This window comes from Patagioenas fasciata, chromosome 9, assembly GCF_037038585.1.
Source record: "Patagioenas fasciata isolate bPatFas1 chromosome 9, bPatFas1.hap1, whole genome shotgun sequence".
NCBI lineage: Eukaryota > Metazoa > Chordata > Aves > Columbiformes > Columbidae > Patagioenas > Patagioenas fasciata.
This window is the reverse complement of record NC_092528.1, coordinates 31541635-31680755: the sequence shown is the minus strand read 5'-3', so window position 1 is coordinate 31680755 and position 139121 is coordinate 31541635. Positions and strand designations below refer to the sequence as shown.

Below are 139121 nucleotides of genomic sequence, written 5' to 3'. Positions count from 1 at the left end.
CTCAGCTGCTCCTCCTCGCCCACCCCTTGGGGACACCAGCACCGGTGAGCCTTCGGCAGGACTGGGCGCCGTTCTTCCGCACCCACCAGAGCGGGGGAGCAGGAACGTCCCCTCTTGGGAGAGACACAACCGAGCGGGCCAACTCAAACTGCTCCAAAGGATCTTGATGTGGCTTCTGACTGCTCCAACAGCCTCCGGTCTGGCATCAGCCATACACTGCTGCCAGAAACGGCCTGAGGTTGCCAGCCACAGTGACACTGTAAAACCACGGCACGGTCCAACCCAAACCCTCTGCCAGCCTGCAGCATTTGTAGGGACTAACGGCGGATAGCACACAACTCAGCTACGCAGGCTTGGTTTGCTGGAGAACCCCAGTCAGGGATAATTCGGAGCTTTTTGACCTCCCTGCCTTGCAATGTACAGAGATTGTTATAAACCTTTTCCAGTTCCAAAGGTTCTGTGCCATTGCCCATAATGAAGACATAATGTGGTTTTACACCAACACACAGCAACAGAAGCAAACCTCACGAAACAGTCTTACACAATTGCTAAGAGAAATTTCATAACAATCGCTATTCATAGTTAGTAAATCCCTCAAAGTCCTAAAACTTTGTACTTTATGTTAGAGATGTCAATGGACATGTGGTATATAGATATTATTACCTATACACATGCACGTCCGGATCCCTTTTTGTGGGACAGAGGATTTCCATTGCTTTGGTTTTAAAGTACAGTAGCTGGTGCCATCTGTTCAGTTCTTAGTGAGTGAGAAGCGTAACCTTAGGGACGGATCTGGGCACAGTTACTGGATATTGCTGAAGGGCACTGGAGCAAAGCAGACGTGTGCCCGGGGGAAGACACAGCGTCCTCGCGAACAGACAACTTACCCTCCAGAGGACCCAGCGAAAGGGTAGACCCAGTGTCTTCCTAGGTGAGTATAACAATACGGTCCGTGAGACAAGCCCAGTGCTGAAATGATCACGCAGTATCCAGAGCCAAGGATCCCAACGAAGGCTGCCAGAACCGAGGAGAGCATCTGCACAGCAAGCACAGGCATGAGCTCCGAACACAGCACCAGCCCGTCCCGGGGCGCGGGGGCGCACTCACCGCGCAGCCCTTCCCGCAGCTCTCGCGGCCGCAGCACCCGCAGCCGTCGCCGCTGTGCAGCCCGATGAACACGGCGGCGGGGACGAGGACCTGGGTGCAGAGCCAACAGAACGCGCTGCTCCGGTTTGCTGCAGACCGGGCAGGCAAAACGCACATTGCGTTCACCGCTGGTGCTTCCTGGCACAGGAGCAGGGGGCAGCCCGCTCACGTTATTCGTTTCTATTTAACACGGCCGGCACCTCGCCGCTGGTATCGGCAGCACCAGCACGGGTGCGTTGCTGTTTCTGCTTTGTGTAGACACAGCACTCAGGTGCATGAAGAGCCTGCTGTGGTGTTGCTGCAGTTCAAAGCACTTCAGCTTTAAAAGATTTTGTACACATTAAAGGCTGTATGCTGCAAATAGAATGCTTTGCAAAATACGCAGTCACTGTCAGCCAGATGAGGACTACAAGATAAACCTCTCACAATTATTTTGCTAAAAAACCCCAAACTACCATCAACATATTAATTATTGAAGAGCAGGCATCTCTCTGTGACAAACCAGTCTAACTAGAGGAGAAATCTGGAATCATTTTGCCCAATTCAAGCAAACATCTCATTACCGAAACCCAGCTCTTTTAAGTTTTCCCAGCCAGTTTCCAGTGATGGAAATGCAAAGTGACTAAGCAGAAGCTGCCTATAGGAAACACGAGTCACTGACACTCCAGAGCTTTCAGCACATCAAGGAGGAGCAGGGCTGATCAAACAGAGTATCCCCCCCGTCAGCACTAACAGGACTTCGCCATAGTTTGCAATTATAAATTCTACACCCAGGAGTATATTGGAAAATCATAAAGAACGAACAACATGTGGTCTGCAAACTTCACAGATTTAACCCTTTACACAGCCCGAGAGCTGCTGAGAGCCTTGGTTCCAGCTCTGCGTTGGATTCTGGTACCTGGGCTCCCTAATCTCCTCAGCCCCGAAGTGACATACTGTGCAGATAGCCAATAGTAACTAATGACACCCATGCAGTCGTACAGCTAGGTTATTTTGATACGACTCCCGAGATTCCTGCTGATGAGATATCTCATCAGTAAATTAACGTAACTGGTAAAGAAATAGTAATACCAAGTAGCTCCAAAATAAACTTGAAAGACACCACTAGCTCATTACTTACCAAAATGCCGCCACCCAGAATGCCATGAAGGCACTCCACGTATTTGCCGAGATGATGCTCTGAAGCAAATCTTGTTTCACCATTGGGAAAATAAAGCAAAATGTTGGCCACGATGCTGAGCAAGGCAAGGACCAGCAGCTTATAACCGATACACCTAGCACGCCTTCCGAAACACATGTCCTCGGCTTTACAAACCCTCCTGCGAGTCCGACCCAACCTCTGGCTCCTGTCCACACTCAAAAGAAGATCAGCCTTTATTCTCACCTCCTTAAGTACCCGGGGTGCCTGCCTACCCGGGTGACGTTCGCGCCTCTTTGTAACCACCACTGCCAATTGCAGAGTGCGGGAACAGGGAACAGGGAACAGGGAACGCCGCCACCCTTTGGAAATGCAGTAATTGTTGTCAAACCTAATGCAATCAAGGAAACATTGAATACCAGGTAACTTCACCCTAACATAGGATGTTTGGAATGATCACCAGTGATGAACAACAGGCTGAAACCACAACACAAGTTCTGTTAGGAAATGAAGGAAAAATGTTTTAATTTGCTAGAAGCAGCTTTGAGTTTTAGGTTTATAGACTGATTCACAACAACCTGAAGCCAGGGAGAGACTCGTCTGATTTCAACAGCATTGAGTCAGAGGTTTGGGTATAAACAGAAAAAGGTCTAGAGCAATGAGGAGTATGTAGAGCAACCTCTTTTGCTATCCTGTTGATGGAATGAGCGCAAACCTCCCCAAGACTTTGGCAAACAAATCAAATGGGCAGGAGGCTTCCACAGAGTGTCCTTTTTCTTGCCACTGTAAGAGCAGCTGAATTTAGATGAACAGCCCTTTGGTAAAGCTAAACCAACAAACAGGGGTGAAAAATACTGCTTCAAAAGGGGATTACAAAATACAGCCCTTGCTCTGACATTTCATGTATAGAAACACACAAAAAAGGAAAACCGCAAACAGAGATAAATGTGTTATATCAGGGGTTTCCAAACTGTGTGACGTACCAGTAATGTTAATTTGCATAGCAAATGGGGATACAAAGTGACCTGGGAAAACTGAGATCCAGCCTCCCATCTTCTCCCTCATGCCAATTTTGCTAAAACAGCCGAAATGTTCCCTGTTCCCACACATGGGGCCCATGGGCGCGAGCTGCGGGGCCCACGGGTGCGAGCTGCGGGGCCCACGGGTGCGAGCTGCGGGGCCCACGGGTGCGAGCTGCGGGGCCCACGGGAGCTGCGGGGCCCACGGGTGTGAGCTGCGGGGCCCACGGGTGCGAGCTGCGGGGCCCACGGGTGCGAGCTGCGGGGCCCACGGGTGCGAGCTGCGGGGCCCACGGGTGCGAGCTGCGGGGCCCACGGGTGCGAGCTGCGGGGCCCACGGGTGCGAGCTGCGGGGCCCAAGGGAGCTGCGGGGCCCACGGGAGCTGCGGCGCGCGGCTGGAGCGGAGCCGAGGTGCCGCCGCCACAGCGCTGCGGGATTCTCACAGCAAAGCCAGTGCTGGACAAACCGAGTCTGGGAACGCACAGGATGCTACAGGACCGCAGTGAGACCTTCGCTTATTTAGGGCGAAAATACTTATTCAGTTTTTCCGGTTTGGGCATGTGTGTGTGCTATATTTTAGCAGCTAAACAACACTGCCAAGAGAGGTCCAAACCAAACGCACGGTGTTCCTGCAAGTGAGGTGAGCAACACTTACACTGAGAGTGCATGCAAATGTGCAACAGCAAAGCAGGGCTGGGGGAGGGGAGCAGCCTGTGCAGATGTGGTTTGAGATGAACTTCTCCGGGTATTGTGGCTGTTGACCCTGGAGACTTCCCTCATGATGAGAAATATCCTCGAATTGTAGGAACACATGCTCACCACTATTGTGCACTGTGGCTTTGATGACTAAAACAAAGCATTAACATCACCCTGCAAGTTTCCTCTGCAGAAGGAGACGGCCGATCAACTGAAAACTCCCTTTATTGTGTTATGCTAAAAAAAACAAACCACTCCCCCCACCCCACCCCACCACCCTTATGGCCACTGGGGAGCAGATTTAAAACCTGTTCTGTTTATAACCTGCATAATTGTTCTCTAAACACTTGATTTTACGTACTATTTCACACAATCACAAACTGCCTGTATTTAAAATCAATTCTGTACATGACCAAGCGAGCGGGGCGCTGTACAGGCGTCGCACTCTGCAGTTACTACCAAAACACCCTCCAACAACACACTAGTAGTTCAGATCACTCTCCTATGTGATCATATAGGTTACAAAAATCTTGAGCTTGTTTACTTCTTGTAGCTGTTTGCTTCACAAATCCCAACTCTACGCCTTGGCAAAGGGAGCGGTGGCGGATGTTTGGAATGCACCGCGGGCACCTCGAGTCTCACGGGCCGGCACTGCCCCCCCAGCAGCCGCACACGAGCTGCTCACCCGCGTCAGGAACGGCCCATGGACAGCCCGCAACAGGCGTCAGGAACGGCCCATGGACAGCCCGCAACAGGCGTCAGGAACGGCCCATGGACAGCCCGCAACAGGCGTCAGGAACGGCCCAAAGGGCACCCAGCGACAGGCGTCAGCACCGCGAGACAGCAGAGTCTACACCAGTGTAAACTAAACCAGAACTGGGCTTGAGTCTTTCGGACAAGAACCGGGGTGTTTGCTCTGAAAGAGGGAGATATTGCTGGGCGCTCACAGGTGCCTCCCCGTGGCCCTGGGACGTGCCACTGCTGCTCAGGCACAGCACCATCCCTGTAGCTCTGACGTCCTGGATGAAGAACACACACTGAAAGGCAATCAGTCACACAGTGTGATTGGAGACAATAAAAGTCTAATTCCAGGCTAAAGCCTAACTCTAGACTGTAGGTCTGGCTGTCAGCCCTGGCTGAGAAGCAGCTGCTGCAGTGGGGTGCGGGCAGGACAAGGCGATCAAAGGGGCAGGGAAGCAATGTTGACAGCACGCTCCAAGGTCCAGCATGTCAAGATTTCCGTATCCTCTCCTGGAAGAAGGGGCTGGTTTACAAACAATTGCAGCAACTGGCTCGTACCCCAAATCATCAATGCTGCAGGATGAAGTTTGCCAGCAGAACAGCACTGCCTGGAGCAGGACTCTGATCCTTCACGCCAGAGAAGAGGCCAAAATGAGGCGCCTTGTCTAATTACTGAGGTATGTAACACCAAGCCTGATTTCACGTGGGGTCTAGGGATCCAGCAGCCCCTCCATAAAATAAACCACTGACCTCAATAGTCATTGTCGGCTGTTCTGTTGCAGCAGGAGAGTCGTTTGCTTCTTACATGAAATACAGGTGTCAGACCAGTGTTTGCTGATGCCAAAACGTGGAGATCATGAGCAGCGAAGAGCTCTGAAAAGCGGAGCGTTCTCCGGCTTTCTGCACCTGCTCCTCACCAGCGGGGCGGCCACGGAAATCACCTTGTCCAGGCGGCGGTGGACTGGAAACCCCTGCTGTATCCTGACAGGTCCTGAGTTCACCTGCTGTCAGGAAAAGCAGTTTATGGAAGACTGCCCAAGTCACCACAACCTGCAAACTTACCAAATACTTGCAGAGAGGAGAATAAAAAACAAAACAAAGCCGCAGGATTTTACCAAGAAAAAGGAAACTGTGTAGCAAATGACTTCAACTACAACCATGTCTAGCACCTCCGCCCTTAGCCAGATTGCCAAGGCGGTTCATCATCATCAACAGAAGAAACTGAGTGGCAACAGCCATCACAAGTTCCACACAAACAGGAGAAGGCTGAACTCCACCAATATGTTTTAATGCCCACAGTAGCCCTGGGAACACCTATATCCCTCTACTAGAGAGGAAATCCAGGGGACGAGGGGGAAGGGTGTCTGTCAATACAAAGGTGGTCGGCCGGACGCGGGCCCGTCGCTCGGCAGCGGCTCCCGGCCCGGGGTGACGCGGGCCAGGCTCGGCCTCCCTGCCGGGACACCGCACACGCTGCCGCGCTGGAGCCCGAACGGCCGCTGTGCCGGGTGCCCCGGGACCCCCTTCCCCGCCCCTCCGCGCGGGGGCAGGGCTGCCCGGCTGCTCTTCTCTCCCTGGAAATGAGCTCTTATAGCTCAGCCATCCCAAATCCACACGCTAATCTTGCCAGTCCTCCCTAAACTGAAACTGCCTGGGAGCAAATTAAAGTTTTGACTTTACAAACACTGGCCAGATGTGAATCAAGGGGCTTTACTAGTATCGTTGCTATCTGGACGCCCTGTTCTACAACTTCTACCAGCAAGTTTCTCGTTATATCTTTCCTTGCAAAACTTCTGGTCCCAGTTGCCAGCAGCAAAGGTTAAAGGAGGGAGGTGCCTGTTGTGGAAAGGCTGGTGGGGTGCGGTACCTGCAGGACCTGCGGACGCGACACGGCCTGGGAAACGACAGCACGGCTGCACTGATGTGTTTGGAAAGGCCGGGCAATGCAGCGCACGCGTGCCAGCGCAACGCGTGTGTGAGTACCAACGCACGCGTACCAGCGCAACGCCCGTGTGAGTACCAACGCACGCGTGCCAGCGCAACGCCCGTGTGAGTACCAACGCACGCGTACCAGCGCAACGCCCGTGTGAGTACCAACGCACACGTACCAGCGCAACGCCCGTGTGAGTACCAACGCACGCGTGCCAGCGCAACGCCCGTGTGAGTACCAACGCACGCGTGCCAGCGCAACGCCCGTGTGAGTACCAACGCACGCGTACCAGCGCAACGCCCGTGTGAGTACCAACGCACACGTACCAGCGCAACGCCCGTGTGAGTACCAACGCACGCGTGCCAGCGCAACGCCCGTGTGAGTACCAACGCACGCGTGCCAGCGCAACGCCCGTGTGAGTACCAACGCACACGTACCAGCGCAACGCGTGTGTGAGTACCAACGCACACGTACCAGCGCAACGCCCGTGTGAGTACCAACGCACGCGTGCCAGCGCAACGCCCGTGTGAGTACCAACGCACGCGTGCCAGCGCAACGCCCGTGTGAGTACCAACGCACGCGTACCAGCGCAACGCCCGTGTGAGTACCAACGCACGCGTGCCAGCGCAACGCCCGTGTGAGTACCAACGCACGCGTACCAGCGCAACGCCCGTGTGAGTACCAACGCACGCGTGCCAGCGCAACGCCCGTGTGAGTACCAACGCACGCGTGCCAGCGCAACGCCCGTGTGAGTACCAACGCACGCGTGCCAGCGCAACGCCCGTGTGAGTACCAACGCACGCGTGCCAGCGCAACGCCCGTGTGAGTACCAACGCACGCGTACCAGCGCAACGCCCGTGTGAGTACCAACGCACGCGTGCCAGCGCAACGCCCGTGTGAGTACCAACGCACGCGTGCCAGCGCAACGCCCGTGTGAGTACCAACGCGCACATACCAGCGCAACGCACGTGTGAGTACCAACGCGCACATACCAGCGCAACGCACGTGTGAGTACCAACGCAACGCCCGTGTGAGTACCAACACACACGTGCCAGCGCAACGCCCGTGTGAGTACCAACGTGCGCGTACCAGCGCAACGCCCGTGTGAGTACCAACACACACGTGCCAGCGCAACGCCCGTGTGAGTACCAACGCACGCGTGCCAGCGCAACGCCCGTGTGAGTACCAACGTGCGCGTACCAGCGCAACGCCCGTGTGAGTACCAACGCGCGCGTGCCAGCGCAACGCCCGTGTGAGTACCAACGCACGCGTACCAGCGCAACGCCCGTGTGAGTACCAACGCGCACATACCAGCGCAACGCACGTGTGAGTACCAACGCAACGCCCGTGTGAGTACCAACACACACGTGCCAGCGCAACGCCCGTGTGAGTACCAACGCGCGCGTACCAGCGCAACGCCCGTGTGAGTACCAACGCGCGCGTACCAGCGCAACGCCCGTGTGAGTACCAACGCGCGCGTACCAGCGCAACGCCCGTGTGAGTACCAACGCACGCGTGCCAGCGCAACGCCCGTGTGAGTACCAACGTGCGCGTACCAGCGCAACGCGTGTGTGAGTAACAACGCACGCGTACCAGCGCAACGCGTGTGTGTGTACCAGTGCAACGTGTGTGTACCAACACAGGTTATGAACTCACACTTGCACTCCCTCCTATGCCAGTCTCATTTTTCTTCCCTCTCTGTTTAGCAGGCAAACACCAGCTCAGACACTGCTGGGAACGGACGATGGAAACAGCCGCCTGCCAGCTGAACCAAGGGAAGCCTCTGTTCAAACACAGGTCCCAGTGACCCTAGAAACACCCATTATTTTCCTTTAATCAAATGGAGAAACGCCCATCCATGCTGCCACCCATTTCTCAATGCGCGAGTGACGCATTGCTCACGTTTTCCAGCCATCGCCACAAAAACACTGTGCTGTACCCGTAATTGTCCTTGGGCACGCCACCTCACCAGGGCGCGTCAGCCTCCACCTGCATGGTCACAGGAGGAAACGGCTCCGGTGAGGTCCTTGGTGTCCCAGGGTCTCCTGGCTGCAGCCAGAAGAAGGTTTCCGGATTAGTTTTGTTAATCACAAGAGCTCTTTCTGAGGAGGAGGCACCGCGTGCTGCCATGAGAAGAGACTGGACACAAACCCTGCTCCTGTCGCACCGACACGCGCTCCCCGCCACCTCTGCCGGCACTTTGGGACACAAAACCGCTCCGAACCGCAGGACTCGGCTCGGAGAAGTGCTTGCACTGCCATGCAGCATCATACATTGACACATACAGAGATTTAACTTTTAGCAATAATTCTGACCTAAGAAGGGGTCAGCAATGATGCAACAAAAGGAGTTTTGACACTTAACCCACCAGCATCAGACTGAAGAGCTTACAGCCCGGCAGAGCTACTGCCAAATGAGTGCACAGAGACTCTATTCTCCGGAAAACAGCCCACAAACCTTCCTTAAGAACAACGTCACTGACCCTCGACTTGCAATGTACTGTAACATCATCCCACAGTCAAATAAACCACTTCAAAAAACTCTTGTCTGGTGACATAAAACCCATGATGTAGCCTGCATTCATTACTTCTTGCAACCATGTTATGATGATCAAAGTAGGACACAAGACAAGCTATTGCTGCCACAGCCCGTGGGTGAAACCTTGCCCGTGAAAAACCACCGACAGAAGTTTGTTTCCATGGACCGGTATTTACACCCAGGTTTGCATCCCGTACTTCTAGTCTACCTCTGAAACTGTGACGTTCTTGCAGAAGTCAAACAAGCAGGAAGTATTGTCACCACTGTACTTCAGGCATACTCTGTTCCATACTGTGTGTATCTAATGTGTGTGTGAATCAGAAAACCGGGATTATCTCAGCACACGCCCCTGCGCAGCGCGATGAGCAGGCGGTCCCAGCCCTGGCGTTGGCCGCGCTGTGACTCCTGTCCCCGCAGCAGCGCACACAAAACAGGACAGCACATCCAGTCCTGACACATCAGACAACACAGCAACAAATATCACGGTTGTGCCTGTGGCTCTTGTGGTGAAAAAAATCATTACACATCTTTGTGTTCCTCACACAGTGATGCTGTGAGTAGTTTCAGAATGAGTAGTTTCATATTCCTTTGAACTATAACTACAGCTAGAAGCACTGGTGTCACCAGCGCACCTGGACGCGGAGGCGAGCGCTGCCGAGTGACACGGGCGCGCTCCAGAGCGGCGTTCCCGGGCACAGCCACCTCCTCGGGGCTCGGCTCTGCCCACAAAGAGCCCCGCGGCTTCCAGCTGCTCCCTCTAGTGGCAACCAGGCTGTGACCGCGACCAAACCCGCTCTGGTGAGCCCGCTCAGGGGCCGCGGGCTCTCCGGTCTCCTACAACAGCTCAGGAAACGCCATCTCCAAGCGACAGACGGCACCTGCCCTCCGCAGGAGACGAGGACGCTCAGGAAGAGCCGCTGGTGGCACAGCAGCCGCGCAGAGCGCCTGCAGGAGCGGGAACGGAACCACTGCGCCCACGGGTCACCTCCCGAGGCCTCGGCTGGGCTGGGCTCGGCTCAGCGCTGGCTCAGGACGCTCTGCGGGAAGAGCAGGGCTGGGCTGGGCTCAGCGCTGGCTCAGGGTGCTCCGGGAAGAGCAGGAATGGGCTCAGCTCAGTGCTGGCTCAGGATGCTCTGCGGGAAGAGCAGAGCTGGGTTCGGCTCAGCGCTGGCTCAGGATGCTCCGGGAAGAGCAGAGCTGGGTTCGGCTCAGCGCTGGCTCAGGATGCTCCAGGAAGAGCAGAGCTGGGTTCGGCTCAGCGCTGGCTCAGGATGCTCCAGGAAGAGCAGGGCTGGGCTCGGCTCAGCGCTGGCTCAGGATGCTCCGGGAAGAGCAGGGCTGGGCTCGGCTCAGCGCTGGCTCAGGACGCTCTGCGGGAAGAGCAGGGCTGGGCTCGGCTCAGCGCTGGCTCAGGACGCTCTGCGGGAAGAGCAGGGCTGGGCTCGGCTCAGCGCTGGCTCAGGACGCTCTGCGGGAAGAGCAGAGCTGGGCTCGGCTCAGCGCTGGCTCAGGACGCTCTGCGGGAAGAGCAGAGCTGGGCTCGGCTCAGCACTGGCTCAGGATGCTCCGGGAAGAGCAGGGCTGGGCTCGGCTCAGCACTGGCTCAGGATGCTCCGGGAAGAGCAGAGCTGGGCTCGGCTCAGCACTGGCTCAGGATGCTCCGGGAAGAGCAGGGCTGGGCTCGGCTCAGCACTGGCTCAGGATGCTCCGGGAAGAGCAGAGCTGGGTTCGGCTCAGCACTGGCTCAGGATGCTCCGGGAAGAGCAGGGCCGGGCTCGGCTCAGCGCTGGCTCAGGATGCTCCGGGAAGAGCAGGGCTGGGCTCGGCTCAGCGCTGGCTCAGGATGCCCAAGCTGAGGAAAGGAAGTAAAGCCAGTTCCTTTTACAGGTCTCCACAGCAGACAAACAGTCCCACTCTGCTCCTCACAGGACAAAGGAAACAAACAAAAACACTGCAAGTTTCCTCTAAAGGTGAGGACAAAAAAAAGCCAGCTGTTTCCCTGGTATCTGAGCTGAGGCGACGGTCTGGCACCACCTGCGAGCAAACCTGTCACCGACAGCACCTGTCCCTGCGTGTGTCACTCCCACCAGCTCCCGAGATGTCGATCAGCTCCATTCTGCCCTATGTTGAATTCACAGGTCTTACTGAGCACTGCTCGGGGGCATATAAGAGGTTAAAGGAAAATTAAAACGTGTCCTGTGGAACCATTACAATTATAAAGCCATTACAAAGTTCTACATATGGAGACTTTGTAAGTGGGTTGCTGATTAATGCAGCCGATGATTAATGCGCAAAGACTATCACAACAGGAAGGAGTTCCCACACCACCTCATAGCAAATTGATTTCATTTCAGGTTATGCACTAAGCAAGTGAAATAGTCCTTTACCAAGAGGCCTGAGAGCAGCAGGCAAGTCCAAGAGCACAGCAGCACCACCTCTGCAGGACACACAGACAAAGCCAGAACCGCTGCTTATGCGGTCCCCACTGTCACTTCTGCCACCGCGTCTGTGCTACCACTGGAAGCTCCTGACCTGTTTAGTTCCCAGCATTGAATTAAGATTACACATCTCTCGGAAGAAGTCAAGCAAAGCCAGGCTGCAGCTAAGGCTCGTTGGGGATTCATCTCAAACTCCAACACAGTTAGCAGCACCTTTAAGAAGAACAAGCAAAGTTCTGCAATGAGGTGGAATGTATATAATGCAACAAACCTCACCAAGCATTCCCCGACACTCCAAGGAGGGCTGCTTTTGTACATGAGCTGCCCTTGTGCAAATTATTTTAAATTCAACTGCAGAGGCCCCGTTATTTTTCCTTGTAGAAGTTTAATGCAGACACTTTGATGCCTGCAAAGTCAAGGGCTTGTCAATAACTGGAAACAGAGGCTGAAGCGGCAGAAATGTCCATGTCCTATATTGTCCTGTTCTTGAGTCCCTGTTTCTAATGAAAATGCTTCTCTAGACTCCACAGGAAAGGCACGCGCACCTGTATGACACGAGAGCTGCAGAAGAAAAGGGCTGGTCCTGCAGCCCTCAAGCGCATCACAAAGGGAAGGGAACGGCAGGATGATTCCCGTGGTGAATAAACCAGATGTTCAAAAAGCAGACCAAGCTTCATCCAATTCTTCCTCACATCTGCTTTGGCTACTTTGTTTTTTCTTGAAGTCTTTGCAGCCCCAGGTTAGCTCTCACCGTCCATCAGCACGGCCTACCAACGGGCACACGGGGCTGAAACAGACGTGTGACACCGCAGGAGAGCACACAGCCAGTGACACGAGTGGCTGCGGCCACTGGTAGTGTGAGGAAGGAATACAGCCCTTCGCACGGCCCCGGCGCGTCACCCCTCCCTTACACCTCCTAGTTATCACTAGCGCGTTCCACAGCCGTAACCAAACACAACAAAGCCACGCACAGATCCCCAGGAAGGACCTTCCTCCTCACACTTCCCTTTCGGAGAACAGAGCTCTTAAAGATCTGGACTTGCAATTTGCTTTCGTAAGTATTTTGCAACTTTTTAATAGTATTTGCCAGCTAGATTTAGAGGCACTCTTTTAACACCAGAAAACAAGGGAATGCACTTGCAAACACAGGTCAGTGGCGTAAGTGATCAAACACCAAACTGGGGCGGGAGGGCTTGGTCCAAGTGCGGGTTTGTACCTCCTGCCCAGAGAGCTGACCCTCGCTCCAGAGCACCGAGCAGCGGAACCTCCGCCTGTCGGCACAGCCGAACCTCCACGCGATGGCACAGCCGAACCTCCGCCTGTTGGCACAGCCGAACCTCCGCGCGATGGCACAGCCGAACCTCCGCGCGATGGCACAGCCGAACCTCCGCCTGTTGGCACAGCCGAACCTCCGCGCGATGGCACAGCCGAACCTCCGCGCGATGGCACAGCCGAACCTCCGCGCGATGGCACAGCCGAACCTCCGCGCGATGGCACAGCCGAACCTCCGCCTGTTGGCACAGCCGAACCTCCGCGCGATGGCACAGCCGAACCTCCGCGCGATGGCACAGCCGAACCTCCGCCTGTTGGCACAGCCGAACCTCCGCGCGATGGCACAGCCGAACCTCCGCGTGATGGCACAGCCGAACCTCCGCGCGATGGCACAGCCGAACCTCAGGACAGGAACGTCCCCACTGCGATCGACAATGAACCCCGCAGACCCCGTTCCCGTGGGGGCGCCTAAGTGGTGCAAAGATTATAGAGCAGTAATCCAAGAAACATAAAGCACTTCTGCTTTTCTCTCAAAATAAAGTGAAGATCTAGAATGTACAAGCACATCTTGCAAAGAACTCAAAGAACCTCCTCAACATTGTAAGTTACATTTACAAGAGCAAAAAGAAAAGTTACCCCTATGGGTTACGCACAGAAGTTCGGCACACGCACCGCAAACCTCGGGATCCAGCGCCGGCAGCCGTCTGCTCTGCCAGCGCGACCTCCGGGTTTATCACTGCCCGGACACGCAGAAAATGATCGAGTCCAACACACACACACACTCTGATTCGGTTAAAAATACACCACGGTATATCTACAAGATGTAACTCACTCTGTCCGACACAAATACAACGCTAACCCATCCTTGCTTTATTAAAGCAAAGGGCTGCGTTAGCGTAGACTCCTCAAACTAGTACAGAACTGGAGAAAATGTAAGGAGAATAACTCCAAACCGTTAGTATAAGCCATAATCTGGAACAAACGTGACACCAAGTTTCGGATGGACACTTTGAAATGACAGATGTTATCATATGAAAGACAAAGTACTGGATGGAGCCAAAGTCCTCTTATAGCCATGTAATGCCTATATCAATAAGGCATTTTAACTTTATAACTAATATTTAGTTAAGTTCAAACACAATCCTGCCAATAAACCAAAGTAAACACACTTATCTAAAGTACACAAAACCAGGCTAACACAGCCTGGTAGTTAAACACATGGGAATTTCTACCTGTGCATGAGCAATCGCTGTGCTCACGGGCCTGTCCTCTCCTTCACGGGGCTGGCACCGCTCAGATCTCCACGGCTGTCGCTGCAAGGTCTTGTTCGTCACAGACCTTACTGAACTCGGCCAGACTGCAGACCCAGCCAGCCCCTGACGTTACGTTTCTGCCTTCCAGCCACACTAAGGGAACAAAGCCGTCAAACGCAAGAGCAGCGCTGCCGGGGCAGGGGCCATGGGGGATGCGAGAGCTCCACCGCAGCGCCCACCGCGCCGGCTGCTCCGCCCGCGGCTCCGCGCTGGCACAGAAACCCGGGCCTGGGCACTGGCTGCTGAGGGCGGCGGAGCCGCCGGGAGCTGCAGCCCTGCTGGGGAAGGCAGGTGGTCCCTCCCGGCCCCTCGCCCCGGCGGGGACGCCGCGACACCGCTCCTGTGCCGTGGGACGTGCACCAGCACCGCAGAAACGGCTGTCGGGAGCCACAGACACCCCCGACACCAGGACCTGGCAGCGCGGCTGCGCCAGAGCGGCTCCACAATCCTCTCGTCGCGCTGAGATTCGAAGCTTGAGACAATTTTTTCCTCATTTTTTCTGTTCCCTGGCTATCCAAGTGAAGTTTTTAGCGCTATTCTTAGGCAAGAAAATAATACCATACCGTCATTATGGACATTTTTGAAATGTAACATCTTAAAGCATTTTGTTTAAAATTAGGTTGACACCAGCGCACCTCTGTAATTTCTATACTTTATTTAACATCTTCAGACTAATCGTTTGTCTTTACTGCAATTTATCAATGCTTATTTGCTCTTTTTCTACTGCCTTTTGTTTTTTAAGTGGCACAGGGGTATGCACGGCCTATCGTTATAAAAACAAACCATTTAGAGCCAGGTGATTTAACAGAGGCATACTTCAAACTCAATAATCCCCAGGGAATGAAAAATTAAAACCAGAATATTTCCAACATAAAAACGAGAACACTTTTGCACCAAGGCCCTCTCTCCAGTGAAGATCCCGCTCCAGGCAGCAGCAGCGGAGCCCGCGCCGCGCAGCCCCTGGCGCGAGGCCGTGACTTCGGCTGAATCCAGCGGAGACTGCCCCGAACGACAAACGGCTGAGGACTCGCACAGATCCGTTGTTCTGTGCCTGAATCACACTTCGAGTTGGCCAGACTCGACAGACAAACACAGGCCTCTCAGATCTCTTACTGGATATACGCACCATACCTTTGACATTAGATTCTCCCCAGTGCTAAGGGTCGAGGCCACGGTTCCTTCTCCACTTGGAGGGATTTCCCAAACACTCGGTACAGGGATGGAAAAAAAAGCTTTTTGCCCTTCCTTTAAACCACCACGAAAAGAGCATTATTAGAAATTTGTGTGAAAACCAGCAAAGAGTGAACTATTTGTTCATAACAAACACACAAACTCCGCACAGCAAGGGAGTTTCAGGGGAAACTCAGGAAAGGTCAGGGCTTTCCCCACCTCCCCAGCTCGGTCTTTCAGAGCAGGACACAAGCACCAGCAGCCAGCACAGAGCCGTGCAGCAGTAACCCAGTCCCTGTCCCATCAGCGTCAGCAGTGCTGATGATATCACTACGGCTGGGGAGGGGAAAGCCCCGAGCCTTCACCCAGACTCCAGCTGCACGTCAGTGACAGGCACGCCTCCCTCGCCACGCACCGCAAGGTCACTTGTCACTGATGCGTTCAGGGTCAGATTGCGGCTTTGGTTTTTGCCTGGTATTCCAAAGAGCTGAAACAGTTCAGAATGTGTCTGCACCCAAATGTGCCGGTCAAAAGGGTGCGAGACAAGCACATTACGAAAAGCTCTTTTGCCTTCAGCACAGGACCTGTAAACCACCTGTCAAAGAATAAACGCCTAGATGGCAAATCTGCTTGCTCCTAAGAGGCCATCAGTACAAGTCAGATGCCCTCTAAATGCTGCCAAATACGCAGGTACCCAAATTTCTGCTTTGTCAGACCACTGCTACCGGGGCGCTGCGGGCCGGAGCGGCTCCCCACGCCGCCCTGCTGGGACACGGGCTGCACCGAGACGGGAGCGGCCCACCAATAACGGGGTGAAGGACCGGGTTTAAAACGTCCTCAGTCCTGTGACCTTCCTCATGTTGGGGAAGCATCTTAATGACCTGCCGTTAAGAACTGGGCAGCCCATCGTCGTCACGCTGTGCTTCAAGAGCAGCGATGTTTGTTCCACTTTTTAAATATGCCTCTGCACACTCATTTGCCACAACCTCCAAAATTCCCTCTTCCGTTTGACAGGATCAAGGTACGGCCCCTCCTGCCCCTGGCCAAGGACGGAGTCCAGCAGCGAGCTCCGCAGCCAGCGCTGTGGCCAGCCCCATCCCAGGGATCGCTGTGACCAACCCCATCCCAGTGATCGCTGTGACCAGCCCCATCCCAGTGATCGCTGTGACCAGCCCCATCCCAGGGATCGCTGTGACCAACCCCATCCCAGTGATCGCTGTGACCAGCCCCATCCCAGGGATCGCTGTGACCAGCCCCATCCCAGTGATCGCTGTGACCAGCCCCATCCCAGGGATCGCTGTGACCAGCCCCATCCCAGGGATCGCTGTGACCAGCCCCATCCCAGTGATCGCTGTGGCCAGCCCCATCCCAGTGATCGCTGTGGCCAGCCCCATCCCAGGGATCGCTGTGACCAGCCCCATCCCAGTGATCGCTGTGACCAGCCCCATCCCAGTGATCGCTGTGACCAGCCCCATCCCAGGGGATCGCTGTGACCAGCCCCATCCCAGGGGATCGCTGCGGCCAGCCCCATCCCAGGGGATCCCAGGGGATCCCCGGTACCCATGGCCAGGCTCTGCGGCCAGCCCGGTCCTATGGGATCGCTGTGGCCAGCCCCGTCCCGCAGGATCCCCAGTGCCCAGGACCAGGGCTGCGGCCAGCCCCGTCCCGCGGCATCCCCGATGCCCACAGCCAGGCACTGCGGCCAGCCCCATCCCGTGGCATCCCCGGTGCCCAGGACCAGGGCTGCGGCCAGCCCCGTCCCGCGGCATCCCCGGTGCCCATAGCCAGGCACTGCGGCCAGCCCCGTCCCGCGGGATCCCCGGTGCCCATGGCCAGCCCCGTCCCGTGGGATCCCCGGTGCCCATGGCCAGCCCTGTCCCGTGAGATCCCCGGTGCCCGCAGCCAGGGCTGCGGTGCAGGCGCCCCGGCACAGTGCCCGTCCTGAGCCGGGCAGGGCTGGACGCAGACCTTGGCAGGCACATCAAGCACTTCTTCCATTTCCAGCGCACGCTATCGCGGCAAGCCATGCTCTGGCTCCACAGAGCACACCTACAAACGTGTTCGGTGTTACCGATCACACACACATGCTGAGCATTAAAGCAAACACCTGCTTTAACGCTCAACTGGCCCAAATTATCTTGCCAAGTCTACAAAATCCTGTAAAGTTCGTGTCTGCTTCCAAAGCTGCTATGTACCTGGATGCTTTGGTTTCAGCATTACTCAGCACATTGATTCTCCTGCTTCGAATACAGGAAATTCAGTAGCTCAACAGGTAACTCCTTAGTCCTAAGAGTCTGTCCTCTGTTGCTCAACTTGGACATAACTCCCATCGATGTAATTATAAAGTTTTATTGAGTAAAGCCTACAGGCGTGGGTGTACACACAGCTGGGTGTTTCAGCACAGTCTGAGCCATGCTGTGGACTTCTGCTTCTTTCTAAAAATATTTCTCAATAGGCAACGGGTGTGTCACTGAGTTAATGAGTAATAACTTTTCCCATATGCCCTGGATTAGGAGGAATGCTCAGTCTTAGCAGTAAGAAGTGTTATGGAATCACAGGATTCCATATGGAATCTGTGTCTAACAGGTGGGTGCAGAATACGCTGACCCACCTGCTGAGACAATGCAAGTGTTAACATCGTCTATGGCAAGAATACAAACCTTCCCTTTTCCACACATTTTGCAGCTTTTCTATGCATAATACTTATGAGGTATACTTACACATATGATCATATCTATATCTTCTGAGTAGAAGCACTCCAACAGAAAAATAACCTGGGAGCAAACCCTTTGTGTCATGTGCTCTAGAACATTATGTAAAACTAAACATACTATTGTCTTTTTTCCCCATTATTGTTACTACATTATAACTATTGCTGTACATGTGACAGAAGTGCATGTTGTCAGGGATAATCATCAGGAAAGTCGAGAAAACAGAGATCGCTTTTTAAGAAGTCTTTGCCTTAAATCTTCCATATTTGTTACTTTTTAAAGACTAGCAACAGTTCTGGAAACGGTCGTCTCCACATCCTTGCAGATGTCACCAAACCGTACCACCCCTAGGCAGTGCTGTTTCTCGCATCCATCGGCGGCATTAGAGAGATCTCTGGTTTTCAAGCAGAACGGGGAGAACCCCACTGAGTACAGCGCACGGAGACCGGCAGCGCATTTCTCACCACTGGGACCCGCGAACGGCCCGCAGAGCGTTCCCGGTGGCTGCGGCGGGCTGAGCGGGCACAGCACCCCTCGGTGGGTTCTGTGCTCCCACAGTGCAGTGGGCTGAGCGGGCACAGCACCCCTCGGTGGGTTCTGTGCTCCCGCAGTGCAGTGGGCTGAGCGGGCACAGCACCCCTCGGTGGGTTCTGTGCTCCCGCAGTGCAGCGGGCTGAGCGGGCACAGCACCCCTCAGTGCCAAGGACCGAGAAATCACTGAAATCACTCACTGCAGAGCTAGTGGAGACCAGAGAAAGATTTCTGCTGGAGGGCTACAAGTGTACCTTGAAAAACACGTAACTGCTGTTCACACTGAAAGTTGGTTGCAGTTCACATCCCGAACCCCAAAGATTTCAATTAGCATATTAGGATATTCAGCACCTTGACATTTAGGTCACTTACTCTGTGGCCTAAATAGAAATTATAGGTGACTAATTTAGAAATCCAAGTTTGACAGCACTAGCCTTAAATTGTACCCAGTTATAATGAAGGAACGCAGCCTGTATCACAAATCGGTGGGGAGATTCAGTGTTTACTCTACTTTGTGATACTTCGATAAACGACACTCTATGAAATTGAATGATTTGTTAAAATACCAAGGAAAAAAGGCCAAGTTCAGCAGTGAGTTGTGTGTAAAGGCAGACAGGCTAAGGAAAGCCTGCTGTCCCGACCGGGAGCTGCGACAAAGCCCTGGTGCCGCTGTGTGCCCGCAGCGCCCAGCTCTGCCCGCCGCTCGAGCTCGGGAGAGACGAAGAGCTACGCGGTCAGAGCCGCACCCGCCCTGGGGCGCGGCAGAAACGGCAATTGCACCCCCCCCACACAGAACAGCTCAGCCGTTCGCAGGTCAGGTGGCTTTGCGTTGTTACAGATAATTACATTGCAAAGGCTCACCGCTTTTACTCAGACAGGCAAGGGTGTGACAGCAGCTGAGGCACGAGCGTGAGGTCACAGAGCGATGGCAGGCGGAGGAGCCGGGAGAATCCCGCCAGGTCAGTTCAGCGCAGCCTGGCACGGTGCTACACACACGCTGACAGTGATCCAAAAGAACCTACTTCACTACAACCGAACTGCAGTATTGCCTTATTATCTTAAACAGAAAGTGAACACGATTGGAAAAGTTAACTCAGTGGAAACAGCCATCCATAAACTTTTAGGTTACTGACTCCTGACCAATGTTACTGCAGGAGAGGTCAAGCACCACAGCGCTGACCTTCACAGTCTCGAGGTGCAGTTCAACAGTTGACTCAAACCGATCCGGCTGCAGGTTCTTGCTGGCGGTTCCGTCCTGTTCCCTGCTCGCAGCTCTGTATTCCTGCTCCTTACACCGCTCCTGGCATTGCTGCGGCCCCGCTTGGACCAGGCAGACCACTAACGGGAACAAAACTGCCCCGAGGCGCAGACTCAACACCAGCGAATGAACAAACAGCTTCCAGCCTGATCAGGACGGAGCGGGGAGGGGGACAGAGCGGGGAGCGGTGCGGGGGACAGAGGAGGGAGGGGGACAGAGGAGGGAGGGGGACAGAGGAGGGAGGGGGACAGAGCGGGGAGCGGTGCGGGGGACAGAGGAGGGAGGGGGACAGAGGAGGGAGGGGGACAGAGCGGGGAGCGGTGGGGGGCACAGAGGTGGGAGGGGGACAGAGCGGGGAGCGGTGCGGGGGACAGAGGAAGCAGGGGGACAGAGCGGGGAGCGGTGCGGGGGACAGAGGAGGGAGGGGGACAGAGCGGGGAGCGGTGCGGGGGACAGAGGAAGCAGGGGGACAGAGGAGGGAGGGGGACAGAGCGGGGGGGCAGAGCGGGGAGACAGAGCAGGGAGCGGTGCAGGGGGGGCAGAGCGGTTGGGGGACAGAGCGGGGAGCGGTGGGCGGGGCAGAGCAGGGACCGGTGGCGGGGGCAGAGCGGGGAGGGGGACGGAGCGGGGAGGGGGACGGAGCGGGGAGGGGGACGGAGCGGGGGCAGAGCGGGGGGCAGAGCGGGGGGCAGAGCGGGGGGCAGAGCGGGGGGCAGAGCGGGGGGCAGAGCGGGGGGCAGAGCGGGGGGCAGCCACCTGAGGCCACGGTGGATCTCAGGCGCTGGTGACAGGAGCGTAGGAAAACGACAGCTTAAACAAGACGTGAGAAGAGCGGAATATGAACTCTGAGGGCTGCTGCAGCCCCTTGGCTTCAGGCCAGCTTCAAAGGGTCAGCGTATTTTTCCCAATGAGGTACAAAAACTAGAATTATTTCTTTTTTATTTTCTGATCTAATTTATCTCTACCTTTTTTCTAACCACTGTGAGCACGACCAGAATTGGGCTCTTGGAATCTTTGTGTCTGCACTGGTAGGATGCATCAAAACCTTTGTCAGAGACGAACACGAGGCTCCGAGGGCACTCAGCTTGCTCTACACCACATGCCTGGTATTAAGGCAGGAGACGCATTATCTCTCAAAACAATATGGGAGTGTTCTGAAAGTAACAGGGTACGGCCTGGTACCGTATCATTAAATATTAACACAAGCGATAGCTAATCTACCCAAGGTGAGTCAACCCTGACCACAGCTTTAACCACTTACAAAAAAAGACGATTAACACACCAAGTCTAACCACACACATGACTACAAGACGTGCTACACTGTAGTTCTGAGAGGAAAGGCACACACAAAAAAGATCAGAATGTATTTCACAGTTTTGTAACGAGCCCTGAGCAGCCCTTACGGCGTTACAGAACCCAGCCTTCGTTCAAACCGATGACTTTCGTGTTTCCAGAAAACCAAACCCAAACCCACACAGGGTCTGTTCCTGGAGCGAACGGTGTCCTGGTGAACCAGCGCCTGGGCCTCCGAACCGCAGCCAACCTGGGCTGGAGCCCGACACCGGCAGAGGGTTTCCTGCAGGCTGGATCCGCGGTTACCCGCTCCAGCCACACCGGTAAACACCACAGAATTTCACAGCAGAAAGGAAGGAAACAAAAAAGCGATGCATTATGTCTCCTACAGCCAAGACCTTGTGTGTGCTCTTAGCACGGCTCAACTGGCACCATCAATAGGCTCTCGCTCTCAATTACCTATTTAGTTTTGCTGACATTTGGTTCTCAGCAACCTGTAACGTTACATTCCCTACACAACAAGGTTAAGTGCCTATATTTATCTGTTCATGATATGGAAATTTATCGTAGTTGCCCACTTATTACTGCACAGAAAGGCCCATGTTCCACTCGCTCCAGCCTTATGTTCACTGAAATGAAGTTATCCAGGAAGCAGAAAGAGTTGCCATGGAAACAAAACCAATTTAACAGAGGCTGCTGCAAAACCTCCATTAATTAACCTATTTATGGTAAAACCATTTCTCCTCTCATTAGATGCAGCTGGTATCATTCCAATGACACAACAAGAAATGCACAGCCGCTCCGGTCTGTTCCACGCTTCGGTGAGAAACGCAGCAGCACAGCCCGGCTCCGCGTGTTGATCCCTCAGGGCAGAGCTCCAGCCGAGGCGGCAGAAAGGAGCCCGTGGTCTGTGCCAGCTTTGAGCACACGCGTGGCGGTACAGCGATTTGTCTTGCTTGTTTTGAGACATAAAGGTCTGATTAAGAATAAAAGTTTAAAATTCGTTTTCACTTCTGAAATGCAGACTGTCGGTTTCTTTTAGGAAAAGCTATCTTAATTTTTTTAATACACTACGTTGACAAAACGAAATGGTCCATGTCGAATTCAGGAAACAAAAGACACTTTGAAGTACAGAGTAACAGAAGACGACCTGTGGAACAGTTACCACGTCCCAGCTCTGCTCTAGGCAGGATACCAGTGCGTTATACCCAAAAGCCGCACGGGCTTCCAGAGAGGGAGTTACGGGTAATTCAGTTTCAAGCTGAGACAAACTCTGCCTGCAGAAACCCCCAAACGTTAACTACACGAAGAACAGCTGTAATATCCTTTTGTTCGTACCAGTTCAGCACAGAGCACCGTCCGACCTGGCCCTGCGCGGTGACAATGACGAGCCCTGTGCTGTAAGGGAGGCAAGATCTGCAGAGATCATCCCAGGTTTAACGTGGATGCTGTTACCAGCAGCATAACGCTACTCCTAGCCTGCAAATCCGATAACAACAACTCAATAATTACCAGCCACAAACAGCACATAACACAAAACAGTTCATATGCCTTAGACCATCTGGACGTCTATTTACACAGCAACCAATTTGTTGCTGTACCTAATGCAAATTTCGTGATTGCAAGGTGATTTGGTGGAGGGTGAGGGGGAACATGAAGAATGAACCAGCCCTCACGTGAGCGCTCTGAGCACAGGACAGGGCAAACCGCTCAAAGCGCAGCAGCCGAGGGAGAACCGAAGGGGCAGCAAGGGCGGCGGAAGCGTGGGGGGGTCCAGGCCTCCTTCCACAGCTCTGACCTAAAAGAAAAGGCAGCAACAGCCCGATAACAGCAACAGTGTGTCACGGCCTTGCCTCCATGGCTCTTCTTTGGACGGCATGGGCTGTTGACAGCATACGATAGATTTCATACATTTTCAACTGGTTCATAAAAACAACACAGAATTTCACGTAATTGGTAAGCCATTAGACTTACCACCGCATGATCTGTCTCATTTTTGTAATTTACTTGTTAGCTGTGAAATCAATGAACAACTACACCAGTGCAAACGGCCCAGATCTGCTCCCCACAGCGCAGGGACCGGCAATAAATCCCCTGCAGGAAAGGCCACAAACCTGTGGCCGCGCGTTGCCCACAAGGGCGAGCGCTCCAGGCTCCGTGGAGCCCGACGCTGACAGCAGGAGGCACAGGGACCGCAGGGACCGCAGGGACCGCAGGGCCAGGCCGCCGGCGACGGGAGACACGCCGGGCAAAACAACGCACAGCCCTGATCGGGGGTGAAGAAAGGTTGTGGTAACACAGCTCAGTTCTGCGTTTCTTCTCCAACAAGGCCTCCCACACAAGCCAGTGGGAACCATGGACACATGCAGGGTATGTAAATAGATCCTTAAGGTATAACTAAAAATTGAGCATTTTATTTAGCCTGGAAAAACAAAGAAAAAAGTCACAATTGTGAGTTCTAGGCATTCCAACGCTGAAAACACAACTGCTTGCTTGCTTTAGAACTTCTTGATTCTTGCTGTCAGAGGAGCTCAGTGTGGAAAAAGCACTATTTGGTCATGAAAATCTCTGTTTTGAACAGAATTCAAGCAAAGGATCATTAAACAAACAACTGAAGAGGAAATGAAGTGTAAAGATGGACTCTGACCCCATCCTTAACAACCCGGTGAAGTCGGCGTGGGAGATGCAGCGGCCAGCGGGAGGCGTTTCTGGCCACGAGTGCGACCCCGACGGGGCGCTGAGCGTCCCAGTCGCACTCCAAGGGGATGAAAATGAATGCGGTGTGTAACAGCATTCTTAACGTCAGCCAAAAGCGGTACAGAATCGCCCCTGAGTACTTGAGACATACAGCTTGGAAAACATGATCCATGGCAATTCTTACATTTGAATAAATTCCAAGCCGTAACGGTCTTTCAAATTTGATGCAAAATGGAAAGAAGAATGTTCCAGTTCCGCTTCCACGGAACGGCCTCCCCGTCTGTCTTCGCTCTGCCTCCCTACACCACCAGCAGTTCGCGATCCGTAACGAGACGTACCCTCATTTCGGACAGGTGATCCACAAGTAAACCTGGGCATACCTATACCATCCAGATATTCCAAGCATCCATACCAGAAGATTACCGTCTTTTACACCACGGGGGTTCCTTCCTGCAAATGGGGTCCATTATTTTCATCTGTGACAAATGAACCATTTCCACAAAGGGGATTTTAGAGCAAAGACATCACTTACAGAAACATGGGCGGGAGAAGCAAAAGAGCCATGGGCCACGACTATGTACTCTCTGTGGAACGTGTGTTTGGTTCACCTGCACCACACAAACCGAGGATATGGAGCCAAGGGGCCAGGATGCAGCAGCAGAGACACGTCGGTCCGGGTGACGTGCAGCTCACGGCCCTGCTCTGCCGGAGGAGCCCACGCGCTGCTGAGGGCCAGCAGACGCAATGACGTTATCACCAACACGAGCAAGCAGCAGCAACGGAAAGCTACTTCTCCTGTGCTCCCACCTCCTCCAAGGCCAGAAAGAAAGATGAGAAAGATGGGTATCCTTCTCCAGGGTAAAAGCAAAGCAGCTCCATATAAATTTGCAGCATTGTTCCTGCTTTAAATTTGGGGCCACTTAGGGCGCAATCTGTTCCTAGGCAAAGGTGAGGTGATGAACTCACAGGATTGTCCTCTCACCTGCTCTGGTACCCAGCAAGGGATAAGAAGCTCAAGGCTTTGTCTCTGGAAGTGCCTTGTTTTCAGAGCAGGCATTCCCTTGATGTTTGCGGTCCAGCAAAGACAGAGGCAACCTGCCCCAGCCCAGCGCTGCCGGGGTGGGTGGCACAGGCTGGCGGCCGCGGCAGCGCCACCACTGCTCCTTCAGTACCTGCACCCCAGAGAGCCCAGAGCCGCTGCCCCGCCAGGCAGAACCGGAGCAGCCACTGAGAACAGAAGCATCTGGTAAAAACACGAGGCAGGTTCATCCACCGCTCGCAGCCCAGGAACCGGCACGGCTTCCCAGGCCCCTCCTGCCTGTCTGTCTGCACCTAAATCATGCTCAGCAAGAGAACAACAGTGCCTGACAGTTGTCACTTCAGCACCCCCTGTGACAGGAACAACGTGGAACTGTAAACCCTGCGTAACCTCCGTAAATAATTCTGGTATTCTTGATTTGTTGGACTTGACAAAAACACACGGCAGACCTACAAAGTACATACACCCCTATACAGAAATAATTAAGAGGTAACCCTAAAGGAAACAGTTCCTTTGTTCTCCCGCTTTGGAAGACAGCTCGGGTGGAATTTCATTCTCAGTACTGGTTATCAGAAGTACTTCGGCGGTGCTTGGACGGCCCGCAGCCCACTGAAGTTCCTTTGTGCTCTGCTACCGACACCGCGGTTACAGAAAAAGCAATTTTGACTGATATGTAACAAAACACCTTTTCTGCAAAGGAACACAAATAAATCTCACAAGACTCAATACATGTAACAGTAGTAAGAAGAGGCCTGGCACACACGTAGTTACCTATTTTTCACTTACTGAAAAGCACCACAGACCAGAGAAGCGCCGGGGCGGCGTGGGGGCCGCACACCCGTTTGGTACGGGTTGAGCTGCTCCTGGCTGTGTGGTCGGATCATACACGAGGAGAGTGAAGGAGGGGGTTTATTAAACCTTAACAGAAGAGGCTCCACACAGAAAACCACATTTGTGGGCAGCTGGTGGATGGGCAGTGGAGGCAGGTAAACCAGAAATAACAGAACACGAGAGGAGTAGAACAGTCACAAGTACAAAGTTGAGTTACAGCACAGCTGCAAATGCCAAATTGGCAAAGTAAATTTGTGTAATTTCACCGTCCTGGTTTCGGCTACGATCAACCTCAGCGTTCACTTAGGAAAGGACTGGGCTGCCAGACATCGGAGCGATGTCAGGGAACAAAACTTCACTTGGAACAGGACATCAAAAGTCAGGCTTCCCCATCTGACCTGTTTCCATCCTCAAGAGAGGCCGAGGAGCTCCCCACCCCAAGCTGGTAATTATCTGTCTACAGGAGATACTCCAGAAAATACCTAACGAATCTGATGTTTCTTGGAAGCTGTAATCATATCTAAATCCCAACTCTCGATAGCAGAACTGCCCACGCAGGACAGGAGTCCAGGTTTGGTTCAGTTCTAACACGCCTTCCAGCCCACTGCTTTTGAACACTCTTATTAACGTACTTTGCTTTTCTGTATTCACGATGCTATCAACGTGCAACTTAAAACACCACCTGGGCCCAGCTACATCTGTCACCAGCCCTTATCTGAGCAGAAACGTTCGGAAGAGAACAAAGGTCTAACCAGATAGGAGGGAAACCCTGTGTCCCTGTCCGCGCCCAGAGCCGGGGGCCGGGCGGGAAAGCAGCGGCACGGGAAGCCCGTGACGCCTGGGTTTGACCTTCCCCGCCCCCACACGCCTGCCCCCCCGCCAGCCCCCGGCGTGACCGAGAAGCCCCCGGCCCGCAGAGGGAAGGCATCTGTCCTGTGCCAGAGCTGCGGGTGAGGTGCGGCGATGGCTCCCCACTCACCCACGCTCCGCCGCTGCAGCCCCGCTCTTCAGCGCCCACGGCGTCCCCTCGCCCCTGCCCACGCAGAGCGGCGGGCGCGAGCAGCGCGTTTGTCCCTGTGAGCGCCCGCCTGGGCCTCCCTGGGGTCTCCGAAGGAGCGCTCGTCCTAACGTGACCCTTCACTGCAGCGAGCTGGGGCAACACGAAGGGAGATGTTCTTCAGCTCACGCCTTGCTGCCCCACCAAGGAAACGGAACTCGGTCCGTGGTTTACCGGTCTCTCTCCGGTCCTCCATGGAGAGAAAATACAATGCTCTGCTAAGTGTGTTCAGGGTGATTTTATGCAGGAACTTCCTTTTGTATTTCTTGCTTGAGATCAGTGTGTCACCATATATATAAGCTATACATAAACCCACATACAAGCACATTTACTTGAACAGACCTCGTTTCAGCCATGCTCCTGTAAATCCAGTCCTACCCACAGATTTGTAGCAAAGCCCTCCCTGGCTCAACAGGAGGCAGGACCAGCACTTCCCACAGCAGCTTACAAAGCTCCAGATAACCAAACTACCTTTAGACCATGGAAGTGGCTACACAAATCACAAGAGCAAGAACTCACGACCTTGGGTCATAACTCTCTAGTGAGTTCAGTCATTGACACAAGAACTAATCAAGACACACCTACCAACAATTAAAAATGAATAGATAAATCAAAATACACGTTACACAACCTTCATCTGTCTGAACAAAATCAAAATCTGATTACCAAGATTAGCAAGAAATCCACGGCAACAAAAAGCTGGAACTCCTTCTGCGAACAGTACTGGTGGTATCTCAGGGGAAGCCCAGGTGCCAAGAGCCGGATGGTCAGGCAGTGCGAGCCGCACCCAGGACCGCCGACCCCACTGCTCCGGTCACCGCCTGTGCTACGTGGGGTTCTGGTTCACAGCTCCCAGGCACCACGCGCTCTGCAGGTTTACATAAAGCCACAGGGCATGCAGCTCTGTTTATATTTATCCTTTGTATCTACCAAATTATCTGTTCCGGCCATTTCTCAGTCTCTGAGTGTTTGCAGATCATTGCCCGTGTTTTAGGAAACTAGACGAAGAACCGATAAAATAACATTGCTGCTTACATCCCCCTGAAACTACCGAACTATTGGAGTGGCCTTCCATTCCTACTCGTTTTCCATAAGAAAATAAGCCATTTCACCTTGGTCTGCACAGCACGGAATCTGTATGACTTAGGGGTGAGGTGGGGAGAGGAGAGGAGGGAACACCCTGCATGGCACACCAGAAAGGAATGTCTGCCACGACTCCACCGCCGCCAGGGCAATGCTGCTGGCAGCAGGGGGTGACTCGGCGGTCGGACACCAGCTCCACCCGGTGCAGCCCGCACAGCCTCCACGGGTTTCCTCAGGACCAGCAGCCGAGGTCCTCCCGAGAGGTGGCCTGAGCTGGAAAACGTGGGCTAGAACAGAGGGAAGAACCGCTTTTGGAAGAACGGAGTACGTATATCACTTGGTTTTTCCCTAGAAAAAGACCTGAGTCAATTTGAGGTTTGTTTTCCAGCTCAAGTCAGATGCCACTTTCCTCTAAGCCATGCTTGCAGACAAGTAAATGTAACTTAAACCTCACACAAAGGTTGGCAGCAGATTAAAAAGGCCATGAATAAGTAAGAACATAGCTGAACAGAGGAGCCTGGCCAGCCTTCTGTGGGACTGACGGTGCTGGTGAGGGGGGAAGAGGGACAGGGCAGCCTGAAAGCCCGGGAGAAGCACCTGTCCTTGAGCCTCCGGGGGGAGATCGGGAGAGCAGGGTGTGGGTGCAACGCGGTTGAGACCCCTTCCCCTTTCCCCAGGCCAGGATTCACAACTGCGAAAAAGCCACGCTCTAGTCTGATCGGTAAGGAAAAAACTAAAAGTAAAACTCATGTTTCAGCTACAGCAAATATTTTCCTTATGCCCGAGTCAGTGTGCTGTAAGTGGGAGCCAAGGTACAGATGTCCTCTGCCCACTGGGGATGTCATCAAAGCCTGTTTAATGTGCCAGGTGAAGCAGGGGAGTTTTCTGGCTCTGAATCCTTGCTGCAGAAGCAATAGCAGACTGCAGAAAGCCATGAAAACCGCTTACACGGGCCTGACATCTGACTGAACCGCATGTGCAGGCTGTGCCGTCAGTCTACACTTCTTCACTGTCTGCCTGGTTTTCTGATGCATAATAGCTGTCCTTCGTGGCATGGAACGTTCAGTCTATGAGCACGAGCCTTTCCAAATGCTCTCCCCCATGACCAGCGTCTGTCCCGAGGAGCACGGGTGTCCCCAGCTCCCAGTGACACGTGTGTGACACCGAGGAGCAGGAAGCTCCCCAGCCCGACCGCGTGGGACGTGCAGGGCCGCGCTTCCCAAATGTGCGCCAAGCAGCTTCAGCTGTTCACAGCCCCACCGCTCCCAACGGAAGAGCAGAGCGAGGAGTCACAGCGACACAAGACAAACAGCACAACTCCCAGGAACTGTTCCGTGAGTCATCAGTCACAGGCTCCTCCCGAAGCCACCGGGTGCCCTGTGCCTGGTGGGACCCTCCAGCCCCCGAAACCGCCACGGTCACCATCCAGGCTGTTCTGTGAGATCCGCCCTGCACATCAGCAGCCTGTGCCCATCACGTGTGTGGTGCCACATGCCACCTGAGAAGCCATGTAAAATTTGTCTTACTGAATATCTGAATAAAAGCCTTCTTACAAAGCACACTCATGATTTTCTCAGGCACCGTTAGTCTGCTCAGCACCACGGACATGTTTGTTCCTAGGAGTGGTCCTCACAAAGGAACCACCCTCTGCTCTTCTTGATACACAGAAGAACGCATATGGTTATTCTGGCAGTGGTGTCAATCATTTCTTGCCATCCTTTATTGAATGGGCTTAAGTATATATGATGTGAAACATCCTCCTTTTGAATAAACGAACTGCATGCACTACTCTAAAATGTGCCATACGGTATAACTTCAAAATACAATCTCTGGAGCATACACTCAGGTTTTGATTCATCTCTGTCATATGACAGTGAAGAGGGTTATTAAAAATCAGAGCATCTCTAATTCAGTTTTTCCTGCAAACAGTCTTGCACAACATAGCACAGTTTCCAGAAACCACACGATACATATAAAATCAAACTTTTAATCCCAAATATGTACACATCCTCTGTGGCGCAACAGAAACAGCCTGCGGGGTTCTGATCTCTGCCAGTCACCTGCACAGACTCGCCTGCCAGGGGGAGCGCCACCCAAAGAGAAAGGACAGACTCCAGTGCCACCCCAGGGGCTCCTGACGCTCTCGGGGGAAGGGGCGCTGTGTAAGCAAACTACTGGTTTCCCAGTGCTGGGGAATGCCCGGCACCAGAGGAGTGGACTGGTGTGAATCACCCCACGCAGGCATTCACTCCTATCTGAACAACAGGACCCACCGTGTCCTCTCGTGTGAGCGACATTCACATGGCAACAACAACGGGACCCACCGTGTCCTCTCGTGTGAGCAGCATTCACATGGCAACAACAACGGGACCCACCGTGTCCTCTCGTGTGAGCAGCATTCACATGGCAACAGCAACGGGACCCACCGTGTCCTCTCGCGTCGGCGACATTCACATGGCAACAACAATGGGACCCACCGTGTCCTCTCATGTGAGCAACATTCACATGGCAACAACAACGGGACCCACCGTGTCCTCTCATGTGAGCAACATTCACATGGCAACAACAACAGGACCCACCGTGTCCTCTCGTGTGAGCGACATTCACATGGCAACAACAACGGGACCCACCGTGTCCTCTCGTGTGAGCAGCATTCACATGGCAACAACAACGGGACCCACCGTGTCCTCTCGCGTCGGCGACATTCACATGGCAACAACAATGGGACCCACCGTGTCCTCTCATGTGAGCAACATTCACATGGCAACAACAACGGGACCCACCGTGTCCTCTCGCGTCGGCGACATTCACATGGCACCAGGAGGACACCATTGGCACCTCCGGCACTGAGCGAGCTGGAAGCCAGGTCCCTTCCACACTACTGACTGCTCTGCTGACCTAATTGTACGGTGCCCAGGTCATTCAAAACCGCAGTTTAGAGTTTGCTTTAGTGCCATTAACATTTTACAGTGGTGAGAGGAGGTGTCTGACAGGCCCCGGGGTGACCCTGCCATCCCCTCCTCTGATGCTGACCACACATCCGCAGCGTCTCATCCAGGACGTAAAGGTATGACACGTTATTTGTCGGACACTTCGACAAAGGAGAACTTGCACAACTGGAGAAAAGTGAGAAGAAAAACGGCGAAGGCCCCGGCAGCATGATGAAAGGAATAAAACTGGGTTTCATTAGGACTTTCGGGATAATTGCTTACTAGTGCAATATAGCTGGACTCCGTGGTAACTTGGCTATTAGTTGTTCGCACATAAGTCATAGCCCTGTAGTTCTGTCCCTCCTGTGTCTGTCCTACACTGGTACAGTTCCCTGTGTAAATCTCCTGTTAAACAGGCTCACTTATTTCTCCTTTATTTCTACAGGCTCAATGTCAGCAGACTGTTGTTCCCCATTCTGTGGCAAGCCCAAAACTTCTTCCTTTGCGTATGTGTATCTTTATCAGTCCACAATGTGTCACCTTTGTATCAGCTGCTTTATCTACCATTTCAATTATAGAACCACTTCATGACGTGTAAGAAGAACTTGGACTATGAATACGTCATTGTAACAGAATTACCAGCGAGTTAATAACCAAAACCTTAACTGTCTGTATTCTCTAATATGTGCACATCCAACAGGAAGGTGCCTCCTGCAAGACCTTCGATCCAGGTTCTTGTTAAAGGCAGAACTGCCACCCGACTGAGCTTAACGGCAAATGGGACACGCCTGCCAACACGGCTGTCAGACACGAGCTTGCACAGAACCCAGGGCTCCGCGCGTAGCTGAACGAGCGACACGCGCCGAATGCACCGTAAATGTTCACCCCTCTCTGTTGTATGTGATTTGTACAGGGTCTCATGCCGAAGTGCAGTGTCACAAAGCCAGCGCACAGCAGGCAGATCCTAAAACAAGAGGACGTGCTGCTACAAAAGTAAACCAATTCCCAACTATATGAAAGAACAATTCCCTAAGAGCAGTCTCGGAGGGTCTGGTTTGTTTGGGTGTTTCGCTTTGTGCTTTTACAGACAGGCCATCTTAACTGTGCTGATGGGCTGAGCAAGGCTGAAACACGGATCTGCTGTCTTTTGATGCGAAAGGCGTCCCTGTGCGAACCCGGGCTACCGCGGCTGGAGCCTGCGCCGCAGCTCCGGATACGCTCGCGTGGAAAAGAGGGGGATCTGACCCCATTCCTGGGCTCTTCCCCCCCGTTTTACAAGGGGGAATTGCTGATTTCAGCATTCTGCAGCTCCAGGGATTCTAGAACTTAAAGCAGTCTCCACCCAGTGCTTCACTTATTTTTACAAATCCTGTATCACCTCCCAGGCTTTTCCATGCCTTAGATTTTTGCTGGGGTTTTGTAATTTAAGAATTAGAAGTCCCAGAGCAATGCTCATGTCCAGTTTAGATATTCCTTTTCTTCCGGCTGCCCCCACCCACCGGTTTCCGCACCTCCTGAGTGACGCTGAGCAACAGCGATACCTTCACCGCGCCGCATTGGCCGGCTGTTATCAAACACAACAGCAGCGGTGACGCCGGGTGACGCCGCAGCGCGACCGACCTTCGGGGGGCCGCTCACAGGTCGCGCCCGTACTGACCTTCTGAGCAGCACATCGCTAGCTTCACTACAGTTTCCTTAGCTATTGCAGGCAAAGATGACTAACAGTCTGTGTACTGACTACCCTGTAGTTTTGCGGCTGGTTTTCCAAAGTATGGAAACAGTCTTCAACAGAGTGTAGAACAGGAAGAGAAGCTTCAAGGATTAAATCATGGTGTGGCAATTCCTTAATCTGACAGCAGGCTCCCTGAAGTAAACAGGAAGATCAAAAACCTACTCTTGAGTCTGCCATGAAAATGGATTTCATAGTCACGTCTTTCAATCACAAAACCAAGACCACGACCCTTTCCGCCCGAAGCCGGACAGAAGTCAGCTATGGGACACAACCGGACTGCACCCGGTGCCGCGCCTCAATCACTGGTAACTCACTTTCTTTAAGTTCGGTGTGTATTTTACAGCAGAAACCCAAACACACCGCCTGCCAGAGACAGCGCCTGTGTTCAGTCTATCGGTACCCTCAGGGAAGAAGGCATTTGAGAGCCCTCTCCCTCACACGCTGACAACCCTTCCACTTGCACCTCACAGCTACAAGAATGGCAAATACATACGATCCCTAGTTCAGTACTGTCACCTTACCAAGATATTTGCCTAAGCATCAGCCTCCCAGTCCGAGAAAACTGCTTTGTGTCCCTCTCTTCCTGGCCAGCAGCCCCCGGCGGACGGGCCCTGGCCCTGCTTCCAAACGCACCTCTTGAGGATCAGGGGCCATCACGATCGAGACGTCCCTGTCCCTGCTCTACCAGCTTCCTCCAATCCACACAGCGGTTGGGGACCAGGGAATCAGGCTGGATGAACCACGGCTTGGGCTTTAGAAGAAGGTTTATTTCAGATTTGAATGAAAATGTAGAGCTTTGGCCTCTGAGCAAAGCAGGAACTCTTGTCCATCTCAAACTACGCTGAAGCCTCATGTCCACACAGGGACGGCAGTCGAGCTGCATCCATCACCATTTGCCAGGAATGAAGATTGGTGTGGAAATCACCTGCACACAACTTCGCAGGACAACGCATCACGTCTAAGCGTGAAGGAGAAGGTTCCAGCACAGGTCAGAGCTGCAGAGCCTGCTCTGGAAGAGGCGCTCGCTTGGGCAGGACGCGGCACGCTCAGCCGGGCGCTGGGCGCTGGGCGCTGGGCGCTGGGCCCGCCACGCGCAGCCGCATTTTAAGAGGAAGTTTTGCCGAGAGCAGATGGAACGCGGGGCTCCGAGGGGGGGCACAAACCCACACAACACGAGGAGAAAGCCCTCACACTTTTTTTTGCTCGTTTGCCTTTCTTCAGCGATAGCAGCCACAAAGCACTGCCCCCACAATAATTCACCACCTATTGCAAATCCATACATTGCCCGAGTGCTTCAAAATAACGAACGAGCGGCTCAACTTCCCCAAAGAAAATTCACTCAAACTCTTCCACTGCACACAGCTGCACGAACATCAGCCGATCCGTTCGTGCTTCCACGTCAGTCTTTACAAAGAATATTTTGCTGTGTGAAAAAGGACTGTGTGTTGTAAAAACAACGATCCAGAGCTGAGGAGGATTTCTACACACGACCTGAGCCCAGATAACGAAGTGTCTCATCCACATTAGTAAAATATTAACAGAGGTTATTGGTTGTCATAGTAAAACGAGAGCCTGCACTGAACGTAATTTCATTTATGGACGCTCAGAAACTGACATCACGGCAGTGCGAACATATAAAGAACCAGCACACCGCACTTCGACCGGCTGCAGCAGCATCTCCGGAGCACCCTGCGGGCGCGGCCCTCGAGCGGCACGGCAGGAACCGGGCTTTGCAAACACAGCCAGAAGCTCCTTTTCATCAAATAGTTCCTACAGGCTTTTCCTTTGTGTCCGGCACTTCTTCGAACAAGCATGTGCACGGGAGGCTGCGCCAAGTGCCTGGGAGCCACCCTCATCCCCCTGGCTGTGCTCTGCACCCTCGCTAACATTCTCTTGTTCTTCCCGGGAGGAAAAGTGGCTGACAACAACCAGCACATCACAGACGAGGTTTGGTACTTCGGGGGGATCCTAGGATCTGGTGTACTGGTGAGTATACAAACTCAAACATCCCCACCTTCCCCTCACCGCGCCATGACTTTGCATTGCTGAATTTCTTCAGTACCTGAGATGCAGGTTCCAACACCACAACTTCTTTAGTAAACAAATATGTCACAAGTTGTCCAACAGTTTTGCAATAAGTGAGGTAACTTAGCGACTAAAAAAGGCATAGAACTATGATATTTAAAAGCAAATGTAACTTGAATTAATCTCAATTCAAACTGTATTTCTGTTATTGGTAGATGATCTTTCCTGCCTTGGTATTTTTGGGCCTTAAGAACAATGACTGCTGTGGATGCTGTGGTAACGAGAGCTGTGGGAAGAGGTTTGCGGTAAGTGAGGGGAAACACGGCAAAAACGCGAGAGCCGAGCCGGTACCGGTACGATCCGTCGTGTTCCGCTGGCGGTCGCTGGGACCAGACGGCGCCCGGAGCGCGGGACACGAAGCGCTGCGGTCTGTCCGAGCGCTGGGAGGGGCAAGGGCAGGCTGTGAAGCGCCTTTGCCGCTGTGCCACAGGTACCGCGACTGTGTGCCTGGTGGTGGCTTGCTGTCACAAGATACTCACAGTTGCTGTCACCGCTGGAGCTGGTTGCTCTGCAGAGCACAGCAGCGCTCTCTCCAGGCGGGTTCTGTCGGAGGTTTTAAACCATTCTGACGCTGGGCACTACGCTCCCAGCTCGCCGAACACCCGCTCCGGGCTGGCACGGACCTCCAGGGGTCCCCTTGCCTGTCCCGCTGAAAGGGGGCACATGGGGCCCCACTTTGAATTTGTAGCTCCCCTCACCCTTGAAGTGAAAAGTTTCACATGGGTCTCTGTCTTCTGACACTAGCAGACATCTCAAGCCTTTTAGTTTTAAAAAAAGAGATTAGAGAATAAAATAAGTGTATTTTGACTAGGAAAGTCTGTCATTTTGAAATAAATAGTTTGGCTCAAGTAGATCATTACACTTTTAGTAAAGGAACAGGCTTGCCACTGGAAAAACCAACATAAAGGGAAAAACAAATTGGAGAATACTCAGGACCGTGAGGTTAACAGAGCGTTCCCGAGTCCCCTGCTGTCCTCACGCAGTCCCACCCACCAGGGCACGGAGCCGCACGTCTCTGCATCGCACCACGCTCCGGCTCCCGTCAGCAGGGAACGTGCCTTAGCTCAGCTCCGGAACCCAGCACCACCAGCGCCCACCGGAGCAGCCCAGCGCCCGCTGTGACACCCCCGGGGGACACCCCGCTGGGACTCCAGCCACAGGAACCAGGACAGCGCCAAAGCGAGCCCTGGCGGCCCCAGCAGCACCACCCGGCGCTGCATTTGTTCCTGCGTGTTAGCAGAGATGCCATTAGCACGATACCTACACAAACACAGGGGTTGTAAACCCCATCAGACACAGCCACACAAAGTGCCTGTCAGCACTCGAGGTAAGAGCAGGAGTCCACGTACCTCCAAGTACATTTCTTTTTTTCCCTCCACCTATTTGATCCAATGAAAGACACGACCTCTGCCCACAAACTGTTACGGTTACAAGGGCTTCAGAATTCAAGCAGGACATTAATTTTTGCGTGATTTACTCCCATATTATTAGCATGTATGGAAATGCTGTAGTGGAAAGGCAGAAAAATAAAGACGTCCTTTCCGACCCATCGCAGCTGCACTATTGGAGCTAACGATGGCAAGTACCCGTGGGGACATGCGGTGTGCTAACGGGAAACCCAAAGGGGACGCTCCGGAGCAAAAATTTAATTACTTGGTCCAAATATGACTAAGACGCCAAAGCTAACTTGTGAAAGGTACCGTGAATTTTTGTAATGACTTGAGTTGCCCGAGACTTCAGTCTTGCTTCCCATCTCCGAGAACGGGACCCGCGGGCCGGGGAGCAGCGCCCCCGCCGCTGCAGGGAAGCGCTGCCCTCTGAGGCTTCCCGATACCTGTGCGCGCACGCGTTACTCATTTCTTATGCAACTGCAAACTAACAGACTTCAGCTGTTCAGGAGTCGACTGCTTTGACCGTTAAAAAGCTGAATTTAGGGAATGAACATTCACAATTATAGGGTGCACTTAATTGTTCGAATGAGAACAAAAATAACATTCTTTTTCTCTCCATCAGATGTTTTCTTCTATAATATTCGCTGCAGTTGGACTTCTGGGAGCTGGGTACTGCTTCATTTTGTCAGCAGTAGCCATAAACAAAGGCCCCAAGTGTTTCAATGGAATAGAATGGACTTATCCTTTCCAGAATGGGTAAGACAAGACAATCAGGAAAAGAAAGTGTTTAAAGTCGGATGTAACTTCCAAATCTGTTGTATGAAAATGGGAATTACACTGTTTGTCTGAAACACAGAAGCTCTTAGGAGAGCCAGCAAAGCACAGCAATGCTAAACAAGGTACCAGAGCACGGGCGTAAGGACTAGCGAGGGCAATCAAAGCCACAGAGTTTCAGAGAAGCCCATGACAAGAAACGCACAGCCTCCTCTGCTATTCTGGGGTTATAAGAAGTATACAGGGATAAATTCCACCCAGATGAATAGCAGTGACGTATTGAAACTTGATGGCAGTTAAATAATGAGTATCTATGTGTCATTTCATCTTGGCTATGGAATTGGGAAGCTGGCTGTTCCTCACACTCTGCACCTCAAACTCTTCGCTGCCAGGCATATTTATCACTTCTGAAAGAGACGAAGCCCTGGCAACCCAGCTGCTCGGGCTGAAGTCAGCAAAGGTGCAGCTGACAACAGGGTGCAGTGTCACCAGGGAGAGCAGGACAGGCCAACCAGGAGCGAGCCCCGGGAACCCCTGCTGCAACCCGCAGCCCGCAGCCTGCCGCAGCCCACAGCCCACAGCCTGCCGCAACCCGCAGCCCGCAGCCTGCCGCAACCCGCAGCCTGCCGCAACCCGCAGCCTGCCGCAACCCGCAGCCCGCAGCCTGCCGCAACCCGCAGCCTGCCGCAACCCGCAGCCTGCCGCAACCCGCAGCCCGCAGCCTGCCGCAACCCGCAGCCTGCCGCAACCCGCAGCCTGCCGCAACCCGCAACCCGCAGCCTGCCGCAACCCGCAGCCCGCAGCCTGCCGCAACCCGCAGCCTGCCGCAACCCGCAGCCCGCAGCCTGCCGCAACCCGCAGCCTGCCGCAACCCGCAGCCCGCAGCCTGCCGCAACCCGCAGCCCGCAACCCGCAGCCCGCAGCCTGCCGTAACCCGCAGCCCGCAGCCTGCCGCAACCCGCAGCCTGCCGCAACCCACAGCCTGCCGCAACCCACAGCCCGCAGCCTGCCGCAACCCGCAGCCCGCAACCCGCAGCCCGCAGCCTGCCGCAACCCGCAGCCTGCCGCAACCCGCAGCCTGCCGCAACCCGCAGCCTGCCGCAACCCGCAGCCCGCAGCCTGCCGCAACCCGCAGCCCGCAGCCTGCCGTAACCCGCAACCCGCAGCCTGCCGCAACCCGCAGCCTGCCGCAACCCGCAGCCTGCCGCAACCCGCAACCCGCCGCAACCCGCAGCCTGCCGCAGCCCGCAGCCCGCAGCCTGCCGCAACCCGCAGCCCGCAGCCTGCCGCAACCCACAGCCCGCAGCCTGCCGTAACCTGCAGCCTGCCGCAACCCACAGCCCGCAGCCTGCCGCAACCCACAGCCCGCAGCCTGCCGCAACCCGCAGCCTGCCGCAACCCGCAGTTCGCACGCTGCCGCAGCCCGGGGCGACCGGCAGCGCCTCCTGCGGGACGCACTGAACCACGGCTCGGGTTGAAACACAGGCAGGATGCTGCGTGTTACACGTTATTTGTTCATGGGCCAGCAGGGACTGGAAACCAACTGCCTTGGTCTAATTCTGGCAGTATTCGGAAAAATATGCTGTTTCAAACACAATTTTGGTTGCAGTCAAGGAATCACTTGACAAGCAACAAAACAGCATAAAGAAAATGCAGGGGAAAAATAGTAAGTGGTTAAGCAGTTCACAATTAAATCAAAATACGAAGGTAAAAATTGTGGAGAATGCTTTTACCCAATAGCGCTGTTCTTTAGGCACGGCATTCAGAACGGCAAAGGCTGCTCTCCCGCTCAGCGGGAAAGAGGTGACTGGTCTTGCAGCACTTGACGTTGTGTTAGGAAAACTGAGTTTATTAACCTTTTCTCATATTGTTTTGGTAATTCACTTTTTTGTTTCCATTACAATGTAATATGGCAAATTCAGACCAATATGGGGGCGCAGACACCCCCACAGGCGCGGTTCTGCCCCGGAGGCGCCGCGGCAGCAGCAACGCTGCCACGAAACACGCCGGCACGGACCTGCTGCTTGGCACGTGCCTGGCCAAGACCTCTCCTTCCCAAAGGACCAGAAACTGTTCAGCTGCAGCTAACGCGTCCTCGTCCCTGGCTGTTCCCTTCCGACACCTTGCCCTTTCAAATCAGCTGCTTCAGTTGCTCTAGAAACTGCAGGGAGATCCCGTTCTAGATAAGCAGCAGTGCGATAGCGAGAATTCTTGCTGGCAGTGCTGAAGCCAAGAGAACACTGCAGCAGTGACAGTGACAGCAGTGACAGCGCGACAGGCCCCAGGGCCCCGCTACCGCCAGCGTCCTCACCTCTGCTCTGTTTCCCCCAGGGACTACCTCAATAACCACACGCTGTGGAACGTGTGTCAGACACCCGAAAACATCGTCCCGTGGAACCTGACCCTGTTCTCCTTGCTGCTCATCATGAGCGGGATCCAGGCACTGCTCTGCGGCATCCAGGTGGTGAACGGCCTGTTCGGAACCATCTGCGGGGACTGCAAAGGCTGCGGATGCTGTGGGGTGAGCACACAACACTTTTCTTTCACTATTTGTGCACTGGTGACAGTCTGGTACTCGCCTGGCCGGCTGACAGCCTGGAACACTAAACTAGCCCTCACTCAGCACCGCAACCATGTGCTCTAAAGCACAGCTGAGACCCTGCAGTGTTGCCAGGTGCTGAAAATATGATCTCAGTCCATCTTTCTGGTGTTCAGCTGACAGCTTCCCACAGCCACACAGCAATGACAACCTCTGAAAGTCACCGGAGCAGCAGGCACTGAATCACCCCATGCTTTTGTTCCCCCAGGGAGACGGGACGGCGTGAGGAGCAGGGACAGCGCGGGCAGCGCTCCCGGCCGCGGGGGCGCCTTCTGCACAGCGGCCCCGGGCACACCGGCTCCGGCTACGAGGACGAGAATGAAGGGCACTTCTCCGCACCAGCGCTACAGAACCCTGACTCCCTTTCTAGCCTTCACAAAACACCTCATCGTGAAATAAAATAAGTGAAATTCAACTCTCACGTTCGTATTTATGGTAGTAAAACTGATTCCATTTAAAAAGAGCATATTCTCAGGCAAAATATTCTCTGTCCTGAGTCATCTTTCCAGCTGGGGATCACCAAACGATGCTGATACAAGCTCAGCTGCAATGCAGTTGCATGTATTTCCTTTTGCGGTTTATCAGGTGACATCCTGACGCTGTGCGAAGCGGGGATTTCTCTGTTCCAGCCCTGCTGGGTTAAAACGCTCTCTCTAGGGGCCGTGGCGCACAGATCCGCCACTGCCGTGACTGCGGGCGCGCGGGCTCCGCAGCGGCACGGAGCCCAGGGCGAGGCACCGCGGCCCCCGCCACCCGCCCGCTCCAGGAACGCGGTCGAAAGGCCGAATCTCCCATTGCATCACAACCAGCGCTCAGCTCCTCCCGCAGCCTTCCGGAGGCCGCGCTGGGCCTGTGCCTGCACCACGGGTCACAGCCCCGCCGAGCGCAGCGGCTCCTAACTCCGCGTCCTACAGCTTCCGACCTACGCGAGCGCAAACGCTCTTACTGCTCTTTTTGCAGGTGTTCAGCTCAGCGGTGCCTGGCACAGCGGGATGGAAGAGACACAAAACACCTTTCAGAAAGAACTAGTCTTTTAAAACTTAAAGAGAAAAAACAGAGAGTAAATAAGAGAGATTGGAAGAGTTTGAGGGATTCAGATCAACTAATACATTTCTTAAGAAACTCCTAACACCAGTTCTCACAAACCAGCTTGCCAGACTAGATATCTCAAGGCTTCTAATTCATCAGCGCAATTTGACACATCTCTTCCCTAAAATTTTCCTCCTGAAATAACAATTCTGTGGCCTGTGCTTTCAGAAAACATATTTCATGTACTCTGTATCTACACGAGAGGTATCTGACGAACTTAAACTATTCAGAGGCACTAAAAGCTGGTGAGCAACACGCAGGAATGTTCAACAGCCAGATTTAGGTACCAAGAGCCACATTAACGAAAGCAAAGCTGCCCCAGTGACACGTTGTGCAAGATGATAAAAGACATTATTACAAACCTCTTCAGGACCAGCTGTCTCTCCCACCTGTTCCACAGCATTACCAGGGAACCCGAGAGCCCCCTTTATATCACCACCCCTGCTGCAGCCATCTCTCATCTATTTCATCTGTGCTCAGCAGCTGTCCCGCATCTCCTCCCACATTTGTCTTGTTTTATTTATATGAAGCCTTTGGGAATGTTTCTCGTCAGCATTCAACAAAGGGACGGGTATGCATAGTATACAGTTTTGATATATTAATAAAGAGAATACATACATCTTTGTGGGAGTAACAGGAAGCTATGCCACCTAAAACCACAACCAACAGGTGCTTCGTGAGTCAAAACTTCTACGATGCCCAACTACACGGTGGTTTTCTAACGTGAGCTGATATACAGTAGATACTGAGAGCGCACACGGTTCATCTTGTGCTCTGGGCTGTACCGAACAAGCGTAAATGAACTGGAACCAGCAGCTCAGCTGACCCAGCAGCGCTCCCAAATCTGTTCGCTGTGGTTAAGGCCCGAGGCTCTCACCTGGCCCTTCATTTCAGCAGAATCAATCGCACTATCTCCACTGTCACTCCACTCCTGCAGTGACCCGAGACAGCTCGCTGTGTTTTTACCGGGCAAAGTGTCCAGTAACATCGAGGAGAGGGACCGACCACAGACTGTGACACAGACAAGATACAACGGGGCAGTGGCACTTGTGGGAGAGGAGCCACAGGTAACGAGAGGCCAGGGACAGAAAGATGACGGCAAGAGAGGAACCACAAACAGGGAGAACCGCAAATGTTAAAACAGACCAGGAGTCCTGAGCAACTCAACACCACACTCAGATTCAATGAGTACAAATGTCAACACATATACACTTCTACAGACAGAGAAATCCTAGTGGCCTAAAGGAAAAATATCAGTATTGATATCGTTATTCCCCCATAAAAACTGGCTGCTCAGCGACTGGCTGACTAGTGTGGGGAGAACACCGCGATCCTCACACTGCACAGCATTCTTTCAGCTGAGAATTCACACACAGCCTGTGTGCTCCCTTTTAACAACCTGGGTTACAGCACGTGGAGCGCCTGCAAATGATTTCGAGCCCACGTTTCAACTTCAGCCCGACAGGAGCAGCGCCCCGCACAGCTGGGCTCCCTCCAGGGGCAGCTCTGTGTTGATTGCCAACAGACAGTGCACCAGGCGGCACATCCGGCACAGCACAGCACCACCTGCAGGTGAGCAGCCACCGTTCAACCGGCAGCTCTGCAAAGGTTCACTCCAAAGTTAGCAAGTAACGTAACACAAAGTTAAAGGACATCTGCTCAGCCAAAAGCGAAGGATATTTCCTAACTTCATTTTAGTCTTGAGTGTTCATCACCCGCCCCAGTTCAGCGTCAGCTGCCCCCGCAGCTCCCACGCCACTCGCGGTGTCACCAGCACCAGAGCAAACAGCAAACTCCGAACAGCGCCTCCCGGCCCATGACGGGGGGACCGACACGCTCTGTGACACCGACACGGGTGGGGTCTTCACCCCAAAGAGCAGACACAGGTGTCACAGTGATGGGCACGAATGAAAACACAGGGAGAGCACCTCTGAAGTTTTTTCCGGCCAAATTACGTTTTCACTGGAAGAGGACGTGCAGTTTGGCTGAAAAGACAAGAGCCCTGCCAATAAAATGGGGCTTTCTCACAGGCACCGTCATTACCCTCCACCTGTGGCCGCTGATTCACTGCGGGACCCTCCGCTGAAATGCAAACGGCTCCCACGTGGGAGTCCCCACAGCCCAAACCAAACGAAACCGTTAGCGGGCCCTGGCAGTACACGATCCGCTCCCTAACACTGCTAGGGGGGCGCGCCGCGCGGGGCCGGCGTGTGCGCACAGCGCCGGGAGGTGTCCGAGGCTGCGGCGGGACCGGCGGCCGCCCGGGATCCGAACACCGCTTCCCTCCCGGGGCCGGCGGCCGCCCGGGATCCGAACACCGCTTCCCTCCCGGGGCCGGCGGCGCCTCCCGCCGGGCGCCCACCCGGGACCGCGGCTCCCCCGGCTCCCCCGGCTCCCCCGCAGCGCGGCCGAGGCAGCGGCGCTGGGAGAGGCCCCGCGGGGCTGAGCGCCGCCCGCTCTGGGCACGCGGCAGCTGCACGCGGCTCCGCCGGGCCCGCCCGAGGCTGCGCGCGGATGGGGGCGGGGCCGGTGCAGACCCCGCCTCCCGGCCCCGCCCGGGACCTCGCGCGGCCGGTGCCCCGCACGCGCAGCGTGCCCGGCCCGGCCGTCCCGCGCGCGGCTCCGCGTGCTTCCGGTCCCGGGAGATCCCGCGACCGCGGCTCGAACCGCGGGACGGGGCGGGCACGAACGGCACCGCCAGGGGCGCTCTGACGGTTGATTGGAACGGACTGCGTACGGGAACGAGCCGCCTGCCGCCACGGCGCAGAGCACGGCCCGGGGCGGCGGCTGCTCCGGCGGAATTTGAGACCCTCTCGGATGGGATCAGGCCCCAAACAGCGCCCCGGTGGAGTCCCCGAGGCAACTCAACAGCCAATGGACTCGTGCGAGCTCGTCCGCTCCGCAGGGACGGTGTCAACCAGCCACTGTGTTCGTGAGCGGTGAATGACACGGGACGGTGGCACCGGCAGTGTGTGTGAGCGGTGAGTGACACGGGACGGTGGCACCGGGAGTGTGTGTGAGCGGTGAGTGACACGGGACGGTGGCACCGGGAGTGTGTGTGAGCGGTGAGTGACACGGGACGGTGGCACCGGGGGTGTGTGTGAGCGGTGAGTGACACGGGACGGTGGCACCGGGAGTGTGTGTGAGCGGTGAGTGACACGGGACGGTGGCACCGGGAGTGTGTGTGAGCGGTGAGTGACACGGGACGGTGGCACCGGGAGTGTGTGTGAGCGGTGAGTGACACGGGACGGTGGCACCGGGAGTGTGTGTGAGCGGTGAGTGACACGGGACGGTGGCACCGGCAGTGTGTGTGAGCGGTGAGTGACACGGGACGGTGGCACCGGGAGTGTGTGTGAGCGGTGAGTGACACGGGACGGTGGCACCGGGGGTGTGTGTGAGCGGTGAGTGACACGGGACGGTGGCACCGGGAGTGTGTGTGAGCGGTGAGTGACACGGGACGGTGGCACCGGGAGTGTGTGTGAGCGGTGAGTGACACGGGACGGTGGCACCGGGAGTGTGTGTGAGCGGTGAGTGACACGGGACGGTGGCACCGGGAGTGTGTGTGAGCGGTGCCGGTGGAACTGTAACCACCGCTCGTGGGCACAGGAGCCGCCAATAGACCGAAGCGTAACGGTGAAATGACCCGTTTCGTCTGGCAAGTGCTGATGGTGTAATTGAAAACGTACGTGCCTCTTGCACGGAGCGCACGTCGGTACCTTATTCCAAGCAGCGTGACACAGTGCCCAGAAGCACACACTGAAACCCTCGGAAGGATAAAGGAAACAATTTAATAAACCAATACGCACCCAAAATCTTTAAATTCATTTATATTTGTTTTTCATGTACAAGATCAAAGAAATAAAAAAACCAAACAGAATCAAACGCTGGATACAACAGTTTGATCCGATTGCGTTTGGTACGTACAATATGTTGCAAGGTAGTAGAAATTTAAAACAAATGCTCACATGTCATATAACAAAATGAAAAACATATAAAAAAGTTGAAGTACTAGCGTGTACATGGATGTAGTGTATTAGGAAACACGTTTATTTGAACACCTCTATTGTTCTGTATTTAAAATAGACATTTAAATCCTTCCCTTCCCCAAAACAGCATTTGTTGTCAAAAAGTCAAACCCAGTCCCTGCCCAAGTCACATTCTGACAGTATTACCAGAATACAAAGGGTAATTACCAACGCCCCATCACTCTGATCACCGAGACCCACGGGTGCCACCTCAGCGATGGCCTCGGCACCGCTGCCCAGCTGGCCCTGTACTGAACGTGTGCCACAGGCAGGCAGGGCACATTTATTAACCGTTCAACCTCTGAAACAGTACAGTGAAATCTTGTCAGCAATAGATTTAGTTTCATAAGGATTACATATGCTTGAATACTTAAAAGTTCTACCGTAAGCCTGTTTAAAGCCAGAAACTTGTGAAAAAAAGAACTTTAAAACCCAGATATCGCTGTTGCTGCACTTGACCCAACACGTGCTCCCCGTCACCGAGATGGAAACTCACAGAGCGAGAGCCACGTTTACCTCGGCTCAGCACGGTTCGGCTCATGACGGGTAAATCTCAGCCCAGGTCCCGCGGCAGCCGGGCACGGGGGTTCGTGTGACCCGCGCCCTCCTGTCCCAGGTCCGCTGCTGTTCATTGGGGACGTTACATGGACACACAGTGCCTGATTCTTCTACCTCTTTAAGGTCTTTGACACGTGGAACACGAATCGATGAGGAACCGAGTTTGTAGCTTCACAATTCCAATGCACATGTGAGTTTACTGGAAAACTGCATCAGTTTTCGCTGCGAAGCAGAACTGAGAAGCCTTGAGCTGGTGAAATGTGCACAGACAGACAGACAGACAAGTCAGCACTTGATCACGCCAGCAGAGACCTGATCTGCTTGGGACATCTTGTATGAACAACAGAACTCAGATTTTCAGTAGCACAGGCCTACCAGCAAATGAACAAACGGCGTTTTCTAAGCACCACCTATGCTGAGCAGTTTCCCCGGGCCCCGCCAGACGCCCTGCAGCTCCCAACGCCCAGCACCAGCGGCCCTCGCGAGGCCGGACCCGACGAGCCCTGCAGCTCTCCCAGCGCCTGCGCACGGACCCTTGGGCCGGCGCTGCCGTGCGGGCTGCCAGGCTGGCGGTCCTCACAGCAACACGCAGTCCTCGCTGCCCCGCTGCAGCTCAGCCCTGCCCGGCCCCGCCTGCTGAAACTTCCGCTGTCTCAACAGCACTGGAAAAAATAATTACAAACAAACAAAACCCGCCCCAAAATAAAAACCAATATGAGAAAAACAAATAACCTCCGTGAAAGGAAAAAATGAACACAATGCCCATTCAGTAATGAAACTCTGTGCAGACACAACTCTGCTGTCACATCTCGTTTTCTATTCAAACAGAACAAAACGAGCACTACTTTTCCCTACGTAATAAAACTTTCAGACTTTAGATCTTTGACTTTCATCTCTTTTTTCAAAAAGTAGGGGTGTGCTTTCTTTAATCCGCCGTCTGCTATCTCGTACACCCAGCAGCTCATCCCTGACAAGGCTGTTTGTTGTATCGAGTTCTTCTGTTACATCTTTTACTGAACACTGGTGATTCATCTTCTGTGCTTCCCTGTTTGCAACCGCCCTTCCCAGCGAGGCTCTCCCCTCGATGCAGAACCATTTTCTCCCAAACCTGCTCCACATCCCGTCACTTCACCTCTGACCTTTCCACCTGCCTGCCCTCAGCCGGAACACGAGCCTCCAGCAACCCGGGCTCCGCGCCGGTGACGCCCTGGTTAGCGCTGCCAGACACACCGGCACCGGGCGCTCCGTCTGCTCCCTCCACACGGCCTGGGTCAAGCTCAGAGAAAAGTTATAATGCCTTTCATAAAAATACATATTTTTCAATATAAAAAGCTTAAATTCATAGATTATAAATAACATAATTTCAAAATATTTAAGAGTTTCAGGACTTCATTTGCATTGCAGGGGAACTGCAAGCTTGATGTCCTCGATGCCTCCTCAGTCCCAACCCTGTGATAAAGCGCTTGTAGGATACACAACAGGCAGAAACACCCCGAGCACGGCCCGTCCTGCACACCCGTGACAGCGGGGGACAGAGCAGGGAACCGAGCGGTGTCCCCAGTCCTGCACACCCGTGACAGCGGGGGACAGAGCAGGGAACCGAGCGGTGTCCCCAGTCCTGCAGCCCGTGACAGCGGGGGACTGAGCGGGGAACCGAGCGGTGTCCCCAGTCCTGCACACCCGTGACAGCGGGGGACAGAGCGGGGAACCGAGCGGTGTCCCCAGTGCTGCAGCCCGTGACAGCGGGGGACAGAGCGGGGAACCGAGCGGTGTCCCCAGTGCTGCAGCCCGTGACAGCGGGGAACAGAGCGGGGAACCAAGCGGTGTCCCCAGTCCTGCAGCCCGTGACAGCGGGGGACAGAGCGGGGAACCGAGCGGTGTCCCCAGTGCTGCAGCCCGTGACAGCGGGGAACGGAGCGGGGAACCGAGCGGTGTCCCCAGTCCTGCAGCCCGTGACAGCGGGGGACAGAGCGGGGAACCGAGCGGTGTCCCCAGTCCTGCACACCCGTGACAGCGGGGGACAGAGCGGGGAACCGAGCGGTGTCCCCAGTCCTGCAGCCCGTGACAGCGGGGGACAGAGCGGGGAACCGAGCGGTGTCCCCAGTCCTGCAGCCCGTGACAGCGGGGAACAGAGCGGGGAACCAAGCGGTGTCCCCAGTCCTGCGGCCCGTGACAGCGGGGGACAGAGCGGGGAACCGAGTGGTGTCCCCAGTCCTGCAGCCCATGACAGCGGGGGACAGAGCGGGGAACCGAGCTGTGTCCCCAGTCCTGCAGCCCATGACAGCGGGGGACAGAGCGGGGAACCGAGCGGTGTCCCCAGTCCTGCACACCCGTGACAGCGGGGGACAGAGCGGGGAACCGAGCGGTGTCCCCAGCCCGGACACAGCGCTGCCCTGGGGGAGCTACCGTCCTGCGCAGGTGTACAACCATGTGTAGTTGACACTGTCAGTTAGAAACAGCACTGCAAACAGTCTGAGCGAGGGTCTTCTCCCGCTACGTATAACAAACAACTTCTGCCACATTTTTCAGACCTGATTTTAAAAGCATTTTTTTGCATTTAAGATGTTTGCCACAGATTGTATATATATAAAAAATTGTTCATGTGTTAAGTTACAAAATCGTAGTGCTTAAGATAATAAACATCAAAATCTAAGATCTTTTAAAAAATGCTTGTTTATAATACATTGCTTTGTTTTAAAGGCAGCAGTCAGTACCAGTCTGGTTTCCTTCGCAACAATATTGGTGTGTAAAATGTTGCTAAACCGTTCTGGTGCTTTTGGATTGGAAGTATTTGTTTTACAGTAATATACTGAAAAAAGAAACTGCAATAGCACCGTGTGTGCCTTTACAAATATATAATAAGAACTATTATGGCTGATACGGATCAGATTTAATCTGTATTCTATACAGCACAGTTTGTTAATAAGAATGAAAAAAGGATTTTTAAAGCTTAAGTAAGTTGATACAGAGTAATAAGACAGTAATAGAACTGCTCCGGTGCTGCGCACGCTTCCTGAGCCGAACGGCCCGAGGTGACCGCGGCGGATCACGAAGACCCTGTGACGTTAACGGGTCCCCGGGCGCCGGTCAGGGGCTGCACAAACACCACCCTCCCTATCCTGGTCCTTTCTGCCTGCTCTGAAAAGGTCAAGGAGTCTACAGTTGTATAAAGTAGTGTGCTGTTTTTAAAGAGGAAGAAATACCTATGCATATATGTATTTAGATATATAGATGTATTTTACATTTAAATTAATGTAAATCAAGTCCAGGCAGAGATTAGACTGACCATAAAGATGATGTAACAAAAGTCATTAAGGCAGTACGTAGTGTCTCGAGGATTCCCAGATACTCCACCTCTATCTGGAGAGGACAAGGGGCGCCGGCCGACCCGGCACGGCGCGGTTACAGCCAGGTGAGGAACGGCTCGCCTTTGCTGAGAACTGACTCCACGTCGTTGAGAATTGGGATCAAGTCTTCTGACTCCAGAGTCCCGAGATCCACATTTGTTCCTGGGAGACAGTCGAGGAAATCAGGGAAACGCGTCTGTTGTGGATTTATATTCATCGTCGGCTGTGCTATAGTTTCTCCTAGGAAAAGTAAGGAAGAACTGTTGAAATACCAAACTCTTCTCCTGAGTAATTTAGAACCACACAAGTGAAACAACAATTAGACTCCTCTTCCCCATATGCACTTGTGAGCGCTCCTGTCCTCTGCAAACGCTACCTCAAAATCACACTTGGTTGTGGAATGCGCCTTTTTCAAGAGCCAACTCCGCACCCTGGCCCTGCTCTCAAAGCACGAACGGCCGTTTGCACCGAGCTCGGGTGGCGCTGCTGCGAGCACTGCGGGAGGCAGGGCCGTCCTGACCCACTGGTGTGCACTGCGGGGAGGCAGGGCCGTCCTGACCCACTGGTGTGCACTGCGGGAGGCAGGGCCGTCCTGACCCACTGGTGTGCACTGCGGGAGGCAGGGCCGTCCTGACCCACTGGTGTGCACTGCGGGGAGGCAGGGCCGTCCTGACCCACTGGTGTGCACTGTGGGAGGCAGGGCCGTCCTGACCCACTGGTGTGCACTGTGGGAGGCAGGGCCGTCCTGACCCACTGGTGTGCACTGCGGGAGGCAGGGCCGTCCTGACCCACTGGTGTGCACTGCGGGGAGGCAGGGCCGTCCTGACCCACTGGTGTGCACTGCGGGAGGCAGGGCCGTCCTGACCCACTGGTGTGCACTGCGGGGAGGCAGGGCCGTCCTGACCCACTGGTGTGCACTGCGGGAGGCAGGGCCGTCCTGACCCACTGGTGTGCACTGTGGGAGGCAGGGCCGTCCTGACCCACTGGTGTGCACTGCGGGAGGCAGGGCCGTCCTGACCCACTGGTGTGCACTGCGGGAGGCAGGGCCGTCCTGACCCACTGGTGTGCACTGCGGGAGGCAGGGCCGTCCTGACCCACTGGTGTGCACTGTGGGAGGCAGGGCCGTCCTGACCCACTGGTGTGCACTGTGGGAGGCAGGGCCGTCCTGACCCACTGGTGTGCACTGTGGGAGGCAGGGCCGTCCTGACCCACTGGTGTGCACTGCGGGGAGGCAGGGCCGTCCTGACCCACTGGTGTGCACTGTGGGGAAAAGAACTTGTTGACTTCTCAGTAATTGATTTCAGTATTTTAAACACCACGAGGACACCGATGTAAAAAACCACATACCAAAACCTACACTAGCTAAATGCATTGTGTAAGAGGCTCACTAACGAGACTGATTCCCAGAGCTGGAAAACACAGTCATTTGTACCAAGAGCGTAACCTAAGACCAGATTCTCACTCCTCTTACCCTGGACAATGGTATGAACACGCAAATTAAGGCTCACGTTTTCCAGCTTTCACTTATTTTGTTTAATACCAGGTTAAGGTAAAAAGGGTTGAATCTGGACCTAAGTTAAAGCTGAAACCTTCTAGGCACTAAGGACCTTTTAGGCATTTTCCCCCACAGTCTCGGTCTGTTGTCTTGCATAGGAAAGTGAGAGATTATCGTTCGGTCATGCAGTTACAAAACACTACTGGTTATAACAAGAAGTTATTAATATCACACCACTTTAAGCTACATCAGAGTATTCTACCTGTATCCATCTCATCTACGTTGCTGAGGAAGTCTTCGGGTGTTGTTGGTATACTGTAGCACCCTAAGCCCAAGCCGCTGTCTGTGCTCTGCTCCCTGGAATGGTATGGGCCGCTGCAAACGGAAACAGGGAAACGCCTCAGTAAGGATGTTCTGATAGACCTGGTCCCCAGCCGCGTCGTTTGAAAAAAGACCGCACAGTAGGTCAGATATTAAACACTGCGTCATTAAGCCTTATTCTCAGCTGTTGGCCACTAATGTGGTCATGTTACATCAGCCCAAATATAAAGCAACCAAAGCGAGCCCACTCTTAAATTTTGAAATATATGCATATATAGGTCTCCAGGAAAAACCAGTTCTGATAGCCTAAAAAACCTGAGTTTATTTATACTTTGGTAATGATACTGTACCTAGAGTCTTCTACATACACCTAGAATACAATTAAAACGAGCCGTTACTATTTCTTTGATTTTCTAAACTGAAAGATCTCAGGTCAGTTACTCAGCCATACCCCTCTGTTCATAGTAGTTACAAATGATGAGGGCACGACTTGGGAGACATCGCTTTAGGGAGCAGAGAAGGCGGCAGGACCGACCGCCCAACGAGGAGGCCGTGAACTTGCCTGTTGAGGAAAGGGTCAGATCCATTGCTCGTCAGGGGCCTCATGTCCTGTGCCAGGGCAGGGGCGCTCAGCGCGGTCTGCACGGGGCCCATGCTGTCCGAGTCCATGGGCAGCTGTCTGCACAGAGCGGCCTCCTGGGGACAGACACACAGAAGAGTCACCGGGGGGCTCAGAGGTACCGTGGCAAGAGAACACGGAATACAGACACATCTCCTTGTTTAGCAAGTAATGCTGACCAATGTGACTGATGACTGTTTGTGTTGCTGTGAGGAAAATCAGGGTGTAGACAGACAGCATGTTCCATACCCCATGCTGGCTCAGCCCTGAGAACCTGCCCGTCCGTCCGTCTGTCTGTCCGCCTGCAGCTGCGTCCCAGGGCTTCCCGTCCGTCCCACTCCGGAGAGCCGCTCGCCCCCGGCCCGCCCGCGCTCCTCCTGCGCGACGCAGATCACCGGACGCGCAGGAGCGGGCTCACCGCAAGGCGCCAGCGAGGGGAAAGCCCAGGCTCGAACGAGCACGCGTGCCTGCAGAGCGACCGCACCTCCACGGCCCCGCTGCCCACAGACAGAGTCCCCACCACACCCCGCCACCCGTGCTGTAACCCGCACACCTCGCGGGTCACCTCGCCACACACCACTGAGGGCTCGTCGCAGTGGGCACCGAGCGCCCGTGGGCCGCGGGACAGCTGTGCCACGTCACACGGCAGCTGCGCCTTGCTGCTCGGGAGGACGAGCTCTGAGCTGCAGCAACAGCAACAGAGCAGATTAAAACCCACAGACTCAGCCCGGGGCTCCCGTGTGTCTAACGCTTCAGTGAAATCGCCCTCGGCCCAAACGGGGGCAAAGAGAGCACGACTGGGCTCTGAGACTGCGGGAGCTGCTGCCACATGACACCATGGGCTGTATACCGAAGCAGAATATCACTTGCAGCCACAGAGTACCTAATACGCCAGAAGAAAAGCACTGAAATCAAGACTTTGACCCAACAATCTGCAGAATGAACCCTCTGCCTGGTAATAAGCACCTGCCCAATGACTGTCTCACATACACCAACCTCGGCAATTAGAGCCAAAGGAAACTTGTTTCCAAACCCTCCTGGAAGATCAGTTCTGTGAGCCAACCATGACATCTAGCGGTACGCAGGCTACGCAAAGGCTGCTCAGCTGGGCCTTCCAGACAAATACCTGAGATCTCACAACAACAAAGCTGTATCTGGTTTAGCTAGTTTACACAACCTTTTCTTTCTTTATGAAAGAAGCAAAGGAAATATTTCATTTAAATCCTAGTAGAAAACTTTCTCCACTGAATGTACTATAGAAAAGATTAACATGTTTTTGAAGATAGAATATGATGTTTTGCTATGTTTTCCATTTATTTCCTCATTGAGGAGGATTGGTCTGGTCTCTTCATGGATAATGTAACAATTATTCACTGGGAATTAACATATACTGGTGCTCATTAACACAATGTTTCCTTTATAATCACATTATCTATCTATTCACTGATACAGAACAATTTACGTTAGATGGTGTGATTATCTACTATGTGTTAAGAATGAACAGTCTGAAGATGCTTGATGGAAGTGTTGCCTTCCTGTGCCTGTACCCTGCCAGACAAGGTGCAGGATGGCGCTTGAACACAGGGAGAAGCGCTGGGACGTCCCCGCAGAGCCGTCACAGGTTCCTCACCAACTCCACCTCCGGTCGCTTCCACTCCAGGAGGCTCCTGACCAGCAAGCAGATCCTTTTTCTCTTCCAGTAAGAAAGAAAACGAAGGCTTTTGAGGATAACAAAACTGAGCAAGGAAACACTGAAATACAAGCTGCCACTGGGCTTTCTGAAGCGCTGCCCTTCCTGCGTGCACCCCGTCTGCAGTCGTGTGCACCCCGTCTGCAGTCGTGTGCACCCCATGTGCAGTCGTGTGCACCCCGTCTGCAGTCGTGTGCACCTCGTCTGCAGTCGTATGCACCCCATGTGCAGTTGTGTGCACCCCGTCTGCAGTCGTGTGCACCTCGTCTGCAGTCGTATGCACCCCATGTGCAGTCGTGTGCACCCCATCTGCAGTCGTGTGGACCTCGTCTGCAGTCGTGTGCACCCCATGTGCAGTTGTGTGCACCCCATGTGCAGTCGTGTGCACCCCGTCTGCAGTCGTGTGCACCTCGTCTGCAGTCGTGTGCACCCCATGTGCAGTTGTGTGCACCCCATGTGCAGTCGTGTGCACCCCATCTGCAGTCGTGTGCACCCCATCTGCAGTCATGTGCACCCCATGTGCAGTCGTGTGCACCCCATCTGCAGTCGTGTGCACCCCATCTGCAGTCGTGTGCACCCCATGTGCAGTCGTGTGCACCCCATCTGCAGTCGTGTGCACCTCGTCTGCAGTCGTGTGCACCCCATGTGCAGTTGTGTGCACCCCATGTGCAGTCGTGTGCACCCCATCTGCAGTCATGTGCACCCCATGTGCAGTTGTGTGCACCCCATGTGCAGTCGTGTGCACCCCATGTGCAGTTGTGTGCACCTCGTCTGCAGTCGTGTGCACCCCATGTGCAGTCGTGTGCACCCCGTCTGCAGTCGTGTGCACCCCATGTGCAGTCGTGTGCACCCTGTCTGCAGTCGTGTGCACCCCATGTGCAGTCGTGTGCACCCTGTCTGCAGTCGTGTGCACCCCATGTGCAGTCGTGTGCACCCCGTCTGCAGCCGCAGAGGACAAAGCCGGACAGAACGCCACGGCCGGGGCAGCCCCGCACGGTGTGCCGGCGGCAGCTGCTGTGCTGGAGCGAGCTGGCCCCGCGGGTGCTGCCTCCCACGCAGCGCCGGCGCCGGCACCGGCTCCGCCTGCCCCCTCCACAGCTCACAGCGGACAGGAGCGAGGTGACGGTCACGGCAGGAGCCACCAGACCCTGACAGCACCGGTGGACTTTGCACCTTGTTTTCCTTGGGTGGGAAAGATACTGTTCCTCAAGAGCTCTATGGGTTCTGAAAACCCTTGTAATGCAAAGTGATCCTGCCCTGTGTATGTAACGTGGAGCTCGCACAAACCCAGGTGCAGAGTGGCGCTGGGGGCTCCATCCAGCACGGCTCAGCTGTTCAGGGCTGTGCGTGCGCTGGGTTAAAGGCAAATGCAGCCAGCAGTGCAGGGAAACCAGCCCTGCTGGTAACGGCACAACTGTTTTGAAGCTTAATTTGCTCCTGTCCCGAAGCAAGAACGGAGCCAAAGAGAGTAAAAATAGCTAAACATGTTCTTAGCACGACGACAATTATGACTAATCCCATACCAGATATCCCACGCCCATCTCTGCTATGTTCTGAACTCTCCGTAGGGAAGAAGTTAAGGAAAAGACTCGAGATCACTGCTCAGGGCAGCGATCAGCACCTTCAACACACAACAGTTCTGCACACACGTAATGGGTCAGCGTGCAGCTCCCAAAAAGTAAGGGGCATGGAAACCGAACATGGGCACCAGAAGCTGGTGTCTGCAGAGCTTCCAGACTCAGGCCGAACCACGAAAGTCAAATTCAGGCCTGACAGGAGATAAAAAAATTCAGAACATCGATGGAATCACCTCTGTGTCTCCCCCTTTCCGCAGAGCGCTGGGCGCCTGTTTAACGTGAGCGGTGCACACAGACACTCCCCAAGGACACGGCAGAAACCGCAGCAAGACCGGCGAGTGCAGCTGCAGGAGCTACGGAAGCACGTCATTTTAATGCCTTTTTTCCCCAAATGCAGCTAGATGGTGCTGTATAGTTTCGAAATGCATTAATGAATTTTTGTTAATTACTTTGGTTAAGCAATTTTTTACAGTTCTTATTCATATATTTAGAGGTAAAAGAGTAAAAAAATATAAATGTCTGTGAAGTCTTCAATTCAGAGGTGTTCATGTAAATGTAAATGTGATTTTATTTTCATTCAAAGGCCAAGGATGCAAGTTATAGGACTGGGATCAGAGTCAAGAGCAACTCTGTGTGTTCTGCCTTAAGCTTCAGTGAAGTGTGAACATGGTCTGCTACACAAGCCAAGTGAAACTGCAAATTAATCACTGATAATTGCTCCAGACTTACAAACAGGTGCAGAACAGAATTTGTTCCTTACACGACTATTACAGCTGGTGTGTAACTCCTGACAGACGGCCGTTTTGTGGTGTTCAGTGCTAGTGTAGAGAAACACATGAGATGTCCTATTTATATTAGCTTTTTGGTGGGCATTACCACAAACAACAGTTAATCCTGCCATAAAGTAACAGAGATACCAATTGTACCCGGCAAAAACGCGGACGCGTTGACCCGAAGCCTCTCGCGCAGCATCCAGCAGCATCCCGGGTTACCTGTCGCAGTAGCTCCTCCTGCCGCATCCTGATCCGCTCCCGCTCCATCTGGATCCTCTGGAGCCGCAGCTTCTGCTGCTGCTGCTGCTGCGCGGTGAGCGCGCGGGGCAGGGGCAGCAGGGGCCGGGTCTGCGCCGCGCCGCCCGCCAGCTGCTGCGGGCCCGCACCTGCGGAGCACAGCACACCGCGGGTTAGCACACTGTACCGAAATGACCGGGGTACCCACCGCTTCCAGCCAGTACTGGCACTCGTAATCGCTTAATACATTATCTTTAGTATTTCCTGTGGCCATAAAACGTGAATGCATATAATACAGCAAGTATTTATAGTCACCCTGGTGCGTTCAAATATTTATCTAACGATATCTACTAAATGACATGCAAGTTTTTTAATTGAAAATTCCTCTACAAGCGTGTGCCTATAATATGCAGTAAGCTAGTAAAAGAGTTGTCAATCTTAACGTTTGCTTTGATGGATCTAAATTAATTACTGTACGAATAATTACCAGCATAAATAATGAGCACTGTGTGTGTTTCCACCCTTAAGAAGGCAATGCACTCTTTCAATGACGCAGAGGCGGGAGGTGTTCCCGTGGGACACAACCGCGGAGCTGAGCTCCTGGGCTGTCACCTGTGTCCGCCAACACGGACGAGCCGCAGCGGGAGGTGTTCCCGTGGGACACAACCGCGGAGCTGAGCTCCTGGGCTGTCACCTGTGTCTGCCAACATGGATGAGCCGCAGCGGGAGGTGTTCCCGTGGGACACAACCGCGGAGCTGAGCTCCTGGGCTGTCCCTGCCTCCGCCAACACGGACGAGCCGCAGCGGGAGGTGTTCCCGTGGGACACAACCGCGGAGCTGAGCTCCTGGGCTGTCCCTGCCTCCGCCAACACGGACGAGCCGCAGCGGGAGGTGTTCCCGTGGGACACAACCGCGGAGCTGAGCTCCTGGGCTGTCCCTGCCTCCGCCAACACGGACGAGCCGCAGCGCCGCGCACTCATCCGTAGGTGACGGCATTGCTGTTGTATTTCACAGCAGCGTTTCAAGCGCTCCTCACCTCACTGGCACTCACACACCACAGTAGTGAAAATCAGCCTGAGAACTGTAATGAAGAGAGCAGGTGCATCTGATGAGACCCACTGAGCAGCGGGACTGGCAGAGGGTGCAAAAGTGGCACATTAAAAAGGTACCAGAAACTATCAGACGCTACATCGTTCCCTAATGTCCTTAACAAACTTCCACTTGATTTTTCAAAGCAGATGAAATGCAAAGAAAACATAATGAAACGGAATCCGTCGCCCAGCACAGCCAGCACCGTCACACGTGTGTGCCAGATCAAATATATGATACTCACACACGCCAAATGCTGAACTCAGCGACCTTAAGGGTCTCTTCCAACCAAAACGATGCCACGACTCTGTGATCCGGTATCGCACAGGCCCAGCACATAAAGACTGCGGGACCACTTGGGACTGCAGCTGCAGGACATTTGAGCTTCAGTGGCAAACCCAGCTCAAGACACAACCCCAGTTACAAGCGGCCCCGCAGTAACGCAGGCTCTTGCGGGCTCAGTCGATGTGTGGTCCGCAGGCAGCTGGGTCCGCACACGCGACAGCAGGCTTCCCACGGCAGCAGAGCGCTGCCGTCTGTCAGTCCTGCCGCACCAGCTGCCCGTCCTGCCCACGCGCTGCCCTCGCCCAGCTGGCAGGAGCATTCTTGTGGCCCCAGAGCAAACTAAAAATTGCCTGTGGATAAAAGGAAGGTATTTGCTGGCTACATCAGTTCCCAGCAAAAGTAACTGGGCAGCCACGCAAACGCTTGTGTGCAACCGACGTGGGAGCCTGGGTGTAAAGAAGCCGTCTGCAGGAACGACGGAGCGAGGCCAGCAGGGGAGGGTCACTGCCCAGAGGGGTCAGAGTGAGCGCGGGGAGGGCGAGGGCAGCAGCGAGAGCTGCGCGCAGGACCAAACCACTTCCACAGGGGGAGAACAACACATGGAACCACATTAAAGATACAGTTAATCTGGTCTTATACACATTAGAATAAGCAAGAAATATTCTAAGTGCAATTATATAAATTATATCAGTGTAAATCTGGTGTCAAATTGCCAGGACCACAAGCACTGAGGCAGGAATTTAACTCCTCTTGCATGCATAAGCATGTGCTTGAATTTTTGGCATGTCAATGGTCGAGTGAATAGAAAACCACGCTAAGAATCCAGGCTGGCTGAAGCGTTAGCACAATGCAGTAAGTTCTGCTTAGGAAAACTGCTTTAATCTGAGCAGCACACGCGAATGACAGACCCAGGCACAGCAGGTAAAGATCGACGGCCCGTACGGCGCGCACGGGACGCGCCCGGGGCAGCTGGGGCGCTGTTTGTCACGGCTGCGTGTCGCCTTTGCTACACAAAACACTCCCCTCTTCTTCACCCGCTGATCCGCGCCCATGTGGCAGCACAGCTGAAATTACACATGCAAGAAGGAAAAGAACGAGACAATATGAAAATGCTGAGGAATATCTCTCCCTGAGCTACGGTGCCAAATAACCCTCCAAGTCACTCCTCATGAGGACAGAGAGTATTTTGATCCAACAATCTGTGTCTCGGAGTAAATGACTTTTGTTTCAAGCACCACTATCCGTCGGCGCACACCACCGAGAAGCCACGGCAGCTCGGGACAGCAGGTGAGCGTTCCCGCAGCCTGGCAGCAGGGCTGCACCATCTCCTACAGGTCAAGCTCGTTGTAACTTCATGATCGTATTTCTGAGAACCAAAGACCCCATTCTGCTGCCAAACAATAAGATTTCCACCCTCGAGGTTTGAGAAGGCTGCAGGTCCACCCAGTTCCACCAGTGTGGGAGCGGCAGGTGATGAAATCCATTTTCTTTTTTCAGTTTCATTCAAAACCAGTTTATAAACACACAGATGCTAAGGCCCGGGTCCTGATCCCACCAGCTGCCTAACAGCATCCATACGGTTGACTTGTTCTTGAGTGCAACCATGATCACGTCACATAGGCAAATTTAGGACTCGCATGGTCTACTTCTGTGAAGTCAAATCCAGTCGTTGGGTATGTGCATACACACGTATAACGCACACTAAGTTAATCTAACCTAGCTCAGAACAAATATTAACTAGAAATAAAAAGAGTATAAAACATTAAGCCTGTTAGGTGATTATTTGTTTATATCTATTACAGAAACAACACGAAACGAAGCCCTGGGGCATTCTGCAGCGCCCTCCACGAGAACTGCTACGTTCAGCTGTTCTAAGAATACATCCCAAGGGTCAAATGCTGCACGTACAGCGCAAACCAGCTGACTCCGGGAACCAGCTGAGGTTAATTAAACCACGGCAGATTCACAATGTGCTCTTTGCTTTGGTTCCACTGAAGGGCACTGAAATAATGATGAGCAAGCCTTCAGCTGATGTGTTGAGTTTTAGGGCTTTTCCACACCAGCAGTTCGCTCGTGAGGGCTCGTGGAACACGTCCTGCAGACCCTGCAGATTTCGGAAAGCACTGCCCACCGCCTCCCACAACCACCGTTTGTTCAGAGCGCAGATTAGTTTTCTTAGAATCACAGAATCATTCAGTTGGAAGAGACCCTCAGGATCATGGAGCCCAACCATAACCCAACCAACTCCAGCACTGCCCCGTGCCCTGAGAACCTCATGTCCGTCTGTCCAGCCCTCCAGGGATGGTGACTCCAGCACTGCCCTGGGCAGCCTGTTCCAATGCCCCACAGCCCTTTGGGAAAGAAATTGTTCCCCAGATCCAACCTCAACCTCCCCTGGTGCAACTTGAGGCCGTTTCCTCTGCTCCTGGTGCTTGTTCCTGGGGAGCAGAGCCCGACCCCCCTGCTCCAAGCTCCTTTCAGGCAGTTCAGAGATCAGAAGGTCTCCCCTCAGCTCCTGTTCCCCAGCTGAACCCCCCAGGTCCCCCAGCCGCTCCATCACACTTGTGCTCCAGGCCAGGCCTGGCTGCACCGAACAGGTGTGGATTAGTCCTGTGCTGTATCCAGGGCCAGTCTGGGTCTAAAGGCAGCTTTATTACCTGTAGGTGGTGCAAAGCCCACACTACTGAATCCTTCTGCACCTTGCGAAAGCACACAGGCCTATCTAAACCACCTCTGAGATGGGCTTCCAGAACAGGAGCTGTGGAGAGCGCAGCGCAGCGATGCCGGTGTCGCCCAGCATGGCCACTCTGGGGGAGCACAGGAGTCGTTCGATCCCAGGTGAAGTCTCCTGGAAGCCCCAGACTGCAGTGCAGACACCCACTTCATCCTGCAGAGGTGTACGAGCACCAGCTCGGAGAGGACCATTATCAGGCCTGGGCTAGGTCTTCAGGCTGGGATCGGCTGCATGATGTTCTCAAGATAAAGACTCCCAAAATACCTGAATGCAGAGGGGCTTATACTGAAAACTGCAGCTTCCTACATCAGCAGCTATTATCTTGGAGAAATTCTGACCCAAGAAAGTCAGAAGACCTAAAGAAATATCCAGGTCAAAGAACGTAAAGAAAGTCTACTAAGAAACTACTAAAGATAAATGGTGTTTCCATGTTCCCTCCAAACCTGGCAGCAGCTGGAACCCTTGAGACAAACAGCGCACGGAAGGACCGCGGTGACGTGACACCAGGCACAGAGAGGCTCTGGCAGTGCCAATGCAAACCCCACACTCCACCGCCCTCCTGGGTGAGCGGTCCCAGGCATCCCACAGGCTGGCAGAGCACCCAAAACTATGAGCGCTGCTTCAGAAAGCCGACCGCAGCGGTGCTGCACCAGCTGCAGCCAAAGGCTGTGCCGCTGCAGCTGTGACGGACGAGGGATGGGACCTGGTGAACGGGGCAGCTCCAGCCGGGAGATAACCGGCTGCAGGGCTCCCGCACGTGCTGTACGCGTGTGAGTGTGCAAAGCCAACCCAGCCGCTGGGGGCGGCTCAGTACAATGCCGATGTGCAGCACATCCAGCACAGTTCTCCAGAGCTGCGCTGTCCTGCTGCGGCGCATTGTCCCCAGCCACCCACTCAGCCCCCGCACAGCCAGGCACCCCATTCCTGCACCCATCAGCAGCATGGAGAGGGAACTGGGAGAGAAAAGCAAGAGAAACCTGTGGGTTGAGATGAAGACAGTTCAATAAGTGAGGGAAAGCTGTGCACACAAGCACAGTGGAAGAATACACCCCTGCGTTCCCACCAGCAGGGAGGCGCTGGGCCGCATCCTGCGCAGCTGCCATGCCGCACACCTGAGGGCTGCCGGGGAGGGCAAATGCCATCACCACCGGCTCCGTTCCTCTGGCTTTTCCGGACCTCGTATTGCGGTACGGACCATGCCCGCAGCAATCCGGACCATCCCCGCAGCAATCCGGACCATGCCCACAGGAATCCGGACCATCCCCACAGCAATCCGGACCATGCCCACAGGAATCCGGACCATCCCCGCAGCAATCCGGACCATGCCCACAGCAATCCGGACCATCCCCGCAGCAATCCAGACCATGCCTACAGCAATCCGGACCATGCCCGCAGCAATCCGGATCATCCCCGCAGCAATCCGGATCATCCCCGCAGCAATCCGGATCAGCTGCCTCACCAGCGCCACCTCCCCGCTCCTCGTGAACCCACAGCCTCCCTGCAGGGCAGGGGGAGAGCCACCAGAATCCCCAGAGAGCCCAGCTCTGCACGCTCTGCTTGGGCACAGCCAGACATGGGTGTGTTACCAACTGCTCCGGAACACAGCTCTGAAATACAGCTCCAGAACACAGCTCTAGAACACAGCTCCAGAACACAGCTCCGGAACACAGCTCCGAAACACCGCTCCAGGACACAGCTCTGGAACACAGCTCCAGAACACAGCTCTGAAACACAACTCCAGGACACAGCTCTGGAACACAGCTCCAGGACACAGCTCTGGAACACACACAGCTCCAGAACACAGCTCCGGGACACAGCTCTGGGACACACACAGCTCCAGGACACAGCTCCAGGACACAGCTCTGGGACACAGCTCTGGAACACACACAGCTCCAGGACACAGCTCCAGGACACAGCTCTGGAACACACACAGCTCCAGGACACAGCTCCGCAGGGGCTGCTGCGGCCCCAGCTCCACCCGCCCAGCGCAGCCCAGCCGAGCCCTGTGGGTGCGCTGGAGCTCCTGTCCAATGCCGGAGCTCCTGTCCGATGTCGGAGCTCCTGTCCGATGCCGTGTGCTTTACCCGTCACCACCTGCACCCTCCCAGACACTTTCTTTCGCGAATAAACGCCAGTAACATCTGTGGTCAGGTCTGTCTCCCATGGGACTGTGCCAGCCTCACCATCACTTCAAATGATTTCCCTCTTCTTACTCCTCAGTTCATGCCCCAACTGGACTACTCAGTTTGAATCTTTTGATAGAAAGTTTTCATTTCTCCTCTAATAAATCCATGACATTTTACCACCTCTGTTCCCCTGGTGCTCTGGGGAGCCTGAGGAGCCCCGGGCTGCTGGGGACAGCTCAGAAGGCACCAAGGGAGATCAGCCGAGCTCCAGCGAGCTCCAGCTCCCCAGGCAGAGCTCGGCGCTCCCACCGCAGCCTTTCTAAGGAAAGGCAGAAAAGCTGAAATCTGCTGTTGCACTTGAAAGGAGATGACAGGACGTGACCCAGCAGGTGACAAGCATTCGCCGTGCGAGCAGACGGACTCGGGGCGGCCTTCAGGTCACATCTCTTGGGGAAAAGCAAATCTGTTTTGCCGAGCAAAGCCGGTGTCTCTGGTAAACAGCCATTGCACAACTTTCCAGCTCAAAGGAGCAGTAAAATGTGGAGCGGCGTTCCAAACCTGGACTTTGTGGCCGCAGTTCCATCGCGGCCCGTGGAATTACAGCTATTCAGCTGACGTCTCAAGTTCGACCCGTGTAATTTTCTTTTTGGAGTCACATGAAAAATTAAAAAAAATATGTTAATCTTTTTGTTTGCTTTTAAATTGATCATGATATTCTAGTGAAACAGGTTTCCCGACACTGCAGGAGACCTGCCTGTGGATGACTTTGCTGGATACATGCTAAGCGAGGATGGTTTTGTGGGTGAGAGGCTCCGCAACTGCAGAACCAGACCACGCGAGCGTGCGCTGTTCCTGACACGTGCACAGGTTCCACTGCCAGCGCCGGGAGCGACCGGGTCTGTGCGGGTCTGTGTGCGCCGGCCCGTCCGTCCCGTCCCATCCCGTCCCGTCCCGTCCCGTCCCGCGGGGCCGCCCGCGGCAGGCGGCACGCAGCGCACTCCGACGAGAAACGAATGGTTGCTGAGGGTCGAAAGAAGGAAGAGCCCGGCCATATTACGGTTTTGACTCGGTCACGGCACAGAAAATCAGAGCAGGCTCCCCTCCCTTTCTCCTTCTGCTCCTGCCAACAAAGAGCTGCTTGTTTCACCAATTCCCAGAAACAGCATCGGCCTTCCAACAAGGTCAGCAAAAAACGCGGCTGCTCAGTGCTGCTGCGTCTTGTTCCAAAAATCTGTAAAGCATTAAACCGAAAGGCTGGACCGTCCCTGAGCACAGGGGCTCCTTTATTCAGATTCCTGGGCTGGAAACAGCTCTACACAGATTGCTCAACAGTTTCGACTGTCAAGCTCTGTGACAGTCCCGTTGAACTTTCCTGCCTCAGCGACCCAAACGAACAACCTGCGGGTGCAGCATCGAATGGTTCAGCAGAAGTTATTGAAAAGATTCGAGGTTTACTCTGTAAGCACTTTTACCAACAAATCAGTAACAACAAATACCGGTGGGGGCTGCTTCACTGGATGCTAATGACCAATTCCTGATGACCGTTACTGTTTAAAATCTGTTATTTTTCTTCCATTTCACGCAATCTTCAGCCTTGCATCTCCCTGACCCTGTAACTCTGAGAACAACGCTCGCTCTTGCTCTGGTTTCCTTAAGGGAAACGCTTCCAGCAGAGGAACGTCCTCGTGTTCACACCAGGAACGACGGGGATTGGAAACACCACCATCTCTTCTGAACACACCGACCTCCCGCATTTCCGACTGACCAGACTGTTGCTGGTTTAAACGTCTGTGTCCTTGGAGATATCTGGATTTCATTTGCCTGATACGGAAGGTAACTCCTGGTGGTGTTCAGAACTATTGGCCACTGTCCTTACAATATAAATAAGCACTCCATTTGAAATCTGGCTGATAAATTACTTCTTAGAGGTTTTAATTGCAAATAACCACCCCCCATGTTGTTTTCCAGAGCCGCGTCTTAAAACTCCCACTCCCAGAGAAGGCGCGGGTCCCAGCGCTTTCGGCTCTGTGAGGATTACTCCAATAGCCAGAAGCAGGTGCCATAGGATTCACATTGACCACAATGAACGGTGCCCACTTCTCCTGGGACACCCAGTGACTGAAGGTGGCCGGGAACAGGACGCGTTTCCCCGTGCAGTGTGAGCGCACGAGCTGCGCCCCTGGAAAAACACAGCTTACAGATTTGTAGCCAAATTTCCAGCCAACATGAGCCAGGCCGTGCAACATCTACACCCTTTCACCCACGTCAGTTATCACCAAAAACACATCCCACCTGTTTTTAACCACTGTGGAGCGTCTGCGTTCTTATCTCCACAGACTCACCCTGACACAGCCACCAGAACCTCACGTTATCATCCTCGAACAATAGCAGCGACACCTCGTTAATCACGGCAGGATATGGAAACTTTGCTTCATGTGTTTATTGCTCTTAGACAGGACCACTGCATTGTTTTATTGGTTACATTTCCTGGCCAATTAAAGAAAACGAAAGCAGAGGCAGTGCCATAACCCCCAGTGGTATCCAGACCCAGTGAAATCACCGTCAGCGGCACAGCTGAGAGCTGCACTGGTCCGACTCACGCCTGGTTTCTGTGACACGGTGGTCGGCACAAGGGCCCCCGTGCCGGTTCTTTGTGCAGCACGTGGTGTGTCTCACCTTGCCCTGGCTGCACGGCCGGGTCCCGCCGAGGGCCCCGATGGAGCAGCGGCTGCAGCAGGAGCCGCCTCCTCGGCAGCGACAGAAACGGGTGAAGCTCGAGAGCCCTTCATCCGGAGCCTGACACCGCGCCAATGCGGATCAGCGCACACGCCGGCCCTCAACAAGCCTGGCCTTTCTGTACAGGCTTTTTACGGAAACTGCGCATATACGTTCAAGCTCATTTATATCGAAAACATAATTACTATCAGAGGGGTTTATTATTTTATGTCAAAATAAGTTGCAAACTGTTAAACTCGAAAAGCATTTAAATGAAGACCAGATTGTGCTCACCAACTCGATAAAGAGCACAGTCACAAAACTAAATACATCTTTTTAGAACAGTCTGAAGAAAGCAGGATGAAAATAACAATGGTTTTGAGCATTGCACAATGTTGAACAGACTACAAAACATGCAGCATTCAATTCAAGATTGTTGCAAAATAAGCTTTTTAAGGATCTAATTTTTCCCCCTAAATCATGCTACACATGCCAAAACCATCCTCCACAGCCCCGTCCCCGCAGCGAGGGCCGTGGGGCAGAGCTGGGCCTGGCGTGTGGGGCACAGTGAGCTATGGGGCAGAGCTGGGCCTGGCGTGTGGGGCACAGTGAGCTGTGGGGCAGAGCTGGGCCTGGCCTGTGGGGCACAGTGAGCTATGGGGCAGAGCTGGGCCTGGCCTGTGGGGCACAGTGAGCTGTGGGGCAGAGCTGGGCCTGGCGTGTGGGGCACAGTGAGCTGTGGGGCAGAGCTGGGCCTGGCCTGTGGGGCACAGTGAGCTGTGGGGCAGAGCTGGGCCTGGCGTGTGGGGCACAGTGAGCTGTGGGGCAGAGCTGGGCCTGGCCTGTGGGGCACAGTGAGCTGTGGGGCAGAGCTGGGCCTGGCCTGTGGGGCACAGTGAGCTATGGGGCAGAGCTGGGCCTGGCGTGTGGGGCACAGCGGGCCGCGGGGCCAGGCCCGTTCGCCAGCCGCGGTGCTGCGGCTGCTCCCGCCTCCCCGTCCCCTCCAGCGCCAGAGCCAGCTCAGACACCCCCATCACAGGCGGAGCAACCAGCACACCCGCCTGCCTGGGCTGGACTGTGGCTCCAGCACCGCTGCGGAGCTGGGTGACAATGGGCAGTTAACACTGCACCCGTCGGAAACACTTCACCCATCAGCTGAAAAAGACCACATTTCAGAACGGTGGGGAACTCATCCATGTGCAGATTCGGCACCACAGTAAATGGGGTTTACAGACACTTATGAAATGCAAGGAATACAGTGTTTCTGCAAGGAATACAGTGTCTCTGCAAGGAATACAGTGTCTCTGCAAGGAATACAGTGTTTCTGCAAGGAATACAGTGTTTCTGCAAGGAATACAGTGTCTCTGCAAGGAATACAGTGTTTCTGCAAGGAATACAGTGTTTCTGGCTGTCCCTGTTGCATTCCACCAGGACAATACATAGTTAAAGATTCCTGTTGAGGTTGCCCTCTCCTCAGTGTATCCGCCCAACCAGCAAAAGGCGGCTCGCCCTGGGTGTGCTGAGCACCGAACCGCGGCACTCACCAAGGTTGGGCTGGGCCATGGGCCTCTGCGGCACCGAACGGCGGCACTCACCGAGGCTGGGCTGGGCCACGGGCTGGGCCACGGGCTGCCCCATCGCCATGGGCCTCTGCGGGACCGCCGGGGAGCTGGCTGCCGGGTGCTGGCTCATGTGGTTCAGCGGCTGGGTCAGAGCTTTGCGAGGATCTTGCCATGTTGTGATTTTTTCTATGTGACTGAGAAAGAAAAGATAAAACACAAACTTAATACAAACTACCCGAGTATATTATATACGTGGTTGATCATAACGTCATGACGTGGTGAGTTCTCGGCAGCCCTGGCGGGACCCAGCGTGGCGCCGCTTGCCGCCAGTGCCATCCCGTTATCACAGGGACACGAGCTGTCCTTACACACCACGGAACACAGCGGACAGCGCGGCCGGACAGAGCCCGCCATGCGGCACCAGCCCGCCATGCGGCACCAACCTGCCATGCGGCACCAGCCCGCCATGCGGCACCAACCTGCCATGCGGCACCAGCCCGCCATGCGGCACCAACCTGCCATGCGGCACCAGCCCGCCATGTGGCCCCAACCCGCCATGCGGCACCGGCCCACCATGTGGCACCAACCTGCCACGTGGCACCGGCCCGCCATGTGGCACCGGCCCACCATGCGGCACCGGCCCTCCCTGCGGCACCGGCCCGCCATGTGGCACCAACCCACCACGTGGCACAGGCCTTCCCTGCGGCACCGGCTCACCATGTGGCACCGGCTCACCATGCAGCACCGGCCCTCCCTGCGGCACCGGCCCACCACGGAGCACCGGCCCACCATGGAGCACCCGCCCGCCATTTCACGGGGCCGCAGCAGGAAGGGAGAGGCAACTCGGAGCCTCAGTGGCCAAGAGCAGCGTTTCTGGCTGGGAAACCACACCCTGCTACCACTGCTTATTCCACCCTGCGAAAAACAATTCCGCTCGTACCTGTGAAATCTCATTGTAATGAGGACCATTTACTCAGCTCTGAAAGGAGTATCTGTACACAAGAAAGAAAAACACTATGGAGAGAACCCGAAATACCCTTATCTGGGGTTGTATCAATCCATCTGTTCCTTGTTTTATTCTTTACAGAACTACTAATCCCAGCAGGATTTTCTTCTTGGCACACATCACATCGCCCACAACAATGGGACGGAGAACAAAGCTCCAGACAGAGGCCAAATCCTGCACCCCCGCGGGACTGCGCTGTTGGGGAACCGGACACAGCGGGACCGCGCGGCTCCGGAACCCGAGCTCAGCGCTGGTCCTGCACTAAGACACCACCGAGCTAACCCCGGCCTAGCGTCCCCTGCGCACCGAACCGTGCGGCAGTTTCACCCCCTTTATCAATGCAGTTAGACTGATATACATCACTTCACACACTTAGGTCTGGTGTAGCAGCACCTACACAGAAAGATGATCTGTTACCCCGAGTCTGGCTAAGTTAACACCACATAAATACCACACAGACATCTTTCAGTCAGTCCTAAGAGCTGTATTCTGTTTCTGTAAATTTTAAGACGTTTCCACTTCCCTTAAAAAAAACCAAGTTTCTATCATTGCCCGTTCACACTTTCAATCTTTGTGTATTTTTGTTTAAATGGCAATAACATTTTCACTTTCTAAAGTTTCTCACAAAATGGCTCCAGAAATACCTGAATAATGTTTTTCAGTTTCCCTGGTAACTTCTACTTTCCTCTTTCGCCGGGCAGGCGGGGGAGAGGAAAACACAGCATGGAGCAGTAAAATGGCTTTAAAAGGCGCATCAACAAGTGCCGGTCAGGTGTGAACAGACTCGCTGGGCCAGGTATCACCGCACTGATCGCTCAGATGAAGCTGAAACTCAGCGTCAGAACAATTCTGAAAAATACTGGTTCCATGAGTGCTCTAAATCTCAAGAGTTTGTTCTTTTATTACGATTTTCTGCTGTTATCACACATCTGTGTTATCTCTCCTATTGCATGCCATCTTCTGTTCACATCCACACGCGTTATCCAAAGGGACGGCCTGAGAGTTTGGGCGAGAACCAGCGAGCGCGTCCCGGCCTTGGAGACAGGCGTCTCCATCACGGGGTATGGACACACGGCAACGGAGCCCCAGACTCAGAGACCTCTGGCCTGATCTATGATGCTGAAGTTTCACTATGAAGTAGAGAAAACTGCTATGTAGAATCATGGCAAGCTTCTCAGACTTGTTTTCATAAGATTCTTACTTCGGGAATATTCAAACACATTACAAAGTAGCCCCAAAATAGATATTCAAATTCTGACTTTCAGGTTTTTCAGAAGCAATATTTACATTTCTCACTGCTCTAAATGCGAGTGCCAGAGCAGGCCGCCTCACAAGCAAGCAGGGAGGAAAGAGGAGATTCCTTTCAGCTTCTGTTTCTCAGATGGGACTGATGGGGGTGTCCATAGCAAGCGAGGAGCTTTGAACACGAGATTTCTGAGAACCCTTAGCTGGAGGCTGCTACTGTTCCCCAGACTGGAGAAATGAAACATGTACAGCTCGAAGGAGGCACATCAGCACCCGCCGAACACGGCGCCCAGCACGCTGTGTAAGTGCCCCCGCCTGCCCAAATCACGGCGTTTCACCGCCCAGAAGTGACCGGCATCCCAGCGGTGCTGGCCGCAGGAAAACAACGCGCGCTCGGATCTGAGCAGCTCCGGGTCTCACAACACCAGGACGTTCCGGCTCCGAACCACTGCTGTACCGGGTCTGCCCCCCGCTCCGAAGGCTGGTGCTGTTCACGCTCCAGCCCCAGGCTCTGCCAGCCCCAGCCTGGCCAGCGCGGCGGCTCAGCTCAGCTCAGCTCAGCTCAGCTCAGCTCAGCTCAGCCGGCTCCGCTCAGCTCAGCTCAGCTCAGCTCAGCTCAGCTCAGCCGGCTCCGCTCAGCTCAGCTCAGCTCAGCTCAGCTCAGCTCAGCTCAGCTCCGCCGGCTCCGCTCAGCTCAGCCAGCTCAGCTCAGCTCAGCTCAGTCGGCTCTGCTCAGCTCAGCTCAGCTCAGCTCAGTCGGCTCTGCTCAGCTCAGCTCAGCTCAGCTCCCCCAGCTCAGCTCAGCTCAGCTCAGTCGGCTCTGCTCAGCTCAGCTCCGCCAGTTCAGCTCAGCTCCCCCAGCTCAGCTCAGCTCCCCCAGCTCAGCTCAGCTCCCCCAGCTCAGCTCAGCTCCCCCAGCTCAGCTCAGCTCAGCTCCGCCAGTTCAGCTCAGCTCCCCCAGCTCAGCTCAGCTCCCCCAGCTCAGCTCAGCTCCCCCAGCTCAGCTCAGCTCAGCTCAGCTCCCCCAGCTCAGCTCAGCTCAGCTCAGCTCAGCTCAGCTCAGCTCAGCTCAGCTCAGTTCAGCTCAGCTCTGTTGGCTCAGCTCAGCTCAGCTCCGTTGGTTCAGCTCAGCTCAGCTCAGCTCCAGCAGCAGCTGCACGGAGCCCACTCACCTTCCTGCTCCTTGTGCTAACCCCAACAACAAAGGGTTCTCAGCGGATTCTATTTCAAAACCTTTTCTTTCCAGTATGAGGAAATTCAGATGTATTAATTTTTAAAAGTTTAAGGGGAATTGAGGAGAAGTAACTGATTTTGAATACATTCTTCCACAAGCGTGCTCTCACCTGAAATAACACAGAGTTTGGCTAACGCTGCAGCGCTCGCATGGGGTCCTTTGTCAGGGCTTTGTCCCAGGGACTGAGAGTGGATTTTGGACTGAGCCACATCAAAGCAAAGCTGCTCCAGGGCCAGTGGGAAGCTGGTGACTCAGAGCAGCAGCAGCAGCCCTGTGTCCTGAGTCACCGAGCGCCGGACAGCGGCGGAGAAGGGCAGAGCGCCCGGGCCCCGCTGCTGGCCGCACCGGTGCTGCGCAGCCCCGCAGTCTGCCCGCACCCGCAGTCTGCCCGCACCCGCAGTCTGCCCACACCCGCAGTCTGCCCGCACCCGCAGTCTGCCCTCACCCGCAGTCTGCCCACACCCGCAGTCTGCCCGCACCCGCAGTCTGCCCGCACCCCACAGTCTGCCCGCACCCGCAGTCTGCCCACACCCGCAGTCTGCCCGCACCCGCAGTCTGCCCGCACCCCGCAGTCTGCCCGCACCCGCAGTCTGCCCACACCCGCAGTCTGCCCGCACCCGCAGTCTGCCCACACCCGCAGTCTGCCCGCACCCCGCAGTCTGCCCTCACCCGCAGTCTGCCCACACCCCGCAGTCTGCCCACACCCGCAGTCTGCCCGCACCCGCAGTCTGCCCGCACCCGCAGTCTGCCCGCACCCGCAGTCTGCCCACACCCGCAGTCTGCCCACACCCCGCAGTCTGCCCACACCCGCAGTCTGCCCGCACCCGCAGTCTGCCCGCACCCGCAGTCTGCCCGCACCCGCAGTCTGCCCACACCCGCAGTCTGCCCGCACCCCGCAGTCTGCCCTCACCCGCAGTCTGCCCACACCCGCAGTCTGCCCGCACCCGCAGTCTGCCCGCACCCGCAGTCTGCCCGCACCCGCAGTCTGCCTGCACCCGCAGTCTGCCCACACCCCGCAGTCTGCCCACACCCCGCCTTACTCAAAGCCAAATGTTAATAGTGTTTTGCAAAAGGTCACACGCGCCGTCGATACACGTGAAGAGAAAATACCTATTGGGCCGAGGAGCTTGAAGCCGCGTGCTGTTGATTTCACTTACACTGTTCAACAGTTGGAAACGGTAAGATTTTATCTTACATTACATCACTAAAAGCTCACAAACACATATAAAGTGCAGAGTCTCCCAATGACTTCTCTCTGAAAGTGCAGCAATTAATAACCAGCGTCCAACAGTTAACTGTGCACTGCTGCCGCAGGTTGGCGTGGCGGCCGCGGGACCGCGGGCTCAGCTGATACAATCACGGCACTTGCCGTTTCATACAGGATAATGTTTCATGAAAATTTCATGAAGCTGTGACAAGGAGACACAATGTAATTATTAAACTGAACCACGCACTTTGTTCTCCTACTGCATGTCCATCGTCATTTCCAATCTGGAAGCTGGAACATTACAGAAGTGTTTGAATATTTATTACCCTGTGCTGAGTACTGATTGAAATAACCCCTGCAGCGGCCAGAGCGGCTCCTCCCCTGACCTGGGTTCGGCTCCATCCGCCGCGGTGAGAGCGGGAGGAATGTCCTGCACCCCCGTCCCTGCCGACCGCCGCGAGCGCGCTGGCGCCCACAGACACTGAGCCGCTTGCACGAACCGAACAAAACACCCTTTGAGCTCTACGAACAACTTAACCTTCAGAATCTGGATGAAATCCCAATTCTTGAGAGAAAAAAAAGGGTACCGAACGAAACTATTCTATAGAACATTGTTGTGGGATTTTTTCATGTATACAATATATAATGACATTAATGCCTTTGTTTACTTGAGGAGTGCCCGTAGCACTTGTATTTAGAGAGACATATTTGTGATTCTTTTAGAATCGTATTTATTTTAGTAACAACCTGTAGACAAAACATTCCGCTGTGAGATACCCGGCGTGTCCAGACCCGTGGGGTTACAGACACTGCTGAACGGGTTACGGTCGCTCACCCTCAGCACCCGATGGACTCTGGAAGCACCGGCAAACCCATCTCTCACCAACATCCTCCCTGCTATTCCACGTTACACATTCGGGGGGGTTCTCAGAACATGGGAACACTTCAAAGGGTTCCATCTCTCACAAGTGAAAATCCCACCACTTCTTCCAGTGAACTGACTCACAGGAAACAAATTGGAATTGGCTGAGTTTCTTGCAGTGTCTGTGGGTTTACATGTTTTTAAAACATTAAAAGCCCCTTGCTTTTGATTCTGAAGGCCAGCTTAGAATACAAGAGGTGTAATAAAGACGCGGTGTGCTTCCCGGCTGGGTCGGCCGCTGCCCCAGCTCGCACAGCCGCCCCTCGGGGGTTACGCGCTCCAAGCTCCCCGGCCCTCGCTCCGCTACGCAAAGACGGGACCGGGTAGAACGAACCTTTTCAGGAGACTTTTACTGGACTTTCACTCCCAAACACTGGCTCCAGCTCTTCAGAAAGCGTCAGTACACAAAGGTCGGGTGTTCAGATGGGTTACTTTTCGTGGTGGAGGTGATCAGCGAGCAGATGAATTTCTGTCGGCCCCTACCTCTACCTTCCATCTGATGAGCTGATTAGTGCCCGTGGAAGACAAGGCAGCGCAAATAACCACACCGATCGCCAGGGTTCACAACGCTGGCCCTTCACAATCTCAAACTCCTGTGTATCCAGGAAATCCTGCCAGACAGTCCCTGTTTGCAAACGGTTGGGAAATGGGATCGTTCGCCATGAAAAACAGATGAAAAGCAGGATCTGGTTAAAGGACCGCGTCTGCGTCCAAACAAAACCCTTCCAAAGTAAAGAAACGAGGTCTGGCGGCTGAGAGCTGAGGAGCCGGGACAGCTCGGCACTGCTGCTCCCGTACGCAACCGCACAGTTTAAAATGGGGCCAGAATTAGAAATAAGGCTTAGCTGAGCACGAGGAGCTGCTGTCAGTGCTGACACTGTGGTAATATTCCAGTCCAACATGGTCTGTTCGAAAGAGCATCTGTCTTCTTAAGATTTCCGTGTAAATGTGGACAAGCAAGACTTGCCCTGGGCTGAGACCGACGTACAAAGCGATCAGACACCGAACAATGCGGGCGCTTGGCTTCGAGGGACTCAACTGCAAAACAAAGCACTTTAGGCCTGGAATTTATAAGACAGGTGTGTCACCCACAACCAAATGTTATCTTAAATTAGAATTTTGAATGTACAGGTTTGTCACCCACAACCAAATGTTATCTTAAATTAGAATTTTGAATATACAGCTGCCTAGCTGTGCCCACAAATCAGACAGCCAGACTACGGATTCTTCTTTCATTTTATGAGACACGTTCAGAACCTCAAAGCTGGAGGAAAACTACAGATGCCAACACAGTGCCAGTGTCAGCCCATTGCCCATCGCCCATCGCTAGACAAGGACGGGCCCGACGGGAGGCCCCGAGGCACCAGAGCCCGGCAGAGCTGCCGGGGCACCGCGGAGGTGGGAGCGCGTCCCACGGTGGGGGCGCGGGGAGGGACGAGGAGACGTGAAGGAGAACACGCGGGGCACCCGGCTCTTCCTAACTGTGAGCTCCTCGTCCCGTGGAGGGAACGAGGCAAGAAGATGGGGAAGTAAGGTGCAAGAGCACGACTAAAGACAACTTTGGCTGTCAAAATAAAGAGGTAAAAATAATGGCTGTGCAGGGAAATAAAACTGGAGCTGACAGAGCAGCGGGAAGTTCTATAGAACAAATAAGGCTAACAGGCCTGGTTACTGCAAACGTGAACAACAAAGGAGGGGGAGGGAAACGATGCACTGAGAAGTCATAACTGTCCAGGCACTAAATTGCTTGCAAGCTATACACAAGTTTCAAGTCCCACTGATCTTTTTCTACGTAGGATGCACGCCTGGCTTCTGTTTCAAAGGAGGGAGGTGCCAGTTTGTAGGAAGCAGCTAAAAGGGCCAGCAGGCATCCTGGCAGCACAGTCAGCTGGAGATCAGCAGGGGACACCCAATCCAGCACACCCTGAACCAAGGGCAGCTGAACCCTGAGCTTGGCACAGCCATGGCGGCAGCACCGGCGCCGTGTCAGCACCAGCACCATGTCAGCACCGGCGCCGTGTCAGCACCAGCACCATGTCAGCACCAGCGCCGTGTCAGCACCAGCGCCGTGTCAGCACCGGTGCCACGGTGCTGTGGTGCCGTGTCAGCACTGGTGCCATGGTGCTGTGGTGCCGTGTCAGCACCGGTGCCATGGTGCTGTGGTGCCGTGTCAGCACCGGTGCCATGGTGCTGTGGTGCCGTGTCCCACCAGGGCGGCCGTCTCGCTGGCCTGCAGCGGCACTGCCCGGGCACGGGAACCTGCACGGGCCGCTGAGCTGCACCGGGACCCACTGTGCAGGGGCATCTGACCACAAAACCCAGCGAGAGAGCGGTGGCGTTGGCAGAAAGAAACATGCTTGGAGTTTCAATGCAACCACGCAGCCACAGCGCTGCGGTCAGAGAAATAATGGTGGTTATTCCCAGGACCAGTGATTTTCACAGATGTTCCCACAGAACAGAGCTGCAATAGCACAACGTTGTCTGTATCTCGCTCACCAGAAGTTCATTTCTGTTTGGCCGCTGTGAAGTACCTGAGAACAGACCATGCGGGACCAGTCCAGTGACACTGACACACCGAAGGGCTGACACCTCGTCACCCGGTGACAGCCCGGGACTGCAGACCATGCGGGACCAGTCCAGTGACACTGACACACCGAAGGGCCGACACCTCGTCACCCGGTGACAGCCTGGGACTGCAGACCATGCGGGACCAGTCCAGTGACACTGACACACCGAAGGGCTGACACCTCGTCACCCGGTGACAGCCCGGGACTGCAGACCATGCGGGACCAGTTCAGTGACACTAACACACCGAAGGGCCGACACCTCGTCACCCGGTGACAGCCCGGGACTGCAGACCATGCAGGACCAGTTCAGTGACACTGACACACCGAAGGGCTGACACCTCGTCACCCGGTGACGGCCCGGGACGCGGTCGCTGCGCTGTGTGACCGTTAGTGCTCCACTCTCCTTCCAAAGGTGCAGGATGTCCCCGGCTGTTTCCAGCACACCAGAAGGACACAGATCCGCGTGCAGGGCTCGGTAACCCTGCCGTTGGGCTCCGTCGAGCCCGGGCTGCGGCAGAACGTGCTCAGCCGTGCGCGCTGAGCCTGCGGACCCCGCGCCTTCCACAGCGACCGCTCTGCCCGGGCGGCTCCACGTGAGGTTCTCATGTGTGTAGGTGCCACTTTGCTTTTGTTCTTCCACAAGCTCACCTTAAACTGCCCTTCCCATGAGGTTCAGAGAATACGAGGAAAACAGTAAAACTGTAATATTCCCTCAGTATCCAACAAAGTTACTTCCAGTTTGCTTTATAGGCTGTAAGTAACAGTCTGCATTTCTTTTTCGGTCTGTGCTCTTTACAGCTTCCTGTTTTTTCTAGGAAAATGAATCAGACGTTTGTTTCTCCCAGATAAAAAGGACTCCTGCAAATATTGTTCTGGCAGGGGCATCCTGACAGAAGAAGGAAAGGCTCATGAGACAATATCCTGAGTGGAAGGCACGCTGCCAGCAAGGCCAACCAGACAGCCCCACACCGCCCAAACACAGGCAGACACGCGTCTGCACCTACAGGAAACGCAGCACAGAACGCGAACGGGCAGAGCTCATCCACATCTATTTACATGCAAGTTCATGCTTCTCTCTCACCTTTCAATGTAGTACTCTCTGTGGTAACTGCTAAAAGGCTGCATGTCAAAACCTTCCAATGTAATGAATGCTTGGAGTATTTGACTGAAATACACTGCACCAAATATTGGAATCAATCACAATGACTAAGTTTGGGCAATTACTTGACAAACAAACCAACACAAGTGTCTCCATGTGGTGATCTAGTGGGTCTCCTAAACCTGAGGCGCTCTTTAGAGAGCAGAGCGGACACGGACAGGATCACCCCTTTTCTCCAGAGCCGCTCTCTGAACGCCGAGCACCCAGCGCCGCGTGCGCCGCCCGGGCCGCTCACACGTGTCACGTGGCAGCACGGGACCTCCTCCCCACGCTCGCAACGGAGCGCCACGGCAACGCCGCGCCTGCCAACCCGCTCACGGGAGACGGCACATCCCGCCGCTGGTATCACCAAACAGCACTTCGGGGATCAGAGTTGGACCACCCCTCTGTCCGCAGGGCAAGGCCGCCACGGAAAGAAAGTCAACACAGCAATGTGAATGGCTCAGGCACTGCAGCGACCGCTCGAGTGCCGATTCCGCACAGACCGGGGGGAGTGCTGGCTCGGCCTGTGCCCAGAGCCACCCCCTCTTCACAGTTCATGGATGTCAGAATTGCCCCCAGGCCCGTCCCCGTCCGCTGCGGTGTGGGAGGATCGGTAATCACCGTCACCCTCACCGTCACCCTCACCGGCACCAGCTCCTGCTGGCAGGGCTGCTGGGGTCAGAGCAGCTGGGGGCTGTGCACACACACATCTATTCACCAGTAGAATCCGGGCCACAGCTTTCACATTAACCTCACATCACATCAAATCCTCAGTTTTCACATCAGCCTATGCAATTCAGCCATAGATACTTTCAAAAAATATTTTTTCCTAACCTGTCAGGCAGAAGCAGTTACATTTCTGTTTAAACGTATGCAGGAGGTGGAGTGAAATGCCCAACATGACTCGGAAAACACAGTGTCAAAAACAAGAGCTGAAAACCCTTTTGTGAACAACTCCCACTCCAAATTCTGCTCTTCTAAGCTCAGCAATGCTGACCTTTTCCTGCGTTCCCCAGCTGCACAGCGTGAGCACACGACGGGGGCTGCCCCGGGCACTGCTGCAAACCCGCTCTGTGTCCCCGTGTGTGACTGGGGAGCGGTGACACCGTGAGCACACGACGGGGGCTGCCCCGGGCACTGCTGCAAACCCGCTCTGTGTCCCCGTGTGTGACTGGGGAGCGGTGACACCGTGAGCACACGACGGGGGCTGCCCCGGGCACTGCTGCAAACCCGCTCTGTGTCCCCGTGTGTGACTGGGGAGCGGTGACACCGTGAGCACACGACGGGGGCTGCCCCGGGCACTGCTGCAAACCCGCGCGCCTGCCCTCATGCTGCAGTGACTTGCGGTGACACCCCGAGCAGCGTTTCCCGTGCTAATCCCGGACGCCCTGTGCAGCTCTCTGCACGAGCCGGTGCCTCCGGTGTCCGTCTCCTCGCTGCAGCGTCAGCCCCATCTGCCCGCAGAGCAGTCACAGGAGGACAGGACTCTGGGCCGGTGCAGTGTTCCCAAGTTTAACGTTGTCCAGGAGTTCACGCAACAGTCACTGCAGTAGAACCTGTGCTGGGTCTGGACTTCGATTTAATCAATGTAAAAAAATCCCCAAATAAAAACCGACAGACACTTCCACCCAGCATCACACCCACCCCTCTCTCTGGAATGGAAAGGGAAAATGCCACAAGTCTGTATGTTGAAATCCAGTCCACGTGACACTTCCTTTGTATTTAATTGCTTCCATCCAATTTGTATCTGCTGGTCACGCCAGCCCCTGAGCCCCAAACGCGCTGCTACAGAGGAGCTGTTGTCCTGTGGTAACCTGCGTAGGCAAAGGGACGGAATTCCGGGTAAAACCCGTTCTCAACTTCACCCCACGCACCCAGACAGGGAGCAACCCCGGCCCGGCCCCGGCTCCCCAGCGCCACGGACGGAGAGAACAGCACAGAAATCCCCAGCCAATACCCCTTCCAATGGTTCCGGAAAACGTTTTCGTGGTAGCCTGTATCTATTCTATACACATCTTTGTAAAACTATGCTAATTGACACTCTTCTCTAATAATTAATGCATAAACCCATTGTATTTCCACCTCATAATATGAGGTTGATGCATGACAGTTGTCACCCGTTAATGCGGATTAAGGTGGGGAAGTATCTGTATTACGAATCCTGTACAGCGCCAAGCACGTCATCGACATAAAATCATAACACAAAAGGTTGTCAGGGAAAGGCTGTTTTTGGAAATTATTTGAGCACTTTAACTGTTTTGACACGTTCAGAAAATAAACATTTCAGAGCATTCACACTACTTTTCTTCCCCTCTCGTCCTGCTGAACATGCTCAGTAATATCAAACTGACCACGTGTTAAACCGAGTTTCTTCACCAACAGAAACTAGCAGGAAAAAAGCTGAACATGTCAGACAAACAAAACATTGAAAGTAAGTATCTTCTTTCCCCTAGAGCAGGATTTACTGGCAAATACGTCCTGGTGTGGCAAATACGTCCTGGTATGGCAAATGTTCACCTCAACGCTTTAAAACCCCCCACTGCGGCAGGGGGACAGTGGCAGCAGTGCCACCAGTGTCACCAGCCTGCTCGGTGCCCAGCACGGGCCCTTTCTGTTCGTTTGCCTTCTGGGACAAACCGGAGAGGGAGCGGGAAGCGCTGCACACACCGAGAAAACATCGACGCCTCGGTCCTCACCCGAAATAGGAGGCTGCGCCACCTGAAAACAAACTGGTGGAAAGCAATACTTGAGAAATTCTTTTTCCAGAACATGTGTACACAGCTCCGTGTGGATCGACACGCAGCTGATATCTCCGCTTGCCTGTCTGCCCAGAAACACTTGTTAGCACAAACTAATCACACTCACATTCTTCTCCGCACACGCACACAGGAGAATGCTTCAGATAACGCTGCCGTGAGTGTGTTTGCAGGTCTGCCGACCACCCCCTGCGCCCGGTGTTTAACTACGGGCTGGAGCGCTCCCGGTGCTCGTGTTGGAGCGTTTCTGCGGGAACCGCGGCTGCTCGGCCACAGCGCCCAGGACACGGCGCCACAGCACCCGGGACACGGCGCCACAGGTGCCACAGCACCCGGGACACGGTGCCACAGCCACCCGGGACACGGCGCCACAGCCACCCGGGACACGGCACCACAGCCACTCAGGACACGGAGCCACAGCCGCCTGGGACACGGTGCCACAGGCGCCACAGCACCCGGGACACGGCGCCACAGCCACCCGGGACACGGCGCCACAGCCGCCCCAGACACGGAGCCACAGCCGCCCGGGACACGGAGCCACAGCCGCCCGGGACACGGAGCCACAGCCGCCCCGGACACAGAGCCACAGCGCCCGGGACACGGAGCCACAGCGCCCGGGACACGGAGCCACAGCGCCCGGGACACGGAGCCACAGCGCCCAGGATATGGCACCCGCGGGCAGGAACCCAGCCCTGCCCCGGGCTAGGAGCCCTGGAAACGGTTACGTAAAACACACACCGCGTCTGAAACCTCAACTGACCACGAACGCTTCAACGGGACCGGTTTGGCTACTTGCTCTTAATTTCCTTCTCAACTTTCTTTTGCTGATGACTGTAAACAAATCTTTATCACTGAGTTCACAATAAATGGCATTTTATTTCTGACAGACAGGCCTTAGAAATGGGAAAATGTAACCTTGTGTGCCTGGTTTGACCAAGTGGGGTTTTCGAGCACATCACCTGATCGAGCCCTACATGCTATTGCACATGGTTTTACACCCACAAACAATCTTCAATTTCTGCAGGAAATTCTGTTCTCATCTGAAAACCACTCTATCACTTTCCAAATATTATAGTTAAAAAGTGATTATTTTATAGGTAAGTATTACTCCCCAAAGCGTTGAGGTATAAATAAATACATTATACATACAAATGTATCATTCCAATTATTTTTACAGAAGTCAGAAAAGTTCTGGTTTTATCCATAGCGGTTTTTTAGTAGAGGACTTGGGTTCTTGTCGCTTCACCCAAAAACGCATGAGCTTGGAAACTGTGTCTGTGTGTCAGAACCTTGGCAGGCGGGCGAAACCGCGCGGGCTCCCGCTGAGAGCAGCCACGGGCACAGAGATTGTGTGACGAAACTTTCAGCCAGAGGTACGCGAAAGCACCTGCTGGCCGAGCCCGAGCTAGAACGTACATAAAATACTGATTTACGAATGATCTGTCACAGTGCCGGCTGCTGCTTCTCTGTCCTGCTCCACTGAGAGCAATACGCACGAAGTGCATCTCGTTCAGGTGATGAACCACGTCAATAAAAATCTCCTAGATCTGGACCCAGTATTATAAATCATATACAGTAACATACAGGATGCAGAAAGAAAGCAGAAGTATTTGTGTGCTTTGCTGGTAACTCAGAGTGTAACAAGAGGCGAAAATCTAAACTGTGTGCAGAGGACTTCAGCGACTGGGCTCTTGAGTAATCCTCTGGAGATTCCAAAGCCACAAGGCAAAAAAATCATGATAGAATCACGTAAATTATGCATTTATTCATTTTTCTAAACAGTGGACATTGCCTTTCCCCAGAGTCCTACCATGCGTTGTCTATACGCCATTTATGATGGCTGAACACACACAGTTGATGTGAACTCAAGATCGCGCTCTTGGGACTGGGGGAGCTGTAGTAAACACTCCATCTCCTGCAGCCCGGGCAGCCCAGCTCCTCCATATCCCCCGCAGCCCGGCTCCTCCATATCCCCCGCAGCCCGGCTCCTCCATATCCCCCGCAGCCCGGCTCCTCCATATCCCCCGCAGCCCGGCTCCTCCATATCCCCCGCAGCCCGGCTCCTCCATATCCCCCGCAGCCCGGCTCCTCCATATCCCCCGCAGCCCGGCTCCTCCATATCCCCCGCAGCCCAGCTCCTCCATATCCCCCGCAGCCCGGCTCCTCCATATCCCCCGCAGCCCGGCTCCTCCATATCCCCCGCAGCCCGGCTCCTCCATATCCCCCGCAGCCCGGCTCCTCCATATCCCCGGGTAGCCCGGCTCCTCCATATCCCCCGCAGCCCGGCTCCTCCATATCCCCGGGTAGCCCGGCTCCTCCATATCCCCCGCAGCCCGGCTCCTCCATATCCCCCGCAGCCCAGCTCCTCCATATCCCCCGCAGCCCGGCTCCTCCATATCCCCCGCAGCCCGGCTCCTCCATATCCCCCGCAGCCCGGCTCCTCCATATCCCCGGGTAGCCCGGCTCCTCCATATCCCCCGCAGCCCGGCTCCTCCATATCCCCCGCAGCCCGGCTCCTCCATATCCCCCGCAGCCCGGCTCCTCCATATCCCCGGGTAGCCCGGCTCCTCCATATGCCCTGCAGCCCGGCTCCTCCATATCCCCCGCAGCCCGGCTCCTCCATATCCCCCGCAGCCCGGCTCCTCCATATCCCCCGCAGCCCGGCTCCTCCATATCCCCCGCAGCCCGGCTCCTCCATATCCCCCGCAGCCCGGCTCCTCCATATCCCCCGCAGCCCGGCTCCTCCATATCCCCTGCAGCCCGGCTCCTCCGTATCCCCTGCAGCCCGGCTCCTCCGTATCCCCAGGCAGATGCTTCCTCAGTCAATGTTTTATTTCATTGGCAAACATTTTGTCACCGCGTATTCACCGGGTTAGTACAGTGCCAGTTAATCTGCAGTTAACCTGGAGCAGAGGTGACAGAATCTCCTAAAACAAGGCACTGTTTGCTTACCACGTGTTACAATTATTACTGATTTTCAGGCCTATTAAACTGCTTTGAATCAAATTCCAAACGTCATCAATAAAACACTCTGGCCAGAAGGGACAGGCAGCTGTGTTAGCACATGTCTCAAAATCTGTCACTAAAATAAGGAAGGCTCCTCCCGTGTCCCTGAAGATATGGATGCTATAAATACAGCGCACACCACTTGTGCAGCCCCGCGTTCCGCCTCTGGTCGCCGCCCCCGCTGCGAGCGCGGCGGCTCCGCAGCGCAGCCCGGGCCGGACCGCGGGACCGGACGCGGTTCCACCCGAGCCTGTGTCACCTCAGCAGGTCACACACGCGCAGGGTCCTGTCCCCCACGCCGGAAAACTCCCTGGAACAACTGCTATTCAACTTATGTTTAAAAACTTAGTTTCTGAATCTTGGACGTGTGGCCAAGCAGGAAAAAAATGCGCAAAGTCGGTTTCCAGGCCGGTTCTGGGCTCTGGCAGCCGCCCGGCGGCTTTGCCTCCAGCGCCTCCCGCGTCCCACCGCAGCGGGAGCGAGGGGCCGAGTGGCCTCGGGGCTTCCGCACCCGCCTCGGACCTGCAAAGCCCCGGGGCCCCCGCCGCCCTCACCCCGGGGCGCTGCTCGGAGCCCCCGCCGCCCTCACCCCGGGGCGCTGCCCCCGGAGCCCCCGCCGCCCTCACCCCGGGGCGCTGCCCCCGGAGCCCCCGCCGCCCTCACCCCGGGGCGCTGCCCCCGGAGCCCCCGCCGCCCTCACCCCGGGGCGCTGCCCCCGGAGCCCCCGCCGCCCTCACCCCGGGGCGCTGCTCCCGGAGCCCCCGCCGCTCCTCACCCCGGGGCGCTGCTCGGAGCCCCCGCCGCTCCTCACCCCGGGGCGCTGCCCCCGGAGCCCCCGCCGCCCTCACCCCGGGGCGCTGCTCCCGGAGCCCCCGCCGCCCTCCCCCGGGGCGCTCCCGGCGCAGCTCCCGCCCGGTCGGCCCGGCGCCCCACGCGCCGCTCTCCGCGAGCCCCGGAGCCCGTCGGGTGCGGACCGGGCCACGGCAGCCGCCCTCCGGCCGAGCCCCCGCGCCGGGCCCGCGGCTGCAGCCGCCGCGCAGCGCAGCAGCTCCGGCCGCGCTCCCCGCCCCGCGGCCGCACTCACTTGAGGAAGTAGCGCTGTCCCGTGTGCGTGAGCGCCATCTCCCAGCCGGGCGGCAGCGGCAGCTCGTCCGTCACGTCGTAGGAGCGCTGCCGGAGGTGCGCGTGCTGCGGCGCCGCGCCCGCGCAAGGCAGCGAGGCGGGCGAGGAGTGCGAGCGGACGTGCTGCGCGGGCCGCGGCGGGGGCGCGCCCGAGTCCGTGCTGGACTGCCGCGAGTGCGCGCCCGAGTCGGGCTCCTGGAAGAAGGACTCGGGCAGGATCTTCTTCCTCCAGGAGCTGGGCTTGGGGTTCATGACCGCGTTGAAAAGCGCCTCCAGCTCCGTGTCCAGGTCCTGCGTGACGTGGATCACCTGCTGCCCCGGCGGCGGCGGCGCGGGATTCATCTTCCACCCGTCGGTCCCGACGGCGGGCGCAGGCGTCCCGGAGCCAGGCGGCGAGCGGGGCCGGCCCCGCGACAGGCCGCCGCCGAGGACGTGCCCTTCGAGCCGGGCGGGCGGCTGTCCGGGAGCGGGAGCGCCTCTGCGCCCGCCAGCGGTGTCGGTGTCCCGGGCGGCCGGCGAGGGGCGGGCGCGTCAGCCCCGGGCAGCGCGCCGCCCTCCCCCGGGCCGGGCAGCGGCGGGGCCGGGCAGCGGCGGGGCCGGGCCCGCGCCGGCCCCTCCCGCCCGCCCCCGGCGGCCCGGGCCCGGCCCCCGCCCCGCCCGCAGTTATGCAACTGCCGCGGAAACGGGGCGCTCGGAGCCGCCGTGGGACGGCGCCACGGGCTGGGCTGGGCTGGGCTGCGCTGGGCCCGGCCCGGCGGGTGTTCCTCAGAGCCGGGCGGGTGTCCCCCAGAGCCCGCCGGTCTCTCCACGCGTCCCTCCCGCCACACCGCTCGCCCCGTCCCGCACGAAGTTATCGGGCCCGGGGAGGCCGCCCAGGGGAGCGCACTGGCCGCGGCCCCGCTCGCCGCCGGCCCGGAGCGCTGCGCTGCGGGGGCCCTGGGGGAGCGGCGGGGCGGGTGTCGGAGCCGCGGGGCCGGTGTCGGAGCCGCCGCCCCGTCCCGTCCGTGCAGCCCCAGGCGCTGGCTCAACGCTCGGGAAAGCGAGAGCATTGTTCCTCCTGGTCCAAGTGAATTCCTGTCAGCCTAATTAGCTTCGCTTTAAAACCATCATTCGGGAAGTTCATGGGTGATCCTCATGTCTGGAAGCAAAATGAATCTTGAATTCATTCGCATACAAGCTTCATAGCGTGATTTAGTGATGCTGTGGCAATAGGGGCCACATAATGCGGAAAAAAAGGAGAGATGCGTTGGTGGTGCCACGGACGACAATACTTGTGTGGTTCGGGTGAGGTTTATCCCTTGGCTGACAGGTACGAGTTCAGTGCAGTTGTATCATAAATCTTTCCAACTCACTGTCCATGGGCGGTATTGCAATAGAGCTGAGATGCTCTGCGGGTCTGTCCTGCCCTCCTGTTCACAACCACTTGTCCTCTGTTCAGCCTGTGCTACAAGGCACAGCTGTCGTTATAATGCATTCCTGAGGCTTTCCAGAAAGTAAGTACACACTTTAAAAAAATATTGTCTTTTATATTTTAACTTTTGATGCACTCAAAACAACTTTTGAATGGTGATGTGACCCAGAATTTGCTTAAATTCAGTAGCTGCATCTATAAAGAATGATATTGTTCACTTTCCAACCGCAGTGCTGGTTTTTACGATAGAATACTGCACACAGAGTTTTTGTGACTTCCCACATACAGACCTGACACACTGGCTCTAGGGACACACAACATGGCTTTAGAAATGCATGTCTTAGTCACGTTCCTGCATTCTGAACACGCCAGGCTATGCTGGTTGACAAGGATACATCCTCCTCAGTAACAGGAATCTACGTTAGAAGTCTCAGGTAAGTAATTTTTTCCTGAACTTGTTTCTTACTCATTTCTTAAGCAGAAGGATGAACTATCCTGAACTTCGCTTTGCCTCTTCAGCTGAGCACTTGGACCTGGCTGTTGAACAACCTTTGTCCCTCGATCGGCGTTACGTTTAATGTTGGTAACGTGCATTCTGAGATCACAGTTTAAGCTGCGCCCCCGCATTGGGATCAGGTAGCTCTGTGGAACAGATCTTGTTTGTGCATTTCCTGGTTTCCTTGCTTCAGCAAATATTCCGTGTCATTTATTTTTCCTGACATTCCGTGTTTCCACTGGCTGGGCAGACCTCCTCCTTGCTTTTTGTTGAGTTGTTGGTTTTGTGCTGTTTTGGTTTGTTTTTCCATATCTTCTGTGTTCCTGGCCAGGAAACGCAGTGCTCCCGAGACGTGCTCGTGCTTCCCTTCCCCGGGAGGCTTCCGCGCTATCTTTTGTGCCATTCTTCCCCCGTTTCCTCGGTGCCCCGGCACTGTCCCGGGCTCAGCCGGCCGCGCTCGCGGCAGCACCCGCTCTGCAGATGGTACATGCGGTTCTTTCTGCAGTTTCCTTGTTTAAAACCTTTGGATTTGATCAACGTGTGCGCAGATGGTACCGCACAGACAGTGGTGTGAACACGAGTGATGTTCACACGGCCCGTGCAAGGCTTTTTGTGTCCCGCATCCCATGTGAACGCATACACACCTGCCCAGGACACCGACGGGAAAGGGACTGAAACTCCAAGGATAAATTCTCATAGTATTGTTGTTATTATTCTGTGTGTAGAAAATAGCAACTTCCTTCTTTGGACACAAAAATAGGATGTGACCACCAGCTTTTATAGAAAATGATTCAGTATGTTCGAGCCCCTGGAAGACAATGATTCTTTGTCACAGTGGGCTGGGATTGTGTGATAAACCAGAAATGTGACGTAGAAAGCCTCCTTATCATTGCTTCATTCAATTCAGGATTCCCTGGAAAAACCTCCCGCTGCCTGGGTAACGGCGCGACCAGGACAGCGCGGGCCAGGAGCGTGCACTGCGCGAACAGAACCGTCATTAACTACAACTAATTGCTCTCACGCCCTTCAGCAAGGAGGAGCCATATATAAAAAGCTTATATTCCTTCAGATTAAACAGTGGAGAACAAAGAACGCGGTGGAACAGTAAACATGTTACATGAAGTTCCACTATACAAAGGTGCATCATACACACACATCTACACTTAAAAAAACTTAATAGTTTGCCAGGCAAATAATTTTTATTTGCACTTGTGGCAATTGGGTATTGTTTGGTAGACGGTTTTGTACATTATGCTCTTGCTAATAGTTCTGTAGTAATTTAATTTCCAAGGGACTTCTGGAAAGGTGTAATTCAGCAAATGTGTTTTTTAACAAAGGGGCCAATGCTAAAGATTCTGTTTCTATCGGTGTGCGTTTCGCAGCTCTCTGTTTCTCCGGTAGCTATCAGTTTGTTGGCACCTCAGGATGCACACAAAGCACATCCTATGGTCCCGCGGTGTGGTTTATTTAACACAAAGACCCGGTGTACGCTACAGACTTTCACAGAATAGCTACGTCAGCACAGCTCCCCAGCCAGCATCTCCAGCCAGCAAACCTCTGATGTACGCGCAGGCTGAAAACCCTCCTGTCAGCTCCGCTCATGTTGGTTTATAAGTTGATGTAATTTCGCTGGCAAGGAAGCCCTGTGAGCATGGCCAGCAGATGACTGCTCAGACACCCGTTCCAGCCGCAGCTGCGCTGACCAAAAACTCACCCCGGTGTCTGTGTGTCAGGGGTTCCTGCAGCACAGCCGGACAGCGGGACACCCAGAGTCTGTGTGTCAGGGGTTCCCGTGGCACAGCCGGACAGCGGGACACCCGGAGTCTGTGTGTCAGGGGTTCCCATGGCACAGCTGGACAGCGGGACACCCAGAGTCTGTGTGTCAGGGGTTCCCGTGGCACAGCCGGACAGCAGGACACCCAGAGTCTGTGTGTCAGGGGTTCCCGTGGCACAGCTGGACAGCGGGACACCCAGCGCTGCTCACTCACGTCAGCAGCGCTGGAGAAGCTCCACGTCCCGTCTGCCGTCACCGTGCTGCAGCGGCTGGCTCGGCCGCGTCCCCTCCGCAGCACCGCGGGACACACCGTCACCGGCTGCTCAGGTAGCTCCAGCTGCGGGTGGAAACCAGGTTTGCTAATGGAGCTGTCTCTGCACGTACACGGAGCGGGAAACACTCACATCTGTGCAAATGCTGGTAATGTTTCCAGCAGCCAGTCTGTAAGATTCACAGTTACTTGACACAGATTTGGAAGATCATTTTTGGCCAAGTCTGTGGGATAAGTCCTAAAATAGTCATGTAAAATAAACTGCTCTGGTGCTTCAAAATAAAAGCCTAGAAATGCAAAAAGAAAAGCAGAAATTGCTCAACAGTCTGATCTCATTGGCAAGCGCTGCTCCGGAGCGGTGACATCAGCCTGGCTCCCCGCGCGAGCACCGTGACCGTGCCAGAGCAGCGACCCCGCCAGCGGGGCTCAAGTACACGAGCCGCTGGAGACATACTCCGGAACAGCTGCAAACAGCAGCAGGGCAACGCAGAACGGCGCCGAGAATGGCACCTGCGTGAAAAGTGCTTTTCCTAGCGGAACTAGCGGAACCTGCAGAAGGATAAAGCATGATACAGCTTTCTCTGTTGTTGATAAACACCGCGTGTACACAGACAGGGCTTTCTGATGTAGATTTTGCCAGGAAACTAAGCTAACGGTTTAATTACAATCAGATTTGATATTTTGAGAGAGTCCTACAGTCTGAATGTCCTGTGTCCAATACAGAGGGTGTATGAGCTGCTCAAGCTCAGCCGGGCAGGTTGAAGCAGATCCAAATTACTCCAACATTCTGCTGCTGCCGTTAGCCAACACAAACCAGCTGTCACCTAAGAAGTGATGGAGTGCTCGAACCCACTGGGGCTCTCAGACCCCGCTGGGGCTCTCAGACCCACCCCTCGTCCCTGTTGACCAGGCCAGCCCCAGTGGGTCCGAGAGCTCAGGGGATCCAAGAGCCCCGGCGGGTCCCAGAGCCACAGCGGGTCTGAGTGCCCTGGTGGGTCCCAGAGCCACAGCGGGTCTGAGTGCCCTGGTGGGTCCCAGAGCCACAGCGGGTCTGAGTGCCCTGGTGGGTCCCAGAGCCACAGCGGGTCTGAGTGCCCTGGCAAGTCCCAGAGCCACAGCGGGTCTGAGTGCCCTGGTGGGTCCCAGAGCCACAGCGGGTCTGAGTGCCCTGGTGGGTCCCAGAGCCACAGCGGGTCTGAGTGCCCTGGTGGGTCCCAGAGCCACAGCGGGTCTGAGTGCCCTGGCGGGTCCCAGAGCCCTGGGCTGCTGGGCACAGGCCAACGGCTCCAGCGTTCCCAGAGACCGTGGGGCGCAGACACAGCCTACAGAAAAACTGTGCTTTGCTCTCATGTCAATACCTGGAGAGAGCAGAAGATGTAAAATTGCTTTCCCTCCTGTTTCAGTTGTATGATTTTCATGAGGAAGATCTGAAATATTGGACCTGGTGCAGCAAGGTGTTAGAAAATTAAAAGGTGTAATTATAGAACTTATTCAAAAAGGATGAAAACTTTGTACGGTAAAAGCAATCTAAATAGAAATATTCAAAATGCACGCGTCCTTTCCAGGACACTTGTTGATGGATTTATAAAAGGCATATATCTTGCCTTCTTGTCAACTCTTGATTGCATCTGCCATGGACTGCACGCTGGGACCTCTTCCCGATGGCAGATTTTACACCACACCCCTAAACCAGCCCTGGTTCGGAGCAAACTCCCTCAATATTCCAATCACAGGACGAAGCAGAGATCACTGAAGAAACTCCGTTCTTAAAAGTGCCACAACCTCTAATAACCACAAAATCAAGACAAATGATAAAATCTCATCTCTTCTACGTAACAAAGTTTATCCAAAGATCCCAGGTTAGCTGTTACACACTCAGTAAAAACCGCACTTTTCTGCATGTGGCAGCAGTTTGCTCCCTGCTCCATCTTCAGCAGAGCGACCGGTGGTGTTAAAACCGGCTGCACAGCAAATCAATGAGCTGCCGCGCTTTACACTGCTCTTGAAAATACCATCGGCAAGGGTGCCTAAGGAGGGGCTGCGCTGCAGAGCCGGGCCCTGAGCGCACAGCCCAGCGCGCGGCCGCACGCTTCCTGCCGCCAGAAGAGCAGAGCTCCGCTCCTGGTCTCGACTTCCTTCCCTACGTGCTGTCCATTGTTAATTTTACAAAGCCACGGTGTAGGAAACAGGCGTTTTTGTAAAAACTGGAACCGAAACAAGAACCGCCATTCATACCTTTGAGTCTATACATGGAGACTTTTCACAAACAGCACTAAACTTAAAACAGATCTTTAACAGAAAATTCAAAATATGTTAAGACAAAATCTTAGTGTTTTTTTCTCTTAAATCAGGCTTGTAGGCCTAATCCCAAATTCACATACTGATTTGATTGATGTGCATGTCCATCTAAACTAACTCCACAGCTGTTGAAATGAAAATGGTTTTCCCCAGATAATTCAAGGAACATCTAATGAATTAGCCAGTTGAAATGTGAAAAAGTATTTAGGCTAGGACGTTAAAGGCTTGCAAGCAAGAGTGATGGGGACATGCAAAGTACAAGAAAATAAAGCTTGTAGGAGAGTCTAAATATGCTTCAGAGATGAGGAATTGATTGTAAGTTGGATCAGGTACTTACGCAATAGACTGGACAAAGCAGGCAGTGAGCATGGAGTTCATCCCTAAGGACTGGACAAACGAGCACACGCCAGAGCAGGAGAAGAGCATTGCTGCTTGAGCCGACTCTGCGCTTAGAGGAAGAGAATGTTTTCCACCACCAAACACATCACCTGAGCCTTAGGAACGAGGTTATATTCTTTGCTAGGTGGCTCAGCAAACTAATGAGCAGAATCAAGAAGCAATGTTTTACAGTGTTGAAAACTAAGTTTTATTGTTTTCCGTTTAAAATTGATCATGAGTTTGGAAAACGTAAGGTGAAGTACATTCCAAGCCAGGTCTTGAGACTACAAACCCTTCTTATCGAAGGCAAACACTGAAAATGGTTGTGTAGCAAAGCCGCCCCTCTGGAGATTCTAACAAACAACTTTCTGCCCTCTGCTGTCGAGACCAGGGAAAAATGAGCTTGGACACAAACCTGTTGAGAGGGAAACGGCTGAGGGCTGAGCCCGACCCTGCTTTCCACAGAACCACCTAGTTCACGCTTCAGCTGGCTGGATTGCCAGTTGTTCCATGCACTGGGAACTCCTCAAGGCAGGAAGTTCTGAATTTGGGGGTCTATCAATCAGGTGCCAAGAGCCCTTCACGAGCTGCTCGCTTGAGAAACCCAGAAGCTCCTCGACATCTGCAGAAGGGGCAGCTCTGCAAAGCAGCTCCGAGTGCAGCGAGACACCACGGTTCTGTGCTGAGGTAAGGAGGGTGCTCCATGCCCAGCGTGTTCCTAGCAGTAACGTAAGGACACTCTCCACCTCCTCACACATCATTCAGAACTTAATTTATGTTGGTTAATTGCTTCAGGATGAATACTGCACTGTCTACAGCTCTGATTTGACTAGTCACTCTGAAAACAAAACACTATTTTGTTCTTTAAGAGGTAAGTTAAAAGTCACTTTTTACCATTATTAAAATCAACAATCAGCTCTTCCAGACTTCCAAAAAAATAGTAGAGAAATGGCCTCAAATTGAAGTTCAGTTTTAGAGGCCAGATACCATAGCAAATTTTAAAAAGCCTATTCAAACCACAATGAGTTAAAAGTAGCAATGTTACAGTTTTTAATAGGTTGTGGATAACTGTACTCTGCAGGGCTTACTCAAGGGATTCTGTAAAGCAACTGCAAATTCGTGAAAAGCAACAAGTGATATTAAATACAGCCTGGATGTCACCTGCAATTTTGGCTGGACCTTAAACTGAAAAATCCAGATCCACAAGTGAATACGTACTTTACCACGATCTATAGGTTACTGAAGTAGATGCTTTCTCACTCATGCATTTGTTAAAACATTTTTGCTTAAAAATGGAAAAGCATGATTTCTGTTGCAACACTTAACTAGGCTTTCCTTTATAAGCACACCATCCAACAGGGGAACAAAAACTGTCGCATCCTGACATGAAAATCAGATTTAGCAGAAGTTAACGCTCCTTCACCTGCCTCCTAGCCCACGGTTTTAATTCAGTGATTTCTCAGGTCACCTTCACCTACAGAAACGCCCAGTCCGCCGAGCACGAGCCGCCTGGCGGGGCCGCAGCCGCCGGGCGAGGGGGGAGCGCCGGCCCACCTGCACCTCCCTTTGCTGCTTCACAAGGGTGGGAACGCAGCGGAACGGCAGCGTCACAGCTGAGCGAACCCTCTGGGGAATGGGGCAGTAGCTCCGCACGTACTCACACACACACACTCCTGTAAGATATAATTCCCACCAGTACAGTTTATTATTATTATTATTATTTCAAAACAGAAGCAAAACAAAGGGGAAAAACTACTCGATGAATGTAAAAATAAATGTGCAGCTTTAGATAATACTGAGACAGCTCTACTTAACAGGAAAGCTCTTCAAGCAGAACTATACTAATTTAGCCCTAAGGAAATTCTCGGCACAGCACGCTGAACTGCTCCATGTGCAGGTAAAGCAAAACCAACCGCCTGTCTCGCATCAGGCAGGCGTGTAAGTCAGCACCAGAGGACGCGCAGCCTGTAATTACCGGTCAGGATCCTGGCACAGGAAAGCGTTTCATCTGATCCAGATGTTTATTTTTCCTCAACATGTACTTGTGAACATAGGATTTACTTGTTTCACTTGTTTCAGTACAACAGCCACGATTCAACACTATTTCATGTTGCGCACTATTCTCCTGCAATGGTTTGTTTTCATTTCCCCCAGCGCTTGTTCCAATTGCTGAATGAGGTGCAGGAGGGTAGACGGGTCGGTTTGCAACACCTGGGCCGTCTGATCTTCGTTCTCATTAAGATGGAGCTTTATGGTCACAGTGGGCTTGATCTGTTGTCTCAGACTTCTGCTGGCGAGCTGCACGGGGCGTTCGGACGAGACGGGAGTGGGGAACAGACAAACGAGACTGTTACCAACTTCCACGTTCACAATTCACAGCAGGTTTGCGGGGCCTGCTTGGATGACTGCGTAAAAACCCCTTTCGTACACATTAAAGATGAACACAGTCTATTATTTAGTTTTATCATTAGGCAATACTAACCCATTTTAATCAATGCTTTCATAATATTTCTGAAAATTAGGAGGTAACTAAGGCCAAATACATTTAGTACATGTCAAAATTTTTCAAACACCAATGGAGCTATGAGTTCAGTTTCCATAAAGCAACAAATACTTTGCATGGTTACACGTCCTGTTCCTCTCATAACGAGCTATCTTTGGTGCACTAACAGAATAACGTCAGCTTTAAACACATGAAAAACAGCTGCCTTACTGACTTAGAAATAATACAAATGTATTGTTCAGTAGTTGTAGCTGATGTTGAAAATGTCCAGTACAACAGAGAATACCGAAAAGGGAGCGAAGTTACCTGCACGTCCAGCCTCCACTCCAGGCTGTGGTAGCTGGGCAGCTTCGGCGCCAGCTCGCTGAGAACGCTCCTGAGCTCCCTCCTGCTGTCGAGGTACAGCTGCAGCAGCACGGTGTTCAGCTCATCTGGGAAGCCCAGAACATGAATGGAATCTTGGAAGTCTAGCTCAGAAATCTAGAAATAGCAATTCCAGCCTTAATACAGAACTCTGTAATAATCATTATTTGTTGAGAAACAAACAAAACTATAAGTTAACATTACACATACAGTATGGTGCAGTTTTCTTGCAGGAACGTGTGAGAACAAATCATCCATGTTTCAAGTGATTTACACACGTTGATGCATCACTGCTGATTCACGTGAGCTTCAGGAACAGTTTTAGATCATTTCTTTAAAAAAGAAAAACACTCTGCATCCTCACATTTAAACCTTCATATCAGACCAACACACAACACAAAAAAGCATCTGAGCTTTGTCATGAGAAGTTTGTATTTTGACTATCAGGTTATCAACAGTATGTTAATATCGGTACTCAAACCGTGCACAGTGTGAAATGATCTGAATGTCTACACGTGTCAGCGAGCACCCGGTACAACTTCAGGGCCCATGTTACAGTAACTCGGAGGCCCCAAGAGCCCATTCCCGCAGGTCACTGTCTGGTTCAACATGTGGAAGCAGTTTTTATGGAACAGAAAGCACCATCCCTTTGCAAGGCATTCAGACCGCAAACATATTCAGTGACCAACTGTATTCTACTGCAATACACCATAATTTATCTGTCAGTCAAGTCACCTTACACCAGGGGAGATCCTGCAACACTTCAATCCCTTCCCCACCTGCTCTTCAGAACAACGCCTGCTTGAGTACCATCTGGAATTACTCGTCCCTGCATCCCTTCCCCATGTTCAAATACTCTAAGGGTAACATGTCTTTCCTGTGGAAACAGTAATTATCCAACCACTGTTCTTTTAATATCTGCTTACACCCACCCAAACTTTTGATGTCACGAGCTGAAAAAGCTCTCAAGACTCCCATATCAGACAAACGTAAGGAAAACTTAATAGGGTTAGTAGAGCGTGTGTACATCATGTACAGCGGCTGAACAATAAAACAAATCTTCCCTCGAGTTTTGTTAGACAGAGCTCAATCCTGAAGTAGGCTTCTCTAGATGGACTAAATTACTGCAGGTTCTTGCTATACGCTATTAAAATGTTGTCATTTTAACTTCATGCACTGAACACAAATTCCATACATCCACAGAAATGTAGTGTTTCAATAAGAGAACAGCATAAGACACACTTCTTTTAAATTAAAAGAATACATGTAATCAGAACTTTGATCTAAGTTGTCCCCATTCATGAGTATTTTCTGAGCTTTAAGTGTTTAGAGAACACCTCACGAGGGTATCTCTGAATTTATTACACAGCAGTGTCCTTACCATAAGCTTGGAGCTTTCAGTCAGAAGATACGTTAGTCCCTCTATGCAGTGCTGAATGGTGTCAACACCAACGTTAAGTTTTCCTTTAAAAAAGCACCAAGCACCTTTTAATTCCTTAATAAGCGGCCACAGCATCAACACACAAAGCTGGAAATTCAGCCAAAGCTAACTTGCAAAACATGCATAGAAAACAGAGGGTCATGCACCCTTCAAATAATAATGTAAGCGGATCAAAAGGCAAGTGAGACCCTGCCACCCAAAACAACACAAAAAATCCAAGAAAATCCCAAACCCATTTCTTATGGCATAACACAGAGGAAACTGAGCACCAAGTGGTGACTGCAGTGGCACAGGGGGAGTAGCGGGCGGACCTGAGCGGGGACAGCGGCCCTGCAGCCCCGCGGGACACAGCACCGGTGGGACAGGGCAGAGCACCGGCGGGACACGACACCCGCAGCACCGGCGGGACACGACACCCGCAGCACAGAGCACCGGCCCCGTCTCCCAGCGCCCCGCGGCTCCGAGCGCCCCCGCCAGGGCCGTCGCACTTCCCGCTCTCCCGGGTCCGCCCTCCCGCGTCCCGCTCCCGCGCTCCCCGCCCGGCTCTTACTGGCGGCCGCCTCGCAGGCCCTGGGCGCCGCGCCCCGCCGCAGCAGCTCCACCGCCAGCCGCCCCAGCTCGCCGACGGCTGAAACGAGAGGAAGCGACTCCGCTGCAGGCCCCGGCCCCACCGGCGGAGCCCGCGGGAAACCCCCCGCCGCCCGGGCCGCGCCCGCCCCCCGCCCCCCCGGCCGCGGGCCCGGGGCCAGCCCCGGCGGACCTGCGGCGCCCAGCCGCGGCAGGCAGCCCAGGTGCGCCTTCTGCTCCTCTGACAGCACCAGCAGCATCGCCCCGGCCCGGCCGCCGCGCAGGAAGGGGCGGGACGTGCCCGGGACGCGCCTGCGCGGGGCCGGGGCTGCCGGCCGGAGGAGCCGGAACCGGCTTTGCAGCCGCCGCTGCAAACCGCGTCCTGCCCGGGCCGGCGCAGCTCGGTACGCGGTGCGGGCCGGGAGCGCACACCGGGGAGCCGCGGGGGGAGCACTGCCGGACAGCGGGGTGCCCCCGAATACTGCCCCGGATACCTCCGGCTCACGGACCCGTGCTGAAAAGATGGCACAGATCATAGGTGCAGGCGCCCTTGGCTCCCTGATGACTGTGTCACCCTTCTCCCGGGTGCCGTGCGGAGCCGCTTTGCACACCCGGCTCACGGAGACCCGGCCCCGGGGCTGTGCTGCCCGGCCCGAGCGCAGGGCACAGACACATTTGGTGCACAGCCGCATTTGTGTGCTGAACTAGGGCCTTGGATTCCCATGTTTCATTAAAATGGCCTTCTAAAAACATGTTAAATCAGACAGAAAACCATATAGATATCAAAGTTCTAAATTACTAAAAATAATGCATAACTTCTCATAAATATTTTTTCTCTTTTATGAGATAGTTCATTTCGTTAAACAAAAAGGCTGGTCAACTTCTGAAGGTTTGTTTTAGAACAGATTACTGTCTGGAAAATTTAAGTGGAAAAATATGTACCTGTGTTTTGTCCCCAGACGGGAGCACCAGTGTTTCCTCACGCGGTTTGTCCCCAGACGGGAGCACCGGCGTTTCCTCACGCGGTTTGTCCCCAGAAGGGAGCACCGGCGTTTCCTCACGCGGTTTGTCCCCAGAAGGGAGCACCGGCGTTTCCTCACGCGGTTTGTCCCCAGAAGGGAGCACCGGCGTTTCCTCACGCGGTTTGTCCCCAGATTATTATCTGCTTTTCCGTGATTCAGGCAGTCACGAACTCCTCCCAGCTGTCCCACACATGTCGCTGAAATGTTAGGCCTGCCAACAGATATGGTCCGGTATAATTATATTTTCAATTTCTAAAGTTACAAATGGCCTTAGTTACATCTACAGCAAGTTCTTGCAATGTTATAGGTATGATACAAGTTCCTGCAAGGCCAGTGGGGTTGTGGTTCCTGCTGTCCAGGATCACAGCCTTAACACGGTGGCTTTCTTGTGAGAGGCTATCGCCCTCAATTAATCTGGTCTTCGCAGGTTTGTCTGTTCTTTCCATTCCCCCTCCAGCCCACCCTGTATTTAACGTTCATCCATCCTGTTCAGTGCTCTGGTTGATGACGGTCAATACATCTCAGGAGCAAGAACCTCTACTATGAAAAGACACAAAACTGTATTATGGATTAATTCCTAACCTTTTCCTTGCTTAGTTCCACCGCTTCCCAGGAGTAAGTCCAATGTTATAAGCTCAGATATCAGGGACTCTAAGATATTAAATGTAATACTTTAGCACTTGTAACGGGGGATTTTACAGCAGGGGTAGGACTAGTAGGAGTAGTTACATTTATACACTTGTAAAACTACATTCAGCCTTTTGAAGGCAAACACGAGGCTGATGTGCCCCCCACTGAAAATGGGTTTGACACCCCGGTTTAGAGGACAGCTTCATATTGCTGCTTAAAATCATAAAGGAGAAAGTAGAGGTAGCTGTTTTGAATCAGCATGAAGGGAATGTGATTTCTTAGCCATCCTTACAATTTCAGACAACTTCTAGTGGGATATCGGGATTGCAGAGTTTTGTTTCTAAGCTAGAAATCAGAATATGTGCTTCTAAAGTCGCAGAATGTTTCCATGAGTTCCACTCCTTTCCTCTCAGTCACCAGATCTCCCAGTGCATCGGTACTGCTGTAACGGAAAATTACAGAGGCACAGGGGTCCAAGTGGCTGATAGAAGCTGACAAACCAATACATAAGGTAAAAGTACATCTGATTTACATGTAGTCACGTGTTCCAGCAATGAGAAATTAATAAATTAATTACGTACTCTTGCATTTCACGTTGTAGGGGAAAAAAACACCTAAAAAAAATCACGGTGTTTTTTACACCCTTGGTCCCCAGTGAAACAAGAGTTGACCTGAGAAACATCTGCTCACCTGCTGTTCGCTTTTCACCTCACCGGCTTTGAAATTTAGCATCCAGTTTGGCGAAGGGAAAATGTTTCAAACACAATCAAGTTCACGTATGTGTTGTGAATCTGGCCACAGGATAAAGCTCTGTTCCGTTTCTGGGAGGCTGGTCAGGCAGTCGGAACTCCAGCCACGGATCCTTTCTGGTGGATGGAGCATCCTGTGTCTTGCCCAGAGAAGGTGTCTGCGAACGCGAGAGAAGCTGGCATTTCTCCTGCGTGCTTCCCTGCTGGCTGTGGTTTTTTTAAAGCGGAGTCGGGCTAAAGTTTGTGAGGAGAAAACCTCGTCCCCACGCGCGGGCGCAGCCCGGGTCCCGGCGCGGCCCGTGGGCAGGGAGCGCGGGCTCGGCCCGAGCGGCGGCCCCGGCCGGCGAGACTTCGCCCACACATCGCGCCGGGTGTGGGAGCCGTGGGAGCGGCTGCGGCGCTCGCCCTCCCCGGCAGCCGGGGGGACCGGGGAGAGCCGGGGGGACCGGGGAGAGCCGGGGCGGAAGGCGGGGGTGGGTGGCACGGTCGCCGCCCGCGCCCTGAGAGGCCGCAGCTGTCCCGCCCCCTGGCGGCGCGGCGGGGACGCGCCTCTCCTGCCCCGAGGGCGGGGCGGCCGCACAGCCTCGCGCCGCCTCTCGCCTGCTCAGCCCGCTCACGTCACGCGCTGCCGGCTGAGTGGCAGCCCGGGCGAGCAATGGCCTGCCTCGGCCTGGCGCCTGCTGCCGCGCGGCGGCAGGGCGGGACTTCCGCTTCGGCCGCCGAGCGGAGGCGCGCGCCATGGAGCGGGCGTAGGCCGCGCCGGGCTCCCCGCGCCGGGCCCCGGCCCGCAGGTGAGCGCCCGGGGGGAGACGCTCGCCGGGTCCCCGCGGTTCTTTGCCCCGCTGCCGGGCGCCCCGGCTTCGCGGCGGCTCGGGAGCTGCCGGGCCCGTCGCGCCGTTGCGCAGCGCTTATTCGCCTCCACCCTCGGAGCGGTGAGGCGGAGCCGTGCGGCCCAGGGCACCCCGGCCCGGATATGCCCCGCTCCTGGGGCCGCCGGCGCTTCCCCGCTCCCGAGGCCGTCGCTGCAGGAGGGAGGCGGGCGGGCCCCGAGCGCTCAGGGAGCGGCGGCGCTGGGGCGGCGGGGGCCGAGTCCCCGGGCGGGCCGGTCCCGCGGTGCGCGGCTGGTTGTGCACCGCGGGCGGGACGGGACGGGGCGGAGCGGGGCTGACTCACCCCACGGGCCGGGAAAAACACGACAGCAAATTCCTGCAGCTCAGCGGAGCTGAACGCCGAACTCGTGTGCGTTGTCCGGTCCGTGTGTAGGCCGCAGGTGAAGATTCGGGTCATAGCGATACAGTGACGTGAAAATGCAAAAAGCCGCAGACGTCGGGCTTTTGGAGGTACGTGTGAAGATTATTGCCATTACCTGTGCACCTTCTGTGCATCCTCTGCTTGTGGAGCTTTGGAAGGTGAACTTCACTGATCATATTTTGACATGGCAGCCCAAAATACTTAGAAGGTTGTCGCTAGGTTTGTGGCAGCACAAAGTGTTTCTTTTTGTACGTTCATATGATTTTTTGTGGTTGCTCTAAGCATTGTAATCCTATTCAGCAGTAAAATAGAGTTTGTTTCATACAGATGTAGCAGTTTCTTTTCACCAGTGGGAGGGGAAAGAACATTTTCTGGAGGGAGTTGAAGCTTGAGCGTAGTGATGTGGACAAGGAATTGCTTTGTGCTCTCTTCTGCTGTGAAATAAGTTTCGAGTTGATTGAGATGCAAATTTCTGAACATTTGCTATTTATATGTACTTTTTGGAGCTTAGTTTGTGGACAGTTGCCAAAGGTTTTGAATATTCTTACCCTCTCTGTCCCAAGCCATGTAATTTGTTAATGACATCTGTTTTAAACGTGCTTGCAAGGCTTGTTCATGTTGCCCAGTATGAAGCTGCTATTTTGATGGGATGGAGTGACTGTATCCAGAAGGACGTTTTCCACTCAGGTTGCCTGTTCTGTTCTGGGAGTCAGTGTACTGGTGTTAAAAACGCTGTGTGTTTCATAACCCCTCATTATTAACGCAAGCAATGCTGTTAATGAGCTAAGAGGTGGGCAGGGCGCTCTTGGTGACTGGTGCAGCAGGTAGATCTGATCTACCTGTTGTGTGTTGCCAGGTGTTGTGTCGAGCTCCTTTCGCCATCCTTATCTTCAAGTGGGAAGGGACATTGTACCCTCTTCCTTTGAAGGTGTAAGGAGAAATGTATTTTCTGTTGTACATACAACCATACCACTGCTGCCTTGTCTTCTGGGCAGTGCCTGTCTGATCCACTCCAGGTCAGTACGTTTGCTGCACGTTCGCCTTACTGCTCGTAGATGTGCTGTGATAACAGCACCGCCAGGTTTTCCCCTCTCAGTTCTACCTGGTGATCCTGTTCAGTCGAGGGACGCGGCTCCCGGGCCGAGTGTGGGTTCCAGGATACAGTGGGAAGAGACGCTCAAAAGCCCAAAGTTACTTCAGGAGAACTCTGACTGTGCGTGCTGGAAAATCAGGTGTAAAGTGCTGAAGGTTAATGCAGAGTCAAATTGAACTTCTTTTCTGTGGTTTACAGTGTAGTCCGTAATTACATACACCTATATTTCTGTTTGCTGTAAGCTGTCTTGTCTGATTAGGAGTGTAGTCTACAAATGAGCGGTGAAATTTCAGGAACTATGAGGCTTTTTCGCTTGCATTTGAGGCAGTGGTTCTTGAGCCCAGAACTGACAGGGAACGCTGCGCTGTACATCCATGTTTGCAAGGGCAACTTTAATTTCAGTATTCTCTGACCTTGCTCAATACTATTTCAATGCTTTCTCTGTGATCTAAGATATGTGCTGAATTTACCGTATTGGTTTCAAGTGAATTGTTACTTCTGTCATATTAAAAACGATTGTATATTTTTGAACAGCTGCTCTTTATCGTTCCTGTTTCACCGATGTTGTCTTTGTCCGAGCAGACTGAGAGGAATTGGTAAATCTTAATTTAGAAAGAAAAATTTGTGGATTTCATAATTCACTGCAGGTTCTGTAAATGTAAATTCTGTGAACTGGTAGAAAGTTTCACAAAGCATGGTAGTTCAGAGTGACCGAGTCAGAGTCATGAGAACTGTTTTTGGAAATATCAGCTGCTTCTTCCCGTTAGTGACAGTGAATTTTAGCTGTCTTCATGTTAGTGTGAGTTTAAATCCAATCTAGCTATTTGCTTTAACTAGTGTTGAGGACTTTGGATTGTGGGACAATGCTTTCTGCTCAAAAAACCCACAAAGGGTGGGGCAGGAGTCCTTAGTAGTTTCTCGATTCTGAAAGAGAACGCAGTAATCTTGTCTGTGATCTCTTTACCATTTTCAGAATTAAACATCTACAGTCAAATGAAAACAAATCCACCTGGAACCATTTGAATGAGAAGCCTGAATTTGAAGATTTTCAAGAGTTACACAACCGGTTTGCATGACCTAATTGACTTTGTTTGTGAAGTACTTTTAATTCCTCCAATAAAATAAGTTAGAGGCAATCCAGATGTTCTGATAACAATTATATTAAGCACATACTGTCTACTTTCAAAACTTGGCCCAGAATTATTTCAACTGTTATAGTAATATTGGATCATTTCAAGTAATTTCTTGCGGTGAGGCCAGAAGAATCGCTAGAAAGACTTAGTCATCCATCTGTGGACCAAGCAGTTATTTTAAGTTCAGCAATGAAAGTGCTTAGGTTCCGTGACCACGGTGGTGCTTTATTTTGCTCGTGTTGTGTTCTGAAGCAGGAGGTGCCCTGGATCACGTGGGTTTTGTTGGGTCTGTTGGAATTTTGAACGTCGGACTTTTTGGCTCGATCACGTTTATACGCAAAGAGGAATGAGATGTTTTGTACGTCGGTGTTCTGAAGAGATGGCGTGCACACAGCCAGGCTCCGGGGAACCTGGCGGAGTCTGGAGCTCCTCTGCAGACAGCTGTGGTTGTGGCTGCAGCAGCGGTGCCCACGGGGGCTGGGGTCCCGCTCGCTGCCTTGGGCAGTTTCTGCAGCTGGGCCAGGGAGGTTCCTCGGTACCCACAGGAGCTGGGGTCCCACTCGCTGCCTTGGGCTGTTTCTGCAGCTGGGCCAGGGAGGTTCCTCGGTACCCACGGGAGCTGGGGTCCCACTCGCTGCCTTGGGCTGTTTCTGCAGCTGGGCCAGGGAGGTTCCTCGGTACCCACAGGAGCTGGGGTCCCACTCGCTGCCTTGGGCTGTTTCTGCAGCTGGGCCAGGGAGGTTCCTCGGTACCCACGGGAGCTGGGGTCCCACTCACTGCCTTGGGCTGTTTCTGCAGCGGGGGCCAAGGAGGTTCCTCACCCATGTCCGTCGGTACCCACGGGAGCTGGGGGTCCTGCTTGCCGCCTTGGGCTGTTTCTGCAGCTGGACCAGGGAGGTTCCTCGGTACCCACGGGAGCTGGGGTCCCGCTCGCTGCCTTGGGCTGTTTCTGCAGTGGGGCCGGGGAATATTACAATTAAGCATATCTAAAGATGATTAAGATAATGGGAATGTTGATCCCTGTATACTGCTTGCGTTGCTGTTGCTTGCCTAAAGCGTGAGGTGTTACTGTTTGAATTTTTGTGTGTTGTGTGTATTCCCATGGCGGTTGTGTGCTCTTAGCAAAAGGGACTTCTGTCTCTGGAATAATGGTATGAATTAAAGATACGAGTTTCTCAAAAGTCAGTTTTGCGTGTTCTTTGGAAGGTAAGTTTTAGCCCAGTAAAACGACAGAGGAAAAGATTTGCTGTGTGCCCTGACTCTTTTCTTTTTTTTTTCAGGTATTAAATAAAATATGCTGTTGTCAATAGGAATGCTGATGTTGTCTGCCACTCAGATATACACTATTTTGACTGTTCAGTTATTTGCGTTCCTGAATCTTTTACCTGTGGAGGCTGATATTTTAGCAGTAAGTATAAGAATATTTTTCTATATAGATTAAACCTCTGTGAAATTGAATCTTCTTTTAAACTAATCTATTAATGAATCAGTACAGTCTGCTTGGGATGGAATTGCTTTAACAGTGTAGTTCAATAAAAAGAGTAAATTGCACGTTTTCAGATGAGCTCACAGATGCAGCGTGAGAGCTCGGGTACCATGGCAGGGAAAGCACCGGATTCATTCTCGTAGTCACTTAAACAGTCCCGGTCTGACCAGGCATCCCAGAGCATGTGTTAACCGTGCTGAGCATTTCGTGGCTGTTTGGGTTAGACAGCAACTGAAGTTCTGCTGATGGATGCCATTGTGTAGGTTAATTGTATTAAAATCAAGTAAAATAGTCTTCTGTGGGTAGTAAAATTTCTCTGTGTGCTGGAGGCCTCGTCAGTAAAGTTTTTGTATATGTTATGCCTATATATATATATATGTTTAATAGCTGATCATCTCTGCTGTCATTAAGAATAATTTTATTAGTGTGTAGAATTTTAAGTTTTCAGGCTCATAAGCAGTATAATGAACATAGAAGGGTCAGTGTTGTTGCTGGGCTATTTATTACCAAGTTTATCTATTGTGTAGTTCGATGGAGGATGTTCTAGAGCTTGAGCCACTGAAATAAACTGTAGTCTCCATATTCTCTGCTAGTCACAGTGATATCCAGGAGAGCTGGTAGTGTCATAGCAATTTAGGAGAACAAAGTGAAAAATACTTGGAACTAAGTGTTAAAATAAAAATACTTAAAGGTTTGTCATGATGTGGGGTTGGTGAATGCTGAATTATGTTACTTGAATCTTTGGATTCTTCTGTTGTTATTTTTGGTAGATAAAAATATGAAGCAGCAGTGCAGCTGGATAAGTGCTGTGCTGTGGGGCTGCCGTCACCGTTCTGTTGTGACACTTTGAACTGTGTTTCTGCTGTAACCCGATTTGCTCCCCTTCCTCTCTCAGCAACCCTGTTCTTCCTCTTTTCGTACAAACCTCCTTCCTCCCTTGGAAACAAACAAACAAGGGAAAACACAAAACAAGAGATAACAAAAACACCCAAACCAAAAACCTCCACTAACCTGAAGGAAAAAAAAAAAGGCATTTTGGAAGTTTTGTTTGATTTTTTTTGTGTTTAAGCATCAGTGTGCAGTATTCTAAAATTCTAAAATCTGCTGAAAAAGGAATGTCTTTTATTCTTGGATATTTGGAAGTTCTGGGTGTATTCTGAGAATCTCTGTCAAGTGGGGAGCGAAGAGCTGAAGCAGGCGCTCGCTGGCAACGCTGGGGGTGGGACACTCGGGACACACTCAGGAGCGGGTGTTTGCACACTGAAGTGGGGAGCAGAGAGCTGACCAGACACAGGCACTGCTGGGGATGAGCGGGTGTTTGCACACTGAAGTGGGGAGCAGAGAGCTGACCAGACACAGGCACTGCTGGGGATGAGCGGGTGTTTGCACACTGAAGTGGGGAGCAGAGAGCTGACCAGACACGGGCACTGCTGGGGATGAGCGGGTGTTTGCACACTGAAGTGGGGAGCAGAGAGCTGACCAGACACGGGCACTGCTGGGGATGAGCGGGTGTTTGCACACTGAAGTGGGGAGCAGAGAGCTGACCAGACACGGGCACTGCTGGGGATGAGCGGGTGTTTGCACACTGAAGTGGGGAGCAGAGAGCTGACCAGACACAGGCACTGCTGGGGATGAGCGGGTGTTTGCACACTGAAGTGGGGAGCAGAGAGCTGACCAGACACAGGCACTGCTGGGGATGAGCGGGTGTTTGCACACTGAAGTGGGGAGCAGAGAGCTGACCAGACACGGGCACTGCTGGGGATGAGCGGGTGTTTGCACACTGAAGTGGGGAGCAGAGAGCTGACCAGACACAGGCACTGCTGGGGATGAGCGGGTGTTTGCACACTGAAGTGGGGAGCAGAGAGCTGACCAGACACGGGCACTGCTGGGGATGAGCGGGTGTTTGCACACTGAAGTGGGGAGCAGAGAGCTGACCAGACACAGGCACTGCTGGGGATGAGCGGGTGTTTGCACACGGAAGTGGGGAGCAGAGAGCTGACCAGACACCTGCACTGCTGGGGATGAGTGGGTGTTTGCACACTGAAGTGGGGAGCAGAGAGCTGACCAGACACGGGCACTGCTGGGGATGAGCGGGTGTTTGCACACTGAAATGGGGAGCAGAGAGCTGACCAGACACCTGCACTGCTGGGGATGAGCTGGAGTGATGCTCAGGACACGCTCAGGAGTGGGTGTTTGCACACTGTGTCGCATGGACCACAAGCTGTGCAGACAGCTCGGACCTTGTGCGATTTCGTGGTTTAATCATTGCCTGTTTGGGGGAGCAAAATTCCAGCCCAAGTCTTTGGTTTGCCAATAAAAGAATTTCTTCTGTACTGATTTGCGTGTGTTTTTATGCTTTTGTGTTCTCAGGTAGTTGCAGCCTCAAAAAGCATTACGTTTGTGTGGAGTACTGTTACGTGTATGTGAAGCACAGTTGGTTATTCTTTAAATAGGGGCTAACACCAGGTCTGTTTGTGCCGAGTCTGGCTCGGGCCGGGCTCGGGGGGCGGCAGAAGATGGCAGCAGGGGCTCAGGACGCGCGGAGGCGGCAGCAAGCGCGCCGGGCCATGCGGGTGACAGAGCGGAGCACACCGGGGTGACGCAGAGGGGCTGCCGGGGACAGAACCGCTCCTTGGCTGCCTGCCCCTCCGTTCTGGTAGAGCCCCTGGGAAGGAAGCTCCTTTGCCTGTTGCTCCTCAGGAGTTGAGGGAACTCGTGATGGTGTTTTTCTTTGAGCTGTAGTTCGAGCTGCCATCCGAGTCTGGCTGTGAGGAAACGTCTTACCCCTCCGAGACAAACGTGTGTCTGGCTTCACTATTGTGGAGGACAATCGGATGATACGATGAATAGACAAATATTTCTGAGTCATTAAACTATTTAATAATCCTACCAACTGGTGTGGATTCGCAGCGGTTGCTGTATAATTCACAACTTTTGCAGGAAACTGACTTTTTTTTACATTTTAATGAGAGAAATTTCAGCACACACACGGTTTGCAGTTGTGATTGTAGGGACTGTCCGTGGACTCTGCGTGTCGTGGAGCTGTGACAGGCAAGACAAGGCAGGGGAAACAAGGCTTGCGCACATACAAGGTCTCGACAGGGCTCCTCTGTTCTGAAATGAGAGCTCGGAGTAGGAAACAAAACTGAAGAGATCGCAGGAACTGAGCAGGGTTAACATGGAGACTGTTCTTTGCCTGCAGTAACCCGCCGTTTGAAAGCTGTTCTTCCTGTACACAACTGAATTTGCAGCAAAAAACATTACCTGAAAAGCAAACAACCCGCACCCCAACCCCTCTGCTCTTCAGATTTTTGCTTTTGTGCTTGTTTGTTGGTTCTCTTCTGCAAATGTTGTGGTATTTGAATTGTAGACAGTAGAAAGATCTAGCGTGTAGATGACTTAGCGAAAGATCTGTTACCGTCTTGTTCTGAGAACTGGACAAGAGGAGAGTGTGTCACCATGTGAGTGGGAGACAGGGGAAGAAGCGATTTTGTGGTGTCGTTGACATGGTCACACGAGGTCCTATGTCTGATCAAGATTTTGGTCTAAAAAATTACACGTTTTTTCATTTCTGTTTATACTTGTGATTGATTTCTCTCTTGTTGCAAACTTGAATTTTCTTTAAAATTTATTTCTCTTAGTATAACCTGGAGAATGGAACCCAGACCTTTGACGATCTGCCCGCTAGATTTGGGTACAGACTGCCAGCGGAAGGCCTGAAGGTAAAAATAGTAATAAATTAAAGAGATATCTCTGAATATATATAGAGAGGACTGTATCTGCTCAACACTTCTTCTGTGAGAGAATGAACGTGAAAGTTACATTAACCTAGTGCGGAGGAAAAATAAATACAGAACTGATGAATCTACTGCTCAAGCAAGACAATTGTGGGCAGGATCTGGTATGAGCTGTTGCCTGTGAATGAAGAGAACTGTAGTAATCTGACCTTTTGTATGTAAGAGACAAGTTGCTGAACATTTCTAATAAACAAATACATTTAAAATAGCTGCATGATTGGGAGTCCAAGGCAAAGTGAGTTTGGGCAGGCTGTTGCTTTCTGCCACGTTGGTGTCATGAGATGTCGGTACCTTGTGCCGGTACCGATGCCAGAGGCACTAGCGCGGTTTTAGTTTAGTGTGTGTCACTAGCGGGGAAGGTGCAGATGGCGCATACACACGTTTTTGTCAGTTGTCGGTTACGGTGTCTTGTGCTCCACGTGAAGTCGTACTGGGGTGGGGTTGCTGCCGTGGAGGCGCCGGGCAGGATCACTCGGGTCGCGTGGCGTCCCGCTCAGCCCAGGAGGGCATGGACCGCGGTGAGCGCTCCTGCAGCTCCCAGTCTCTGCTCGTGGGACCTCAGGAAGGCTTTGTTTTCACACCCGGGAGTTTCATCATGGGCAGAAGTGGCGTTAGGGCTGGATAGTTGTTCTCTGACTATCTTGAGAAGCAGAGGGCGATTAAGTGATTTGCCGAGTAGTGAGCCAATTTAATACATCAGAAATAGATATAAGGAGCTTTGATTGTAACCTTTTTAACTATCAGCCAGCTGTGTCTTAACTGAGGTGGATGTCGTCACCTGTGTAGAATAATGAATTTTAGTCCTGAATGTAATACTAAAACGTTTTTCTTTATTTGATTAAGATTTTAATTATTTTTTAAAAATGATAAGATACTGGTTGAAATAGGATGAAAATGTTATACTTTTGTAATCAGAAAAACTGTATTTTTTCCTAACTTTCTAATTCTTTACAGACATGAAGATTCTGATGAATCAAAATAAGTAGCGGTGTAGCTGAAATCTTGCTGTGATGTGGGACTGAGTTGACAATGAGAATTTACTTAGCTATTGTATGAAAATGTAGCGTATCTTTCCCTATAGCTGTCTGCCAGCTCTTTTGTTAACAGGAAGAGAAGCGAAGCTCCCGTTTCTGTTCCCGTTTTCTAGGGTTTCCTGATAAATTCGAAGCCGGAGAACGCGTGCGAGCCGATAGCCCCGCCGCCGCTGAGGGACAACTCCTCCAGCGCCTTCATTGTCTTAATTCGGAGGCTTGAGTGCAACTTCGATATCAAGGTAAGATTCTTGCTTCTGATTCTCCCCTCCCTCTGTTTCAAGGTCTTAAAGGTTTTATTCAGAAAAATACCTGTAGCGAAGAGCAGGATAGATATGGTGAGAAAGGAAGGGAGAGTTTTATTGTCTGCGGGCAGATCAAGCAGTATTGTGTATGAATTAGTTTCAGATTACCTGTTTGTGAGCCAGCTCACATGGCAAATTAGGATGACGGATGCTGCGGTTTTATAATAGCGAGCATTCGGTAGCAGTATCAGCTTTTCTCGCCAGTTGGGCTCTGCTGCCGGGGATCACAGGAGATTAGGGAGCGGAGATGACCTAAAAGCACCCAAAATCTGCAGGCTGCCTTGCCAGTCTGTGTTGGGTTTGCAGAGCTGGGGCTGGTGCGGCTCAGAGAGCCCCCGCGGGCACGGGAGCGTGGGTGGGGGCAGGAGAAGGGCCCTGCGGGGCGGGACGGGGCTCTGGGCGGCTGCGGGGACACCGCGGTCTGGTGTGACGATGTCGACATGCGGCTGAGGTGGAGGGTGCTGTGTTAGATTAAAAATACAGCATTAGGATTATTTGTGCTATCAAGTGGTAATTTCTAGTTTACCAGAGTAAGGTAGTACCTTTATTTTCAATTATGTTTAAATACTATTTTTATTTACCCATAGAAAGTTTTTAATCCTATTTTTAATACATGTAAAAACTGTCTGTCTGCGGACAATATTGAATGATTTTTCTGGAAAAATAACAGTTACATTAGTGTTAGAATAATACTGTGATATCATTTTGAAAGCTGGCACCTGGTTTGTAAGTGCAAATGAAGCTGCGGCTCTATGTGTAACCTCCTGGAGGCGTCTCATGTCCCAGGACAGGTGGGTTGCTGGATTTTGATGCCGCAGCCTTTCCAATGACACCTTGTGTGGCCCCCAGGTTTTAAACGCCCAGCGAGCTGGATACAAGGCGGCCATCGTTCACAATGTGGATTCTGACGACCTCATCAGCATGGGATCCAACGACAGTAAGTACAGGTATCACTTCTCTCTCCTGTTTGAAAACCATTTCACCAGCAGAGCCTGCAGAACGAACTCTGTGTCAAGGGTTGGGATGAACTCTCACGTAAAACCAGACAAAAATGGAACAACAACAAACCCCAGAAACAACCCCCGCAGCCGGCAATCCTCCTCTTGGAACCACGTGGAGCGGGAGACCTTTGCGCAGAACGTGTGTGTGTCCTTGTGTGTTATTTGTGGTGTGGAGTGTTTCTTTTGAGTGTTTCTGGGTGTTTCTTTTGGTTTTCCTTTAAACTTCAGTTCAGCTGTTCTGGGCTAAATGGTTAAATGTATGAGAGAGGTTTATATGACTGATGTAGAAAGTAGCTGATGTGGTGTGAATTAAGTAGAAATACAGGCAAGTAAAGAACTACTCCTTTGGAAGGAAATCGCACTTTAAAATACGAGTTTTTAGTATTTGTTGGCAGTTCTGTTTTGTTGCACTGTTGTGTAAGTTTTCCCGTTCCTTTGGGCAAACACATCCTGATTTTGTATGATTACATTACATGTGCATGTTCTCAGTTTTTCAGTTGGAAAAAGGATGTTTAGAGACCAGTGCACCATTTTCTGGTTGGTTCTGGTGCTCGCTGTTCTGATTTTACCTTCCGTGGAGTGAACGTGTTCAGAACATCTTGTAACATAGTCAGAATTTTGGGTTGGGTTTATGGTGTGTGTTTTTTGTCTATAGTGCCATTACAATGTTCTTTGTGGCATTTTTTAATCTTGTCCAGGTTTTCTTTGAACAAAAAAAGCCTTTCCGCATGGAAACACCACTGGGTGAACCGGGAGATGAACTTTGAGCAAAGGCAACGCGCTGAGCGGCCCCGGCAGCCCGTGGCGGGGGTTTTATTGCGTTCCCGACCGGTCGAATCCTCTCGCCGGGTTGCGGGTCCGTTGGAGCTCGGGCAGGGCTGGGCGGGAGGGACGCGCGGCCACCGGCGCTTGGCCCGGGGCGGCCGAGCGCGTGGGACCCGCTGAGCGCAGGAGCCGGGGCTGTGGGTGTGCGGCGCAGGTCACGTGCAGATCCGCACAGCGAAAGCCCAGGAGAGAGTTCTCTGGAGTATGGGATTTATTTTCAATAATGTTTCATTCGAGCTGCGTCTTTTGAGCTTCTTGTTATTGCCTGCACTAGTAAACAGGGAAGGGGAGACAGTTCCATCGAGTTTCTCCAGGCTGAAATAAAAATGTGGCATTTGTTCATTCTTTTCTTTCTTTCTCGTTGACCTTTTCTAGCCGCAGCTGTTCCCAGTGTGTTCATTTGTATTTAGGGTAAAAAGGAGGGAAGAAAGATGGATGAAATTTGCAGGAAATCAATGGAGCTGTGTGGCTTTGTCAAATCTCTGAGTGAGAATCATGTCCTGGTTAAACTTCCTCTGCTTGGAGGTCTCTTTTTTGTCTAAATGTTTTGGTTTTATGCTCTCTTTAAATAATTCATTAAGAATCTTTATTTCTATACCGGCAATAAAGTCTCTAGATATTCGGTAGGAAAAACAATACCATTTCTTATATGAACTAAAGATATAGCATGCATGTGCATCAGCCTGTGTGTCATGACGTTAAAATACGTCTTCATGTTGCAATAGTCGCATACCGTTCAAGTCTTATATCTTAATAGTGCCCATAGAGTCTCTGCGTAGTAACGGCTTTATTTTCCTGCTTTTTGTACAGTTGAGATTTTAAAGAAGATTGACATTCCTTCCGTCTTCATTGGCGAGACGTCAGCGAATTCTCTTAAAGAAGAGTTTACTTACGAAAAGGGGTGAGTTACCCCGCGTGCAGTTGTGTTGTTTCTTGCATTATTGCCTCTTTTTACCGTCTATGGATTTAAAATAGGACGTTGTGCTGGCAGAGGCTGTAGGTGTTCCTGGTGAAACCTGGTGCTGGGAGCAGTGGGCAGAAAGCATTGCTGAAATTAGTATACATTGCTTTTGTGCAAGGGGGCAACCATACATTTGTCAAGTGTTACTCCTTTCATTAACCATGCGTTTGGCTGCTGGTCTGGGAACCACTGGGATGTTTGAGGGAATATCTTTTGGTAGTCATGTTAGATTTTTCTCATTCTGCTATCAGAGCAGCTATGAGGTTGGTTTCCTGGGTGCTTTACATTTATTTATGGTTGAAGTCAGTAGGTAGATTTGACTCCAAAAGTATTCTAAGAAACATTGGTTTATCCTTTTATTTAATTGGCTTTACGTTATGTGGATATGGGATGATTTTTCCGTGTTGCACACAGGTAGGTATTCCTTTGGTGTATCTAACGATAACCTTTTATTTTAACGTTTTCTCTCATTGTATTTATTCTTTAATTCACTGTTCATTAATTTCTAACCTACTTAGAAAGCGTTATCTTGTTCTCCCCACAGTGGCCATGTTGTGCTAATCCCAGAGTTCAGTCTTCCTTTGGAGTACTACTTAATCCCTTTCCTGATCATAGTGGGGATCTGTCTTATTCTCATCGTCATATTTATGGTAAGTTCCTTCTTTTAATAACATTTTTTATTTAAAACAAATCGTCATAGGGCAGTCCCTGGGGCTAAAGAAGGGGATGCAGTGACGGAGCAGGGAGAGCTCAGCGTGCTGTGCCTGTGCCGTGCTTACCTGTTGTCCGGTACTTTCTCAGTACAGTAATCAGCTGCGGAATTTTGGCACAGGGATATCAGGAGCCCTTATGGTGTTGTCCCTGGAACATAAGTGCTCACGGAGGATTGTCCTCGCTGCTCCCGTGGCACTGCCCAAGTGCTTGCTTTGTGCCCCCAAGGAGCGGCCTGTCCTGTGCTCCTGCCCAGCTGCCCGGGCCGTGCTGCCTCTGCCGGGCCGCGCTCTGCGGGTGTTGTACAGGAACAGCGTCCGGCAGCGAGCCCAGGACCCCGGGCAGCATACGGCATTTATTTTAGCAGGTACGTTACCTGGCAAGGTTCTCAGCTGGGCACATGGCTCCTGTAAAAGGTGAAATAGCATAGCCAGGTGTTGCTTCCGAACACTGAGCATCCCACATTTGGAATCTCTGCAATGCTTTAGCAATGACCCGCTCAGAGCAGTTGGGTGCGCAGTACCTAAATAGGAGATGTTGGTTCCCCTGAGTGTAGAGAGGCCTTGACACAGAGATCTTGAGAGATTGGAGCACCGGACAATTAATTGCTGCAGTGAACTTGACCCCAGGATGGTTCTGGGTTGGATCTGGTCCTCATTCGTTCGTGGTTGTGACCCTGCTTCTTCCCAGAAGTCTTGTTTTTAGCTAAGAAATGAATGTGAGAGGCTGAGTGTTGCCAAGTGTCTGAATTGCAGCAGCACACCTGCAGGCCATGGCCGCAGCTCGTTGCCCAGCAGGGTACACAGAGCCGGGATGAACAGTGCGGTGGGGCCGGGTTCGTGCAGGATAAATACATTTTATTTTGCCAAACCAATTACTGTTTCAAATGGTCCCAATAATACTTATCCATAACATACACACATTCACAGTTGTTAAAAAATAGTCTCTTGTGAGGCCTGTCAGTGCCTTTCAGAGATGCCTGAAGCAGGAGTTTATCACATTAATACTCTGTGTTTATCCACAGTGTAGGTGGGTGTAGAGCACCTCTGCAAATTTCAAGAGACTTGTTAGTGTGTGTGCTTTGTATACTTTTTTTGTTGTTTGTCATAATATTTGAAAAATAATGTCCTATTATAGGTGCTAGGATGAGAAACTGCACAGAACCTTTAGCATAGCTGAAGAGAGCGAGTAACTGTGGCTGGAGCAGCCCCTTGCTGCTCCCCAGGCCGCACCTCGGTGCTGTGGAAACGGGCCTGATCAACACGGGGACAGTTCTGTGCAAGATCCGTGTTTTGCTGTGGAATGTGCCGGCCCGCCTCAGTGTGCAGAAATGACCATTTTTTTTTTCTCTTTCCAAAAAGAGCTTGTACATTTTTGGTTTCAAGTGCCATGGTCATCGGGAACATCCTTTAGGCTCCTTTGGCTTCATCCTTGAGTCGGAGCAAGGGAAGAGGTGATTCAGTTCGAGCTGAGGTTCCCTTGTGACTCACTCACTCATAAACCAAAACTTCTATTGTTCTCTTATTGTTTTAACTTCTGCTCATGCTGTCTTATTTATGTCTGTTTCCAGATCACTAAATTCGTGCAGGACAGACACAGAGCGAGAAAGAATCGGCTTCGGAAGGATCAGCTTAAGAAAATTCCTGTACATAAATTTAAGAAAGGCGAGTGGATCATTCTCTGTCTAAGTAGTTAGACTCTGTTATTGTTAACACCAAAAAACCTCTAAGTTGACGGGGTTTGTGGTTTTGGAGATAATTTTGAGTATACTTGCAATAAATTGGGGAGTTTGGAGTGAAAGCACACAGAAGGCTTGACGTGGCCCAGTTCTCCCTGGAGCAGAGGAGCTCGAACCTTGTGTAACTGGAAGCAGAGCAGACACCACATGCAGCCCGTGGCTGAGAATTCAAATGTTGCTTAATACACCACAAAATCAGTGCAGAAATTCCACAGGGCTTCTTTTGTGCTCTTACTCGCAGTGACCACAGCAGTCAGTCATTTCCATTGGAGCTCCCACCGACACCTCGGTGTCCAGCTCGGGGTCCCCGGACAGGATGCACATGGAGCTGCGGCAGGGGGCAGAGGGGCCACGGGAGTGAGCTGGGCTGGAACAGCTGTGCTGGGGACGGGCTGAGAGCTGGGCTGTTCAGCTGGAGGAGAAAAGCTCCAGGGGGACCTTAGTGCGGCCGTTCCAGACTGAAAAAGGGGCCCAGGAAAAAGATGGGGACAGACTTTTGAGCAGGGCCTGTTGCGACAGGACAAGGGGTGATGGGTTAAACTAAAGGAGGGAGATTCAGGCTGGGCATGAGGAAGGAATTGTTGCCCTGAGGGTGGTGAGAGCTTGGCCCAGGTTCCCAGAGAGGTGGTGGATGAACCATCCCTGGAGACATCCCAGGCCAGGCTGGACGGGGCTCTGAGCACCCTGACCTGGTGAAGATGTCCCTGTCATGGCAGGGGGGGCACTGGGGAGCTGGGGAGGGCCCTGCAACACAAACCATCTGTGATTATTTGTCTGGAAACTGGTAAGTAAGTACTAGTGGCACGTAAGTTCCCTGGCCTTGTAAAAACAGAACTATCCCGTGGGTATAATGGATCTGTTTTCCCGGAGGAGCAGTCCTTTCCTTCAATCGCAATAGTTCTGCATGGGCAGGAGTGATTCCAGTTCCGTGCCGAAATACTTGCTGTTTTGAGTCTTTGTAGTGGTTAATTTTATGGAAGATCTAATGGCAAGATGGGAGGTAAAGCTGTAGTAAGTTACTTTAGTCAGTGAAACAGAAAAGCTGCCCTAAGTGCTTCTCTGTTGTCATCTGCTCCTTAAGAGCAGAAAAAACCCACTGCTTTGTTCCCGATTTGTTTTTTAAGCGTGCTACCGTTTTCCCACGTGGTTGTTCACACGAGCCGCTCCAAGGAGCGCGCCTGAAAGGCAGAGGGGTGCGGCTGAAGCCATGGATCGCTCCTCCACAGGGCCCGCGGGGTGGTGTTCGCGGGGCCAGCCGCGGTGCTGAGCGCGGTGCTGAGCGCGTCGCTGCCGCGGGGCGGAGCGGGGTTCGGTGCGAGCGGACGCGGTTTGAGCCGCGCTCAAATGGTTTCCTCTGCAGGGCTCGCTGAACCTGCCTGCAATGGCCCGTTGGATTTAAAATTAACTCTAGAAAATGATCTTAAACCAATATAGCTAGTAGTAATTTTATTTCCTCATATTGATTCTCTATGAAATCTAATTAGAATTAAAAATTTAAAATGTACTTTAAAGAGAAATTTGCAAGGAGACTTTGAGAAAGTCAGTGTTTGTCAGCTGATTGTGTGTGTCTGTAGTAACTGTCTCGGAATTACACGACCAAGTACCAGTGTAGAAAACACCTTATTGCTGTGTTCCCCGTTGTCTTTCCTCGTTGTTCTTACACAACACGAGTTGTTGGGAGCTCGGTCAGACGTTTTAAGTGACCCTGGCTGTGGATGCTCAGGTACCGCTGCCATCAGTGGCCTACGAAAAACACACGCAAAATGCTTGTTTTTTCAACGAGGGTCCCAGTTTCTTTAAGCAAATGATCGCTTTGTATCTGCTGCTGTGGAGTTCATCCTTTACGTTTCTTCAAGTCCTTTTACTAAAAGGACGAAACGCGGCCTGCGCTGTATCCAAATCTCTCTGCTGCACCAAAGGAGTTTTGGGGCAGTTGTTCCTGCAGAACGGGTTCCGCTGTGCTTGTGTGAGAGTCAGGGGCGCTGGCACCTCCTGCACGGTGCGCTCACAACAGCAGTGAGCACCGCGGCGCACGGGCCCGTGTCGCGTGCCTGGAAGCTGACACGAACAGCGCCGAATGCTCTGGAGAACAACAGCCTGGAGATAACATGGGTTAGAAATGTTGTGAGTTGGTATGTATTCTCAGAAATAGATAATATTATTTCCAAGCTAGTTTAACTAGGCCAAGACTGAAAATATCGTAAGATTGGTGAAGATGGAATGCTGCGAGAGAGACACTGTGGACACATCACTAAGGAACCAAAGGGAACAAAGCGTTTTTTCCTACATCTGGAGGTTTTCGGGTCCTAAACAAGCGCTGATAAACCTGATGAGGAGCCCGAGCTGGGGAGCCGCTGTCTGCTCGCGGCCGTGCGAGCGGGGCTGTTGGGGTGGTGCGGTGTGATGGGCGAGCTCAGCTCTGCGCGGCAGCGTGGGGACGCTCTGTGCACACGTGGATAGTGAGCTGGGAGAGTGTGTGTCAGCTCAAGCAAACGTGTGTTTTTAGGAATCGTGTATTGATTTATTTGTGTACATATCTTTGTATGCAGACTGATAGACGTGATGGAGCAGTAGTGGGAAATGGGTGTGTCTCAGTGCCTTTGGAAACCTGCTCCAGACTAGCGCAGTTCTGCAGTTTACTGTGGATTCCTAAACTGATTGGTTTTCCCTGCAAATGGGGTTATAACTCATGTAATTAGGGTTCGTTCCTGCCCCGTGTGCCTGGCTGCGCAGTGCAGCTGCGCTCCAACACAGGAGATAGATTGTAGGGTCTGCCCAGGTCTGTGCAGTTTTCTTCTGGCATTTTTCATCGTTCACAAGTGCGCATGGATGTAATTCTGCATTTCTGATACTGTTCTATTAATGTACCAAGTAGTCGGGAGATAATTGTGCCTGGGGAAGAGCTGCCGCGCAGGGCTGATTCAACCAGGGTGCCGCTGTGCAGCGGGTTCCGCACCCGCGGTTTCGGGGGCCTGCTGGGACCCCCCGGCAATTGGTTCATGGTGTGGTGATGATTATTCTGCTTTTTACCCCGTTGTCTTTGTTGCTATTTTCTGCCCAAGTTTTCCCCAAACTTAGTAAGTGAATCGTATATTTTAAATACTTGTATCTTCTAATAAGAACAATAGAATATTAGAGAGAGAGTTTAAACATTTTTTATTGACCTGAAATGAGCTGAGGTCCTAACGGGGAGAGGAACGTGTCACAGTAACTACCCGGGCTCACGGCCTGCCCTGCGCGGACGGGGAGGAGCCCGCGCGGCTCCCGAGGGGCCGGCCCAGAGCCCCTGTGCGCTGGAAGGGTCCGTGCCCGGCTGCGCTCACTTCTCCCTCTGTGCCGCAGGAGATGAATACGACGTGTGTGCCATTTGTCTGGATGAATACGAGGACGGAGACAAGCTCAGGATCCTGCCGTGCTCTCATGGTAAGCGGCTGCATTGTACGTCTGGTGTTTGTAGTAAAGCAGCTCTCTAAACCGCCATGTCTAAAAGTCCCCGGGGATGTGTGTATTCATTGATTTAATACCATTTATTTTTGCTAATATGCAGAAATTTATATACAAATTGGGAAAAGAACCAACTTGGTTTCATCTTTTTAAAAGCAAGAGAGGCCAGCATTCCCACTTTGTGTTTTTCTTTAGATCCACATATGGAGAAAATCTGGGCTGGGCACTGCCCCCAAACGCCTGCGTTTAACAGGGAGCACGTTCCAGACTCACTCGTTACATTAATACGCTTTCGTTGTTGAGATAACGAACCCGTGCAGCGTGAGTCAGGATCAGTGCCGCGGGATGGAGGGTGCGGGGTGCCCACCGGACCCTGCACCATGTGTGCAGTGTAAGTCAGGATCAGTGCTGCGGGATGGAGGGTGCGGGGTGCCCACCAGACCCCACACGTCAGGATCAGTGCTGCGGGATGGAGGGTGCGGGGTGCCCACCAGACCCCACACGTCAGGATCAGTGCCGCGGGATGGAGGGTGCGGGGTGCCCACCAGACCCCACACATCAGGATCAGTGCCGCGGGATGGAGGGTGCAGGGTGCCCACCAGACCCCACACGTCAGGATCAGTGCCGCGGGATGGAGGGTGCGGGGTGCCCACCAGACCCCACACGTCAGGATCAGTGCCGCGGGATGGAGGGTGCGGGGTGCCCACCGGACCCCGCGCTGTGCGTGCAGAATCGGGGTGTCCGCACAGCCCGTGTCACACGCAGGGCTCCGCAAGAGCTGTGTCTGCTGCTCACAGACAAGGCGAGATCTGCACTGCACACCAGAACGGGAAAGTTCTAGAGCTTACACCGGGAAACCCGCAACAGACGCCCAGAGCGTCTCTAAATGGCAACATTTATTTGATGAAAGCTGTGTAAAATCTGCTCAACAAAGCCAGGGCTCATCCTTGCCAGCGTGAGCCCCTCCACCTCCCAGCCCGTTAGCGGTTACAACCGTTTGGGATGGGTGCAGTTCTACCCGGCTTTTCCTCTTGGAACTCCTGCCCTGCCCGGGCACCGCAGCAGCGACCATCGCATCACAGAGAGGTTGAATAGAAGAGGGAGTGACACTCCAGCCTCACGGCCCCGGCGCGTGCAGCAGGGACAGGCCGAGCTTTGTAGATCACTCCAAAGCCCTTTGAAAGGGGCTGGCGCGCAGGGAGCTCCTGAGGAGCAGCAGATCCCCGGTGTCTGTCCGGCCGGCCTGCGGAGCTGGCTGACCCTGCTCACCGCAGCCGACAGATGCCTGAACACCAAGGCAGCGCCGGCCGTGCTTGCGGGGAACGTGCAGCCGACGCGCTCGAGCGGGCGCTGAGCGCCACGCGCCTGCCCTTGTCAACGTGGAGCCGTCTCACTTAGGAAGCAGAGCTGAGTTTTTAATACCGTAAGAAAGACACTTTCAAACACCTTTTTTTAAACGCGGCCGGTGTAGCTGCAGTGCACCCCTGATTAAAATCTGCAGAATCACGTGGTGATTTAATTCAGCAGGATGCTCCGCGCGGTCCTGTGGAGGTGAGCGATGGGGCGCGGCTGCTGCGGGGCGCTGGAGTCCCCGGCGCTTTCACAGCCGCTTGGTCCTTGTGGCCCATTGCGGGATGGCTCGGGGAATCATTCACGTGGACGTATCCCGTGTCCGAGATCCTCATCTGTCGGTGTTTCACACACAAGGATGGACGCTCTACGTGCCAACACGTGTAACTAAAATTCTCTGTACGAGTTAAATTCTAAAGTTCTCCCGTGTTACTAAACAAATCCAACTGAGCAGGTTTGCGTGTCCTTTTCGCTCGGATGATGATGTGTTTTGTTTGCTAACAGCGTATCACTGCAAGTGTGTGGACCCATGGCTGACCAAGACCAAGAAGACGTGTCCCGTGTGCAAGCAGAAGGTGGTCCCGTCGCAGGGGGACTCGGACTCGGACACCGACAGCAGCCAGGAGGAGAACGAGGTGTCCGAGAACACGCCGCTGCTGCGGCCGCTGGCCTCGGTCAGCACGCAGTCCTTCGGGGCGCTGGCCCAGTCCCGCGCGCCCCAGAACGGGACCGAGTCCTCGGACTACGAGGAGGACGACAATGACAACGGTGACAGCAGCGACGCGGAGAACGGCGTGACCGAGGAGAGCGTGGTGGTGCAGCTGCAGCCCAGCGACGAGAGGGAGCGCAGGGCGGCCAACGCCGTCTGAGGCTCCTGCCCACGGGCGGTTCCTGAGGCGAGACTTTACAAACCTTGGCGTAGGGAGTATCTTTTAATCTGTAATCCATTTGGTTTCTTCGGTAGGAGCAGCGTTTCATGTAGTAGTATATGGTTAAATCATTACGGATAGATTTATTTTTGATTCAGGTATTCAGTCACGTTCCGTCTTCTCAAATGAACAGGTTAACTGGACTTCACGATGCTAATGAATAATGTTAATAGTTTATATCGATAGAAATATCACACAAACTCTAAATGTATCTTGTTGAAATGGGATTTATCTGGAAGTACTTTTTCTCCATTTTGTAGCACCAACCGGGTCATACCGATAGCAATATTTATTACATGTATGGTATGTGTTCCCCCTTAAGCCCAACAAAAATGTATCTGCATGTTTGTATAGAGTTTTCCTAAAACTGTCACCACCACCGAGAGAAAAACGGAGAGCAGATCAATATTCTGTAGCTGGTGTGTCAGAACAAAGAAATCCCACTTCTGTCTCAAAGCGGCGATGCCGAGTTTGCCCCGGCGTCCGAGTTGGAGCGGATCCAGGGAGCAGCTCCTGGGATGAGGAAACCCGGAGCACGTGTTCAGTTCTGAGCGGTTTTCCAGGTGAGAGGCACCTGAACAGGCGAAGGGCTCCACGGAGCAGCCTGGCTGCCGGGGCCACCACCAGGGGGTTAGTTCCACATAGAAAATAACTTCAGATAAGTGTTGATCTCGTATACCTCCCACTGAAGAGCGTTTGTGCTGCACTAGTCTGCTCAACCATGTATATAGAAAAACTGGTCAAATACCTGACTGAAAACAAGTGCTTCTAACTGTTAACAGAACTCAGTACTTACAGTGTATCACGAGAAAAGGAGATGCTATATAATACCTCTGTAACTATGTAGAAAGCAAAAACATACATATAATCAGAACGCAGAGATTTTTTTATATGGCCTTGAATAAGGAAAGCTTGAAAGAATGTTAATAAACATGTTTTCCACTTTAAGTATCCAAAGGAATTTATTGATTCCTGCATTATGCTCATGTGCTCTTCTACCTTTATTATTAAGGTTAAAGTGCTTTGAAAGCTGCAGGAGGTCCCTGAGTGCTGACCCGCGCCGTGCCGTGTGCCACCAGCGCTGTCCTCGGCGTCTGTGCCGGAGGAGTGAGCTACGTGGAAACCTGGAGATGTGTTCACACTTAGCTTGAGGAGGCTGGAGTTGGTGTGGGTGTCCCTGGGATGGGAGTAGAGCTGGGGTGTCCCCAGGGTGTCCCCAGGGTGTCCCCAGGGTGTCCCCAGGGTGTCCCTGCGCCCAGACAAACCCCAGGGGCTGGGGCTCGTTATTCTGACCTGAACCAGTGAGCTGCAGCCCGGCCATGGAAATCAGGTGAGGGGCTGCTTGTTACCCCTGTCCCGACACCCCGGCCGTGGAAATCAGGTGAGGGGCTGTTTGTTTGTTATCTCTGACCCGACACCCCTGGCTACGAGCAGAGAAAGGTGATTTCTCAGCATGATGCGCAGGAAAAGGATAATAATGTAAGAATGGTGCATCTTCATGCTGCTGCCACCAGCCGTCCGCAGGGTTACTGACAATCTGTTTTCACCATGTAAAACGCCACTTCTGCTTGTGTGTGTCTAGTTCAGTCTAAATGTGCAAACTGGTTTCTGAAGACTTACTAAGCTAAAAGGTGTTAAAACAGGTTCCTGCTCTTCCCGTGTTGTTCATTCAGAGTTGTATTCTAGGCACCCAAAGCATCAAGCGGTCCAGAGCCACGGACTGAAGTCCCCTCGGCAACGCGCTGTGTGTTGCTGGCTGTGGTGTTTGCTGCAATGGCAAAGAGTAAAATGGCGCTGTTAGTGGTTTCTCAGCTGCTCTTCTCCGTGCTATACAGAGAAATTGTGTGCAGCAAAGGACATTCTGTTCCATCCCAAATACGCTGTATGTTTGTAAAGAAGTTGTTCCATTTCTACATTTCCTAATGGTATTAGTGTAACTTCTACTTCAGCAGGCCTTGGCAGCGAGCGGAGCAGTGACGCTCCTGCCACACTGCCCCAGTGCCACAGATACCGCTCACTCGTCTCCTGCCACAGCCACTGAGGATGAAAATTAAAGGAGGAATAGAAATACTTGGGAAGGTTGAGCATCTCTTAGTGCTTCCAAGCAGAACTTGTGTATTACATTAAAACTTGCTGGATGAATCCTGTCTCAAAGGTACGGCCTGTCCAAACCCACGGGGACAGAGAACCGTGGGTTTCCTGTGGGCTGTGACCGCTGCAGGGTTTCCTCAGCTCCGAGGCAGCTCTGGCTCCAGGCGGCTCCGGTTTGTGCATCTTCCTGTGCGTCTCCGCGCCCCTCTCTCCTCATTTCTCTTTTAAAACCCCAGTGTGAGTTCAGTTCCGATGTCGGTTTCTTTGCCCAAGCCTTGAATGAGGACACAGGCTGCAAAACAAATGGGGAGGGCAGGGCAGGGCAGGGCAGGGCAGGGGGCGCTCGTGGTCCTGGGGGCGCTGGTGGTGCGGGGCAGGTGCTGTGGCCGGGGGGAGGCGCAGCTGGAGCGCAGCTGTGCGCAGCTGCCAAGCCGCCCGCCTGCAGGGACTAACGACGTAAAACCCTGAGAGCTGTACAGGTCGGGCACCTCCCGGCCACCACGTGCTGGTGCTTGCGCCAAATCCTGCACCGTACAATAGTGTGGGGTGGAATAAGGGCTGGGTGTCCCCAGGGTCACCCTGCGCCCCCCCCCAAGAAGCTGCAGTCAGAGGGTGCGTACGATTCTGAACTGGGTTTAGATACAGAGCAGAACGTGGATTCACATGCTAACGCAATTTCACAGGGGAAGTGAGAGCTTTGCATCCTCTGTACTGGTTACTACCAAACGTAAACTTGCTGAGGGCTGGGGGCTTGTTCTCGTCTGTCCAAACGGCCGAGCTGGGCAACAGGGGTGGGACACAGCCCGCCAGAGGAGAACACTGCGTGTGAAGGGTTTGGTTAGACAGGAGCCGGGGACGAGCAATGGCGGGAGATGTAGGGGAAGGGGAGAACAAAGGTGGTCTAACGGTACTGGCCCTGGCAGGAGCAAAGCCCAGCCTTAGCTCAAGACTAACATCTGTGCTTTGGGCTTCTCTGCCTCTGCCGTCCCCAGAGCCCTCGGCAGCAGGTGCCCCAGCCCGTGGTGACACAGACACCCCCTGCTTGCTGGGTACTCGCATGGAGCCCCATAAACAGCGAGTTAAGTGGCAAGAAACGGGCTTCTAATTCTGAAGATGTGCCCCACAGCCTGCCCGCCCCCCCCCGCAGTGATCCTGACCACCCCGCAGCCGCGCCGGTACCGGAGCCGCGAGGACGCCTGTGCGGAAAGAATCCCCAGCAGTCTGATTTCGTTTGGTTGGAATAAATTTATTTCATCTGTCTGTAAACAAGGTGTTTTTAATAGTTATGGCATTTTTTGAAATGCATATTAAATCAGATGAGTTAGACTGTATCCCAGATGTAACAAAGTGCAGGGAAAGAAATGGACAAATCAGCAACAAGAATTTGTTTAAATCTGTACATTATCCACAAGGCCCAACAACAGAAGCAAATACTAGAATGTAGTGCCATTCCAAAGAAACCCTCCTAGTCGGTTAAAATCCATCTCACAATAGCAACAGTTCATTTTTTTTTAAACAATAGTATGGCACAGAATACATATTAAAAAATCATCACAAGACAGCCAAGTCAGTCATTCCAACAACACCCTCTCCCACTATTCCTCTGACCACGCTCTGCAGTTCTCTATGGACACGCGGCGCGGGGCTGGGGTTTGGCTGCAGACGCGACGAGGGGGCAGGAGCGGCTCAGCCCCGACTCCTGCGGCCAGGGCCGAACGAAGAGCCCCGATTTGAAATGCATCGTTCGGACGTTGGGGCTGCGAGCGCAGCGCCCGGGCAGCTCCCCGCAGGGCTGCTGCGCTTTCAGACCCAAACCCAGGAACACCCCCAGCCCCGAGCTGCAAATCAAAATTGGTCCTATGAAAAACTGAGACAGACACTCCAGATGGTTGTGGTGGGACCTCGTGTCCGCAAGGGCAGCGTTCGAATGGTCAGCTACAGAACAGGGGCTGGCAAAAAAAAAGTGCCTGCGCTATTGCAACGATGGAATGTCCGTGGGATGGTGGGACGGTGTGGCAAGGTCATGGGAGGAAGTGCGTCTGTACCCTGTGCAGTTTTGTGATTGCACTTGTTCAGCAGGACGAGCTTCAGACATCGCGAAGGAAGAGTAAGAGACTTAAGCCTACAGTGAAGTGCAATGACAAAACCAGCGTAACATTAATAGCTTTTGAGTGGCAAATTGGTTAAACAAACCAGGCACTATAAAAATGGGTGTGAGCAAACAAACGTGGATTAGAACAGAAGAGGGACAGAAGATATGCATGCACTGCTTTCCTCCCAGCCGCGCTCCGTGAAAGGAAGACTCGTGTGTCATTGCTCAAAGTGCTGAAGAGGCATGGACCAAATTAGATTGTACAATCGGCACCTTGTTTAGTATTTGAGTTGGTTTAGTTGTCAGTATCACACTAATCGCTAAGCCAAAGCGAAGCCTACACTCGGCGGATTCCCCCCCCAGAGTTTCTCAAGGTACCATGCATATCTCTGTGGTGCAGTGATGGTGCCAGATACGGGACTCGGTTACACACAGCGGTTAACACAGAAATGAACGGGGGACTGGGACAGCAGGAAATGGGGAAATCAAACCCACAAACTACCATCTACAGTCTGGTAGCACTGAGCACAATGGGTGGCGGAGCAGAAGCTGCTCGGTGATGGGCAGAGGCTGCTCAGACGTCAGACCTCCTCAGGTATAAAGCCAGTTCATACGCTTTCTTGTTGAGTGTCCCTCCATGGACACCTTCCTTTCCCATGACTATAACCAATGCTGGAGTACACAAGGAAACAAAACAGAAATGAACGGAATTAAAGAAAAAAAAAGGAAGAAAAACAAACCCAAACACCTTTCCCCACCAACAAAGGGATACAAAGGAGACACAGGTTCATACCCCATCACCCTGCATTGCTAATAAAGTTTCCAGAATGTAAGGTTTAAAGCTCACCACCAGGAAAGTTTAATAGCAATCTTCCCCTAATACTTAACAGTCTGCCTAGCAACTAGAACCCAGAGTCTCTCAAGTATTTTGCCATTGAGTATGCCTTCTTATTCAATCCGCCTCCATGGACCCCTTCTTTGCCCATTACAAAGACCAAGACTGAAAGAGAAAAGAAAAAAGTTTTAAAAAGAGTGTGTTAGACAAGGAAATAACGTCAGTTTTAGGCAGCGCAATAAACACACTCAAGTTCAAGATTTAGTATTTGGGTATCGAGCTCGTTTAAAGGGACTTTTGTAAAAATACAGAGGCAGACAGGGCTGGAGGAGGCGCGAGTTGCGCTCGGGGCTACTGCGCAGCGATGTAAGCCCTAGGAGTTCACTGCTACGAAAACGCCACCAGCCACCTCCAAAAAGCATCGCACACCTCTCCAGCAGCACCAGCCAGGAAATCCGGCTGCACCTCCGAAAAACAAGGGCATGAGGGAGGTGTTGTCACGGACAACGGCAGCAGGACACGCAGGACTGTGAAGACCAGAACGGGAACGTGCCCGTGCTGCGATCCGTAGTGGTGTGAGAACCACAGTAACTGCCTTGGGACCCGCAAAAAGCCCACGGGGTCAGACTTGGGCTGAGACTTCTCATGCCACAATGCAATTACAAAACATGCTATTTGTGTAAGACAAAACGCAGGAGATTTCGCTGCTGACCCTGTGCTCCCACGCTTGCAGGGCGTGGGTGTGAGCGCGGGTGTGAGCACAGGTGAGCGCAGGTGTGAGCGCGGGCCGGACAGCAGCTCCCAGCCCGCAGCGGCTGCATCGCCTGGCAATGCGCTCACACCCCACACGCTGCTCCCTGCGCCTCGCTGTGACAGCACTCACGGCTCCGCAAACGCTCCTCCTGGAGCACTGGCACTCAGCTTGGCCTATAGACAAATTCTGCTCTAGTTCTGGTCTTACAAGAAAAGCCCATTGCTCACCAATTTGCTCCAGTGCCAGCCAAAAAATGTTAGGCCAGGTATTTTGAACAGTCAGTATTTCGAGGCACATTTTTTACATCCAAACCTAGTGCCTTCTTCCCAACAGGTCTCCCCAGAAGCTAAATGAGGAGCACGAGGAGCAGCTGTACCAGCATAAATTGAGTTCTCAATGATACCAAACTGGATGGGCTTTTTTGCCTGAAGATAAACTTCAGAGAGCTCGATAGGAAGTGCCAGAAGAGAGCGTAAAACTTGTTAAAAAGCAAGTAGGAATAGCTCATACAAGGAATTCACCTCTCTGCAGAATAAACTTCCCATTGAGAAGTCGACAAGGAAAAGCTAGTTTAGCTACCAATCATTAACAGATCCCTGCCCTAAGCTTTAGATACCAAGTTATCACTACTTGGTGAGCCTGCCTGGAGCCGCAGTCTGCTCCTTCCTGCTGGTCAGACGCGTTTAACCGTGTCCCTGCCCAGCGCCTGGCTGCGATCACCACTGCGCTCCCAGCCAGTCGGTTAGTGAGCCAGAGCACTGCCGCCCGCCCCCGCGCAGCGCTGCCCGAAAACAGCCGCTGAACGCAGGAGGGAGGTGTTCTCCGCAGCTGAAGCCTATGCTTAGGGTCGCATTCCTAATGCGGTGATCTGAAAGGGAAGAAAATCGTGCTTACCTCGGCCAGCTCTGCCTACAGCAACGTTGTACGTTGGCTCACCCCCTTGACTCTTTGTCCTGATGTCCATTGTGCAGTCGCCATCGACATACAGGCTATCTCTGATCACAGAGCACTTCTTCGCACCAAGGGTCAGACCATTGGTGAAGAAACCCTCTCGGTCTTTTCCTACAATCATATCTATTTCTACCGGCTGTCAAAGAAAGAAGTCCGCAGTTAGCACAGCAGTATTTGATTTCTTTATTTCTATTCAGCAGGCGGTCTGTCTCGCGTTGGGAGGCTCGGACAGCGCATTTCCCGATGCTGCCCGCAGAAGCGCTCCAGGACGGCGCTTTGTCACCGGCGTGCGCAGCCCGGTCCCGCCCGGCCGGGCACACGCAGCGTGCGGCCGGAGCGCCCGGGCCGCCCGCCGCTCCGCAGGGCCGAGCCCGCCGGCAGCTGGCCCGGGCCTCAGCGCGGCTGCCGCCGCCGCGCCCGCCCGGCCGCTCTGCGCTGCGGGCCCGCCCGGCCCGGCCCGGTGTGCGCGGGGGCGGCCCCGCCAGCCGCGCTGCGGGAGCGCCGGGCCCGGAGCGGCCGCGGGGGTCGGGCGGCTGCGCGGCCGGAGCGGGGGGGGGGGCGCGGGCCCGGCCGCGGCGGCGCGGCAGCAAAGTGCAGCGTCACGGCGGGCCCGGCCCCGCAATCACGGCCCGGCTCTGCGCGGCCGCCGCGGGCCCCGCCCGCCCGCGCTGCCCCGGGACCAGCACCGGGACCGGGCCCACGCCGCCGCGGGCCCCGCCGCGCCCGGGGTGGGGCACGGCGCCGGCCGCCGGGTCGGCCGGGACAGGCCCCGCTGCGGAGCGCCGCACGGCCCTTATGTAACGGCGGCGCGGTCCCGCAGCGCCGGGCGGGCGGCGGGCGCGGGGCTGGCGGGCCGGGGCGGCGGCGGGGGCGAAGGACGGGCGGGGCGGGGGAGGGGAGGCAGCGATCAATGGCAGTGCGCCATCTTGGCGGTGAAAAACATGGAGCCGGCGGCGCGGTGGGCATTCACGAACGCCTCCTACGCCGCGCACGTAAGCCTCGCCGCAGCGCCGGGCCCAGGCGCGGGCGGCCCTACGCCAGCCCCGCCGCGCGGCCTCTCCCGCCGCCCCGCGGCCCCCGCGCGGCCGCCCCGCCAGCCCCACAGGCGGGCCCCGCCGCATCGGGCCGCAGCCCCCGCCCCCGCCGGCGGGAAGGGCCCCTCTCCCGCGGCGCCGCCGGCAGACGCAGACAAAAAGGCGGCCGGGCCCCTCGCTCCCCCGCCGCCTTCCCCCCGCGCACCCCAAGGTGCCCCCGTCCCCCGCCCCGCCGCTAACGGCCGCGCTCGCGCTCCCGCCGGGCCGGCGCCGCAGGCGGGCTCGCCCTTCCCCGCTCCCTCCCGCCTGCCCGGCCGCCGCCCTCACCGTGATGCTCTGGAAGATGCCGCCGGCCGTGGCTGCCCAGACGTACTTGGCGTCGCAGTAGCCCACAATGGCGGCCTCCTGGCAGCAGCCATCGCACATCAGGTTGTCCACGTAGCTCTGCCAGCCGGCCATCTTCGCGCGGGCGGCGGTGGGGGCGAGCGGGGCGGGCGGCGAGGCGCGGGCCGGGCAGCGGGCGGCGGGGCTGGGCGAGGCGGTCCCGTCCCTCTCCTCTCTCTTCTCCCTCCTCGACGGCGGAGCGGAGCCGAGCGCTGCAGCGAGCGGCGCGGCCCAGCCCAGCCCTCCGCGCTGCCGGCGCCGGGGGTAGGAGGGGCGCGGGCCGGCACCGCCCCCCGCGCCGCCCGGCTCCGCGCGGCCGAGGCGGGAACGGCGGCGGCTTTCGCCGGGGGGAGCAGCGCGATGCGGCGGGAGCCGGGCGGCGGGGTCCCGGTCCCGGTTCCGGTCCCGGTCCCGGTCCGCTCGGCCCTCCGCGGACAGGTGCGGCGGGCCCGGCGGGACGGGAGAGCGCGCGCTGCGCTGCCTCAGACTGCGCGGGGAAGCGGCGGAGCCGGCGGTTCGAGTCCCGGCCGCCGCCCCGAGCCCCGGCGTTGCCGCCCGCCCGCGATGCCGCCGCCTGCTCCGCCCGGAGCGCCGAGAGGGGCCGGCCGGGGTGAGTACCGGCTGCCGGGCCGCCTTTCCGCCTCGGTCCCTTCTCTTGTGTCAGTTGGAACGTTGCTCTTAGGACCAAGAAATTGCGCTGCTCTCGCTTCTGGGAGCGTGGTCGGTGCTTGGGGCAAGCCCTGGTGCTTTTCAGCATCGGCCAGGCCGGTTCGCAGCCTCCTCTGACCCTTCTCCTCAGCTCTCCCGGCGTGCCGGGCCTGCCCCGCGCTCCCGGTGGGCTCGTCTCCCGGTGGGCTCGATCTCTTGGGAGGCAACGTTCGCCCAGCTGATTGCGTTTTATTTCTATATGTTCTGTGCCTTCTTCTGTGTAGCTCAGGAGCTGTGAGGGTCTTGGGGAAGCCCGTGGGTGCTGCTGGTAGTTGCCCACACTGCTGTCCTGCCAGCTGAACCCGTGTCCAGCGTAGCAACAGCATTTCCGTATCAAATCGCTGCTGTTGTATTAAGTTGGGCTCCCTGTCTTGCACACTAGCATCTACTAGATTTTATTTCTGTGTGGTTTTGTAAGTGGCCTTTTCACATTTTATTCCAGGTTCCACCAAGTTTCTGTTGAAGTACCGTGGTTTCTGTGTTCTTTCGTACGAGGTCCAGGTCTGATGCCAGTATTTTGCTGCAGTGATGCTGTCCCCGGGCACTGTTCACCCGCAACTTCAAGGGCATGGTTTAGGGCAATGGATTGGTCTTGCTTAAATTTTGAGTTGGAGTGGTGGGGTCACCTCCTTTTTGAGCAGGATGATTTTGCTTTACTCCGTGTCTGCTGTGATTCTCTGGGAAATGGAGACAAGTGGGATGTGAAGTGGCGGTCTGTGTACTTAACTTTGCAGCTTTAATTTATGGAGTTAGAGCTTGTACATGAATATGCCATAGCACACAGCAATTGAATCTGCCTCCTGCTGAGGTTATATCCCCAGGAAGAACATTCACCAGGTGTCTATGATGAGTATCCCTACAGAATACTGCAGGGTGTTCTTAGCCCTTTTGAAACCTCGTTCAGTAGTCACGGGGTTGACTTGTTTAGATCTAGCAGAGATGGCTGAGGTTACTAGATACTTAAAAAAGAGCTTATTTGCATCTTTTAGCTTAATTCCATATGTATTTTCTGTTTCATTTTAACAGTGCTGTTCCCGCTCTGAATTTGGACAGCACCAGAACTTTGCTTTATCCTTTTCTGGCCATCCTTGTATACCAAAAATGTCCTTGTATCATTTTGTCTACCAAAGAGTTAGAGGCTTAAAGTTTACTTTTGGCTTTTTGAGTAGCTGAAGCTTTTTGTGAAGTTTGGCTTGCCTTCATTGTCATCTCCCTGCAGATTCCTTCCATGGGAAGGAGGAAGAGTCATCTCCTGTCTGAAGTGGAGGGCCACTTCTCTTCATCAATGGTTTTCTGTAGGAGGCCGCAGTTTCACACCGTTGTTTGCACAGAACGGAATGCGTCCATCGGAAATGCACAGGAGGCTGGTGGTCCATTGTTTTTGGAGTTCAACCAAAATGCGCTTGGGTTTTGTGTATTTGTGTTGTGGATTTTTTTGTTTGTTCTTGCAAGCTGCAATAAGGATTCCAAGTTGTTTGACTTTAGTAAGTGGATTTATTGAACACAGAGGCAGACACCATATCCTGTCACCCAAACCCAGGGGCATTCCGGAGCCGCCTCTTTGCCAGCGTCGTTATCCCAGGTTAACGAAGGGTGGGCTGTGCGTGTGCAGCAGGCTGCTTGGAGAGAGCTCACGCAAGAACCTGGGGTTTCCAGGACTTCAGAGGTCTGGGTGCGCCGTTCCACCCGTCTGTCCGTCCTTCTGCTGAGGACCAAGCGTGCGTCCGCGAGCCCCGACCCCAGCCGGTTGTGCGGGAGGCAGGGCCGCGGCGCCGGGGCAGCCACAGGCGCTGCTGCTTTACCGGCCGGCGAACGGCCAGAGGATTCACCTGCGCGTCGAAGAATGCAGAGCGGGTCTAGTAACAGTACCACTGCTTTGTGGGGACTGTCACCTTTGTAATAGCTACGGAAACCGGGGGAGCAGGAGCGTGAGCGCTGTTTTGATGAGCAGATCGTGTTAGCAATATGGGAATACAGTTGTCTGCTTTTAGTGATGTGGATTGAAATAACTGCATGGGAGTCTGGGATCTCCTGGACATAAATGGATGGGCAAGAGTAGAGGATTTGCCACCTGCTTGGTGGCTGGGCTTTTAGTCTTGTTATTTGTGAAGTGGCTCTCGTAATGTATTTAGAAAGTGAAGCCTAAATTGGGTTACCGTTATTTAATGTTATGAAACTACCAGGTACCGGGTGTGATTTGCAGATTCAGCAGTCACCAGTGCTGTTTCTAAAAATCATAATCCTCTAATTCTGTTTTCACTGTTAGGTGCCTCATGGGTTGTGTTCTGTGTTACACAATCATTGCAACGCTACTTGTCTAGACACCATTGTTTAAGAAAACGAGGATGTGCTCTGTACGTCAAAGATTGTGAGAGAGAGGAGTTCCAGTGTTATTTTTTCTTACGAGTCTTAACTGGAATCTGAGACATTTGTTAAATGAAGGATTTATACGTAAACAAAGATATGTTGAAATTGATAGGTGTAATGTGTCAGTTTAGCATCAGGACCTGGGCTGGTGTGTGGAATGGCGCTGTCTGCACATAAGCTATACATGTACGATAAGCAGTTGCTAAATGGTGATTTCTTGTGGTTCGGTCTCCTCCTGCGTCCTGCCCGGCGGTTCCTCTGGCTGGCAGGCCTGTGCACGCTGCAGCCGCGGTTTGGGTCCGTGCGCCTGTGACAACTGTCAGCCTCTCTGCCTCAGTTCAGAACTTTGTCTAAAATTTATGTTGGATCCCATCTGAGAAAAATAATCATTTGAAAGAATTTTAAGTACCCACTGTGCTGAGCGAGAATGTACTATTTATAGCGTTGTGAGAACCTTCACTACTTTTATATTGGTTACGTAAAAGTTGAAGTTGGCCAAAGACTTGAAGGAGGGTGTATACTTTGTTAGTAAAATAACTTGCAGTTTTCTGTGGGGCTTTGTAACTACCAGGGCGGCTGCTGTGGTCAGGGTGGTTGGACAGCCGGTGAGGTTTCCCTGCCATGTCTGAGGTGCTCCTGGTTTTCACCAAACTGGCCCATTTGGGATGGCTCTGGCGAGCGTTTCTGTGCAGACGGGCACGGCGCGTGGCCGCGGGCAGGACGCAGCCTGACTCCGTGTGCCGGCGAGCTCTTCGGAGCCGGAGCGGCGGGCACCGCGTCCCCCGCCCGCCGGGCTCCACCGCAGCCGCTCTCGGAAGGGCAGCGCTGGCGTTGATGTAGAGGAGTCAGGAGTTAGCGGAGCCCCTTGTGCTGACGGAGAGCCCAGAGGTGAGGAGCCGCCGTTGTACCGCGCTGAGGACGGGGAACGGGCCTCACGGGGCCCTTCGGCAGCCGCGCCACGAGCCTGGCTGAAGCACGGGGAGGCCGCTGCCGCTGCGAGGAGGGAGCTGAGATAGATTGTAAAAGTAACACGTTAATGGGAGGAAGACATGGGGCTAGCTTTAAAAATGCGGTGGTACAAAATGCCACAGTCGTCAGATCAGACCGCAACGCAAAGCTTTACCTGTGCAGGAAAGGGTCCGGTGCAGCGCTGCACAGGGGGGTTGTGCTGCTGAGAGCCCTGCGAACCGCACCCCAGACCGTCCCCAGAGCCCCGGAGAAAAGGGGCTTCTCTGGTGTATCTCCCATGATGGGAAGGTGGTTTGACTCCGTGTGCGGATGAGGGATTTGTCTCTGTAGAAGAGGTTTGTCTGGTGAGGTTCTACCCGCATAGAGCACTCAGCAAAACCTTTGTCCTTCTAAGGATCAATAAGTAGTTAAGAAGAATTTCCCTTCCTTATCCTTTATTTAACCATCACATTGAAATGTAACAAACGTAAAATGTAACTTTTGAAGTCAGATGCTGACCGTGTTGCTGTGTCAGATGATAAGGGTATCAGATTCCTTCCATTTCAGTGGCTTCTGGAAATGCTTTAGATCTGAGGAAGGACAATTCTTGGTGGATTTGATCTGTAGGCTGGCCAGAGCACTAGAAAAGGTGGCCAAAGTCGTGGAACTTTGCTTGGCTTTTGCATTTTTTTTTCCTTGATTTTGCTGGTGGTCAACAAAAAATAATCCTTAATCCTAGAAATGTGAGCATATTATACGTGGATCCTTGGTGGGACAGGCGGGCTGTGGCTCGGCGGTGTCTCCGGAGGGGGTCCCCGCGGCAGCGACCCCGCGGAACCGGGCTGTGTGGCCCAGCTCTGTGAGCGGTCGCATTCGTCGGGCGCCTGCAGCAGCTCGTTCTGCGTCAGATACAGCAGGCGGGACCCAAACGGGGATCCCTCTGTTAACTTTCCAGTTATCAGACAGGAGATGTACTGTGAAGCTCAGTGAGTCTGTAGATGGCTTGACACAGGGGAGGGAAGGTCGTAACATCTTCAGGCTCTCCTGTTTATTTCATTTCATTTCATCCCAGCTCAGTGGTGACTCATTACATGCCTTTGTTAACTGATTATTTCAGTGGGTGAAAGGTTGCATGGAAGTTAATCTGAAAAGTGATAACTAAGGCTAAGAAATGCGCTAAGGGAGCTGGAGGAGTGCGACGTTAGATGCAGAGGGAGCAGAAAGGCAGAAGCTGGAGCAGAGCAAGCGCGGGCTCTCAGCACCTTCCTGTGTATGGTGTTTGTGCAGCAGGTGTGCCGGGGTGCGCGCTGTGCCGGGGTGCGCGCTGTGCCGGGGTGCGCGCTGTGCCGGGGTGCGCGCTGTGCCGGGGTGTGCGCTGTGCCGGGGTGTGCGCTGTGCCGGGGTGTGCGCTGTGCCGTGTGCCACGTGCAGGTTCGCTGTCCCCGCTGTCCCCCGTGTCTGCACGGCCGGCTCGGCTCCTCTTGCTCCCGCAGGCCGACTTTCCCAGCGCTCGGGCCCGGTCCTGCTGGTGCCACGTCCTCTCCTTGGTCCAAGACACAGCAGCTTTCAAACTGAGCCCTTGCACTCAGTAATTCCGACACGCTGCTCGTCGGCTGCGTGGCACCTTTGGGATGCTAGGCTTGCGCTGCTTGATAGTTTTGCTATTTTTGGGCTGCAAATCTTTCAGTAACTTCCCAAACCCTGGCACTAGATGGAGCTTTAATCTACTTGCACTTAGGAGTCTATTTGGTTTAACCGGGAATTAGAAATAGGGAAGAATAAAGGAAGATATGTGTACCTGCTGCTACATTTACAGTGCCCTTTTTCTCTTTTGTTAGCAGAGTGGTGTAAATTATAGTTTAAATGAAAATTAAAATATTCCAGCGCATCTCCTTGATCTAGTAGGTGCTTTATAATTGCTCTTACTCGCACCCTTTAATGTACTCTCAGGCTCATGGCAGAAGTTGCTGTAAGCTGAATGTGCTGCATATTTAAGGTAATGACTAGGCTGTGCTGAGTAAAGGCGATGCCAGCTTCTGAACAGAGTTCCCGTTTAGGTTTCGGCTGGGCTGGGGGTGACCCAGCCTTCTGTTTGCTCATTCAATAATGCGTTTGCATTTCCCTTCATGCTACCAAAGCCAGCAATTCAGAATCATCTGTTATCAGGCACTTCATTTTTCTCCTCCATGTGTTACCCTTGAAAATATTGAACAAATAGAAACAAAAAACGTCTTTGAAGCGGTAGTGTTTAATGGTTTTCAGTTAGCGAGCACCGTGGGCCGCAGGGCACGTACCGGACATTAAAGATCATCTCTGTTCCACAGAAGTAACTGAAGTAGATTCAGTTTTGTTCTTGGGTGCCTCTGTTCTTATCAGCAAGACACTGGTTCAGTGCAAACCGTTGTCCAGACACTGAAGGAGCCAGTGTGTGATCAGTTCCTATTCACAGCCCCTCTGCTGATTTATTAAGTGGTTTAATGTAGTAAACCAGGAGAAATACACTTGGGAAAAAATCAGGAGGCGTGCTGTGCTCCGAAGGCTGGAGGAGATGCAGAAGATCGTGTGTCTCACTCTCGTCACCTTCTCAAGGTCTAATCCTCCTGTGTCCCCGCGCTTTCCCAGCCGGCCGAGGGACCCGGACGTGCCACGGAGCGAACGCTTTGCAGGAGTGCAGCGTTGGCCCTGTGAACCAGCCCTCGAGCTCTGTGAGCTGCGCGCTGCTGTGTCCGGAGCGCCTGCAGCGCAGCAGGGGACACGGCCTGGTGCGGCTGTCACCGCGGGGCCGGCCGTGCTGGCACAGCCCTTTCAGACACAGACCCTGCTGGAGAAAGGAGTTCTAGAAGCTGGTTTGTGGTTTACCTCCCAAAATTTCAATGGCAACTTGTGACCAGAATAAGTGTATCCAAAGTCATAATTTCCATATGAATCAATGGAAGTTTGGTGCTTAAGTATCTTTTAAGAGTGTGTTCTTCTGAGGTTGTCACCAGTTGCATTCGGACTGTGAAAGGTCACTAGTACTGATTTCAGGGGCAGTAGTTTGCCACCGTTTGAAGACAGCAGCAGTAGGAATGAACGCACGGACACCCGATTCCTCAGATGCGTCTGGAGCGCAATGAGAAGATTGAATTGCTGGTGGCGTCGCTGGTACAGGGCATGAACAACAGTAAATGTCGTTATTTGTTTGCACTTCGGTTTCGTTTTAGGAAGTAGCTCCTGAGGCTGCTGAGGACCAGAGCGTGCCGGAGCATGCCCTGTTTGTGCGGCAGCTCCTCTGCTGTCCTGTGTGGGCACCGTTCCGTTTGGCGGGTGGATGTAGGCGGTAAGCTGTCCTTGGCAGCACCGCCGTTAGAGAGAACGCAAATCCACAGAAATAAGTATTGTAAATCTGCACAGTGCAGAAACTGATTTCTATTTCTTTTTCAGATGTTGTCTCAGTGTCCCATAGACCAGCTATTGTGGCTGGACAACTCTTTTTCCTTGCAAATGGAAAAGGAGATGTGAATGCTGCATTTTGGAAGATGGGTATGGGATTCACACAGAAAGCTCCCTTGGACCTAAAGATTTGGAAACGTTTCCCCTTTGCACATGTGAAGGGCAGAGTGTAGATGAGAGGTACAGCTTCAGATGAATAACTGTAACCCCTGAAGTCTGGATAACATCTTGGCAAGTAAACCAAGGTTCAGGGAATGCAGAGCAAAGAGGGCTGTGGTGGCTAGGGACTGATTAGTTTATTCAGAATGTGACGGCAGGCCCATATTTATATACATGTATATTGTCCACTGCTTTGCTCTTTGCCTTTAATTACTGCCCAGGAGGTGGTTTATGCTCTTGCTTTAGGAAATTCTTGGTGAGCACACTCGCATCTGCACGGCCGCCCTCCAGTGTCCCATTTCCATGCGTTCCAGCCACAGCCACAGCTCCGGTGTGGGTCGTGGCAGCGGCTCCGGCAGCGCCAAACCGCCTCCCGCTCCTCCGGCAGCGCCAAACCGCCTCCTGCTCCTCCCGCATCCCCTGCATGGAGAGCAGCGGGTCCAACAGACCCAGTGCAGCCAAACTGCCTCCTGCTCCTCCCGCATCCCCTGCGTGGAGAGCAGCGGGTCCAACAGACCCAGCGCAGCCAAACTGCCTCCTGCTCCTCCTGCATCCCCTGCACGGAGAGCAGCGGGTCCAACAGACCCAGCGCAGCCAAACTGCCTCCTGCTCCTCCTGCATCCCCTGCACGGAGAGCAGCGGGTCCAACAGACCCAGCGCAGCCAAACTGCCTCCTGCTCCTCCTGCATCCCCTGCGTGGAGAGCAGTGGGTCCAACAGACCCAGCACAGCAGGTCCAACCAGCCCGCAAGAGCTTCTTTATCCATAGGCGTCCTTTCGTGCAACAGCCTAAATCTACAGTTGCAGATATTTGACATGGAAAAGTTGATTGGGGAAGAAATCCATCTTTTTTTTCTGCAGCATGCTGGGGAAATATTCCCGGTAATTAGTGGGGTTCTTGCTAGGATTTTCCACTCCTTTGCACTATTGCACTACTGAATGTGCACTATCATCAGTTCAAACTGGCCACCGGGGGAAAGGAGAATAGATCACGTAGCTGCTGGGAGCGAGCGCTGGCGCTGGTATGGCGCTGCTCCCTTGGCCGCGGTGCAGCTGGGGAGCACAGCGGCGCTGGGTGAGGAGTGGGAAGGCAGACAGCGGTGTCCTTCAGCCCCCGGGGCCTGGCTCCCACCCCGCCTGTTCCTGTGGCAACCCAAGTCACAGAAAGAGGCTTAGGACCTAAAGCTGAGGTTGCTTCTGAGTATTAATGGGCTGGTTTTTCTCCTCCTAAGCTATGTTAATTGGCCAAGAAAAGAAAGCAAAACAACTGTTCTTTGATTGTGACAGTGCTTTGATGTTTGTGTTTTACCCCGACCTAATCCCAGGAACAGGAGAAAAACAGAACTTGGAACTGAAATGATGACACTGAAAATGAATTTTGTCCTTAAAGCACTGAATCCTTGTGTTGCTTCACTGCAGAACCACCTTGGGTTCCACTCTCCCACGGGCCTGTGTCCTGGGGGACACCGGAGCAGCAGGAGGGTGAGGACAGCACGGGCGGGCGCAGGGCTGTTTGCAGTACAGTTACACACACCCTGCAAAGAGTGTACAAGAGGTTGTCGTTGTCTTCTTTTTGGTACATAAGGAAAGCTTTGTTTGCTTCTTTAAATCTGTTATTTATCTCAGGAGTGCCTGTGGTGCTCAGTCTGTGACATTCAAGGAAAGCCTTTTGAAATCTCGTGCAGAAGCTTCACAGGTTTATTCTCATTTACCATGCACTGGGTCTTGGTCACGCTGCAGCCTCCAGTGAAGCAGGACTGCAGTTTCTGTCGTTAAACCCCACACGCAGGCGTGGGGCAGCCGGCCCGGGGCAGGGAGACGGTGCTGCGGGCGCTGCAGCCGACCCAGGGCAGGGAGACGGCACTGCGGGCGCTGCAGCCCGTGCCCGGGGCAGGGAGACGGCACTGCGGGCGCTGCAGCCTGCCCGGGGCAGGGAGACGGCACTGCGGGCGCTGCAGCCGACCCGGGGCAGGGAGACGGTGCTGCGGGAGCTGCAGCCGACCCGGGGCAGGGAGACGGTGCTGCGGGAGCTGCAGCCTGCCCAGGGCAGGGAGACGGCGCTGCGGGCGCTGCAGCCCGTGCCTGAGCCGTGCCATCATCCAGCTGCCTCCGTTTGGAGCAGGATGTGGCCGCTTTTGAGGCTTCCCGGCCCAAGCGGGGGTGTTGTGCTGGCGCCCCCACTGCAGTGTTGTGGCTGTCATCCCGTGCAGTTGTGGTTGGGGTGGGGGGCTTCTCGGGCTGGTTGTTTGGGGGACGGGAGCTGGGAGCTCTGCCCCTCCCGGCCTCCCCGGCGTTCCCGGTGCCCCTGGCTGCTGCGTGACGTGGCTGGGGTGCCTGATGTGCCTGCTGCCACGTGAGTGCGGTATCAGATTCAGGGCAGAGGCACAGGAGGGCAGCAGCTCTTTCATTCTTTAAAGGCCATTTGTAGAGATAAGGGGCTAAATACTGGTTTACTCAGGCTGTTTTTTTTCTGGTGGTATCAAACCAAACTCATTTAAATAATCACAATGTTTTCCGCATATTTCCTTTACACGCCATTTCTCACGGACCACACAGCAGTATGAACTGCCTGCTCTTGCCATTTATTCCAAGTACAGTGGAGCATCGGAGTCGTACGTAGCAATGCTGGTGCCAAGCGGCTGCCGTGCTTCAGCCTAGAAGAGCTGCGTGTTGCTGTGATTACCTTTTCTTGGCTGTAGAACGTCAGCTCTTGGTTCTTATTGCAAGTTAAAAATAGCAATCCATAGAGCAGAATTATTTTGTTCTGCTGCCGGTGTTACTGCTCCCGGTGGAGCAGCAGGCTCCGCTGGGCGAGCGTGTCGGGATGCGCAGATGCTGCAGTCGCGGCGCTCAGCGCCACACAGCCCTTGCTGCAGCCGAGATCCTTTGTCCTTCAGCGCATTCACGAGGAATTCTCTCCTTCTGCAGCTCCGATAATGGCAGCTCTAACACTTGCTCCGGCAGCTGATCCAGCGAAGGGAGCAGTTGTTTTGTGTGGTTCCTGGAGGCCAGTGCAGTGCTGCTGCTAAACCTTTGCGGCTCTGTCATGTTAATGACGAAAGAGAGAGAGTATTTGATTTTCTTAAAGAACCAAACCGACCACAAACCTTGCTTTTTGTGGCCAGCCCCTCACAAGTGCCCTGGACTCTGTTCAGTTCTTTCTATTGAATAATTTCAGCATAAAGCCCTTGAAAAGTTTGCTTTAAAATGGATTCAGTCCAAACGTTTTGTTTGTTAGTAAAGAACAAGTTATAGACAGTAGATCTTTCTTGTTTAATATGCGTAAGCTCCTTTTACAAGCTCTATCCAAAGAACATTCAGTTAATTACTCAAGACATCTTGTTATTTGGAGCCACTGCTTGTTGGGGAAGTGAAGCGGCTTCTTGGGGGGCAGCGCAGGCAGTTTCTGTGGCCGCTGCTCCCCACAGCCCCGCTGGGCACTGCGTGCTCCCCTGGGCACAGCGCTGCTCCCCACTGCTCCCCACAGCCCCACCGGGCACTGCGTGCTCCCCTGGGCACAGCGCTGCTCCCCACTGCTCCCCACTGCTCCCCACAGCCCCGCGTGCTCCCCTGGGCACAGCGCTGCTCCCCGCTGCTCCCCGCAGCCCGGCCAGGCACTGCGTGCTCCCCTGGGCACAGCGCTGCTCCCCGCTGCTCCCCGCTGCTCCCCACAGCCCCGCCGGGCACTGCGTGCTCCCCTGGGCACAGCGCTGCTCCACACTGCTCCCCACAGCCCCACCAGGCACTGCGTGCTCCCCTGGGCACAGCGCTGCTCCCCGCTGCTCCCCACTGCTCCCCACAGCCCCGCGTGCTCCCCTGGGCACAGCGCTGCTCCCCACTGCTCCCCACTGCTCCCCGCAGCCCCGCATGCTCCCCTGGGCACAGCGCTGCTCCCCACTGCTCCCCACTGCTCCCCGCAGCCCCGCATGCTCCCCTGGGCACAGCGCTGCTCCCCACTGCTCCCCGCAGCCCCGCATGCTCCCCTGGGCACAGCGCTGCTCCCCACTGCTCCCCGCAGCCCCGCATGCTCCCCTGGGCACAGCGCTGCTCCCCACTGCTCCCCGCAGCCCCGCGTGCTCCCCTGGGCACAGCGCTGCTCCCCACTGCTCCCCACAGCCCTGCGTGCTCCCCTGGGCACAGCGCTGCTCCCCACTGCTCCCCACTGCTCCCCGCAGTCCCGCGTGCTCCCCTGGGCACAGCGCTGCTCCTCACTGCTCCCCGCAGCCCCACGTGCTCCCCTGGGCACAGCGCTGCTCCCCACTGCTCCCCACAGCCCCGCGTGCTCCCCTGGGCACAGCGCTGCTCCCCGCTGCCGGGGCTCCGGCCTCGGCACGCCGCACCCAGGAGGGCAGTTGGGGAGCGGGAGGGTCGGTGCCCGTGGGCTGCCGGGGCACGGCGGTTGAGCTGACTTCTCTGCTCTCCCGTCTGGCCCGTCCTGGCGGAGCCGGCCGGGGGTGTGGAGGTGGTGGCGGCTGTTGCGGAACAGTGTACGCTTCATTTTCCAAAGCAGGTCACTGGTGTTTTCAGATCAGTGCTGTAGAGTGGCGGTCGTTCAGAGCTGTTTTTGGTATAGCTGCCAGCAGATGGGCAGCGTTTCTGGTTCCAGCAGGGCCTGACTGCTCCTGAAGGGGCTGGCGTGCAGCTTTGCTGTGGCGCTTCTCCCAGCCCCAGGGAGCCGGAGTCGGTCACATTGGTTGGCATCAGGGATCCCTGTGCCCTTCCTGAGGGTGCCTGAGAAGGGGGTGCTGGGGAAGCCTGAGCCTGGTCAGCAGGGAGAGTGCCAAGTGCAGGATGTTGTGGGCAGGCTCCCGTTAGCGCTGTTCTGCTCCCCGCTGGCGCCAGGCGCTCCGTGCTGCTCGAGCTCCGCGGCGGCTCTGCGGGCCCTCGTCCCCTGGCTCGGCGTGGGGAGCGGGGCAGAGCGTTCCCTCTTGCCCCAGGGCGATGGCACCAAGTGGTGCCGTGGCCCACGGACACCCTGGTGAGCGGCCTGCATGGCGCACGTGCCGTGGGCACCTGAGGACGGGACTGCTTTGTCTCACGTGCTGCATTCACGTACAAAGCGGAGGTTTAATGTTAATCCCCTGGAGAGCTGCCGCGGGAGCTGCCTGTTAGGGCCGTGGAACACCAGTTGGGCCCAGGTGATGAGTGAGGGAGCGTGGTGGCTCTGCTCTGGTGCCGAGGGAGCACGTGCTGTCCTGGGGGGCGAGCAGAGCCGGGCCTGGGCGGGAGCCTTGGCTTTGGGCGGAGGCGGGAGCCCAAGGCTCAGGGCTGCTGGTTTCCACTGCTGTTCTGAGCGGAGCACGGGTTAGTGACCGGGGCAGGAGGCCCCCAAGGGGACGTGGTGTGGCACCGTGGAGCGGGACAGGACCCCCCGTGGCACCGTGTCCTGCTGCCAGTGGCCGCAGCCCTTCCCCTCCGCTCAGAGAGGCCACGTCCTGCACTGCACAGAGCCACGGCGCCTGTGGGACAGCGAGGAGTCACTGGCGGGTGTGCCCTCGGCATGTGGTGTCACCGGCGGGTGTGTCACCAGCGGGTGTGTCACCAGCGGGTGTGTCACCGGCGGGTGTGCCCTCGGCGTGTGGTGTCACCAGCGTGTGTGTCACCAGTGGGTGTGTCACCGGCGGGTGTGTCACCGGCGGGTGTGCCCTCGGCGTGCGGTGTCACCAGCGTGTGTGTCACCGGCGGGTGTGTCACTGGTGTGTGTCACCGGCGGGTGTGTCACTGGTGTGTGTCACCGGCGGGTGTGCCCTCCTGGTGCAGCAGCTCCTTCTCGCCAGAGAGCGGGGAGCACCCGGTGCCGCGAGGCTGCGCGCAGCAAGCCAGTGACCCAGTTCGGGAGCAGCTCCCCGCGTCCCTCGGCAGCTGCGCGGCCGCTGAGGTGGAGCTGACTCATCGCTTCCACGGTGGCAGAGATCGGAGCTTTCAGGCCCTAAGGATTTCACTGTTTCTTCAGTAATTTTAAATTGATTAAAATGAATTTTTAAAATACCAAGGGAGGCTTGCCTAAAGAAACGGTTATAAAAAAAGGAGGAAGTGGTGTGTGGGGGTTGGCTGTGTGCTGAGCGGCCTCTGCCCCCCCCAGCTGTGAGCACCCATTACTGCTTGGAGGAGTGGTGTTCCAGCTCTCCTGTCCAGGTGGATTAGCGAAGGCAGGATTGATCTGTCATTACGATAAAGAAGTGAGAGCTGTCCGCTGTCCTCGCAGGCGTCGCGGGATCCTGCTCCCCGCAGCGCCCGCCTCTCCGGGAAGCACACCCCGTCCTCCCGGCACAGCCGGTGCTGGCGAAGCCCTGGCGCGGGGCAGATTCCCCGGGGCAGCCCGTGGGGTGCCTGTTCCAGCACAGCCGGTCCCGCGCGCAGCCGGTGCGGGCGCCGGGGCTGCAGCAGCGGCAGATGGTGGAGGACCCTTCCTTCCGCTGCCACAGCCCGGTGACCAGCCCGCTCTTCCCGGGCTCGTCCTCACCCTGCTCAGGCCTGGCCCGCCGGTGCGCGCCACCTCGCACCGAGCCGGGGGCTCCTGTCCCTTGGGGCTCCTCTGCTCCAGGGGA

At 54.0% G+C, this 139121-nt stretch overlaps 6 protein-coding genes and 1 long non-coding RNA gene across 11 annotated transcripts in view; 3 read left to right on the top strand and 4 right to left on the bottom strand.

The window, feature by feature from the left end:
* LOC136105366 (transmembrane 4 L6 family member 1-like) overlaps nucleotides 1–3455 on the bottom strand; it is a 5470-nt gene extending 2015 nt beyond the window's left edge. The window contains exons 1-3 of the mRNA XM_065845101.2: nucleotides 2267–3455; nucleotides 1108–1197; nucleotides 888–1036 (exon numbers count right to left, since the gene is read on the bottom strand). Of these exons, the coding sequence (XP_065701173.1) occupies nucleotides 888–1036; nucleotides 1108–1197; nucleotides 2267–2443 (416 nt within the window). The 5' untranslated portion in view covers nucleotides 2444–3455. The remainder of the gene's footprint in view (nucleotides 1–887; nucleotides 1037–1107; nucleotides 1198–2266) is intronic.
* Nucleotides 3456–20647: 17192 nt separating this feature from the next.
* Nucleotides 20648–22214, top strand: LOC139828608 (uncharacterized). The gene is made up of 2 exons (XR_011740413.1): nucleotides 20648–21518; nucleotides 21949–22214. It is a non-coding gene; the product is annotated as an uncharacterized lncRNA (long non-coding RNA).
* Nucleotides 22215–33987: 11773 nt separating this feature from the next.
* TM4SF4 (transmembrane 4 L six family member 4) lies at nucleotides 33988–39828 on the top strand. Its single transcript, XM_065844756.2, has 5 exons — nucleotides 33988–34550; nucleotides 34805–34894; nucleotides 36663–36796; nucleotides 39146–39335; nucleotides 39622–39828. The coding sequence occupies exons 1-5, from the start codon at nucleotides 34377–34379 to the stop codon at nucleotides 39637–39639; spliced, it is 606 nt and encodes a 201-aa protein (XP_065700828.1). The 5' UTR covers nucleotides 33988–34376; the 3' UTR covers nucleotides 39640–39828.
* A 4483-nt stretch (nucleotides 39829–44311) lies between these two features.
* On the bottom strand, nucleotides 44312–82390 carry WWTR1 (WW domain containing transcription regulator 1). 2 transcript variants are annotated; one of them, XM_065844270.2, is made up of 6 exons: nucleotides 81824–82390; nucleotides 65638–65849; nucleotides 55127–55293; nucleotides 50811–50944; nucleotides 50190–50302; nucleotides 44312–48672 (listed from the first exon to the last, which is right to left on the bottom strand). In XM_065844270.2, exons 1-6 carry the CDS (start codon nucleotides 82201–82203, stop codon nucleotides 48488–48490), a joined length of 1191 nt encoding a protein of 396 aa, XP_065700342.1. In that variant the 5' UTR covers nucleotides 82204–82390; the 3' UTR covers nucleotides 44312–48487. The 2 variants fall into 2 exon arrangements, with proteins under 2 accessions (XP_065700342.1, XP_065700343.1); XM_065844271.2 differs by having other exon boundaries at nucleotides 65689–65849; nucleotides 81824–82389.
* Nucleotides 82391–90165: 7775 nt separating this feature from the next.
* Nucleotides 90166–93671, bottom strand: COMMD2 (COMM domain containing 2). The gene is made up of 5 exons (XM_065844318.2): nucleotides 93557–93671; nucleotides 93347–93424; nucleotides 92737–92819; nucleotides 91299–91472; nucleotides 90166–90787 (listed from the first exon to the last, which is right to left on the bottom strand). The coding sequence occupies exons 1-5, from the start codon at nucleotides 93621–93623 to the stop codon at nucleotides 90590–90592; spliced, it is 600 nt and encodes a 199-aa protein (XP_065700390.1). The 5' UTR covers nucleotides 93624–93671; the 3' UTR covers nucleotides 90166–90589.
* Nucleotides 93672–96418: 2747 nt separating this feature from the next.
* On the top strand, nucleotides 96419–117767 carry RNF13 (ring finger protein 13). Of its 3 annotated transcripts, XM_071812793.1 has the most exons (11): nucleotides 96477–96555; nucleotides 96977–97104; nucleotides 100522–100649; nucleotides 104369–104449; nucleotides 105672–105797; nucleotides 106710–106797; nucleotides 108497–108587; nucleotides 109192–109297; nucleotides 110929–111022; nucleotides 114439–114519; nucleotides 116395–117767. In XM_071812793.1, the coding sequence occupies exons 3-11, from the start codon at nucleotides 100536–100538 to the stop codon at nucleotides 116757–116759; spliced, it is 1146 nt and encodes a 381-aa protein (XP_071668894.1). In that variant the 5' UTR covers nucleotides 96477–96555; nucleotides 96977–97104; nucleotides 100522–100535; the 3' UTR covers nucleotides 116760–117767. The 3 variants fall into 3 exon arrangements, with proteins under 3 accessions (XP_065700388.1, XP_071668894.1, XP_065700389.1); XM_065844316.2 differs by lacking the exon at nucleotides 96977–97104 and having other exon boundaries at nucleotides 96419–96555; XM_065844317.2 differs by lacking the exons at nucleotides 96477–96555; nucleotides 96977–97104; nucleotides 100522–100649; nucleotides 104369–104449 and having other exon boundaries at nucleotides 106710–106807.
* Nucleotides 117768–120135: 2368 nt separating this feature from the next.
* On the bottom strand, nucleotides 120136–125215 carry PFN2 (profilin 2). 2 transcript variants are annotated; one of them, XM_065845029.2, is made up of 3 exons: nucleotides 124904–125215; nucleotides 123486–123678; nucleotides 120136–121674 (listed from the first exon to the last, which is right to left on the bottom strand). In XM_065845029.2, the coding sequence occupies exons 1-3, from the start codon at nucleotides 125033–125035 to the stop codon at nucleotides 121577–121579; spliced, it is 423 nt and encodes a 140-aa protein (XP_065701101.1). In that variant the 5' UTR covers nucleotides 125036–125215; the 3' UTR covers nucleotides 120136–121576. The 2 variants fall into 2 exon arrangements, with proteins under 2 accessions (XP_065701101.1, XP_065701102.1); XM_065845030.2 differs by having other exon boundaries at nucleotides 120136–122002; nucleotides 124904–125208.
* Nucleotides 125216–139121: the final 13906 nt, after the last annotated feature.

Bases quoted from the DNA above. Each gene is read 5' to 3' on its own strand.
- TM4SF4 (XM_065844756.2), top strand. From the start codon at position 34,377: ATGTGCACGGGAGGCTGCGCCAAGTGCCTGGGAGCCACCCTCATCCCC. The intron at 34,895-36,662 runs GTAAGTGAGGGG...TCTCTCCATCAG, and splicing joins GCTGTGGGAAGAGGTTTGCG to ATGTTTTCTTCTATAATATT. The intron at 36,797-39,145 runs GTAAGACAAGAC...TGTTTCCCCCAG, and splicing joins ACTTATCCTTTCCAGAATGG to GGACTACCTCAATAACCACA.
- WWTR1 (XM_065844270.2), bottom strand. From the start codon at position 82,203: ATGAATCCCGCGCCGCCGCCGCCGGGGCAGCAGGTGATCCACGTCACG. The intron at 50,945-55,126 runs GTAACCCGGGAT...GTCTGTCCCCAG, and splicing joins AGGAGGAGCTACTGCGACAG to GAGGCCGCTCTGTGCAGACA. The intron at 50,303-50,810 runs GCAAGTTCACGG...TTCCGTTTGCAG, and splicing joins TCTGACCCTTTCCTCAACAG to CGGCCCATACCATTCCAGGG.
- COMMD2 (XM_065844318.2), bottom strand. From the start codon at position 93,623: ATGCTGCTGGTGCTGTCAGAGGAGCAGAAGGCGCACCTGGGCTGCCTG. The intron at 93,425-93,556 runs GTCCGCCGGGGC...CTCTCGTTTCAG, and splicing joins GCCGCGGCTGGGCGCCGCAG to CCGTCGGCGAGCTGGGGCGG. The intron at 91,473-92,736 runs GTAAGGACACTG...TGCTATTTCTAG, and splicing joins CTGAAAGCTCCAAGCTTATG to ATTTCTGAGCTAGACTTCCA.
- RNF13 (XM_065844316.2), top strand. From the start codon at position 100,536: ATGCTGTTGTCAATAGGAATGCTGATGTTGTCTGCCACTCAGATATAC. The intron at 108,588-109,191 runs GTGAGTTACCCC...TTCTCCCCACAG, and splicing joins GAGTTTACTTACGAAAAGGG to TGGCCATGTTGTGCTAATCC. The intron at 111,023-114,438 runs GCGAGTGGATCA...TCTGTGCCGCAG, and splicing joins TGTACATAAATTTAAGAAAG to GAGATGAATACGACGTGTGT.
- PFN2 (XM_065845029.2), bottom strand. From the start codon at position 125,035: ATGGCCGGCTGGCAGAGCTACGTGGACAACCTGATGTGCGATGGCTGC. The intron at 123,679-124,903 runs GTGAGGGCGGCG...TTTCTTTGACAG, and splicing joins GCATCTTCCAGAGCATCACG to CCGGTAGAAATAGATATGAT. The intron at 121,675-123,485 runs GTAAGCACGATT...TGTGTACTCCAG, and splicing joins TGTAGGCAGAGCTGGCCGAG to CATTGGTTATAGTCATGGGA.